The sequence below is a fragment of the Schistocerca serialis genome, chromosome 10 (genome assembly GCF_023864345.2).
Source record: "Schistocerca serialis cubense isolate TAMUIC-IGC-003099 chromosome 10, iqSchSeri2.2, whole genome shotgun sequence".
Lineage (NCBI taxonomy): Eukaryota > Metazoa > Arthropoda > Insecta > Orthoptera > Acrididae > Schistocerca > Schistocerca serialis.
The window spans coordinates 195,253,945-195,398,123 of NC_064647.1; the positions used below are offsets into that span (position 1 = coordinate 195,253,945).

At 40.6% G+C, this 144,179-nt stretch overlaps 1 protein-coding gene across 2 annotated transcripts; it reads right to left on the reverse strand.

Moving 5' to 3' along the window:
* Positions 1 to 10,167: 10,167 nt before the first annotated feature.
* On the reverse strand, positions 10,168 to 85,994 carry LOC126425186 (uncharacterized). 2 transcript variants are annotated; one of them, XM_050088140.1, is made up of 8 exons: positions 85,846 to 85,994; positions 85,684 to 85,749; positions 78,910 to 79,023; positions 59,016 to 59,101; positions 55,271 to 55,378; positions 29,426 to 29,732; positions 20,301 to 20,447; positions 10,168 to 10,421 (listed from the first exon to the last, which is right to left on the reverse strand). In XM_050088140.1, exons 1-8 carry the CDS (start codon positions 85,849 to 85,851, stop codon positions 10,344 to 10,346), a joined length of 912 nt encoding a protein of 303 aa, XP_049944097.1. In that variant the 5' UTR covers positions 85,852 to 85,994; the 3' UTR covers positions 10,168 to 10,343. The 2 variants fall into 2 exon arrangements, with proteins under 2 accessions (XP_049944097.1, XP_049944098.1); XM_050088141.1 differs by lacking the exons at positions 85,684 to 85,749; positions 85,846 to 85,994 and adding an exon at positions 85,260 to 85,418.
* Positions 85,995 to 144,179: the final 58,185 nt, after the last annotated feature.

Genomic DNA, 144,179 nt, shown 5'->3' on the forward strand with positions numbered 1-144,179 from the left:
CCCTGAATCCTGCCTTCCATAGTGGCTTACATCCTGTGGAAATACTTTTATGTGCTCACAAATATGAGCGTTGTCATAACGAGTAAATTATCTATCAATTCTCCAGAGTAGCTACACAGACTTGGGGAGACCATACCACAATAACGAGTTTTCTATCCTCTCAGCTGATTCATACCAGCCATAAGCAGTATTTTAACCACAGTTTTTAAACATTGATAATTTACATGGAATAATATTTACATAATGAACACATTTTGATGTATTAAATATTTTAAAATTAGTGGTTTATAATACTCAATAAAACCGTATTCCAGTACTAGATTAAAAGCAAAGAATTCCATAAAATTTTCTGCGATTTCCCTAATTTTTCCAGGTAAAATGTAATTCCCTGCGAATTCCAGGTTCTCCAGAAGAATCGCCACCCTGTTTTCTTATCATTCCTTTCTTCAACATACAATGGGTTAGCGTCTGCATGTGTTTTACTAAAAGCTGGAACCTTTTATCGGACACTGCAAAAATATTGAAGAAATTATTCTTACAAACTTGCACAATTTTTCCCTTCGTCATTTGGAACAGTGCACATCATAGTTGCTTGATGCCTCCTTTCGGGAACACCTCCATACATATGCTGCCTATTGTCTGACAACATGCTTAATTTGCATTAGGCAAAGAAGAGTTTTATTGTTTACAATGGTTTAATTTATAAAAAACCATTAAAGTGTAACCATTTTTGGTCTTAATGTATATGCTTGCAAGTGTATTTGCACTTACATTCAGTTTGTCAGGATGCGGCATCCATCGCTTTCACTACAGTTTTTGTAGCTGTAACACAGACCTCACTGACATATCTCACCTTCTTCTTCTCTTCTGACAGTCTTCTTTCTCCTTCCTTCCATTACTTCTTAACCCTTCATATGCCACAATTTACAATGAACAATAATGATAATTATTCTAATGATCACAAAACACTAGGAAGACAACAGGCTGCACCATAACCTAAGGAAGACGAGTGAAGAACACCGAGTAGGGGACCAGCATGTCAGGAGTTAGACCCCGTATACATGTGACTGCCTGGCACATACACTTAGCACCTTCTGTTATGAACCTGTGTAACTAACAAGAACAATCTTGGCACTTAAATCTCCTATTACATTGTTGGCGTTAGACCACAGATCCCTTTTTTGGCATACTTTTCATGCAAATGGTACTTAGATCCCTATTTACTTCAATCCTTGTTTTATTTACTGAAAGTGTGTCTAAGGTTCTTTTCTTTCAAACTCAAGTGGCATTAGAGTGCACCACAATTGCATAGAAATTTCACTAACATCAGCTCGCCTGGAGTTGTTTCTGGCTGGTATTCTCTTTTCTCACTGAATCAGACAGACAATGCTTCATTCAGTGTTTCATTTCTTACGTGCTTTATTGTACTGCAATTCTGCAAACTATCTTCAGCCATATTTTTGAAGTAGAAACCTTCAATCTCTTCACTACTGTTCTCACAGTCTGCCACAGTTGATGCCCCTACACCATATTCTGCAGCTGTGATTTTCAGTATTTCTCCCCTGTCTGTTCTGTTTTCTGCTTTTAACATTTTGTCCACTGAAATGACCACTTTCTTTTGCTCTGAAGAGATTTAATTCTTGCACACTCAGAGTACAGCAACAAATAATAATACTGGAACAACTTCTTGACTATTTACGGAACAGGTCCACACTGAGTGTAATAATGGTAGCTGGAAGCATGAGACTGGCACACTATATTACCTGTGGTGCCAACGTAACAGCTGTACGTATACTGTACCATACCAGCTATACACCATACATTTTCATGTTAAAAGAAATTAGGATAGACCATAAAGCCAGATTAATAAGGCTCAGGAAAACGAAGTTCTTGGGTACGAGGAAAATAAATTTGTTTATAGACTGCCATGTTTAAAATCTTTGATGATGTCTGACATAATCATCAACAAAATAATTAATATTTTTTTCATTGCAAACTTAATGAATGACAAACTGGTATACGTAGCTAATTAGGAATTGTATCCCTGAATGACACTAATGAGGCCTCTGATAATTGCTGAACTGGGATAAACAGTGTTTAAATTGAATGACTATTACAGGACCTCAGTTAAATATAGTTCCCTATAATAATAGGGTGCAAAGCACAGGATGATTGTAGGCATATGTTTTACAGGATAGCCACTCATGTATGTGATCGATCTATCTCCTTCAGTCGTGCAGTTCCCAATTCCTGAAGCTAGAACGAACATTTACGAACAGAATATATGTAAAAATATGTAAGAGGAGTTCACACTAGGCGTACCATGTTATTATTGGCCTCTTTAAGACAGAGACATACAGCGATACTACATTCACACTATACAATTTTTGCACAGCAAAAAACCTCTTTCATTAGTTTCAGTCAGCAAAATGACCTATGATAATTATCAATACTTTTATCCTTAACATTACTAATATGCAGGGTTAATCACCTAAAACATGTACCTCAACAATTTCAGGAATGAAGGCACCATCAATAAAAGTACTGGTATATGTCTCAGAACTCTGTTCGTTCTGCAGCTCTCCGAGTCTCGCTTTATAACATTCCATACTATTGGTACTTAGCACATTTTTATTATTGACCATTTTTTCGGCCTTTGTAAGCTTATACGCATCTATGATGAGATTTTCCTTATGATGATTTGGGAGAGCGAAGTTGTTGCTGTTTCCTTATGATCTGATTTGTTGTAATCAACTGGTTTTGGTGCCTTTTTTTTTTCATTTACAGCTTTAGCACTGAACTGGTATATTCCCCAGGTCATATGTGGGGCATCTGGTGTTTCTTGAATGCATCTCATGATTTGGTTAGTTCAGCATAGTTCTAGCTTTGTAACCTTTACTTCTCCATACACCCTATGATCAATTTTATGATTTTTATGGATTTTGGATTGATGTTAACCTGATGATAGCTGTGGGTTTTGAGTATGTTATGTGCTACTATGTGGCTCAAGATTCACAGCAATGTTGGCTTGTGCTACTACACTGTTTGTTTTGTTGCCTTGGTTTTCCTCATCGTTTAGAAAATTTTGATTTAGTATTGTTCAATTCCGTAATCGGTTTATATTACAACACCATTTAACAACTCCTTTTTCACACACAATTGTTCCCCCTTTTTGCGTCTTGTTGGTCTTCGCACACTTACCTTACTCTCAATTGTTCCATCACCACACTACTTATTGTGATACAGCTACATGTCAGTTCCTATTTGGATGTATCATTTTTATTGGTAAGTTGACAGTGTGATATCTTACATTCCCACGGAAACTGTAATTACTTTGTCATGACTCCCCTTAGTTAACATAGATTTGATGTTCTTGTTTGTGTCACGCTAGTATTTACCCATCTAATAATTGATGTAAGGGAACTCACATTTTTAATTTTTTGATTTAGTATATAACATATGCCCAATGGGAATTTTATGAGTATTCCTCACATGAATTTTGCATACCATTACTCACTTAATATTTTCTTGGCTGGTGGGTTTTGCATCTGGTCTCATTTTTGATGTTGTGACAACTAATTCTGATAAATCACCATTAGTGATAATACGTAGGTGATAAGATATGCACACTACTGTGTACATCAAGGGTTATATTTGCAAGTTTCACTTTCAATGATGATTGATGTTTCTTATCTACAAGAATTATGTAGGTTTCATTGTATTTAAAAAATATATGAAGTACATATTTATAGAAAATGCAGGGAAAGAACTAGACAAGCTATATATATATATATATATATATATATATATATATTTTGTAATGTTTGCATGTCCTGTTATAACTATGCGATATCAAAACAGCTTCAGTGCTAACCAGTACGTGTACATTTTCTACTTTGTTGTGCTGTATGTGCATAGGAGCTTGTTGTAACTCTGCAAATTGCATTTTGTAGTTTTTAAATACTTTTATTATTACACTTCATCTTCTGTTACGTCAACTGTGGTATATACCTTGATATAAACTACATGTATTCCCATTTTTCAACAATGTAGGAAAAGATAGATTGCTACCTACCGTAAAGAAGACATGTCAAGTTCAGGGTGTATATGCGGACAAGAGAAAAAAAATTCCCAGATCTCCCAGTTAAAAACACACTTTCTCCCGGGTCAAAATACACTTTTTCTGTGGTAAGTGACAGTATACTTTCCCTAGGAACTTGAAAACTTATCAATCCTTTAAATGGTTATGGTTGTATACAGGGGCATAGAATTTCCCGGCGCTTAAGAAAAAGAAACTCAGGCAGAGGGGGGGGGGGGGGGGGGGGGGGGGGGGGGGGGGTTGGAAAGATCTCTGATATGCAGCAACATCTTCGCTGCGTATTTTTGTGTTACAAAAGTATAAATTTGAATTTCATCAGATGCCACATGCTACTTTCCGAAGCATTGAAATGGAAATTGTGATGTGCTTTTGCAAGCCAGTCACAGTCATGTCATGTGATCTCGCCAGCCGATGACAGCGGATATTCAGAGCATAGGACATGTGATGTAGTCAACCAACAGCAACATCACTGTTAAGTGGCGAGAAAAACACAAATAGGAAAAGTTAATGGTTTAAATTAGTATACAAAGTGTTGCTACAAGAAAAGAAAAGCTTTCAAATATAATATTTGTCTCTAAGATTAATAAGCTGCAAGAGAAGCTATCCATTCACGTATAATGTTGATTTTTTTTGTGCGTGTTACACTTCAAGATACATCACACAAATGTGCCAGTAAATTTTTTTTAATACCGACATAAATCTCTGATCATCATCAAAGAGTGGATTTTTAAATGAGAGTCAAATGCTCTATGATTTAAGAAATTCATCGTAAACTCTCGCACATAGTTCATCTTGTGGAAAAGGAAATTTATTTTGAAAATAACGCTTTTCAAACCACAATTCGCAATATTTTCCCACGACCTGTTAGAAATAGATTCGCTCCAGCACTTGCCAGAGAGCGCCAGATAAGAGGCGTCACTGCGCTTGCGCAGCTACAATGATGTAGGAAGCCTGTATGTTCGTATGAGAAAAAAATTAAAAGATCTTACATTATGTCATAAAAGAAACAAGACATCAGAGGATACGCCAACAGTCTCAGAATTTCGTGAACCATATTAAAATGCATAATTCACCTTAAAGTGCACATTCGTATGTCCAGATTCCCAATAAAGTAGACCTAGACTTGATATTAAGCTTTTCTGTGTGGTTTTCAGGATGCAAATTTTCTTGGAGTAGCGGTACTGTATTACCTCATGTTTGGTTCGTGCTAGAAGATGAAAATGTGCACTTGAAATGCAGCGGACAGTTGAAACTAGCCAATAGTGTGAAATTACATGCTTCTTTTCAAATAAATTGACTGTCTCAGGGGGAAAGATTAATCAAATTTTTTTCACAAACTGACAAATATAACTTCATTGTTCTGCAAGGCGATTAATGCTTGACTGTCAGATAGTTGGAAATAAAATCAAATCTGAAACTAGTGCCATATTTTAGACTCCCATAATTATGTGAAAGTGTTTTAATTCACTTGATCGCTCCCAGCCACAGAAATCCATTTTATTTTCATTTGACGTGAGAGCAGTAAATGAAGAGGAAACAGCAAAATCACTAAATGTATACACGGATCACGTGGAGGCTACCCCCCCCCCCCTCCCCCTTCCCATCCCCTCCCACTTGAAATCAGACTGCTCTGCCCATCAGCTCTGGATCTACGATCTTTCCGAACCGGGGCAATACTAGATAGTGGTACCCTGCCCCTCCTCACTCGACCTTTTGAGATCTTCGAGGAAATGTAAGACATGTTAGTTGGTCTTAAGTGTGACAAAGTGCAGTGCCACACTCTTCACACAGCATTCTTCTACCACATGTGACTGTATTTCACTCTGTGAATCTCAAACATATATTTTTTGTAATGGATGCCATCAAACTATATTCAGGACAGTGGAAATTAAAATGTCCTGTGGTGCCTCTCCTGCTCCCAGTCGGCCGGTTTGACATCCTGCCCCTCTTAAAAAATCTCGCTGTTAATACTGGATAGCATTATTTGCAACCAGGAGAACAAGAACTCTTCAGAAAATTTGCACTCTTATTGCCTATTAGCTACTAACTTGCAGTTCTGTGTGACATAAAATTAAATATAGCCTAAGCGGATGGATATGTGTGTGTGTGCGTGCGAGTGTATACCTGTATAAGTCTTTCCGCTCCCGGGATTGGAATGACTCCTTACCCTCTCCCTTAAAACTCACATCCTTTCGTCTTTCCCTCTTTCCTGATGAAGCAACTGTGGGTTGTGAAAGCTTGAATTTTGTGTGTGTGTGTGTGTGTGTGTGTGTGTGTGTGTGTGTGTGTGTGTGTGTGTGTGTTTGTTAGTGTCTCTATCAACATACCAACGCTTTCGTTTGGTAAGTCACATCATCTTAGTTTTTAGATATAAATATAGCCTAGGATATATAAAACCAGTAAAGACAAGAGACAAGGAAGACAGTAAACATTTCTTCAATACTTAGGTCCTAGCGGTTTCTTCTCCCTAATCTGGCTACAGCTTTACATGGCATGCCTTCCTTTCTGCGAATGAATCTATTACTTCATCAAAGTTCGTCAAATGTTTTGCTACATGAAAAATCGAAATGTCGTCGTCTAATACCGGAAAAGCTGTTAATACAAATAGTACCCAAGACTGGCGTGGTTTCTCAGTCTGACTACGTCTATTTTGCCACAGTCTGCTAGATAAAACAAAATAGCCTTTTTAATATTTCATCAACTGTAACACACACCAAATAAGCGAGACTGTTTTGGCAATAATGGCCATTTTTATAACACGACAGAATATAATTCACAAAGTACCAATATGAAATACTTATTTGGCCTACTATAAGCAAAAGGCTTTATGTTAGGAAATAGTTTCACATTTCATTCATTCATACGCTCCAGTTTCTCAAGCACGAGATTGAAAAGCAGTGTTATGAAATTTTTGAATAAATTTGGAATCGTCATATTGTTCCATAATTTGTGTCATGTCCCCATTTCACCGGGTAGCATGTTGCTGCTTGCTGTTACTGCTTGCACAGCAACAGCCATATTTCTGCAGCCAGAAGCGGGAGATGGTCCTGCTCATATGCGACTCAGCTGCGCAGGTGCACCGAGGCCGCTTGTAACTGCTCAAACGAATCTAAAATAAACAGTTGTGACGTCACGCTAATTGGAGGCAATTTGTTGTTATGAAGCATTGCATAGTCTTCCTATAGCCTTTGACACATTTTAATGTTGGCAGATGCTTATATGAGCACTTTATTTTTTATATGGCACATTTCATTTGCAAGTTAAGTTTTATTTTTTCTCTCATTCATGTTTTATTGCTGCAGTATTATTCTGCAGTAGCAGGGTACAGTAATATCCTTTGTTAGAGTATGAGTTCTTACCAGTCAAAATTACAGAAATTAGCTAAAACAATGAAAAATTTCTGGGATTCTAAAAAATTCAAATGTTTTTCCCAGTTTTCTCCCGGACGAAAAAATTCCTGGGTTTTTCCCGGATCTCCTGGGTTGTATACACCCTGGAGTTGTAGACAGGCACAATCAATAGACATTTACTTAATTGTGCCTGACTGAAACTTGATGTGTTTTCTTTATGGTAAGTAGAAATCTGTCTTTTTCTACATTGTTGTTGTTCCTACCTGGAGTTTCCATTGTTTGATTTATGTATACTTGTTTTTAATCTGCAGGGGCCTGAAGACGGCATTATTGAGATGCCGAAACTGGTTGTCTAAATAAAAATGAGTTCTCAAAACATATGGCTGTTTGGTGATTTTCCTTGGTAAGTATTTGATCAGCCACTGTCCCATAATCCACAATGGATCAATGTAGATTGATACAGAGATTTCACAGACTGGAATGGTAGGTAGGGGCCCACCTCTGCAGCCCACTAACAGAGTGTTATCAAATATCAAATGTGTGTATTTAACAACGGACAAGTATTTAAATGGAACAATGGCTACTGGCAGTACCACTTTCAAAGTAGAGTAAATTAGAATAGCATAATTTGAACATTGTAAACACCAATAGTTGACACAAGAAGAACCAATGTACCTTCAAACCCTTTGATCAAACTGACCACCACCAGCCTCAGTACGACCTTGTAGTCTGCCATGCAAGAACTGCTGCCCATGTTCTGGCATTTCAGCAGAAATTGCAGTGCAGCCAGCAGTAATACAACGTTTCGTGTCATCTTGTGTCATTGGTATGTCCTTATAGACAGTGTTTTTCAGCTTGCCCTGCAGAAAAAAATCCAATGGCATCAGATCTGGGGAACACTCTGGCTGTGGTACAGCTCCTCTTCGTCCAATACGTCAGTCTGGAGACAGTCTATGAAGGCATGCAATCATCATTCATACACTATCAGCCAGACAGCAGTCATGTTGGTATGACAGGTTCCTCCTAGCCTGGAGAGGAAAGTCTTCTAGTATCTGTGGAAGATGGTCTGTTACAGCACTGAGACAAACTTGTGTGAAATTGGTGTTCCCTCCACAAACAATCGGCCTATGAGATGATGGTGCAGTATTCTACATCACACATTTAAACTCCATGGACTACGATGTTCCAACTGAAGATGCCAATGACGACTGTCAACACATCAGTAGTGCATGTTGTTTCACATGGCAATGAGATACATGACACATACGGAGTATTATGTCTTAATGCCCATGTACAAAAGTTCACACAATTTGCAAAATCGTTTCTGTGCTACATCTGGTGGAGAGAGGTGATAGGGATGGTACTTGTGATAATGAAGTACACTTGACTGACACAAGCATTTAATTTTTTGAAGAAGTTCACAAATAATTGTCACAATGGTCGACATCTATCGGTGCACACAGTACACAAAAAAATGGCATTCTCCCTGCATTCACCATAAACTATGAGTGTGTCCACTTTTTCTGCATTGGGAAGTACCATCTTCCAAGAACATCCTAATGCATTCACTATCTCAAAATAACTGACAGGACAGTTGCAGTGCAACTGCAATGTACACACAGCACAATGTAAACAAACAATATTGTCACCTAGCTTGCAAGCAATACGATGCAATTTATGATTGTTTACAATGTCCACAGTATGGTAATTCAACTACTTGCACAAGCTTCCTGCAACAAACACATGGAAATTTTCATTTACACAACTTTTAGGATTTTACTGTCAATAACAATTGCCACAATTAAAAATTTGTAACTGGTATAAATACTGGCACTTTCATAAATTTCTCAAAAACTGTGTACTGGCTGCCCCCCTCCTCCCACTCTAAAATACAGTTATGTGAAAACCACATAGTGCCTTCCATGTCTGAATTATTTGTAAAGCCAGTGTTAGGTGGTTCAGCCTGTATAATTGTAAGGAAAGTATGAAACAGTAAGAAGGACAGGTGACATGAGGTTTACAGTGAAGGGAGCCATCAGGTGATATATATGTGATAACAAAAGCTACTGAAGTTTTCATTCCTATTTATGTGCCTGTCAACAACTCAAGAATTCTACTATTTTGTGAGTTGCCTCCTGTACTCCTTGATTATTTATATTTTGCCAGAATATTTCTTTCCATATTAATATATAATATTGTGTTTTGTAAATCGTATTGATCAGCTTTACAATTCTATAAAATGTTACAGAAATCTAATGAAATTCAATTTGGGGAAAAATCAATCTAACAAACAATATGCAGTTTTAGCACAATGATTAAATTTTTCTCAAAACAATTTATGATTGGCTGACTAAATGAAGTTCAGCCTTTTGTTGTTAACATGGTGGCCTCAAAACCTGAGATGGTGAAATATTTCAATACTTCAATTGTTTAACTAAAACAGAGGACTCTACATTTCTTAACAAGTAAAAATGATTGCAAATTACTTACACACACACACACACACACACACACACACACACACACACACACACACACACACACAGTGAATACAGTACCAAAATCTTACAGGACAATTTTTCTCTAAGACACACATCTATTCCTGTAATGTTTAGAACAATAATTAATGCCCCAGATTTAGTGAAGAAATCGTCATGGCAACAGCATGAAATCATTTGGACACACAGCAAAGAGAATAGAAAGAACACACTACAAAAATTACAAAATATAAACATGTTTATTGATAAAATACTTGATTACAGGGAATCCAGATGTTATTATACATGCACCTGTTCAATTTGTGTCATCTGGAAGTCATTTAAAATCTTCAGAAACACATGTCAGTCTTCCAGTCATAAAAATTCCTTTTTACATTCCTCTCATACATTGTGATGCTACAGAGAATATCGATGTACCAGTTCCTCCTGCCAACTCCGTCGAAGTTTATGAGGAGGGACGACTTCCGGTTTAACCTGCCAAAAAGGGAAGACATTTAACACTGACAGTATCTTCACTGGCACAAAACTGTGGGAAGAAAGTTTCATTCAGACAGCAAATCCTGAACAGATTATGACAAATGACACTTCGAATGCTGGACACTGATAAATGGAGAGCTTCAAAACATTTGTGTTAAAAATTAAGAACATTGCCAACAAGTTTGCCTCAAAAAACTGTAAAGTGTTCTGCTGTCTGTCTGAACATTAGTTCAACACAAGAATAGAAATAATATGTTGACAGATCACTGTTACTGCAAGCATTGATATCAACAGGAAATTTTCAACTGTTATGAAAAAATTAACCCCTAAATTTTCATCTTTTTTGTCAGAGAAAGAAAACAAAAGTCAAATAAGAATATTAAGTAATTCATTTTTTAGAGGCTATTTGAAAAAAAAATTAAAGGGATGGCAATGGCCAAAATCTGCAATGCTTTCAACATTTTTAGTTCACACAATAAAATACAAGTTTTGGTATTACATATGCCTCTTGGCTGTAATCACATGGTACTTTTTTTAACAAAATGTAAGTCCACAAAATCTGACAATTCAATTTGAATAATACAGCAACCATCAATTTGCACGACTCAGAAAGACTCCAAGGAAGAATGATTACGTTTAACATCCTGTTGAGGTCATTGGAGACCGAACACAAGCTCAGATCAAGGACGAATGGGGAAGAAAATCGGCCATGCCCTTTTGAAGCGACCATCCCGGCGTTTTCTTTAATCTATTTAGTGAATCACAGACAACCTAAATCAGGATAGCCAGATTTGAATTTAAACTGTTGCATGTCTCTGCAATGCAACATTTGTTTTGGTGGCTGGGAAACTGATACTCTTTCATAAATATTTGTAGTAATTCTGGTTATGGAAATTACAGTGTGGAATGAAAATAATGGAAAAAGTCAACGTAATCATAGTGGCCAGTGTAGATGCCACACACACAATCCTGGTGCTCAGTTCTATGGCACACGACAGAAGTATGAAGATGCTAGCACTGGCCGCCACTCTTAGATGCATGCGCAGGTCCTCCGCACTGCAGTCTACTGGCCAATCGATGGCTTATAGAGTTCTCCCCAGCCAGGCTCACTCTCAGTTACATGTTGAGATTTGGTCCATGTTTATTGGACTACTAGTGTATCCATCCCGTGGGAAATGTCTTTTGTACAAGTTATTCTAGATGTAATAAAGTGTTGTGTCAGTTATTATCTGTGAGTTCTTGTAATCAGAAAACACGGGTGACAAATAAGCTCCAAGGTCTTTGTTCTGCAGTTGCTTTTTGTATCTTCTTTTGACACAGAGCCTCTGCTTCAAACGTTAGTGCAACAACAGATGGAACTTCCTACTGCCATGTGACAGGCTATGCCGGTGTTGCTCTCTCCCTCTTCATCTCCAGTTACGTTCCCTCCTCCTCTCCTGCCATGTGTCAAGGCAGCAGAAGATTGACAAGTGTATGAATATTGCCTACAGTAAATTTCCACACCTTGCACGTTTCGGATGCGGGAGTATGTCGTGCACTGTTTTTGTCACAGATTTCACCTTCTATCAGACATTGCGGCAATTGCCCCATTGCAGGAACCTTCCTCAGTGACGTCTGACAATTTATGTTTGTTGTCATCGTCCTAATATCCCCACTGCACACACGTCATCACAGCTTAGCGTCGAATTCTACAGATGCGAGAAGCAGCCTCTTCAGTCTTATCATGCCTGGGCTGTGAACCTCCACAGCCTTACTCGCAAGTGAAATTTTGTCACAGCCAAGTCAAAAGAATCGTATGCAGATGTCACAGTTCACAATATTATCATCCACTCTGCCCCAGATAAGGAAGTCAGGCAACGGGCCCTCCAATTAGAAAACGCCTCCCTTGAAGAGGTTTTTCAACTGTCTAGTTGTATGTCTCTCACACTGCTGGTCAGCAGCTAGAAGTATGGTGTGAAGGCACGGGTGTACGGAGTGGCCCAGCTGCATTTGCTGCATCCCAGGAGGGTGACATAATGGTCGTGCGACACAGCCGATCCACTGGCTTCTACACAGTATGTAAAAGGCATTGCAGCCACTGCTCCCTGTTGCCGTTCTGTGCCTCTTGTTACTCCAACATGATAGATCAGAGCATCCCACCATTGGCCTGTCTGGCATTAAGTGTAAAAAAAAAAAAAACTGATCAGGATTCCTACAAACTTTTTATCAAGGTTTTGATTCACTCATGACAGATGCAACTGAAAGTGGACAATGGTGTGGCAGTTTCTTTCTTTAATGCTCAAACATATTTGGACCTCAGCTCTCCACCACTGTTGTTGGTAAACACGTGCCTATGCAGATATGGTAAACAGCAACTACCCTTGCTTGGCCAGTTCACTGCCAATTTTACCTATAGATGACTCACCAACTACCTCTATTGTCATCCATGATGCTAGTTTAGCAAACCTTTCGGGTTTGCTGGATTGATGCCTTTGGCGTTTCAGTCACAGACTCCATACAGCTGCTATCTGCCGAAGCCCCTATCAATCATTGGAATCTCTGTGCTCAAAATTTCAGGATATTTTTGTAGGCCTAGGGCATTCCACAGACTTTCCATGCCCACATAACCAGCTCACCCTAAATTTTTTTGAGTTAGGCAGATTCCTATAGGCCTACACTCCCAAGTCAATATGGAGCTGGATCAGCTCGTATCTCAGTGTTATGGTTCGCATTTCCTCTAGTCAGTGGCACACCCCTTGTCATCGTGAGGAAACCCTCTGATAAATTACGACTTTGTGGCAGTTTTAAGGTCACTGTGAATTCACAGTCTGTGGTTGACACATACCCACTGCCATGTCCACACACTTAGCAAGGAGTCAGTTCTTTTACAAACCCGATCTTTCTGAAGCGATCGCCAGTTACCCTTGGATGAGGAGTCTTGTCTTTTACAGTTCTTTATCTGCCTTTCAGACTGTATTGATATAAACAGTTGATGTCTGGGGTAGCAACTTTTAAATCCTGTCTGGAACAGGTTATGACCACTATTCCATACTGTATCAACTACTTGAATGACATTGTCATGGGACATTCTATGAACGACCATCTGCACAATCCCTGTGCTCTTTTCCGAAAACTCTGCACTGTGGATCTGGGTTGCAGTCTGCAGAAGTCCAAATTTTTCCAACTATCTCTTGAGTATCTGAGCCACACCAATCATGGCAGGACATCCAACTCCTTGTGAATCTTGTCAGTGCCATTGTAGATCTGCTGTGTACCCAACTGTTGCAACAATTACAGGCTTCCTGAGTAAAATTGGCAATTATCATTGATTCATTCCAGGTCATCCAACATTGCACACATCCTCTCTGCCTCCTTTTCCACAAGGGTGCTTCCTTTGTCTGGTCTCTGGAATGCAACCAGCCCTTCCCCAAGTTCAAGGACCCCCTCAGATCAGCACTATGTCTAGCTACTTTTGATCCCAACAAACCACTGGTTTTGGCTAAGGACACCTCATAGTATGGCATGCAGCAGTCCTCGCCAATTGGAATGCAAATGGCTCCAAGCAGCCACTGGCATTTGCCTCCAAAACTCTCAGTCCAGCACAGGTCCACTACAAGCTGGACAAAAAGGAGGCTCTGACCATTGTGTATGCAGTCACAATACTTCACGTTTTCTTGTGTGGCACAAAATTCAAACTCATTATGGACCAAAAGCCATTAGTTTTGTTATCTCACCCATCCAACTGGGTCCCCAATAATGCTACCCACAGGCTGCAGTGATGGGCCTTATTCCTCTCCAAATACCACTATGACATCCATTTTTGCCCCAATGGGCACCACGCCAATGTGTATCCCTTATCCCAGCTGCCAGTCGGCTTGGACCCCAAATTTATTCGAGTGGAGCTCTTCTCTTTTTTCTTTTAGTGGCTATCTCCTACCGCCCTGGTTTCTGAACACTAGTATTGAAATCACCATGGTAACAGCGTCAGACCCCATCCCCCAACAGCTAGTCCTTTTCCTGCAGAGTTGGTCTTCTCATCCTCCAGATTGCGCTTCCAATCAGTTTCGTAACTATTTTGTTTTGCGTCACTGTCTCTCAGTTGCAGATGGGGTCCTCCTCCTCCTCTCCATGGATGCTGCTGCTTCCAGGGTGGTTATTCCTGGGAGTTTGGGCCAGGAGCTCGTGCAGGTGTTACATGAAGGTCACCGGGATGTTTTCTGCACCAAAGCATTAGGTTTCAGACATGTTTACTGGCCCAGCATTGACTGGGAGCAGGAGAATTTGGTTGCTGTGTGTCCCCAATGCACTAGTAACGGGCAGCTCCCAAGGCTTTGTTCTCCCTAAGGCCTCCAGCAACCAGCCCTGTGAATGCATCCATGTGGATTTTGTGGCTCTGTATTTGAATGTGTTTTGGCTGACTGTCACTGACTGGTTTTGCATTTCCCGTACTTGGTCTGGTGCTCCTCTGCCACTACTGAAGACACTATTTGGCTACCACAAAATCTTTTTCTGTACAAGGTCTGCCAGTTACTCTTGTTTCTGACAGTAACCTCAGTTGATGTCCTAGGCATTTTGCAATTTCTGAGAGTGGCCATGTTTTGAGTAAAACATACATTTCACTCGTTGCTATGTTAAAATTTGCTTCTTTTCCAAAACATACAGGAGTTCACACAATGTCACCTCACTAACATGTTATGCAGATCCAACTGTGAGAGAATTCTGAAACAGCTGTATTAAGTTTCATACATGAGAAAAAGAGGAAAAGTAAGGTCAACGGCTCATGAAAAAGCACATCCCTGGTACAAAAATAAACATATAACGTCTTCACTTGTATTGTTCCAAAACAACAGCATTTCTCATTTCACCAGCAATTACATTATTTATCGAAAAAGTCTTTAGCTACGGGAATAATATCGCGCATAATGAAGTTTTCCATGATAACGATATGGCAAAATGCTCTCCTCTTTGCGTGCTATCATTTGCCATACTCTCATTTCCATATGTCAAACTATTTATGAAATATGAGGAATATTCTTGAAATATCATTCTGGCTTTACCGCTGGCGTGCCTGATCACGAATGAGAGTGCTACATTGGATCAATTTTCTCCAGCCTGGTTAAAGATAGAGACCTCCATACAAGACTAAAGAAAACTTTAATATGTAAGCTACACTACTGGCCATTAAAATTGCTACACCACGAAGATGACGTGCTACAGACGCGAAATTTAACCAACAGGAAGAAGATGCTGTGATATGCAAATGATTAGCTTTTCAGAGCATTCACACAAGGTTGGCACCAGTGGCGACACCTACAATGTGCTGACATGAGGGAAGTTTCCAATCGATTTCTCATACACAAACAGCAGTTGACCGGCGTTGCCTGCTGAAACGTTGTTGTGATGCCTCGTGTAAGGAGGAGAAATGCGTACCATCACGTTTCTGAACTTGGTAAATGTCGGATTGTAGCCTATCGCGATTGCGGTTTATCGTATAGCAACATTGCTGCTCGTGTTGATCGAGATCCGATGACTGTTAGCAGAATATGGAATTGGTGGGTTCAGGAGGGTAATATGGAATGCCGTGCTGGATCCCAACGTCCTCGTATCACTAGCAGTCGAGATGACAGGCATCTTATCCGCATGGCTGTAATGGATCGTGCAGCCGTATCTCGATCCCCGAGTCAACGGGCGTTTGCAAGACAACAACCATCTGCACAAACAGTTCAACGACATTTGCAGCAGCATGAACTATCAGCTCGGAGACCATGGCTGCGGTTACCCTTGTCGCTGTACCACAGCAGGAGCGCCTGCGATGGTGTACTCGACGACGAACCTGGGTGCACGAATGGCAAAACATCATTTTTCAGATGAATCCAGTTTTGTTTACAGCATCATGCTGGTCGCATCCATGTTTGGCGACATCGCGGTGAACGCACATTGGAAGCGTGTATTCATCATCGCCATACTGGTGTATCACCCGGCGTGATAGTATGGGGTGCCATTGGTTAGACGTCTCGGTCACCTCTTGTTCGCATTGACGGCACTTTGAACAGTGGACGTTACATTTCAGATGTGTTACGACCGGTGGCTCTATCCTTCATTCAATCCCTGCAAAACCCTATATTTCAGCAGGATAATGCACGATTGCATGTTGTAGGTTCTGTACGGGCCTTTCTGGATACAGAAAAATGTTCGACTGCTGCCCTGGCCAGCACATTCTCCAGATCTCTCACCAATTGAAAACGTCTGGTCAGAGGTGGCCGAGCAACTGGCTCATCACAATACTCCAGTCACTACTCTTGATGAACTGTGGTATTGTGTTGAAGCTGCATGGGCAGCTGAACCTGTACACGCCGTCCAAGCTCTGTTTGACTCAATGCCCAGGTGTATCAAGGCCATTATTACGGCCAGAGATGGTTGTTCTGGGTACTGATTTCTCAGGATCTATGCACCCAAATTGCATGAAAATGTAATCGCATGTCATTTCTTGTATTATGTATTTGTCCAATGAATACCAGTTTATCATCTGCATTTCTTCTTGGTGTAGCAATTATAATGGCCAGTAGTGTGAATTCCATATACAGCAATATATTATGTAATATGCACCAAATGCAAAATCACAGTAACCGCTATTTTCCGTTGAAAACTTCTTTGAATTTCACGTAGTGTCTTACTTAAATGCGTAAATCACAGTAACTATGACCATTAACGAAATGATGAGGTTGACATTTAAAGCTATTAGTAATGCAAAAATGAGAAAAAAGTTTACTAAGCATTCTCTGTAAAATTGAAGGCGTATGCCTTTATTTCATCATCACAGCTCATGACTGACGAAATAGGCAAACAAATGTTGGCCTCCCCTTCTGAACAAAGGGATGAACTAACCCAGTGCTTAGGACATGGAAACTTGTCAGCTGCTGGATAACTTAAATACTATTATGATTTACTTACAATTCATTTCAATAAAACTCATTATACTCTTGCATTTTCTGTATTTGTTATGCAGACATGCCAACTTTCAAAAGTGAAAAATCAGGAGAATTTTAGTGCTGTACTATTCTGAATTATAACACATCCCTGACAAAGTTGCAATAATTCAGTACCTGTACCTGGCACACCCATATTGTTTCACAATTTCAGAACTGGGAAACATTTTGAGAAGCAAAGGCCCAGCATGGTCAGTACAGTTTATAGTCAAGTTATGCTCTACAATAAATGAGGTAAATAAAGCCTCGGCATTCGTCACAGAATCTACATTTTGAGGTTTACACGAAAAGTTAAGTTTCTGGTTCCGTTCTACACAATGGACACTCTCCTTGTGTTTTTTAGTTTGAACATGTTCAAGAATGCCGCATTTCCCGCCATGAGCCACTGAAAAGTCACATCTACATACACCACAAAATGCGTAACTTTGTCCCTTCCTCGATTCACTTAAACATGGAAACTCTTCCTTATAACCGTTTCTGAACACTGCACTGTATTTCTTCGCCATCCTGCACAAAAAATTATCAACACCTCCATGATACGCAGCCAACAACTACTACAGAGTACACAAATCACACAGCAGTACCGAGAACACAATGGTCCTACGTTCTAGACAATGGTCATGTAGCAATGGTGCCAACCCTGGTGCACCATTTCCCCCTATACTGCACTTCAAATTCCCCTAAATAATTTGTCACACTGTAGGGTAAGCGAGTGTGGGGTGGGGCAGTAAAAGGGAGTCAACAATGAAATTGTCGAGTGGAGGGGCGGGGAGGGAAGAGTAGTAACCCTAAATATCCCCCCCCCCCCCCCCCCCGAAACATTTATCCCTCTAATTTCCCCCAGGCCGGCCTTTGGAAAGGACTGATATTTCTGTGGGACTAAGGTTTCTGGAGGAAAAATTCATAACTGTGTTGCGGGTCTGTTTAGGTTCTGGGTTGTGTATGGTGGTAGGTGGGAGTTTTGAAGGGTGGGGTAAGTGGTCTTCATGACCAACTATATCCTCACCCACAATTACTTCTCCTTTGAAGGCTTTCCCTACAAACAAATCAGCAGTACGACTATGGGCACCTGCATGGCACCATCCTATGCTAACCTATTCATGGGCCATCTAGAGGAATCCTTCCTAAAAACCCAGAATCCTAAACCTCCCACCTGGTTCAGATTCATTGATGACATCTTTGCTGTCTGTATTGAAGGTGAGGACACCTTATTCACATTCCTCCAGAACCTCAACAACTTCTCCCCCATTTGCTTCACCTGGTCCTACTCAACCCAACATGCCACCTTCCTAGATGTTGACCTTCACCTCAGAGATGGCTACATCAGTACCTCCATCCATATCAAACCTACTAACCACCAGCAATACCTCCACTTCGACAGCTGCCACCCGATCCATACCAAGAAGTCCCTTCCGTACAGCCTAGCATCTGCAGTGACGAGCAGTCCCTCTCAAAATATACCGAGGGTCTCACTGAAGCCTTCACTGACCGTAATAATCCTCCCATCCTTGTACAAAAACAAATCTCCCGTGTCTTATCTTTCCAGTCTCCCATCACCTCTCAAAGTCCCACAGTCCGGCCACAGAGGAGCATTCCCCTCATACCTCAGTACCAGCTGGGACTGGAGCAACTGAATAACATTCTCTGCCAGGGTTTCAATTACCTCTCGTCATGCCCTGAAATGAGAAATGTCCTGCCCACTATCCTTCCCACCCCCTCCTACCATGGTTTTCCGCTGTCCACCGAACCTACACCATATACTCATTCATCCTTACACAACCCCTGCTCCCAATCCCTTACCTCATGGCTCATACCCCTGTTATAGAGCTAGATGCGCTACCTGTCCCACATATCCTCCTACCACCACCCACTCCAGTCTGGTCACTAACATCACCTATCCCATCAAAGGCAGTCATGATTTACAAGCTAAGCTGCAACCTCTGTGCTGCATTTTATGTAGGCATGACAACCAACAAGCTGTCTGTCCGTATGAACGGCCACCGACAAACTGTGGCCAAGAAACAAGTGGACCACCCTATTGCTGAACACACTGCCAAACATAATATCCCTCATCTTGATGACTGCTTCACAGCCTGTGCCATATGGATCCTTTCCACCAACACCAGCTTTTCCGAATTGCGCAGGTGGGAACTTTCCCTGCAATACATCATATGTTCCCATAACTCTCCTGACCTGAACCTTTGTTAGTCACTATCCTCACCCATCCATCCCCCTCCCTGTTCCCATTCCAGAACTACACAGTCGTCATTTCACAGCCACACCCAGTCTTTTATTTTCTCTCCTTTCCACTAATTACCCCCTCCCCCTACACACCTTCTCTCCTGCCCTCCGTCTAAACTGCAACACTTGACTGTCCGCCACTCCCACCATACTATCCCTCCCCTCCCTACCCCACCCCAACCTCCTCCTTACCCCCACCCAGGTGCCACTCCCATCATGCACTGGTGCTGCTGTTTGCAGTGTGGTCTCAGCTCTCTGAGACTGCAAATGTGTTTGCAAGTTGCGTTTATGCGAGTGCGCGTGCGTGTGCGTGTGTATGTGTGTGTGTGTGTGTGTACTGCTGACAAAGGCCTTAATGGCCGAAAGCTTTAATTGTGTGAATCTTTTTATTGTGCCTATCGCGACTCAGCATCTTCGCTATATGGCGAGTAGCAACTTTCCTTCTCTGGTATTGTTACATTCCACCCTGGATTTTCCATTGTTTCAAAATGTAAATATGAATTACGGAAGGAAAATGTATGCACCATACAGTAACAGATGGTAAGGATGTCACTTGCACTCGAGCTAAAAACGGTAACGCAAGGTCCTGAAGCTACCATGCAGTCACCTTCATAATTATCTAGCACCTGTAGAAAAATTATGTACATGCAATACACTTATAGTTACTTACCGAGTACCCCGCTTGCGCCTGGCGAACAGCCCACCCCACCGTTTCGTTAGTACCACGCCATGATGGTTGTGCCACTGGAGAGAGTATATGCCTCTGTTGCTCTGAGGGTTGTGTTTTGCCTAGTTCCTCGTATCTGTCCAGTATACTCTGGAAAAAAAATTAAATAAATAAATAAAAAATTATATAATATAGTATTACCATATTTAACTGGAAAAAATCATATTTTAAGGAGTGTGCGTGATGACAAACACAAAATACAGCAGGACATCAGTCTGTCAATCTAACTGAGAACTTCCTCGCCCAGTACACTGAAGGTCTCAACAAGGCCTTCACAGATAGGCAAGTGAATGACATTCTTCGCCAGGACTTTGATTAGTCATCATCGTGCCCTGAAATGAAGGACATACTGCCCAAGATTCTTCCCACCCCTCTAAAAATGGTGTTCCATCACCTATCCAACATTCACACCATCCTATAGTCTGTTCAGAACTACTTTAGGATTGACACTTGTCCAGGAGCATTTAGAGGAGAACAGTTGCCACATCCCCCAAAGAGCATACACGCAATCTTACATTTCATTCAACTCGCTCAAACAGGCAAACTATTCACTTTATAAATATAGAAATTGCATCAATGCATTCCAAAAGAGTTATACTACATTTTGATTTTAATTTTAGCTGCAGCAACAAATTATTAAGATGATATAAAGGCAGCTTACGGAAGTGCAATTCCTCACAACGTAACTAAATTTTTGACATGTGGGAAACTTTTTTGTTATTGAAGTTAGGTGAATACATTATGCGAATGAAATTTCAAGAATACATCACATTTCCATATGTTCGAAACCAGAACTCTGTTGGAGATCTCTAATATGAGATAATTTGAGTTAAATATGATGCACAATTGTCCGCTAATCGGGTGGCCGTACAGTTTTGGCATGAGAAATGGATAAACATAGGTTTGTAATGAAACTGTTATAGATTTTCTGATCCACCTACTTAATTCTAACGCAACCAAAAATATGATTAAGTATGTTTATCACAATGGGAAAACTTATCTTAAATAGTACATCATCTATTATTCAGAAAGAATATAGGCGATACAAATAACACGGCATCTGTATTATAGCAGTTATATAGTAAGCAATAATATTTGTGTGTGTGATGCATACTGAATTTCTGAGATGAATTTCCTACGAAATTAGTAGCTGTTAAGGCCCTCTTATTAAAATTTCAAAACTTATGACGATATACTTTTGTTATGTAGGCACTTACAGATGTAAACTGCGCATGCCAAGCCCATAGCTGGATCCGCCTGTGCTCCATTTCTACGGGGATAATGGAAAAATTCTAGTGAAGTATCTCTTGTTGCTATGACAGATTCTTGAAGCGTCACTGTCACTGTCATCATTTATGTCATCTCCTCCATTGAATTTTCCGAAAGATCTTCATTCTGCCATGCACTTTCCATAATGCTCTGCGTACGTTTCACTACAGCCTTCTTCCAATCTTCAGCGGTGACATTCTTGACAGCTCTTGTGAGTGCTTCAACTGCAGAGAGGGTCACAATTTATTACTGTCCCTGGCAACATAGCTTTTCATTTGGGCCCACACTAACTTTATTGGGTTGAAATGGCAGTGGTAAGGTGGTATGTACGCCCATGTTTTCTTGCAAGTTCATCAATTTTGTACAGGGGGAACTGTGGCTTATGGAGTGATATTTTTTCTACAAGCTCCATCTTTTTAAGGTCATCAGTTACATCGACATGATGATGCTGAAACCAATCAATCATTTCCTCCTTTCTGTCTGCCAGGGTCAACAACAACTGAATGGTAAGGAGCATTATCTACATCTACATCTACATTTATACTCCGCAAGCCAGTACTGTTCACTGTTTTCCAAGATTTGATATTAATGAATCTTTGAACCACTTTGTAAACGTAATGTGGTTCATTTCTTCGTGATACTCTTCTATTTTCTTTGATTTAAAAAGCAGGAGACTGTTTTCAAGAAAACTCTGGGAGGTGCCTGTACAAAAAAGAATAAGTCTGTCATCCTTACCAGAAGGCATTGCCATTGTTCCTTTAATGGGTTGTCTGTCCAGGCCTGCTTGGCAATGTGACCAGATTTTGCCCACATTTCGTCAGGCCACGCCACTTCACCAATATTTACGCTACGGATGTCCTTAAAAATTGGCTTCACCATGGAGCTATATTCCCCCTCTTCATTAACAGCTTATGGGCACGGAAATGTCTATAGTGAAAGCCAAAGTTGTGTAAAACTGTGGACAAGGTTGTGCGACTGTGTCGAAAAAGTCTCGATTCTTTAACTGTGATCAATAAATTCCTGAGCACCAGATGTTCCTTCCTGAGATAATAACCATAAAGATGATGACAAATTGCATCCTCTGCAAATGAATTGATGCTGGTAATCCATTTATCCATACGACATTTTCCCCTCCAGAGGTGTTGAGTTTTTATGGTTCTTCAGGTTCCCTTTCTTTGTCGAACGTTTCCTTCCCAATTGTCACAACAGTGTTTTTCTTTGTATTCAAAACTGAAACAGTTATATCACCTTGGCAACAGAGAGCAGTGGGCCACAATTAAATTCTTCATTCTCACTCAAAGTAGTCACATAACGCATAAACCATTTCTCTTGACTGCCTTCGTATGCCAATCCTCTGGGCAAGAGAAGGACGTCAAACTTTTCCACTTATTACTTCTGATGAACTTCCTGCTGACACTGTTGAGTACCACACAACGAATAACTGTAACAATGAACAACAGCAAAAACTCCTACAACTGTGGAAATGAACAAGTCACGAGGTGCAATGACCAGACAGGACAGCAAGCTGGCTACAACTGAAGCCCACCGCAAGCACGTAAGTGTTGTTTGGGGTAAAGGTTTGGGAACTTCGGGGATTTACTCCATCTTCAGGTAGTGTGGTACTGGAGGAAAGTGGCCCTGTGAGTACCAGAATTTGGTCGGTTGGTGTAGTTCAAGTCCCTGGTCAAGGCAACTATAAAAACTATTTGCTTTTAATATCCAAAACTACAGATATCTCAACTTCCCAAGCTTACAGTCTGCTGGTCCAGAATTGGTTTTTAGTTCTTCCTCTTCTTTAGTTTTAGCAACAAACACCAGTAATATGACTTGGAACATATGTCGGCATTAATGTTTAGCAAATTAATTTTTCCCTTCCAATTGCCATCAGAGAACATTTTGTTCGGGAGTGAGCACGCCTTCTGTTGTAAGTGTGTATAAGTTATTCACCACATGTTGTTCAACACCAATCTAACACTGTAAGCTGTCTCAGAAATTCTAACTACAGGAGATACATACAGGGAAATTCAAAATTAACACAGCAATTACAAATAATACTTGTGTAATCATTGTGTATAAGCAGACAAAGAAAAAAAATTTCCCAGATTTCCAGATTAAAAACACTTTTTCCAGGTTGAAAACACTTTGTGTGTGTTAAGTGACAGTATACTTTTCCTCGGAACTATAAAACTTATCAATCCTTTGAATGGTTGTGGTTTTCTACACTGGCGTAGAATTTTCTGGCATTTTAGACAACAAAACCCAGGGAAAAACACGTTTTGGAAAGATCTTTGGTGTGCAGAGCTTGTACACTGCATATTTTCATATTACGAAAGTATAAATTCAAATTCCAACAAACATCGTATGTTACTTTCCAAAGCACTGAAATCGATAATGTGATGTGCCTTTGTAACCCAGTCACAGCTCATGTCACATGACCTCACCAGCCGATGACAGCAGATATTCAGAGCATAGGACACGTGATGTAGTCAGCCAACAGCAACATCACTGTTAAGTAGTGCAAACACACAACTAGGAAAAGTTAATGGTTTAAACTAATATACACGGTGTTGCTACAAGAAAGGAAAAGCTTTCACATATAACGTTGGTCTCAAAGATTAATAAGCTGCAAGAGAAGCTAAGCTTTCACATACAATGTTGATCTTTTTTGCGCATTTTACATTTTAAGATACATCACACAAATGTGTCAGTAAAATTTTTAACAATGGCATAAATGTCTGATCTGAGCTCGAAATTCTTCTAAATGGTCATACTCAAAGAGTTCATTTTTAGATGAGAGTCAGACGCCCTGTGACTTAAGAAATTCATTGTACATTCTCGCACACAGTTCATCTTGTGTAGAAAGAAATTTACTTTGAACGTAAAACTTTTCAAATAACCATTTGCAATATTTTCCTGCGGCCTGTTAGATATAGGTCCGTTTCTGCAATTGCCACAGGGGGCCAAATAACAGACGTCACCGCGCTTGCGCAGCTATGATGAGGCAGGAAGCCCGTATGTTCATACATGTAAAACATTAAAAGATCTTACATTATATCATAAAAGAAACATAACAGCAGAAGATACTCCAAGAGCATCAGAATTTTGTGAACCATACTAAAAAGCAATATTCGGCTTAAAATGCACATTCATATGTAAATTTTCTTGGAGTACCAGTACCATATTATCTCATGCTTGGTTCTTCGTTGTGGCATAATGCCACACATACTAGAAGATGAGAACGTGCATTTCAAACGCAGCAAACAACCAATAGTTTGGAATTAAAAACTTAGTTTAAAATAAATTGACTGCCTCAGCAGAAAAGATTAATAAAAGACAAATTTCTGTAGCAAGCTGACAAAAATAATTTCATTGTTCTGCAAGGCGATTAATGCTTGAGGTGGAAGTAAAATAAAATCTTAAAATAATAACATGTACTTTTAATTCACTTGATGTCTTTTCATTTGATCTGAGAGCAATAAATGAAGAGGAAACAGCAAAATCACTTAACGTAAACACAGGTCACTCGGAGACTATCCACCTCTCTACTGTAACTCAGACTGCTCCGTGCATCAGCCCTAGATCTACGATATTTCAAAATCAAGGCAATACTAGATAGTGGCACGCCCCCCACCCCCACCCCACTCTCCCTCGAGAGTGAGGTTGTTGTTGTTGTGGTCTTCAGTCCTGAGACTGGTTTGATGCAGCTCTCCATGCTACTCTATCCTGTGCAAGCTTTTTCATCTCCCAGTACCTACTGCAACCTACATCCTTCTGAATCTGCTTAGTGTATTCATCTCTTGGTCTCCCTCTACGATTTTTACCCTCCACGCTGCCCTCCAATACTAAATTGGTGATCCCTTGATGCCTCAGAACATGTCCTACCAACCGATCCCTTCTTCTGGTCAAGTTGTGCCACAAACTTCTCTTCTCCCCAATCCTATTCAATACTTCCTCATTAGTTATGTGATCTACCCATCTAATCTTCAGCATTCTTCTGTAGCACCACATTTCAAAAGCTTCTATTCTCTTCTTGTCCAAACTATTTATCGTCCATGTTTCACTTCCATACATGGCTACACTCCATACAAATACTTTCAGAAATGACTTCCTGACACTTAAATCAATACTGGATGTTAACAAATTTCTCTTCTTCAGAAACGCTTTCCTTGCCATAGCCAGCCTACATTTTATATCCTCTTTACTTCGACCATCATCAGTTATTTTGCTCCCCAAATAGCAAAACTCCTTTACTACTTTAAGTGCCTCATTTCCTAATCTAATTCCCTCAGCATCACCGAGAGTGAGGTAGGATGCCAAAAATTAAAAATCGACTTTTCAAAAATATGTTCGCTTTGTAGTGCACATCTTACTGAAGATGTCTGATACATAAAACATACGTGTTCGAGGAAAGGTAGGACATGTTATTTGTGTTCAGGACAGTGGAAATTAAAATGTCCTGTGGTCTCTCTCCTGCTCCCAGTCATACAGTTTGACATCCTACCCCTCCTCCCCCTTTTTTTTATAAAAAACCAAGAACTCTTCAGAAAAATAGCATTCTTTCTTGCCTATTAGCTAATAACTTTGTTTTGTGTGACATAAAATTAAATATAGGATACATAAATCCAGTAAAGACGAGACAAGCAAGACAGTATTCATTTCTTCAATCCTTATGTCCTTGCATTTTTTTCTCTCTAATCTCACAACACCTTTACTTGGTGTGCTTTCCTTTCTGGGAAAGGATCTATTACCTCATCATCAAAGATCATCAAACATATTGCTACATGAAAAAATGAAATGTCATTGCCTAATATTGTAAATCTGTTAGTACAAATAGTACCCCTGACTGGTGTGGTTTCTTGATCTGATTACCAGTATTTTGTCACTGTCTGCTAGATAAAACAAAATAGGCCAGCCTAATCTTGTGCACAACAAGTTTAACACACAGCAAATAAGCAAGACGGTTTTGGCACAAATGGTCAGTTTTATAACACAACGGAATATCATTCACGAAGTACCAATATAAAATGCCTATTAGGACTACAACAAGCAAAAAGCTTTACATCAGGAAATTGTTTCACATTTCATTCATACGCTCCAGCTTCTCAAGCACGAGATCGAAATGTAGTAGTACAAAATTTTTATATAAATTTGGAATCTTCATATTCTTCCGTAATTTGTGTTGTGCCCTGTTTCTTCTCCTTCGTCATTCTAACAATCAATCTTGTCATCACTAATTATGTAACTATTCCTTCCAGTATCAAAACTTATTCACCAGTTAACTTCACTAGCCCTGCCACAATCACCGGTTTAGTTACCCCATGTTTATTCTCTGGTTGGGCGTTATTACGTGTTTGTACAATGCGTTTTCCGTGCTTCTCACAGGACAGAACTTAAGCGGATGCTAGCCAGGGACTGTACAACTGGCCCTTACTAGTGTAGCCATTTGGCCAAAAACTTTCAGTCAAAATTTCATTCTCTTGGATACACCGAAAAGTTAATACGTAATTTTTCATGCCTTTTATTCCTGTTAGTCGTTTATTCTCACTCTGATAGACTCTACGGATTTCATTCATAATTATAACAATGCTGATCATTTGCAAACCCAGTCAACATAAACAGCGATTGACATTCACCTGTTCGGCTTTATTCTGCTCAGCTCCTGTAGCCCTGTCCCCTTTTGTCTGCATGAAAGTTTATTTCGAGATACGACGGGGATTCCTCTGCCAGAGACATCATGTACACTACGAACGAATTCAAAAATCAACTTACGATTCATCCAGAAATCAACTTGGGATGTGTTCCAAATTAACAGGGATGAGTTTCCAAACCATACGAATAATCGATAGACCAATGTGCGCTCGATGCTCGGCGCTTTGTGAAACAAGGCTTTTTTCCTCAAGAGTATGAACTGGTAGGTAATCATCAATTAAAAATAAAAAGGTATTATTTTCAGTAAAAAAGTTATGATCCAATAACAGTTATCATTTTCATTTGACATGTGCAGAACTCAGATAAAAGTAAACAGAAGACGTGTCTGGAAAGAATTGAACTGTCAATCTCAGGATTTTAATACTATGCACGCACCTACAGGCAGCTATGATAAAAGGTTTGAAACGTTTTTTACTTGACACAGATCAATCTTTAAAGTCAAATTTTGCAAATGTCCTTGGAGGAGGAGGAGGACAGTGTTTAAAGTTCCACTGACAACATGGTCATTAGATATGGAGCACAAGTTCGCATTGGGAAAGGGCAGAGAGGGAAATCAGCCGTGCCCTTTCGAAGGAACCATCCCAGTATTTGCCTTAAGCAATTTAGGGAAATCGTGGAAAACCTAAATCAGTATGGACGGATGGATGGATGGATGCGTGTTTGAACAGTCATCCTCTGGAATGCGAGTCCAGTGTGCTGAAAACTGTGCTACCTCACATGGTCAAATGTTAGGAAAGTTCATTGTATTGCTTTATGAAACGTGTCCGAACACTCTTCACCAAACCCTGGAAATATGGAGAAAATCACAGAGGGCAGAGCACCTGTTAGGTCTGTTCCCAAGCAGCCCATCTGGGATATTATATGCACTACTTCAACCCAGTTGTAGCACAATTCAGTGAGTTGTGGATAGCAAGTCATTTAGCCATGGATCGGAATCACACCTCATTGCTTTCCATGTTTTGGGGCATCCATGTTGTTTCTGTGATTAGGGTGGAAGGGACTGCTAAACATTATTAGGCATGTTGTTGTTGTCATCGTCGTCAACTTTATCCCATGCCATCCTCATTATCTCTGCGCAATTACTTCAACCCACATCCTCCGATCCCACTTACCACAGTCAAGCATCTGTTTTCACCCCCCACACACACACACATTCTCTCTCTCCCTTTCATTTCTGCCTAATGTGAATCAGTACCAGCTCATTAATTATTTGATGTACCCCACCTAATCTTCAGCATTCTTCTAACAGACATTATCAAAGCTTCTGTTCTCTTCTTGTCTGAACTGTGTATCATCCACATTCCATTTCTGTACAAAGCTAGACTTGTTTTGTTGCCAATTCTGGTGGGCTCTGTGAATCAGCATGGGAGTATACAAAATATTCACAATATAGTACTTATAATTTTATTAGTTTTCCTTTGTACAACTCACAGCTAAACAGATTTGCTTCTTTGCTCATAATAATTTCAAGTCTCCTAATTTTGCTCTCTTTCCTGCCGCCAACCAAAATGTAATAACAAATTTTATTTATTATTCCAATGCACACCTGAACATAGTTGTATAGGATGAAATGATCGTATGGCATTGTTGGCCAGGAGGCCCCATGCAGGGAAGTTCGGCCGCCGGACTGCAAGTCCTTTAACGCCACTTCAGCAACTTGCGAGTCAATGATGATGAAATGATGATGAAAGACGCACAACATGCAGTCATCACGAGGCAGATAAAACCCCTGACCTCGCCGGGAATTGAACCCAGGGCTCTGTGCACGGGAAGCGAGAATGCTACCGCAAGACCACGAGCTGCGGACGTTGTATAGAATGATCTTCAGTGAGTCAGCACCCAGTAGCTAACACCAATAAAACACAGAACTTTGTCTATGAGTGTAGCATACCAAAAAATGTGTGCTGCAGTGTAGTGTATGTTCTTTCACAAACGCCAACCCACCACATAATAACAGGAGCAAGTTTCAGGACGAGAGAGAGAGAGAGAGAGAGAGAGAGAGAGAGAGAGAGAGAGAGAGAGAGAGAGAACTGCAACCAGATCAGGCAATTTACAACACTACACAATTTTTCAAATGAATCTACACTCACCTGATTGGTGCACGGTTCTGCACGAATCGGAGGTCCCTCAGCTGGCATCTCGAGAAGCCCGCCATTGTTCCTCAGGAGGCGAGAAGCAAGTTCTGCTGTAACCATGCGGAGATGCATCTTGCGGCCTCCCATGACAGGGCCAGCCACCTCACATATTGACCCCCTGCCACCTCGGCAGACGTCCTCCACGAGACGCAACACCCTCCGCCGCCCGAGAAGCGATGGTGGCACTCCGAGCACTGTGACCCACAGCCGTGCCCAGTGGCTGCGCTTGTCCAGGCCATTTGCCTCTGCCGCATTGCTCGACCTTTGTCGTGGAAAGTAATTACTGTATTAACAACTGAAGAACTGCAGGAATTTGAACAATATTACAAGCTATGTTCACATGTTACACATATGAGGTCCATTAGAAAAGTATTTTTTTTTTCTGCAGACACCTGATGGATTAGAATCTAGTACACTTCCACGAGCCGACCTTGAAGCTCTGTGTACACGTGAATTTTTTCCCACTGTTGCTGGCAAGCAGCAGTTGAGTGAGGTAGCGTGCAGTGCTTGTGTCTTATAATGGAATGACTGGAGCAGTGCAACTGAATCAAATTTTGCCAGAAACTGGGTGACAGCTAGGTAGAAACCATTCGGAAGACACAAGATGGCTTTTTATGAGGATGCTATGGGCATCACACAGATAAGGAGTAGTACAACCGGTTTAAAGATGGCTGCACATCGGTGGAGATTAGCCACACTCCAGTCATCCATCAGCTGGCTGCTTTCTTTGACTCCCACGATTTGGTACACCACAAGTATGCCCTACAGAGTCAGTCAATCACCTATGAGCACTACAGGGATGTCCTCTGTCGCTTACATGATGCTGTGCAGTTCAAGAGACTGGACTTGTGGTCATTAGGAATTTGATGCCTCCTTCACGACACACACCCGATATGGCCTCCTGCGACTTCTTGCTGTTCCCCAACTCAAGAGGCCACTGAAAGGAACACGATTTCAGACAAGAGAGGACATTATGCCAGCAATGACAGCCAAACTGAACTCCATTCTGAAAGAGGCTTTTTCGGCATGCTTCCAACAATGGTGGCAGCACTCCGAGAAGTGTGTGGAGTCCCAAGCAAACTACTTTGAGGGTGATCAGATGTCCAATACTCCACAGTAAACCTGTCTTCTTTTTCTTGGCCAAAAGTCGTATACTTTTCTAACAGATCTTGTATGAAGTGTGTCACACAGTTGTTTAATAGTCACTTGGGTAGAGCCTCACCTTGGGAAGATCAGTTTGCATCCCAGAGAAATGTAGGAACGTGGAAAATAAAACTGAGTCGACTACTTGTAAGACGGGGTAAAAAAGCCAATATACTTTCAGGTTTATATATAAAGTTTTTGCCACTGTTGACTTGACTACTCTCTTTGATATTCTGAAGATAGAAGGGACAAAATACAGTGGGCAAAAGGAAACTCACAACTTATACAGACACCAGACTGCAATTATAAGAGATGAAGGCCGCAAAAAGACAATAGTACGGTAGAAGGGAGTGATGCAAAGTTGCAGCCTATCCCCAATGTTATACAATCAGTACATTCAGTAAGCTGCAAAGGAAACCAATGATAAATTTGGAGTGGGAAATCTATCAGTGACAGCAAAGGACTTTGAAGAGCAGCTGAATGGAATGGATAGTGTCTGGAAAAGAGGTCTCAAGATAAACAACAACAAAAGTAAAATTAGAGTATTGGAATTTATTTGAATTAACTCAAGCAATGCTGAGGGGATTGATTAGAAAAAGAGGTATTAAAAGGAGTAGATAATTTTTATTTGGGCAGCAGAATAATTCTTGAGGGCTAAGGTACAGAGGATATAACTGCAGACTGGCAAATGCAAGAAGTGCTTCTCTAAGAAAAAGAAATTTGATTTACACAATCACAATAAAGATTGAATTGGTGCCAGTTTCTTTTCACTGCCCAGTTGCGTATGATCTTCAGAGCCTTTTCCAATGCATAAATACCCATTATACAAGTAACTGGTCATTGCATCACACAAGGACATAAGTTATAAGCTGTATTTACCAGGCTTCTTGGGCACGTAGACCACGAAAGAGCATTTACCACTGTAGAAAACTAGTTTTCCATGTACAATAGCACATGTGCTTAAGCTGTAACATTTATGGGAATTTTCCACAACTTTTCTAAACAGAAAAGAAGCCACTGCTTTTCTTTTGACAAGTCATCAAACTGCAAGCAGTTCAACAACAAAATGAAACAGTTCCTAGACACGAGACATTTTATTATTTATCAACCTGAATCATCAGTTGGAAATACATAATTTACTTTTTTTTGATTGGATTTAAAATCAGAAGGAAACATCATAAGTCTCAAAAAGCCAAACGTTCATGCAAATGCAGGTTCAATAGTTCAGCTTTGCTTCTGTCAGACATAATCTATTTCAGCATTTGTCCATAGTAGGATGTGATCAAGAACTTAATTGAAATATTGATGCCATACTGAAAAAGGGTCTTTTGAATTGCCTTTAGTCAATTTGGTGGATGGAAATTTCATGATAATGTTGTGGTGACGACTTCTAGCAGCTCCGGTTGGAGATGCTTTGGCTCAATCATACTTGTTCTTGCCGTAGAAGAGATTTTTGCTTTTGCATTGGTCATCACATGGATCACTACTTTTATCACTTATTTTCTGTTCCACTTTGCTCTGAAAAAAGTGTCATGCTCGCTCACAGTGGGTCCAGATTCTTCAAGATCATCATCTTACTCACTCTAATCTGATTCCTCTAACCATCTGCTCACAGTTTCCTCAAATTTAGGATCTGAAATGTTCACACATTGTTTTCTATTTGAATCAGATCCTTTAACTGCAGAATTCCTAGGTTCCTACATATTTCAAATGCTACGAACTAGAAAATATCAAGACTCCGCAACAAAAATAAAAGCAGGAAAAAAAAAGAAAAAGAAATGCACAAGCAATGTAGTGCTGTCAAAATGAGTACAAGTGATTTTCAAACAGATGTCACCAACGTTATAGAAGCTTTCGAAGAACACATCACACTCTGCCAATCTGCTCACCAACTAAACTCGAAGCTAATGAACCTATGGACGCAATAATGGGAAGGGAACAGACTAAACCGCAACAGTTGATAGAAGCATGAAGTCAAAAAAGACCACACCATGTTAATCAAAGGTGAATTGTAAACATCTAAAAGACTTGATGAATAGTATAAGATTAAGATTGTATGCTATATGCTTGCCTACATGGCATTGTGGCGACAGTTGGCCATCTTGGTTTCAATGACAGTAGTTATTAAGATTTTGGGGATTATTTAAAGTGCCTTGGAATCATTGCTGTTTTGCTCTAAGTATGTCTCAGGCCAGTGCTATACTCGTTGGGTGTGGGTTGTCACTGATTGTATGACAAGACACTAATACAGTTGCAGATGAGCATGTTGCAGGTATCTAAATTGTAATTAATGTATGTACTATATGAGAGCAGCAACGCCTGGCCTGAAGCATATTGCATATCAACCAAGAGACCTACCAGAACAGATCGTGCTTTTACGTAAATGAGCCAGCTGTTGTTTGCTGGACGGAATATAGAAGATTTTGTTTGGCCCACCCGTTTTTAATGAATACAGATGATTAACTGTGTTCTTAAATTTTATGGGGTGTTAAATTGCATTTGTGAAATTTAACCTGATAGATGTTTTTAAACAGTAAATTGTTCAAAGTGCCTCTCTGCACTTATTTTAAATATTTATCTCTCTTGTGATATAATATTTCCAGGAAATTTATAAAGTCCTAATACAAACCACACAATAGGCCACAAAAATAAAATAAAATATTAAGAAGGCACAACAATACAGAATCCACTGCTATAACACAAAAAAGTGTCCCTTAGGCTAGGTTTACCTCCCAGTTAGCAAGCAACACCACTGAACGCTTTCTTCCTGAAAATTGTTGGCAAATACATTTTGTTCCATGCACAGTGTGTGAATGCCAACACATGAAATCACTGTGTCTGTGGCATTACATGTCAATCTGCATTCATCATTGTAGTTTAGATGATACCAAGTACCATTTTTTCTTTGTACATGGATTTTGTTGTCTACTGGCACTGAGAAGTGTTCCAAAAACAACATAGGTGAGTTATTTTTATTTTATTTTATTTTTTTTTATTTTGGGGGGGGGGGGGGCGGCAGCAGAGCACATAGGCTGGAATAAATGCTATTATGTGTTCTAATTGTCTGCTCACACTATTTCATTTCTATCCTGACCAGTGGCTAGAGCTCAATGGGTATAAACTGAATGCTTTTCCTAACTGCTGCTGTTTTTTTATTCAGTACTAGCCGAGAAATCTGTTGTTGCTTGGGTATTTGTTTATAGCTGTACACAAAATTCATACACATGGAATTTAATTTTGACTTATAATGCATTTTTCGTATATAACATTTGAAGAAGTGTTATCAGGGACATGATAAAGAGCTTACGTGCTTCACCAATATCGGGGAGAGCCACCTAGACTTGGCTGTGAGAAAAGCAGCTAGCACTAAGGTCCACACCCACAAATCACAGCATCTAGCCTTGTACTTTGTTTACGTTCGTGGCATAATATAAACTCAATAGGGTGTGTCCACATTTAAAGCAAAATGGTTAATTGTTAGAAATAAGAGGAATTCGGGATAGAAAAACTTTTACACCTGAGCAACTTTGTGTCAAAATTTCTACTTCTGTGAAATTATATAGGAGCGTAGCAGCTTTCAGGCTCTGTTAGAGAAGGGTTCTAAGAAGTGAGATAGAGCGTGACGTCCTCAATCAGAGTTATGTCACGTCTTGCTTTTGGAAGGAGCTTCTTAAGAGCAAGCTAGAGCCTGATGTTCTCAAACGGCAATAAGTCTCGTCTCATTATCTTCATTGGATTCTGGGGGGCACAGAGTCCTCAGTTTTTTACCCATTGTGGTGTAATCAGAAAGACTTCTCATTTTCTACACATTTTCATTTGTAACAAAGCAAAATCAAATGCAGTGAGCACAAAAATCACAAAGCAAGCTCAATCAATTTGTTTTTCCTAGCAAATAATATAAATGACAACGTTTCGAAAGAAGCAAAGTGATGTCATAAGTTTTTAATGCACAAAGCAAAACAGTAAATCTGCAAACCTTAGAGAAGTAAATTCACTTTTGGTTTATATTCATAAAGATAAGATTGTGGTGTTTAATTCTGTCACTGATGTAAACTTCTGAAAATACATCTGTCACTGAGTTAAAAAGAAAGTAACAGTGCCTTCTATTAGTGACCTGTAATCCTACATTTAACTTTCCAATACTCACGAATGATAAAGTACTGTATAGCTCAACGACTCTGTGTATTTCTCATTTATTTTCATGTGGTCAGCCACCTCGAGGGGTGGCATGTGTCTTCAAGGTGAGTTGGTGGCTACAGTAACGTCACTAGAGGAAGTACCAATGAGGACACTTGTGTATGCTACATGTACAGCTAATCCAGGCTGAAGTAGTGCATTGAACCAGGAATAAAAGCCAAAGCTGAACAATGATGGGACTGACTTTGGAAGACAAAGGACTACTGTATTCTATTTGGTATGCCGAGCTATGCAAGAGAACTGTCAAGCTGAGATTACAATTACATTCACATTCTGCATTACAATGTGGCTGGTAATTTTCTTGTGGAACCAACTGTTTATCATGAGTATGTTATTATATTACACTCTAAGACTATATGGCATATATCTTTAGATGTATCATCCTGTCTCAGTCAGGAAAATAGATGATATGCTCTATTATGTGCCAGCTTGCACTGCATAATTCATTGAAGATGTCTGAGCTTTTGTATCCGTGGTCAACCACAGGCAAGCTTAGTAATATTTAGCATTTCCTGCTCGAGACAAAGTTAAACTTTGATAAAAACCAATTAGAACATCACAACTAATGCAACCTATATTCACGAAATATAGTTTTCAAGCATGAATATTTTCGCGTCCAGCGAGTGTTCTAGACACTTACTGATACAAGAGGCTGAGGAGTCAGTCCAGTTAGGTGATGTTGAGATGGCTATCTGAATATTTTGAAGAAGTCATAGAGCTCTGCCAGCAAATATGTGAATGAATAGGTAAAACTTGAATAACTACCTTTTTTAATATCTGTCTGAGCAAAAAATGAGTAAGAGACTCGAATGGAAGTACACTATCACTGATTTTAAATTCCCCTAGAGGGAATTAAGTATGAATGTGAGCAGAGCCAGAGCGAACATTACAAGTCCAGGCCCCAGGCCTGACCTACATAGATGTCCATCCTGAACGGCTGTCTGAACTGAACTCACTCTCAGACACTGTCGCCTTAGCCTTTATACTGCGTGGCAGGATATGCCATCCCTTTTGTAGTGACGTAACAAGACTGTTACGCCACACGGTAGCCGGAAGAAAGGCACGCGTACACACACGCCGACTGGCGTCAATTCTGGAACAGGATAACTATTGAATGGTAGCAAGAAAAGTACGTAGCTGGATTAATACTTATCTTTAATCAATCATTGTGGTACATCGCTCTTGACTATACACAGGAGACTTTAATTACAATCACTGTAAGGCTAATGGCGCCTTGCTAGTTCGTAGCCATTAACTTAGCTGAAGGCTATTCTATCTCTAGGCTAATGAGAGAGAAAGGCTTCGTACATCTAGTCGCTAGCTAGGTCGTCCGTACAACTGGGACGAGTGCTTGTTCGTATCACGAGACCTGCCTTGTGGTAGCGCTAGGTCTGCGATCACACAGTGGCGACACGCGGGTCCGACATGTACTAATGGACCGCGGCCGATTTAATCTACCACCTAGCAAGTGTGGTGTCTGGCGGTGACACCACACCTTTCACATCAGCACTTCCGACAACTGCCTTGCGGGGCCTCATGTGTGACTGTATATGGTTGTCGCCAGCCCATGCCACACCTCACGGCTTCTTCGTGTGAGCTCACCTGATACGCAATGAGTCTATGTGACATTTCAACCAATGCCTAAAGTGACCCCTTCATGTAGCATTTCCTCTGTACTATGGGTACTTTCTAGAAAGCTTATTCATTCTGCCTTCCATTCTTTTACCTTTCAGGCACTGCATTCTTTAAATATGCAATACCTCCATCCCTTAGGGAACAATTTGCAGATACTGTCCTAGCATCTATATACCAAATTCTTTACAGTTCTCCACAATAGAAATACATATAAATCAAACTTTTCCTGTATGAAATACATTTAAATTTTTACAATATCACTGTTACATTCTGATACCTGAAATAAAGACCTCTTTCACTTTACAATATTGGACATTTCATATAATATTACTATTTTCTTTTCTGGTGGGATAGGTATACATTTTTATTTTACAATAAACTTTACAATCAACAGCACTTCACACGCTGATGTACGCTTCATAACATAATTACAATTTTAATATATGAAAGAGAAAACACTTTACCTAGCTTTCACACTTTCTTCCAGTGTTACCTTTCTTCAGCATTGGTCCATTTTTGTTTTAACACTCTGATAAACACAAACTTTATATTACTTTACATATGTCTGTAAGTCACTGGAGATTTACCAAAACTTCTCTCTTAACTGTCTCGAGATGTCCTTGTAGGAGGGTACCTGACTATGTCTCTCTCTGGGCACTTACTGACATTAGATTTTTCTACAACTGTCACCCATTTTTTTGAAAATAGACTTAAACAGTCTTTGTAACATTTACAGTATTTACATAGACATAGACAGCTATGATCTCTATCACATCTGTTTCTTTAGCATCCCTTTCCCTAGAGAAGTTAACACAAACTTAATTGGTGTATACATTAGTGCATGTTGCGATAATGCTTATTATGTTTTTATCCACGAACAAATTCAGAATTTCTATTTCTGTCTTTTTTATACGAGCTTGATTTTTTGGTCCAGGCAAATGTGTAATAAAATTACAAGGTAACTGCAATCAGTTTCAATACGTCTAAATTTACCCACATGAAAGATCGATTGAATCTAGGAAGACAATAAAGTAATACAGACTTACTTTCTATCAGATTGTGACAGCAGAGCTCGTGCGGATGACAAGTCTCCTCCAGATTTTAATAATGTTTCATAAACAATGTATTTTTTGTAACTGAAAGACAACAATGACTGGAGCTAACAGCCGGAGAGCTAACAGAAAGGTACTGAAAATAGCGCGAACTCAATCTAGCCCTGTCAGACTAAACTGGGCGGGAAAGTCATGTGGATGACGAGTGCCATCCGCACGAGCAACGCAGGGTTAAAAAAGGACACTATTTTAAAAAATGGATTTTTTTAATTTTTCCATTTTGTGGCCTGCAACATCTTTGTTGGGGGACTAAATAAAAATCTGAAAATTTCACAGTTAATAGACCTTTACGATATCAAACTCTCTCAGACTTCAAGAAGAATATAATAATTCCAATCCCAAAGAAAGCAGGTGTTGACAGATGTGAAAATTACCTAACAATCAGTTTAATAAGTCACAGCTGCAAAATACTAATGAGAGTTCTTTACAGACAAATGGAAAAACTGGTAGAACCCGACCTCGGAAAAGGTCAGTTTGGATTCCATAGAAATGTTGGAACACGTGAGGCAACACTGACCCTACGACTTATCTTAGAAGAAAGATTAAGGAAAGGCAAACCTACGTTTCTAGCATTTGTAGACTTCGAGAAAGCTTTTTACAATGTTGACTGGAATACTCTCTTTCAAATCCTGAAGGTGGCAGGGGTAAAATAAAGGGAGCGAAAGGCTATTTACAATTTGTACAGAAACCAGATGGCAGTTGTAAGAGTCGAGGGACATGAAAGGGAAGCAGTGGTTGGGAAGGGAGTGGGACAGGGTTGTAGCCTATCCCCGATGTTATTCAATCTGTATATTGAGCAAGCAGCAAAGGAAACAAAAGAAAAGTTCGGAGTAGATATTAACATCCATGGAGAAGAAATAAAAACTTTCAAGTTCGCCGATGACATTGTAATTCTGTCAGAGACAGCAAAGGACTTGGAAGAGCAGTTGAACGGAATGGACAGTGTCTTGAAAGGAGGATATAAGATGAACATCAACAAAAGCAAAACAAGGATAATGGAAAGTAGTCGAATTAAGTCAGATGGTGCCGAGGGAATTATATTAGGAAATGAGACACTTAAAGTAGTAAAGGAGTTTTGCTATTTGGGGAGCAAAATAACTGATGATGGTCGAAGTAGAGAGGATATAAAATGTAGACTGGCAATGGCAAGGAAAGCATTTCTGAAGAAGAGAAATTTGTTAACATCGAGTATTGATTAAGTGTCAGGAAGTCATTCCTGAAAGTATTTGTATGGAGTGTAGCCATGCATGGAAGTGAAACACAGACGATAAATAGTTTGGACAAGAAGAGAATAGAAGCTTTTGAAATGTGGTGCTACAGAAGAATGCTGAAGATTAGATGGGTAGATCACATAACTAATGAGGAGGTGTTGAATAGAATTGGGGGGAATTTTGTGGCACAACTTGACTAGAAGAAGGGATCAGTTGGTAGGCCATGTTCTGAGGCATCAAGGGATCACCAATTTAGTGTTGGAGGGCAGCATGGAGGGTAAAAATCATAGAGAGAGACCAAGAGATGAATACACTAAGCAGATTCGGAAGGATGTAGGCTGCAGTAGGTACTGGGAGATGATGAAGCTTGCACAGGACAGAGTAGCATGGAGAGCTGCATCAAACCAGTCTCAGGACTGAAGACCACAACAACAACAACAACTTATTTAGCTAGAGGTTCTTGAAGTATACAGTTGAAAAATGGTGTCGAGTCATTCCATGTCAAATCAACACACTTTAAATAAAAATTTTACCTCACCCTCTTAGATTTTGCTGAAAGTTGGTATACTTATAGTGGGTGCTGAAACTAAGAAAAATACCAAATTTCAATTTTTTACCTCAAACCATTCCTGAAATATGATCATGTAAACTTTTCAAAAACTGGCCAAAAATGTGTGAACGGACTTTTTTTAAATTGCCCTAGGAGTTGCCCTAATTGAGCTAGAGAACTGGGAAAGGTGTCATTTTGCAGCATTTTTCATGCTCTTTACAGTGATAGACAAAAAGCATAGCTTCTAATTAATAACCTTTTTCATAATGGTAATTAATATTTTGATTTTATTTTTCTTTACAAAAAGTACATAATTGAAAATTTTCAAAATATTTCCGTAACTACTTCATACTGTTGTAAATCACATGGCAAAATATAAATATGGGACGATGATGGGTTCATTGTTAAAAAAAAAATTATTCCGTGCCCTTGGTTTTCACTAACGGCCCTAGTTTGACCAAACTGACCTTTAAGGTAGTATGTCAGTAGAGGACCGTATACATAGGGCTTGATGTCTGTACAATAATTCAGAGACTGTAGCCATTGTTGAAATGATGTAGTCTGCATTGCTACCTTCTAAGGCTTTGTGTGCCTACAGCATTATTGTGCACTGTGGTTTTAGTGCAAATCAGTTGTTACCTCTGTGTTGACCAGTCTGTATCTATTATATTTAATAGTTCATTTTCAAGAAAATCTATACATTGAAGGACAGTTTATAAGTGGTTTTTGTATAAATATGGAACCAAGTAAAAAGTGCAGTGCTGTAAGAGTGCAGTATTGTAATCCATTGAAGACAGAAAAAAACTGAGAAATGTCAGAACATGGATACCCAAATTATTTCCTCAAATACCAAGTGGTGCCAAGATGTAGGAAAGATGTAACCAAACTGAAAAATACACCAGAGCCCATCAGTGATGAAAGTGTTGAAGAAGAATCTTCTGGATCAGAGATAATCATCAGAGACCAAGACCCTGACTTCACTCCAACTTCAGTAGCTGTTAAAACATTTAACACAACACTTCAAGAACTAGGTGATTCCCCAACTGACGCCAAATCAAAAGTGAAGAAAATCTCATCAATGACACGTAAACTTTTTGTTGCTCCTGAAACTACTTCATCAGATACTGATACTGATGAATCCGTTGTTGAAAATCTTAAAAGAAACTAAAAATTCTATAAGTAGAGCAAAAAAACTAATGATTCTTACAAGTTTACCTGAAAAGTGGAGTGTCAGGAAAATAATGAGGGAATTTAATGCTCCTAATTACATTGTTCGGCAGTCCAAAAAAATTTTGAAAGAGAAAGGCTTCATGGAAGGTCCAAACCCAAAATCAGGGAAGTGTTTACCAACAGAAACTGTCAAAACTGTACATTCATTTTATGAAAATGATGAAGTTAGCAGGGCAATGCCAGGTATTAAAGATTGTGTGACAATTACAGAAACAAGTGGAAATAAAACAAAAATATCAAAAAGACTTATTTTGTGTAACCTTAATGGCTCCGGAAAGGCTCAAAATCATGAAAAGTTCAATTTTTACTTTTTTGCATTTTCTGAATCTGCAGACTATTACCTTTTAATAGATATATAATTTATTCAATTCCGAAGACTACAACTATTTTTAAATTTTTTTTTGAAATGTGTTCTACATGGGCGTGACCCACTGTGGCGCTGTTAAACTGCTGTCAAATGGTGTTATTATTAACGTCTGTGTTCATTAGGTACATTTTAGTGATGTGAGATAAAGTATGTGTTGTGGCTAACCTGTGATGGTTCAATCTATATCGCTGGTGTGATTGTCGATTGTTTCATGTTTATTTACTCTGCCGTTATCTCGAAAATATTCGTAATTAATTCTGTTTCTTGAGTCTCTGTTTTGTTGAAGTATAATAATGAGTAAAAGTAAAGTTATTAGAAATCCTCTGAGGGCTTTTAAGAAAAGGAGAAATGTTGGAAAGCCAAAGGTATGTGTTATTACTGTAAACAATAAAGACGATAACCAAGTGAGTGAACCTATCCTCTCAAGTACACCTGCCCATAGCAGTCAAAGTGGGAAAGAAAATACTTCACAGAAGAAGCTTGGTTCAATGAGTGAAAACTATGATTGTTTTATGGGCGAATCGGATGTGAATGAAATATTTGATATTTCAAACTGTGTAAGATGTATTCATTGTAGTGAAGTTGGTCTGGAACCCTCCATAATAAAGCAGGTAGGACTTGCTAGTGAAATACAACTGAAATGTGATAAGTGTTCATACATGACCACCTTTTGGAACAGTGTTGCAATAACTGCAACTGAAGAAAATGGTAGCAAAATCTACGAACACAACAACGAGCGATGCTTGCTTTAAACAAGGAACGCCTTCGGGCTGCAGACAGGGCTGTAAAGAGTCTAGAAATACAAGCAAGAGTAAACAGGAGGAGGAACAAGAGGAAGCTGGAGGAGGAGTTTGCAGAGGATGAAGATAATCCATCCTATGGACCTGGAATGCACTAAAAAGTTAATCCAATCTTTGTCGCTCGATTCCCAAAACTTTTATTTTCTCATACTAATTACATGTTTTCTAAGGATTTTCCAAACATATTTGTTTCAAACTTTCAGTAAATGTTACACAGTACCTTCTGCATAATTTAACACAGCCTTTTTCCAAAAAACTGTATATTTTTGAATATATAAATAAAAAATTGCAAAAAAATGTTGTGCATTTTCATTACAATTGAAAAAAAATCATCTTTAATAACTGAACTAAAATTTTGTAAAATCCCTGTGTTAAGTTGTAGCCCATATTCCAATAAATAATCTGTAAAAAGTTCAACTTCCTACCTCAAATACTTTGTGAGGAAAGATGTAATTTATAAGCGTTATTTTAACATTGCAAGTATAGGGCGTTCCGGAGCCCCTTAAAGAAGCTTACAAGCATTTTAAAGACAAGTTTCCTAACATAAAAATAGGTTTCTGTAAATTTGCTGAGTTGAGACCAAAACATTGTGTACTAGCTGGCCGGAGTGGCACACACGCTGTCTGCGTGTGCACAACTCACCAAAACATAAAATTAATGATAGAAAATGCCAAACTAAATACAGTAACAAACAGCAGCTTAAACAATTATAAGCAGTGCATTGCAAAAATGCTTTGCAACCCATCATCAGTTGATTTGCAACACGGGAAACTGTGAATACTGCCCAGGAGAAACTGTCATACGTAAAATTTTAAAAGACTCTTTTCATGAAAACTTAATTGAACAAATTCAGTTCCGACAGTGGATGTCAGTTGACCGATGTAATCTGGAAATTGTTCAGAAAACTTCTGAAGAATTCATAGATTTATTTTGTAGTGAGATGTTGACTTTGATTCGGCATGACTTTTCATTGCCAAGCAACAACGAACATTCCTGAACTCCACAAGAGAAAACCTTATGGAATCTGAATTTGTTGTCATATGTGATTTTCAGAAAATTATAGTATAGTTCTACAGGATGAAGCTCAGAGTTTCCACTGGACAAGACAACAGATTACTATTCATCCTTTTGTTATATATTACAAACAGCATATGAGCTTTGTCATAGTTTCTGATTGCCTGGAGCACAATACAACTGCAGTTTACACCTTTCAAAAGAAGCTAATTTCATATCTGAGAAATAAATTTCAAAAGATTCCAAAAAAGATATACTATTATTCTGACAGTTCTGCCACTCAGTATAAAAATAAGAACAACTTCCTGAACCTGTGTCTTCATGAGGAAGACTTCAACATAAAAGCTGAGTGGCACTTTTCAGCCACAGCACATGGGAAAGGGCCTTGTGATGGAGTAGCGGGTTCAGTAAAGAGACTGGCAGCTCGTGCAAGTTTGCAAAGGCCATACCAAAATCAGATCCAAACTGCACGAGATCTATTTGAGTGGGCAGTAGATAATATCACAAATGTTGATTTTGCTTTGCATATTCCACTCAAGAAGACTACGCTGCCCTGAGAAATATTCTTAAAAAGCTGACTTGAAGAGGCATTGACAATCAAAGGAATACAGCAATTTCATGCTTTCACTCACAACACTACATCAAAATTAATAGTCAAATACTTCTCAGGTGATATGCAGAGTTGGGAGAGGGAAGTAACCACATCACCAGACAAACTGAAGTTACAAGATGTATCAGGCTATGTCACCACTGTATATGGCAGAAACTGGTGGCTTGGGTACATTTTAGAAACAAACAAAGAACTTGATGAAGTGAAAATAACTTTTCTTCATCTATGTGGACCAGCTAAGTCATTCTCTTGTCCTGCACATGCAGATGTCTTGTGGGTGTCAGTTGTGGATGTTCTCACAAAAGTGAATCCATTTACTCTGACGGGGAGAACATACATTCTTAATGAAAATGATGTAAACCAAACCCAGTCAGCTTTATTAAAATGTAATATGTAAAGTTCCAAGACAATTTATCGGGAAACTGCTTTCAACTCAAAACTTAATTTTTGTCTCAGGTTAGTGTTAATGTATATTTTATAGAAAGTTGTTTCAAAATTATTGTTAGTACCTATTGTGTTAAATTTAGCTATGTACAGATACCTGTTACTCAAAAACAAGCATTACATATTTAATTTATTCAATAGTTCCATTTCAAACATCATGGACCAGAACTATTATGTAAATACTTGTACTTGTTCATACTTGTTTGTAGTTAAATGCTCAATTTCTTGTTTTTGTTATATCGGTTAATATACTGTTAGTGAAGTTGTATGAAATTAAAATAAGCAATCAAGTTAATTATAAAATATTCTGATTAGTTTTGGTTTAATAAGGTGATGTTTTGATATTTCTAATACTTTTTTTACTTACCTTTCAGTATATTTTAAAGAAATTCCTGTTTGTTAAAGGTCAATTTGGTCAAACTCTTGTAAATACCTAACCATGTACAATATCCTTGTATATATTCTATACATATAGAATTTGAAGGACTAAATAAATAAAACTAGGGCCATTAGTGAAAAACAAGAGTCTGGAATAATTTTTTTTTAACAATGAACCCATCATCATCCCAGATTTATATTTTGCTATGTGATTTACAATAGTATGAAGTAGTTATGAAAATATTTTGAAAATTTTCAATTATGTACTTTTTGTAAAAAAAAATAAAATTAAATCAAAATATTAATTAGTATTTTGAAAAAGGTTATTAATTTTAAGCTATGTTTTGTTGTATATCCCTGGAAAGAGCATGCAAAATGACACCTTTCCCAGTTCTCTAGCTCAATTAAGGCAACTCCTAGGACAATTTAAAAAAAGTCCGTTCACACATTTTTGGCTGGTTTTTGAAAAGTTTACATAGCCATATTTCAGGAATGGTTTGAGATAAAAAAAATTGAGATTTGGTATTTTTCTTAGTGTCAGTGCCCACTATAAGTATACCAACTTTCAGCAAAATCTAAGAGGGTGAGGTAAAATAGGTGTGTTGATTTGACACTGTCTCAGTGTTCTGTTGGTGTTGTTATTAATGAAGCGTGTCAAAAGTGTGTGTGAAGTGTATCCTAAAGACATTACTTTAATCGAAGATTAAAGTTGAAGAAGAAAAAGTGTTGTTTCACTAATTGAGTTGGCCCAGAGGTCTAATCAACATGCAAGTACCATGAAATGAAATACTTAAAAAAAATTTCAATCACCTTTTTGGTCAGTCTTGCATGGACCCTTTTGAGAAACATACGAAACCTATAATAAAAGGTCTGCGAGAAATAACATTTGATCATTATTCTAACAATAAAAACCCTTTGTCAATCTCCTACCAGGAAAATCATTGTGTCCAACATGTTATTCTAAGATATTTGTAATTCACAAGAGAAAGGATAGTGAAACCTCAGATACAGAATTTTGTGACTTATCAGCAACCATTAAAAGAGTATATACTGCTTGTGAAATCCTGGTTATATCGCCTGCTAGTAAAATTAGAAAACTAAGCCAAGATAAAGGACCAAGAGCCTTGAATACAAAAACTGAGAAAGTGGCAGCTACAGTCAAAAAGAATTTGGAAGTTTCATTCACAATACAATTTGTACTAAAACAGATGGAAGTTCTGTAACTTCACCAACCGAATATGATAATTTGACAGAAAAACTAAAAACTAAATGTAGTACTTCAAACAAAGAGGATAAAATTAAGATTATCAGTTTACTGCCGAATTCTTAGAGTCGAGCAAAAGTTAGTGATGAATTTAATGTGTCAGAACGTCTTGTTAAGTCAACAACGCAATTAGTAAAAGAACAGGGAATTTTACCAGCGTTACAAAAGAAAAGTGCATCTAATTTGGTACATGAAAACACAATCAATAAATTATGCTTATCCATTATGGATATTTTAGAACCGTGACTGTATATTGAATGTAAATAAGTTATACACAACTGCAACTAGTTACTTTTTTCAATAATAATGCTTTATTACACAAACCGGTTTTCGAACCTTTTCAGGTTCATCTTCAGATGGTTTCGGGAGGATCCGGGAAGTTACATCATTACTGGTAGTAGCATAATGCTGGGTGCTGGTTCTATGGCAGAAAGATGGGTCACACTTTAGTGTATCGCCATGACTATAGCTTATCTGTCGATATGAGTGTAAATTTAGTTTTTACTTACTGCGACAGTATAGGTGACTTTTTTCGTATCTGTCTGCCTCCATTTTTATGTCCAGAACACTTTCACACAAACTATATTAGTTTACACTTTGACAGTGACACTTTACCAGCATCCAGCATGCGCTTTACAACTGTTGCTTGTAACAAAGATCTTGACAGAAAGATATGACATAAGCCTACTTTGTACAGAGATGTAATTTGTTGTTCTTTACATGTGTTAAAGTCGATATAAGGGCAAGTATTTTAATCAGAATGGCGATAACATGAGAGCACAAGATAAAATAAATAAATTACTACAAGAACAAATTTCAGGTGATCTGGTATCTTATTTCTACTTGTATATTACAGGCGGTTTTTTTTTTTTTTTTTTTTGTATGAATCCCAAGGAATCAATAATACAGAGTTATTGTATCTGCAGTGAGGTGCAGCTGTCTGTATGACTAGGACCTGTATATTTAAATTAATAACAAATCTTCAGATGAACTGTTGGCTTATTTCTGTTGTTACGTTAACATGATCTGGGGTATTATCAAGAGCAGATTCTGTTTATTTTAGCTAAAGGTATATGTATAAGAATTACAGTGATTGTAATGGATTAAAGCTGTTTGTATGGCTGTACATTTAATATTTAAAAAATCATGAACAAAAATTCTTTAACTGTTGACTTACTTTTATTCTAACATTAGAGTGATCTGGGATATTGGTAAAGGCAGCTTCTGTTTGTTCCAGCTGGAATTAATATGTATAAAATACTGATTTATGTTAGCAATGGAGGGCTTTAACATTTAGAGATATGGTACATGTCTTATACTGTGGTAGTATATTACATTGACACCGGTGTGGTTAGGATGTAAGGAGAGGGAGGGGATGGGTCATTGGGAGGGGGGGGGGGGGGTTGGGGAGGCGGTGTAGGGTTCGTTGGGTGGTTACTTGTTTTGAACTAATAGATCTTCAAAGTTCTGAAGGAAAAATTTGTTTCTCAGTTCAGTTTGATCATTGAGTAGGTAGTCAAGTGCTGTATTTGTGTAGATAAATATTTCAATTCCTTCAAGAAGGTCAAGTATTGTGCCTTTGTTGGCAAAACGTAGTATTCGGAGATTCTGTTCTATGTTGTTTGCAGAATGATTGTGTTGCGCAAGATGTGAGGCAAAGCTGGACTTGTTCATGTTGTTAAGACGGAGTGCATCTATGTGTTCTTTAAATCTTGTTGTGAAGCTTCTACCAGTTTGTCCAATGTAGAAGCTTGGACATGAGTTGCAAGTGAGCTTGTACACACCTGACTTTTGATACTGTTGTATAGTGGTTTTGGTGCTGTGTATGATTGTATTTTGTATTTTGTTGTTGGCGAAGAAACTTTTTTTTATGTTGTATGTCTTGAAGAGGTTGGCAATTTGGTGAGAAATCTTCCCTAGGAAAGGCAGGCTAACAAATGTGGTTTTCTTGTTTGTGGGTGGTTGTTCAGAAGTTGGTTTATTTAGTTTTGCTGTATGGATTAGTTTATCTATTACTGCAGGGTTGTACCCATTGGTGGAGGCAATTGATTTAATAATTTCTGTTTCTTTTTGTCTTTCACTTGTGTCCATTGGGATTTTAAGCATGCGATTAACCATTGTTTCTGGTGTTTCATGCTCTACTGTGAATTGGATTTTATTGTGTATTTTATTAAATTCTTTGGCTAGATTATCTATTTCTTCTGTTGCTCCATTGAACAGAATGAGTGTGTCATCAACATAGTGTTTGTAATGAAGCAGCTTATCTTTTAGTTGGGTTTGGGACCTGAAAAAGTTATTTTCAAGGTTATTGATATATATGTCTGCTAGCAAGCCTGCAAGACTACTACCCATTGCCAGTCCATCATCATGAATGTAAAACTTGTTGTTGAACAGTAAGTAGTTGTGTGACAATATAAGTTCCAGGATCTCTATGAGTTCATAGATTTCAGCTCTACCCATTGTCCCATATTTCAGTGAGTTATTCCTTATTAAACTAATTGTTTCCTTGACAGGTATGTTTGTATATAGGTTTACTATGTCAAGAGATGCAAATTTAGCTGTGACTGGGATGGGGATATCTTTTATACTATTGATGAGCTCATAACTGTTTTTAATGGAGTAGTTATTTTCAAATACATATGCCTTGCGGATAATATCATTAAGTTTTTTGGTGATTTTATAGCTTGGGCTATTGACAGAGTTCACAATGGGATGTATCGGACATTCTGGTTTGTGGATCTTAGGCTGTCATCTCAGTTTTGGTGCTGATGGGTTCATCACTATACAGTGCTTTGCTTCTAATGGTGTCAATTTTTGTGTTAACTATGAGGTCTTTAATGTTGCTTTTATTTAGTGCAGGGGTAATGATGGGCTTAAGGCCTTTGTTTAACAGCTTTAATTCATTACTATTGAAGCATATTTCTGTAGTATTTATCACTTTATCAAAAAATGTGTTCCGTTTCAGAAGAGATACTGGGGGGCCTCACTGCATTCTTTGAAATTAGAGCATTTATCTTTTTCTCGTGACTATGTGAGATGATAATACGTTCTTTGTTTACATATATATTGACATAGTCTAAGAAGACCATGAAGACATGACCAACAAGTTTATGGTTAAGTTCTAAGTGCATATTATACAGCTTTGAATTGAGCAGATCTTTCTTTTTGTAAAGAGACCTGATTTCAGTTTTTAACCAAATAATTTCACATCGTGCTTTTGCTATCTTGGCTGACATATTTATCTACACAAATACAGCACCTGACTACCTACTCAATGATCAAACTGAACTGAGAAACAAATTTTTCCTTCAGAACTTTGAAGATCTATTAGTTCAAAACAAGTAACCACCCAACGAACCCTACACCGGCTCCCCAAACCCCCCCCTCCCAATGAACCACCCCCTCCCTCTCCTTACATCCTAACCACACCGGTGTCAATGTAATATACTACCACAGAATAAGACATGTACCATATCTCTAAATGTTAAAGCCCTCCATTGCTAACATAAATCAGCATTTTATACATATTAATTCCAGCTGGAACAAACAGAAGCTGCCCTTACCAATATCCCAGATCACTCTAATGTTAGAATAAAAATAAGTCAACAGTTAAAGAATTTTTGTTCATGATTTTTTAAATATTAAATGTACAGCCATACAAACAGCTTTAATCCATTACAATCACTGTAATTCTTATACATATACCTTTAGCTAAAATAAACAGAATCTGCTCTTGATAATACCCCAGATCATGTTAACGTAACAACAGAAATAAGCCAACAGTTCATCTGAAGATTTGTTATTAATTTAAATATACAGGTCCTAGTCATACAGACAGCTGCACCTCACTGCAGATACAATAACTCTGTATTATTGATTCCTTGGGATTCATACAAAAAAAAAAAAACCCGCCTGTAATATACAAGTAGAAATAAGATACCAGATCACCTGAAATTTGTTCTTGTAGTAATTTATTTATTTTATCTTGTGCTCTCATGTTATCGCCATTCTGATTAAAATACTTGCCCTTATATCGACTTTAACACATGTAAAGAACAACAAATTACATCTCTGTACAAAGTAGGCCTATGCCGTATCTTTCTGTCAAGATCTTTGTTACAAGCAACAGTTGTAAAGCGCATGCTGGATGCTGGTAAAGTGTCACTGTCAAAGTGTAAACTAATATAGTTTGCGTGAAAGTGTTCTGGACATAAAAATGGAGGCAGACAGATACGAAAAAAGCCGCCTATACTGTCGCAGTAAAAAAAAACTAAATTTACATCCATATCGACAGATAAGCTATAGCCATGGCGATACACTAAAGTGTGACCCATCTTTCTGCCATAGAACCAGCACCCAGCATTATGCTACTACCAGTAATGATGTAACTTCCCGGATCCTCCCAAAACCATCTGAAGATGAACCTGAAAAGGTTCGAAAACCGGTTTGTGTAATAAAGCATTATTATTGAAAAAAGTAACTGGTTGCAGTTGTGTATAACTTATTTACATACAATCAATAAAGTTATTAAGTATTATGACGATGACAATAACAGCCGTTTGATGTCTGGCAAAAAAGACTGTGTTTCATGAAAGAAAATGGTTCTAAGATTCAAAGTAAAAAAAAGTTAATATTGTGTAATTTAAATGAACGATTCACTGAATTTACAAAAGAAAATTCTGACATTAAAATTGGAAAATGAAAGTGTTTCGAGTTGAGACCAAGATGATGTCTTGTTGCAGGGGCATCTGGCACCCATAATGTTTGTGTTTGTTTGTATCATCAGAACGTAAAGTTGATGAAAGATGGGGCCAATCTTAGAGTTGACTATAAAGACCTTTTGGAAGTTATGGCACGCAATATTGACAGTTACAATTGTATAATAAAGGGAAAATGTGAAGATTGTCAAAGCAAACAAGCTTTACTTGACATGTTCGAAGAATCCAAAGACGATGATTTGATGCCTGACAATATAAAATACAAACAATGGGTGACAAGACAGAACTGAAATGGTGACAGTCATAAAATCACGAGAAGAGTTTTTTGAAGTATTGGTGGCTAACCTTGAAAATCTGAAAATGCATCATTTTATTGCAAAAGCTCAAAGTAAATTTTTGAAATACAAAAAGTGAACCTTGGAAGCTGATGAATGCTTAGTTCTTGCTGACTTTTCGGAAAATTATTTCTTTTTTGTTCAAGATGAAGTAACAAGGGCACCACTGGGTAAACAAACAGGCCACAGTTCATCCGTTTGTATTCTATTATAAAGATGAAGATAAACTAATGAGCCACAGCTTTTGTGTCATAAGTGACTACCTTGAACACAGCACTTCAGCAGTGCACATTTTTCAACTACAATTACCAAACTACATTAAACAGCACCACCCTTCTATAAAACAACTGATTTACTTTTCAGATGGGGCAGCAAGTCAGTATAAAAACAAACAAAAATTATTAACATCTCCTTTCATAAAGAAGATTTTGGGTTTGATGTAGAATGGCACTTTTTCGCTTCATGCCATGGGAAGAATGCTTGTGATGGTGTCAGGGTTACAACAAAACGAGCTGTCACAAAAGCAAGTCTGCAGTGGACCGATGACAATCATATCATAACACCTCAAGAAATGTTTGAATTTTGTAAAATGACCTATGTATTTGTACAATGGGAGGAAATACAAGAAGTCTATGACAGTGTCTTGAACGAAAGGTACAACACTTGTCAGAAGATTAAAGGCACTCGATCTTTTCATTGTTTTGTACCCCATTCACACAATTTACTGAAGTGTAAGATCACATCAATTTCACCTGATAGTGAACTTCAGCAGTGTGGAAAACTTGTACTACTGGTTCTTCAAAATAAAGACATAGTGGCTTGTCTTTACAATGAACAGTGGTGGATTGGAGAAGTTGATAATATTGACTGTCAAAACCAAGATGTACATGTTATATTTTATCACCATCCAGGACCAAGGACATCTTTTAAAAAAATTGAGAAGGATCAAGTTTGGATGCCACTTAAAAATGTACTAATGAAGCTGTCTCCCATGGAATTTACAACTGCGACTGGGCGAAGTTATAATCTAACACCCAAACTGAGTGAATAAATTTCTCAAATGTTCAATGAGAAATGTACTAAAAACAAATAACAAGAGAACAATATAATGTAATTAGTAGGCTTATTTTCAATAAAAAAGTAAGTAATCCTAGATATGATTAAATTATATACTGTAACTGATATATTTTATTCCATAAGCCTAGATATCGCAGATGTTAGAAAACGTATTTTTGACTTGTGTTTGTAATTTTTTTCCATAACTTCCAATTTAATCTCAAAGCTGAAATTTATACTGACGTTTGATATCATAAAGGTCTATTAACTGTGAAATTTTCAGATTTTTATTTGGACCCACAACAAAGATATTGCAGGCCACAAAATGGAAAAACTAAAAAATCCATTTTTTAAAATAGCGTATTTTTAAAGTGTAAACTGCTCATCACTGATACTCTATAAAAAGTAACTATACTATATAGTGTAATAGCAGAAAAAATATTAAGGCTGAGAAATTAATCTTTCTTTGGGAAACTACTGTTCAAAAAATGAGTTTTTTTTAATTTGTGGCTGATAACTTTGAACTATTAAAATATATTAAAGAATACAATGAGCTAAGTGATAACGATGTTAATTTGTAGCCCAGTGTGTGTTGAACTAAACGCATTTTATCCGGAAGGCTTAGGACAATCCACTACTGAATAATTGTAAAAAATGTAGATACTTGCAAATACAAAAAAACACATGCAGCCTGGAACAAATACGGCTGCCATTTCAAAATAATAAACAATAAATTAAAAAAAAAAATACTTTTGTGGCTACTAAACATTGCGGAATGCATCCAGCAAATATAAATTTTTTCTGAGATGGTCAAGTAACCAATACCAACTATTTTTTTCTTGGACCACTTGATATGTATTGACCCTATAATGTCGTCCTCTACCATTCTTTTTCAACTTCTTACTGGAGTGCCTCCTCCTGTGCTTGTGGTATTCTGTAGGGTTGCAAACATATCAAACTATGTTCCACTTTCGCTGGCAGTTTAAGTTTTTGCCTTATACTATCTGGACAATTTGTCTCCTGGCAATAGGAAAACTTCCCTGTACAATTACTAACTCAAATAGTCTCCTTGAGGATACTTATTCTCACTTTCAATTATGGCTCATTTTTACTGACATGCTTCACTCTGAACAATTTTCGCAACAGTGCCCGTTCTTGAACTGCTTCAACTACTAACTGTGGGCATTCTACTGACACACATCTGCAGTGTTCAGCACAATTCTTAAGGCATTCTACCAATTCTACTTTTACTAATGCCTCATATGGATATATATTCTTTGTGATCTCATTTCGGAATGATAGACTCTCTCATTCTGTTAGCCTCTAGTTTTATTCGGCACACCTGGTCTTCTCATGGTACTGTTGTTAGTGTTGAAAGAATTTGCTTACACTCCTTTTGCTTATCTCTGGCAATCCCTGTTGCCTGCCTCTGCTGTATTTCGACAGTTAATGACTTTCTGTCCATACTCACTCTCACCTTTCCATGTGTTTCTTACTTTGCACTTAATCCTTTCTCAAAAGGGCCTTCTCTTTCTGTTGAAGTTACTCTGTCTTCATCTCTTGATGCACCTTTTGCTTTTTCCTTGAAAAAGTCTTAGCCCACCAGCCTGTTAAATAGAAGAACTACACCTTCTTCAATCACGAGGAAGCAATGCCTCACTTGGATTCCACTTCTCATTCATAATCAAAAGGTTAGTGTTCTCTGTCCTTGCAGTCATATTAGTGATTCCCCAAATCCTAATACACTTGGCTGCTTTACATCATCTGTAATTTCTCAAACTAGGCTTCTCTGCACTCCACTATCCACGAGAAACCTCAGGCGATTATTAATGCCTTCCTGACAGTCCAGTTGTGTAAACTCATTTTTGTTTTCACAGTCAACTGTTAATATCTTTCCAGGTAACTGCTTTCTAACGCTCTTACTTAGTTTTCCTGGCTTTCACTTTCCCTATGCGCAGTCTGTGCAGGGAAAGCGCACTCTGTGCAGTCTCTCACATAATGACCAATTCATTTGCATTTAAAGCATGTTATGGATTTAGGCTGCACACACAGGCTTCTATGACTTAGCTATTTACATTGTGATCATCTGACTATTCAAGATGTTTTCATTTCCCGGCATTTTACTGATACAACCAGCCTAACTTTTCCTATTCTTTTAGCTGTGCGACAGTCTCATGTGATATGGCATGGCTTCCTGCAACTGAAGCACTCTGTGGGCTCCTTTACGTTTCGCGGCACTGTACCACTGCCTTGGGTGATCATCTGTTCTCTGACCAAGGCTATCAGCCTCTCCACTATCATAGTGATGTCTGTAACCTCTGCTAACATTAACTGCTCACCACACGCTCACACTGTGGTCTTTTTCCTGTCTTCTAACTCTCCTTCTTGCATGGTACTTCTGATAGCTTCCCTGAAGTTGCATTACATTGTGCCCAACCTTGAGCCCCACTGTTCTATGCTTTCCCCACATTCTTCCCCACTTGCAAACATCTGACCAGCAAGGAAGTAAAGCGTCCTTTTGCTGGCATATTTAACTACTAACATGGCATGCACGTCTCACCGAGTAATTTTCGAGCCTATAACCAGCTACCTGCTGCAAGCTGAATCCACTATCTTAGTTTTAACAAATTTCAAAGGCGTATCGCATTGCTCTGAGGCAATAAATTCAAACACAAATCGCAATTTGCTCAATAACATAAAATGCCTGAAAAGTAGTGAAGCAAGTTTCAACTATAATTTAAAATCATTTCTCCTGGACAACTCCTCCTATCAATTAACATTCAGTTAATGCAGATGAGTAGGAAAAAAACCTGCAACATTTGGACACAGCATTAGTAGTGTCCTGCTTAACACAGTCATGTCACTTCAATACCTGGCTGTAATGTTAAAAAGCAATATGAAATGTAACGAGCATGCGAGGATTGGGGCAGGAAGGGCTAATGGTCAACTACGGTTTATTGGCAGAATTCTACAAAAGTGTGGTTCATTTGTACGGAAGACTGCATATAGGACATTAGTGTGACCTATTCTTGAGTTCAGCTCAAGTGTTTAGGATCTGTACCAGGATGGATTAAAGGAAGATATCAAAGCAATCCAAAGGCAGACTGCTAGATTTGTTACCGTCAGGTTCGAACAACATGCCAGTGTTGCAGAGATGCTTCGGGAACTCAAACGGAAATCCCTATAGGTAAGGCAATGTTCTTTACGAGAAACACAGTTGAGAATACTTGGAGAACTGGCATTTGAAGCTGACTGCTGAACACTTGATTCCAACATACACTCCGCATAAGGACCATGAAGATAAGATATGAGAAATTAGGCATATACACAGATCATATATGGGACATGTAACTAACTAATGAACATTCAACAATAAACAAAGGGCTCTGTACAAAATACAGTAACTAAAGGGCTCGGTGGAAAAAAAATGCTAATCCTCCATTTAGTGAAGTTTACTCTGCCTACGTTACCTGTTGTACTTTCAAATGCACCAGATGCTGATAATGCGTAGCTCCATATATATAGCTAAAAAGAGCGTTCATATTTTTGAATAGCAAGCATCAACCTGAAATTCATTCTTATGGATTAGCACTTTCTTTTACTGACCTCCTCAGTTATTACATGGGGTGAAATGAAAATGATTTGAGTGCAAACACATATGCTATTTTCATTCTCGGAATTATTTACAGGTAAGATACAAAATAAAGAAAATCAGCAGCTTTTAATATATACTTACAATCTATCAGTTTCGCTGTCCCATGGCTTCTTTGGATACCATGGTGAATATTCAAAATTGTAATTTTCAAGTAAGTCATTCTGTGTCCTTACTGGTGGCCATTTAGGTCTGTAAATATATTAAAGTGTGTTACTGACAACAAACTGTGAGACATTGGAAGAGTATTCTTCCTATAGTGAAGAACATTGTCATATTTACATTCTCAACAAACAGTTAACAATGAATCAAAAGCCCTGTATACTTTCCCTGAAAAATTTCATATTCAGAATAGTGATTAACTTAAAATACCAAGACAGGTGAAATTAAAGAACTGGTTAGTTTGTGAAGTTAACACATTTTAGATTTCTGCACTTTTAACAACAAAATATATCGACAGGTAGAGGGTATAGCTACAGGCAACAGTCTGGCTGGCATTACTGCATTTTCTGAAATGTGTACCATATCCTAAAAACCAATTTACTTAAAAAAGCAAAAAGAACAAGTCCCAAAACTATCATGATATAACCATTTTGCAAGTCAAAAGTAAACATACATAGCGCGACATATGTGACAACTGAATGGTCTCTATGCAAAACAAATTTAAAACTTGCATTCAATGTAAAATTGTCGGGAAAGTTAGTATAAATCAATTTCAAAATTTTTAACAAACAGACGAGAAAACAGCCTAATAAAAATGTGTAATAAACTGAAGGGAAACACAAGAGATTGGAATGTATACAATAAATAATGAACGGTACTGGGTGCAAGTGTTACTCTTAGATGAAAAGGTTGGCACAGGAGAGCAAGCTGAGGTGATAAAAAAAAATACCCAGAAATTTTTTACTTTCGACCTGGAAATGACATAAAAGTTCTTCACAGGCAACAATACGATGATCTCTCTTAATTCAGCAGACAACCAACATCGCATCTGTCTTGGAGACACTTCATTGAATTGCAGTATGTCATGGGCAATCTTGTGTGCTGAACCAACACAAATATTCAAAACAGTGGCTACTTCATTTGCAGTAAGGCACCTGTTTCCGTCACAAGCTCTTTAACTGCAATAATGTTTCTGTTCATCATTATGTCATGTGTCTGGGTCAGAAGTTTTTAAACTTCCTGTAGCACTTGCACACTTTTTTGCAGGGGCACACATAAACCCTCATGCTGTGCTTTCATCCTGTGATGCATTCCCACAGGTTTAACAGCTGCACTTCTAAAGTAATGTATCATAGATCATTGCTCCACTGCAATGCAAGGTGAGAATGGGACGGCCATCTTTGCACTGACAACTTTTCTGCACTGCAACAATGTTCTGTCAACTTTGATGATTTGTCCAAACAGAAGGATCACACCAGCCAAATGATAAAGCAATAGTACAAGTTCTAGTAATTTTATTGCAATTTTAACATTTTCATTTGAATCACCCTTGTATTTTGATGCAATTTATTAACGTTTGCTTACACTTCCATCGGAACCACAGATCTAGAAGTGTCCAACCACATATGCTGACAACTGGTCCAAAAGAACTTACTGTCTCTTGATTTTGAATTATTACAGTTAAATACAACACTCATCACATGCTTTGGACACATCCTTAGAATGGACCAGTGGAGGTTGACACGTTACATAATAGAGTTTGTTGTGTACAAGAGAACCATGGTACACTGGATCCAGTGGAGAGGGGTCTGAAAGAAATGGTATTACAAGAAGCATGTTTACAACACGTGATTTTCAAATCGAAAATTCAGGGTGCCATATGTTTCCAGACAAAATAAGTTGAGGATGAAAATATCATGGACAGAAGTGTGAAGAAGGTTACAAAATATACGAATGACACACCAGATTACCAGATTCAACAAAATACTGCCTGACATCTAACAGCTCAGAGTCACCATAAATTCACACTTGCTCCGTGTAAAGTTGCACATGGAGTCATACAAGTGACTATGTTGTTGTTGTTGTTGTTGTCTTCAGTCCAGAGACTGGTTTGATGCAGCTCTCCATGCTACCCTATCCTGTGTAAGGTTCTTCACCTCCCAGTACCTACTGCAACCTACATCCTTCTGAATCTGTTTAGTGTATTCATCTCTTGGTCTCCCTCCACAATTTTTACCCTCCACGCTGCCCTGCAATACTGGGGACATAAGTGAATGTTCAATTAAAATTTCAACGAAATCTGTGATGATCAAGCAGGGAGGCGAAGGTTAGTTGCTGACATGAAATGATCCACCTGATTTCGATATATATTTACTACTCAACTTGGAGATATGAAAATTTGTGCCGGATGGGGACTCAAATCCAGATTTCTCCCTTATCACCAGCAGTCATCTTAACCACTTCAGCTACCAGTGCATGCATTGCATGCATGCACAGGTAGTAGGTCTCTACATCATACAGCTGATGTCAAGGAATTCTCCACTAGCAAATTAATTTCCAAACAAAAATGTGTCTGTGTGTGCGCCATAAATAAGAAGTTACGGAAAAAGAAATAAAACACCTTTGGCAAAAGACTACAGATTCACATGTATACTGCAGAGTTATTTAAAATCTAATAGTTTCAATCTGTGGCTGAGGGTTATTTTTCTGTCTGTCAACAAGTGGTTATGAAAGGACAGTGAACTAATTGGTCATATTAGAGGGTCTGAAACATTTACATCGTACTTCTTATAAAGTATTATGTTTTGTCAGGGTTGTACTGAAATATGATATTTATAAAATTAAGTTTTATAAAGAGAAAAACTTTTAAATGAAGACAAATGTGTTTATTTAATTAATAAATAACTTAATAAAAGAAGAAGAAGAATGGGAGTCTTATAATTGAGGCACTGACAGCAATGTTGATGACAGCAGGTAAGATTAATTTGAAGACAGGTAAGGTTGGGGTGCAACTCAGAGCAGATGATGGCTCCCCACGGCTCACCTGCACTGACACACACCTTAAACTTCAGTGGGTCTACGGACTTCGTAGTTTGTACTGTGAACACCAAGTGTTGTTAGTGGCTGGCACTGATGAAACATTCATTACTGCTGAAAACTTTATTACTGTCACGTTACAGTCATTAACTGACTTGCGCGTACTCCTTAGTGCACTATGAATACCGAATTTCACTTTGAGATCCTGTTTTATATGTTTGATTGTCATACAAATTGGCTGTGAAAGAAATTTAAAACCATAATATCATGTGTTTACTTATGTATTTGAAAATAATAAATATCTTTCAATTACTTTCCCTCAAGAAACAGAACTGAGTTGGAGTTCCATCTGCATATTCAGTTTCGACACTCAATAGCAAAAATTGTGTGTTAAAGACAGAAACTCCAAAAAAATGTTACAAATTTCCAACTATAGTTTCCCACAAATAACTAATAACTTCTGGAAAAAAACACACATTTCAGCCACCCTGCAGGTACCAGCAGGCACCTACGAGACCAGCACTGTAAGTGCTGAGCTTCGCAGCTATCCTTGTACTGTTTGAGAGGCTAAGACACTGTGCTTAGGTCTTTCTCCTGCTTTCATTCTATAGTCATCAATTATACTAACACAAGAACACCACACAATCACTTGTCACAGCCACCCACCTGATGCAAAAATACTTTCGGGTGGAAACTACCACCAGCAATTACCTTCCATGCCATGAAATTCCTACTCCACATCAACTGTCAAATGAATTAGTATAGGTCTAATGTGTAACGTGTAATCTCTGATATTGGGGAGATTCATACGGTAGGTGAATAATGCATTCTGAAAAAGAACTAGACTTACTTCTCTGATTCAGGTGTGGATGCTGTGAAAGAGCCATCAGTTTGCACTTTCTCTTCTTTTGGTTTTGTTTGTCCACTGACTGAATGCTGTAAAAAAATACTAACTGTTAGTTTTAAATGGTTTATACAGAACCTTAAATATTTTAACTTTTACAGACAGGAAGTGCAGCATCTATTTCATAACAAATAGCTGTAACACACAGTGTGTCCCAGGAGGAATGGTCAATATTCAGGGGTATGACAAAAACGATCATTTGAACCAAGGAAGTCTGGTCAACATGGGCTCTAAAACATGTATCTTAAAGAGTTATGAGCACTTCTTATCGCTCTTAAGGTTTGCATTTTAGTGCCCATGTTTACAAGACTTCTTTCGTTGAATGACCATTCACGTCATATCCCTGAATCCCAGACTGTGGCTGTGTTTTTCGATTTGGAGAAAGCCTACAATACCTGCTGGAGGACTGGTATCCTCTGCACTCTCTACACGTGGGGCTTCCATGGCTGCATGCCTCGTTTCGATGAGGAATGCATGGAGGAGGGAAGCTGCAAGCAGTTGTTTTGCTTGTGAATCAGAAGTAGTCTCTACGAACAAAGTGCCATTTCGTGAACAAGAGCAGGATTTCACAGGGCTGGCCATACCTTTGTGAATACAAACGGATTTACCGTAGCAACCGACACCATCTTCAGTACATGAAACCACGAGGAACCGTGGTGCAGCTGGAAGGGTATTTGAATCTTTAGCCTCATTACGCTTATGTTTAGTACACATTGATTCTGAAGAAGATGATAGGCTCATTGCAAGAAATCCCCCAAGATTGCCTGCATCTCCGATGGTGCACTCCTTCCCACTGCGGGGCCCCCCCTCAGGAGGAGGCACACGCACCTTAGGTGATTGTTCACACCTCAGATCACACCTCCCAATCATCTGACAGAGGGACCAATCAGCAATTTAGGAAGGTAGCAGCTCAGGCAATCACTGTCCCTGGACTTGGCCTTTACCAGGGGTATGTGCAAACCCTACCTGTTAACCTGGGGCTGAGAATAACATGTTACCCAGTAAACTGTTATATGTCAGATGCATGGGCTGGCCTTCAGGAGCGCACAGGGAGCAAGAAGAAAAAGAGGAACCTCAAACGCCAAAGCGAAGGAAGAATAGAAGAAGGGGAATGAAAAAAGAACGAAGGAATAAAGGACAGTGGAGAGATTGTTCTAATATCAGTGACTGAATATGCAGTAGGCATTTGCACGTGTTTCCCCAGAGAGGGGAAAGAATATCAAGAGGACAGATACGTAGCACAGAAGGGAAGAGCTCCTGGTGTGTGTGTTTGTGTGTGTGTGTGTGTGTGTGTGTGTGTGTGAGAGAGAGAGAGAGAGAGAGAGAGAGAGAGAGAGAGAGAGAGAGAGAGAGAGAGAGATTGTTCTTAGTAATAAAGGCAATGGAAGATTTGTGAAGGTTTAAGTGAAAACATTTACTAACTTTTCAAAATAGGGAGTGGGCATATTATCCCATCCCTTATTTTAAATGGTGTATTATACATTCTAGCACTAAATCTTTAAAAAGTATTTTTTATAAATGCCCAGATTTTGGGCATTTAAAACTGCTTTTGCAAATTCCCCGGGCAAATGCTCATTTATAAATGCCCGGTCCACATCACTACTCATACCCTGTCTCCTGTGTAGAAAATACAGAATCTGGCATTAATCGTCCACTTGACTGTGAGTGGCGTGTCAATAGTAGATCTAGGTGTGCCGAACATAGTGGATGCGCACTATGGAGGACACAGGATGTTGTACTGATCCCCCCTAACCAACAAGCTTGAGGTGCTATCTTTCACTGAAACTGAGCCAGTGGGACTGACTTCTCCAGTTTCAGGGAAACATGTTTTGTCCGGTGTCAGGAGGCGGCAAACCCAAAAGGGTAGGGATTCATTAATCGTCGGCAGTTCAAACGACGGTGAATTATGGTCCCCCTTAGTGAAATGATAGCAAGACACAGGAAATGACACCAGGTGCACCCATTGTGTGCACCAGGGGGCCTCATTCAACATGTTTAAGAGGCAATGATGGAACAGGGTGCAATGAACTGCAGTTTGTGGTGCACATTGAAACAAATGATGTTTGTCATCTGGGCTTCGAGGTCATTCTTGGGTCATTCCAGTGACTGGCAGAGCAGGTTGAGAAGACCAGCCTAGCGTGTGGCATTTCAACAAAGTTCACAATTTGCAAGATTGACCAGAACTGATTGTGGCCCTCTGGTTCCGAGTCGAGTGGAATGACTGAACCAAAGACTTCGAAAGTTCTGTGACAAGCTAGGCTGCAAATTTCTAGACTTGTGCCACAGGGTTGAAAACTGTACAGTCCCCCTAAACAGGTCAGGTGTGAACTTCATATCAGAGGCTGTTACTCATGTAGCTGACAGTGTGTTGGGTCCACATGAGTTTTTTTTTTTTTTTTTTTTTAATTAGGTGATTCTCCATCCAATCTAGATAACAATAGCTGTAGGAAACCTACAAATATCAGTGTAAGATCAAAGGAAATGCCATCCACAGGCGAGAGTATTACGATCCTAGCAGTAAACTGTTGAAGCATTCAAAACAAAGTGCCAGTGTTTGAAGTGCTCATGAAAAGCAGTGAAGCTCACATAATACTAGGTACAGAAAGCTGGTTGAAATCTGAAATTTATAGCAGTGAGATTTTTGGGGAAAATTTAAGAGTATATCAAAAGGATAGGCAAATGGGGAATGGAGGTGGTGTATTTGTCACGGCAGACAAGAAACTCAAACTACCAAGGTAGAAATTAAAGCTGCATGTGACATAGTTTGGAGAAGATTCAGTATCAGGGATGGGCATAAAATAACAACTGGATGCCTCTTTTGTCCACCAGGCTCATCTCTTTATGTTACCAAAAACGTTAAAGAAAACCTCAGTTCACTTGTACACAAGTTCCCCAATTGTACTGTAATCATCGGTGGAGACTTTAATCGTCCAACAATAAATTGGGAAAATGACCATTTTGGTAGCTGTGGGTATGATAAAGACATCGAGCAAAACTGTAGTAAATGCCTTCTCTGAAAGCTACATAGAACAGATAGTTAGGAACTGCACCCATGATGGAAGCATATTGGAGCTAGTGCCACCAAATAGCCCTGACGTCTGCGGATGACCACATCGAAACTGGAATCAGTGACCATGATGCGGTTGTGGCAACAATGATTACTGAAGAACAAAGGGACAACTAAAATAAGCAGAAAGATATATAAACTGTACTGTAATCATCGGTGGAGACTTTAATCGTCCAACAATAAATTGGGAAAATGACCATTTTGGTAGCTGTGGGTATGATAAAGACATCGAGCAAAACTGTAGTAAATGCCTTCTCTGAAAGCTACATAGAACAGATAGTTAGGAACTGCACCCATGATGGAAGCATATTGGAGCTAGTGCCACCAAATAGCCCTGACGTCTGCGGATGACCACATCGAAACTGGAATCAGTGACCATGATGCGGTTGTGGCAACAATGATTACTGAAGAACAAAGGGACAACTAAAATAAGCAGAAAGATATATAAACTCAGTAAACTAGATAAAAAAACTGGTAGTGTCATTTCTCAATAAGACACACGAGATTTCAGAACAGGGAAGGAGCATGTAGAGGAACCATGGCTCAAGTTTAAAAGAATAGTTGACCACACACTGTACCCAGTAAACCAGTCCATAATGAGAGGGAACTTCCATGGTACACAGTCACTGCAAAGAAACGGCTAAAAAAACAGATTATACTGTATAATATAGATAGAGAGATAATATAGATAGATAGAGAGACGCTGAATGAAACACGTTTGGCTGTCAAGAGAGCAATATATAATCCCCTCAATGACTACCGTAGCAGAATATTGTCACAGAATCCAAAGAAATTCTGATCATATGTAAAGGTTGTTAGTAGCACCAGAGTTAATGTCCAGTCCCTAGCGAATAAGACAAGAACTGAAACTGAGGACAGTAAAGCAAAAGCTGATATGCTTAACTCTATTTTCAAATGCTCCTTTAGCAAGGAAAACCCAGGAGAATTGCCCCAATTTAATCCTCGTACCACTGAAAAGATGATGGAAAAGTATTAGTGTCAGTGGCATTGAGAAACAGCTGAAATCGTTAAAACTGAACAAAGCTTCACAGCGTAATGGAATCCAACAGATTCTATACTGAGTTGGCAGCTGAGTTAGCCCCTCTTCTAATTAAAATATATGTTACATCCCTCAAACAAAATCCTGTGCCCAGTTCATGGAAAAAGGCACAGGTCACACCCATCTACAAGAAGGGTAGCACAAGTGATTCACAAAACTACCATCCAATATCCTTGACACTGATTTGTTGTAGAATCTTAGAACATACTCTTGATCTCAAACATAATGAGGTAACTTGAACAGAATGACATCCTCAATGCCAAAAACACTGATCATGTGAAACCCAACTCGTACTTCTCTCATATGACATACTGAAAGTTTTGGATCAAGGGAATCAGGAAGATGATGTATTTCTTATTTTCCAAAAACCATTTGACTCAGTACCACACAAACACTTCTTGTCAAAAGTACAATCATATGGAGTATCAAGTGAAATTTATGGCTGGATTGAGGACTTCTTGGTAGGACGGACAAAACATGTTAGGCTGGATGCAGAGTCATCGTCAGATGTAGAAGTTACTTTGTGTGTGCACCAGGGATGTGTGTTGGGGGCTCTTGCTGTTCATGTTGTACATTAATGAACTTGTAGAGAATATTAATAGTAACCTCAGACTTTCTGCAGAGCGTGCAGTTATCTATAATGAAGTACTACATGAGAGAAGCTGCATAAATATTCTGTCACATCTTGATAAGATTTCAAAGTGGTGCAGAGATGGGCAACTTGCTTTAAATGTTCAGAAACGTAAAATTTTGCATTTCACATAGGCCAAACTCGTGCAAATACCTGCGTGTAACACTTTGTCAGGATGTGAAATGGAAAGATCACAAAGGTTCATTCATGGATAAAGCAGGTGGTAGACTTCAGTTTATTGGTAGAGTGCTGGGGAAGTGCAATCAGTCTACAAATGAGACTGCTTACAGATCACTCATGCAACAGTTCTAGAATATTGCTCAAGTGTGTGGGACCCATACCAGATAGGGCTAACAAGGGATACTGGATGTGTACAGAGAAGAATAGTCACAGGTTTGTTTACTCCATGGGAGAGTGTCAAAGAGATAATGAAGGAACTGAACTGGAAGATTCTTCAGGATAGGTGTAATCTACCCTGAGAAAGTCTATTAACAAAGTTTCAAGAATCAGCTGTAAATCTATGAGTATACTAGAACCCCATCTGTATCACTCACAAAGGGATCGCGAGGATAAGATTAGAATAATTACTGCAGGCACTGGGACATTCAATCATTCCTCCTGTGCTCCATACATGAATGGAACAAGAATAAACCCTAACAACTGGTACAAAGGGACATACCCTACGCCGTATACCTCACAGTTATTTGCAAAGTACAGATGTAGATGTGGAAACATGAATCCAAAGCCTGCCATACTCTGAAGTCAGTTCAAGCTGCATACACAGGATCACCCGATTAGTCTGTTGGTCAATGGGATAGGCAGCATCCATCACACAGTTGCTAGGTGTCTTCATTATAAAATTAAGGATTTGTTTGAATAGGAACATAACTTTTTTGTTTAAAATAGTAAAGATTTAATCAACAAAATTCAATGATGCAGTGCATAGCTGACACTAGGTCGATTTCGTCTGATATTTTAGTTCCCATTCCTGAATTGATACAACTATAGTTCTAATAGAGAAGAATCTGCTACAACAAATAAAAATGTATACAGTTTGGACTGGTGAACTAACCAGTTTACTTAAAGTTGTTCTTCAATGTAATTACCTCACGTTCAAGAGCAACATGAACAAAATGTTTAAATATTGATTCAGAACAACATCAAAAAATTAGATTTTATGCATGGTATGTTGTTGATATTATCGTTGGGTTTTACGATAATGATCATGAGTTAGAGCTCCTTTTCAGTACTTTCAATGACTTCCATGAGTAAATCTGCTTCACAAAAGAAGTTCAAAATTAAGAACATGAAATCAATTTATTCGATTTAACAATTTTTGAACAGGAAATGATCATATTAGTTTTAATATCTTCCACGACGAAACATGTTCGGGCAATGTCATCCCAGCTGACCTCGCTCATCCAAAAGCACATATACTAAATTTCTTTTTTCCCCCCATGCACTGTAAGGTAAACACTCCTTTATTGACTGCCAATCACCAATATGAACTAAACGTGATTAAACCGACATCTTTCAAAAATAAGGATGCTACTAAATTCATATTTATTTCATTCTTAGGAAATGTTTCATATGAGATTAAACATCATCTACTGAAAAATTATAACTGTAGTGTTTCCTTCTTTAGAGACAAGAATTTAAAGAAAAAGCTTCTGAGTAAAGTGGAAAATACTTGTGATTGTTTTCCAAATCAGGAATCTATAAACTGACCTGTAATGACTACCCATGCTGTTACTTCAGTCAACAGGCAGAGCTGTGAAGACGAGATGCAAGAAGCATCTGTTACATAAAAAAGGAGTGAATGTACATAATTCTACAGTTGCTGAACACTTACCGACTACTAGTCATACCCTGAAAAATTTTGAAGAGACAGTTATTTTGTACAGAAAAGTCAAAATGGGCAAATTGGATCTTTGGGAAGAACTTGAGACCTTTCAACACCCATAGCTCAAGGACAGAAATTTACTGAATGACCTGCTGCATCTTGTTTGCAGACAGTTTTTTTAAGGCTTCAAACCTATATTGTGCATAAAATCTTCGTGTGTTTGCCAATAGCCTTTACAAGCTGCCCAAACCTCAAAATTCTAATATACATTATTTGTTCACATGTGTTTCTTTCCCCCATTTTATATTTTGTGGAGATACTGATTTTACCCACTCTTGTTACTCTACATTTTTCACTTTACAATGACCCATGCATGCATCTCTCGTCACATACATTTATCACAGCATGTTTACATGTTAACTTTATTGCTATATGTATGATTATGTGTTTGTGGCCTTATAATAGTTTTAATGTAAGTTAGAATACTTTACTTTACAATTGCATCCTCCAACATTCTTTATTTTTTACTGTACTCACACTCCTCCCTCCACTTTCCTCAATGCATTTCCACTTAAGGGGAGTTGGAACAGTAAAATTTTTTTTTCACATTTTTGGATTTTTATTTCATTATAAAATTTGCAGTTTCCTGAATAAAATGATATCTATATCACTTATAAACTCACATGGGAAGCATTTTATTTTAATTTTTAAATATAATCTACACCGGTTGAAAATGTTAAAATTTTTAGGTGTGTTACTTCAAGATCTAATAAAATTGGCAATTTTTTATATAGAAGGTTGTGGATTGCTGTGTTATAAAGGTTAAATTATGTGTTTGTATTGGTAGCACTGTCAAAAACAGTATCGTATTGTTTGATAGTATAAACTCGACGCGCAGGTCGCCGAAGTGGCGTCAAATCGAAAGACCTGCACCAGGCGAACGGTCTACCCGACGGGAGGCCCTAGCCACACGACATTTCATTTATAGTATAAACATGCATTGTATGTAAAAGTGCTAAAGTTTTCCAGAGGAAAAATGACGAACAGATTGGTAAATTTCTCAAAAAGTACAGTATGATGCCAAAATGAAGTGTTTTTATGAAACATGGGTTTCACGGTAATAGATATTCGAATAAAGGGAAACACTGTGTTCAACATATGGGGTGTGAAGTTACGGACAATGAAATAGAGGCAAACTCGTCATTATCTAGAGAAACACCCATTAGTGCTTCAAAGATTAAAATCATTGTGATACACAGTTTTCTCAAAACGAAAGTGATGTAAATGGTACATTAGGCTATATCCTGATAGATTTTCACATCCTAACAAGGGTGTAAAGTGAATGTGTTGTAGTGGCCCCAGAATTTTACGAAAGTCTGGAGACACTTGTTTTCCAGCCGTTTCGAACACGCGTTATTTTAAAGCAGGGCGTAAGGATGAGCATGAGATACTGCACCCATTTATTGTTTGTGCAGGTAAAACTGGAAGGGAGATAATTTGACGGCACCGGCAAGTGATCAGCGCGACCTGCCAAGAATAAGCAAATACGGCCCGGAAGCTCCGTGGCGGGCTGCAAAGAGTAATGTAGCATTGTATTGTTAAAAAACAAATGGAGAGACTCGAAATAGTGACTGTTTATTAGACATTGAACTGCTTTTGAGAGTACGTGGACTGGACGTGGATAGTCAGCCACGATGAAAGCTTATGTATTAATTGTGTTCAAAAATGTGTAATTAATTGATTCTGGGTGCCTGGTAATGTGTGGGCTTATGTTATAAAGTTTAGTTGTTTCTCTTGTACAAAGTGGAAATTAATATGTTCTGGTGCATTGAATGATATTCCAAGAGTAGCATATTTTTTTAAAAAAAGAAGAGAGAGAGCGAGAGAGTGAAAATTTCCCCTTCCTAGTAGTGAAATCTTCGGAGAAACATTCGGTGCTAGCAGAAGACATCGGTGCTGCAAGAAAGCAGAACCAGCATTCTTCAACAAGTAAGTCCACGAAAAAGTTTAAGCTGTATAGAGAGAGCTTAATATTACACCGGGCCACCGCAAGAACGTGGCGACTGTGACAGGACCTGAGAAAGAAGGGGAAATATTAAAGAAGAAGCTAAGGACAGAGAGAGAGAGACAGAGAGAGAGAGAGAGAGAGAGAGAGAGAGAGAGAGAGAGTTGGGAGTTGCCATAGCAACCGACAACAGCAAGGCTGAAGAGCGATTCAACGATACTTATCCAGAAATATCATGTTGATAAATGGTGAAATGATTAAGGGAATCAAGAAAATCGCACAACGCTGCAGTTAGTCTCAAATCGCCAATGCCGCCGTCTACAAACACTGACGCCGCCGTACACCAACGCCGACGTTGCATCACACCAACGAAGACGCAGCCGTCCACAAAAGCCAACGCTGTTGTCCACCTACGCCGGCGCCGCTGTCCATCGACGCTGACGCCGCCGTACACCGACGCCAGGTGAGATACTACTGACCTTTGATTGTTTGTGAAGTGTGGGGGGTTGTGGAAATAAGCGAGTGTACTTTTAATGATGACTAGATTAAAGGCAAAACAAAACACAATGGAAAAAGAACATCAATCCATGGAGTCTGTTGGGGCTATGGGAACTGAAAAATTGGGGCCAGATTTAGGCGAATTAATGAGGTTTATAAAAGCACAGTTTGAATCACAGAACACAAAACAGGATGAACTGAAGGCAGAATTAAACTCTAAGTTAGATTTGCAAAACACAAAACTAGAGGCTCCAGTTAATACCCTAAGTAATCAGATGTAATAATGGAAAAAAAAAATTGAAGAAAGAATTGTCCGATTCCCCGAGTGAACAGACAAATATTTTATTTAAGGATTTAGAACAAAGAAATGAAGCTCATCTAAAAGGGTTAGTTCAAAAATTAGAATATGACGTAGACTGTAAATGTAGTAATTTGGAAACACAATTAACGAAAAATACGACTCTTTGAAAAATAAATGTATGTAATGTTACATTTGATGTGGTCGAACGAGAATTAACTACACTAAAAACCAATGTCCAGAAACAAGATAAGTTGCTCCCCCTAGTACAGGCGCAAATTTCAGGGGTCAAATCACGGGTGGAAACCGTAGAACAGAACTTCAAAGAAAAGTTAATGACTGCAGAGCTTATAAATTTGAATAGCTTAGAAAAACAAGTAGAAGAATTAATAGGATGAAAGGTTGAAGAGAAACTAAGTGTTGATATCTCTTCGCCTATAGTAACTTCCGATTTAGATAACACCAAGAAAGACTTAGAAACTTTGAAGAAAGAATTCAAGCTTATGCAGGAGAAACTAGAGAAACACAGTTTCCCAAAACATTATATTAAATAAGGACATGATAACTGATTTGCAATGGGGATCAAATTCAGGCTTGTCGAGACAGTTTCCTAAATTCAAACCAGACGGGGAGGTAGACCCCACCCATTTCTTAAAATGGTGTAACCAAGCCATACCTAAAAGTTGGGAGGATGCTAAAAAATAGAGTTTCCGGTAGGTTATTTGGAGGGTGAAGCTTCAGAATGGGGCACAGTAAATATTGAAAACTTCACATCCTGGGAAGATTTTCAGAGAAAGTTTAAGGAAAAATACTGGTCTTCAAGTGCACAAAAAACCCTATATTTAGTAGATTCTGTGACAGGAGAGGAAAAGGGAATGTATAATGTTCAGGATATAAAACGATATGCACAAAACCCCCAGGGACATTGACGTTCTGTGTCAACGGGCGGTGTGACGTCCACCGGTACCCAAGCTGGGTTCAGTGATACTTCCACATTAGTTTTCCTACACTGAACTCCCTTCAAATCTTCGACTATCCTGTAATCTATTTATAGCTCTTAAGCTATCCTATCGTATTAGTATTAAAAGAGACCAATTATGACTAAACGATTGACTAATTTAAGGAGTCATAATAAACAGTAACCTCTAAGCATGAGATAAAACTAACAGGGTAACATTCTAACAGGAGATATAATATGATGGTACTGTTTAGGAAGAATGATACCTAGATGACATAAACTGAACATGTGTATGAAATATAGAGTGAAGTGACTAACTGAATAACTATGTGATTATAGTGTATATAATTTCTATTTTTATAGAACGTTTTACATTTTTTGTAAAGTGTGATGTGATTGGGGAGGGTTTATATCTAATTTTGAAAGGAGTGGGTAGCATAGGCACAAACACGACCTACACACCACGCCCTTCATACAACCCTCGCAAACAAGTGAGACTGGTTCATCATCATTTGCCGTTCCATAGGAGTTGCTAAGATCTTTTCTTTGGGGACTTCTAAGGTGACGGTGAGAATTCCATTCTGTAAGAGACGCTGAACATCATACCTCCTCCGGCTTCTTACTTAAGTACCGGCGAAGTGGGGATCCTGAGGAAGAGGGGTGGGAAGGGTTTCCTGTCTTTGGGGCTGTCTTCTCTCTTTCTTCGATCTTAGCAACCAATTCTTTTATTTCCTTTCTTACTTCTCTTAAGAGTACCAATCTATCTTTCCGTCTGTCCACATTCATATACTTCTATCGCTAAAGTCCTCCTCTTTTCCATGATTTCTATAAATCTTCAACTAAGAACCTTAGTGGGCCGAAGAATCAGGACGCACGATCACACTTCCACACTCAAACAATTAAATAGAAAGACGCAGACAAGTAATACACAGGGAGATGTAACAACCGTCACAGACAAGGGGGGAAGTAGTGCTCAGGAAGGGCTCGAGCACATGTGCAAAGTAATGACAGTTGCACATCTCAAGTGAAATGGTATAGTAAGCTTAAGCTAAAGGAACAAGGGGGGACGAAGTATATATCCGCCTGTGTTCATAGCTATAGTAGTACAAAGTAATATGAATGGAGATAAAAAGAAATAGATATTATGCCAGAGGTATCGAGTCAAATAAGTTTCTGATGAATAACATGATTGTGCAGACCGAATAGCCCAAAGAAAAGAAATAAAGTTACAACCATGGATGAAACATATTTAGTTATTAAGGCTATATAAGTGAGCTGTAAGCAATGAACAAGCGAAGAATTTAAGCAGGTAGGCTGAAGGACTCAGGAGGAGGAAAGGAGAGGTAGATAGAAATTTAACCAGGAAATTTTAAATAAAATAGTGTGCAGAGGAGTACGAAACAGGCAAGACTATCAATCATTGTTAGAGAACCCTTACGTAGATTGGAACCCAAAAGGAAAGGGTGGTATAGTGACCTGAGATTGTAGTGGAAAGTTTCTCCTGGTAAATTTGAATTCTAAAATTTTTTAAACAGAAAAGACGTGTCCTGCATGAGGAGATAAAAAAAGAGAAAACCCCCAGTGCAACTAATTTTTTTCAGACCCGGAAAACCAGTGGTTATCATTGCAACAGCTTCTAAAAACAAAAAACAAAAACAAAAACAAAAAAAGTAAAGACTCTACTCAGAATAACGCCTGAACTTTGAAACTGGCTACGGGGAGGGATTTATTTTGACTCGATCCTGGAAGCAAGAGTAGATAAATGTATTGGAAATAGCTAATACTTGCTGTACTATTAGTTTATCATACTACTATGTCTATGAAAGATATTACCAACAGCTTAATGAAATACCGGAGATGGAAGAGAGTTTTTGTACCTAATGTTTTTATGTAGCACAAAGTAACAATATAAGTGTTAAGAAAAAAAAATTATTAAAATATATGCTGTGTGCAAAATAATGAGTATTCAAGCTAAAGGGAGGGATATGTAGTACCCCCAGAATTTTACGAAAGTCTGGAGACACTTGTTTTCCAGCCATTTCGAACACGCGTTATTTTAAAGCAGGGCGTAAGGATGAGCATGAGATACTGCACCCATTTATTGTTTGTGCAGGTGAAACTGGAAGGGAGATAATTTGACGGCACCGGCAAGTGTTCAGCGCGACCTGCCAAGAATAAGCAAATATGGCCCGGAAGCTCCGTGGCCAGCTGCAAAGAGTAATGTAGCACTGTATTGTTAAAAAACAAATGGAGAGACTCGAAATAGTGACTGTTTATTAGACGTTGAACTGCTTTTGAGAGTACGTGGACTGCACGTGGATAGTCAGCCACGATAAAAGCTTATGTATTAATTGTGTTCAAAAATGTGTAACTGATTCTGGGTGCCTGGTAACGTGTGGGCTTACGTCAAAAAGTTTAGTCGTTTTTTTGTACGAAGTGGAAATAAATATGTTCTGGTGCATTGAATGATATTTCAAGAGTAGCGTATTTTTTAAAGAAGAAGAGAGAGAGAGAGAGAGCGAGAGAGTTAAAATTTCCTCTTCCTAGCAGTGAAATCTTCGGAGAAGCGTTCGGTGCTTGCAGAAGACATCGGCGCTGAAAGAAAGCAGAACCAGCATTCTTCAACAAGTAACTCCATGAAAAAGTTTAAGCTGTATAGAGAGAGCTTAACATTACACCGGGCCACTGCAGTGTGTTTTGTGAACTATGTACAGGGCCAGTTAGTTTACAAAAAGACAGTGAGGTATCAAATGGACAAGCAGGAAACTTATTACTAATTGTGCCAGTTGTAAATATACTCATTCAGTTTGGAATTCTAATAAGTGTTAAGACAATTGTTTTGAAGTAATGTTGGGTGGTTTTATGGATTGAGAGCTATTGGCAAAGGACACTCTGCAGCAGGAACAATGTGTGCCGTGACGAATATGCCACGCCCACCTTGTAGAATCGACAAGTATGCAGGATAATGTCCTGTACAAGTTTCATGTCAGTGGCTACAGTGGTTCCTGAAATACAGCGCTGCCAAGTCACTAAATTTAACATTGTTGGGCTAGGGCGTTCCAACTCCCCTTAACAGCTTTTTATGCTGCAAATGTACACCGATCTTGGCACATATGCCACCTGCCTTGTTTTCCTGATGCTCACACTCTCCATTTCCCGTCAGTCGGCAAGAGGCACATAACAAGATGTGACATTTTATTTGATAGGTTTCATTTCTGGACTAACTACTCTTACTTGTCAAGCCCTGACCATATGGGCCACTATATTTCATAATGTGCACTGACAGCATATTTTCCTTGGACTAATGTCAGTTCGTTTCATTACTTGGTGTTTTTCCAATGTGAAATTCTGTAAGTACATTCTACTTTTTATGCTTTCAGTTATATTTTATGATATATGTGACATTCCCAACCCTTTGTGGGGGTCCAGTCTCCGTATGACACTAATTTTTGAGATGGGCCATTCCATGCCAAGTGGTCTAATATCGAGAAATGTTCCCACATGACCATCATGGATTTTGATGAAATTTTGTATGAACATTCACACATGTTCTCAATGAACACTGGTCAAGTTTCAGTTTCAGAAATTCAATACTTGCAGAAATATAGTCAATTGTTTGAAACCGTAGCACAGCTTCCAATAGTGTATCCTTGAATTTTCAGCAACTTTGAGACGAGATATCTCTGTAAGTATTTGCATGAAAGAAACAAAACTTGGCCATCTTATACAACTTTTAGAGCTCTTTAAAGTAAAATATTAAGAAAAGGATTTCTGAGCAATTTTCATATAGATAATTTGAAGCAAAGTTGGGCGAAAAAATAGCTGTTTTAAAAAAATGCGAACTTTAGTTTTTTATATCTCCAAAAGTAATTGTGGGATGTACATGAAACTTTGCACACCATAACTCACCAACACAAGGTCTTAGAATATAAAATTTCTTTCTCCTATTGCTTTCCATTATTTCACAAATCTAGGGTGAAGTTGACGATTTTTCAAAAAGTGCTAAAAATGGGTATTTTTAGTCAAATTTTTCAAAAAAGTGTTTTCTCCAAACTCTTCTAAACTATGGTCATTAGAAAGAGCATATTCTAAACTATCTAGAAAAGTGGATTTGGTTTTGCAATGCAAGCATATAAGGCCCTAAAAAGTAGCATCATCAAAGAGGCGCACTGGAAGTTTGAACACATTTTTCTGGCACTCAAATTATACCTGAAACCTTTTATTATGCCTAATAAATGTTTATTAGGGCCTTGAATAATTGAAATAAAAAGATCTGGTAAACAGGCACTAAGACTGTCAGAAAAACTTGAAAACTATGAGAAGTAGCCCTTCTGCTTTTATCGTAAGTGTTCATCTGCATAAAACTCTTCTCATTTGTAAAAAAAAAAAGAGAGAGATCATAAATTTTCCAATCAATATTGCAGAGATTTTAATACCTAAGTGTTGTAACCTGTGAATTTTTGTCTTAAAGTTATTAGGGAAACATGTGAAATTGGTTTTTTTAAACATCTAAGAGTTTTAATTTTGTATTTAATCACACTTAAATGTAGCCTACTACCTTGGTAAATACGTAACCACTAGTTTCACAGAGAAAATTCACAAGATTCACTGTTTATAGAAAATATAATGGCAACAATTACTTTAACAATCAGATTGTTTTATTATTGTTAGCCTTGTTTGAACAATCAGTAGTATTTCAGTGGTGTGTTTGCAGCATAGTGAGTGGGTTCTCTTGACTGAGTGTGGCTTGTTAAGTGATTCGTAACACCATCAAAGTTCTAATTTACAAAAAATTGTTTTGATTGTGTCTTTTATAGCATATATCTCTTATTAGATTTTTTCATTGGTATTATACATTGTGTATAATTTCATTCAGTAGCAATTTGTCTGAAATTTAAGCAGATTATAATTTGCACTTAGAGGCCAAATACATTACTTAGTTACTGATTAGAGATGGATGCAGAAGGGAACAGTATACCTTCCTGCTCAATTGGGCAAGGGGATAGTGGAACAAAGTGTCATGTCACTTTCTTTGCCAAAAAAGCTGCTTTAAAATGGTTTGTGGATTTTAGTGATGAGGAAAAAGAGTTGTTGGTCCGACGTTCTGAAGTAAAGCTAGACAATACCTCTCAAGTTTGCCTACACCATGAAGCCCTGTTATTGACACAATATGAGAGGTTACAAAAAAAATGCTTCAATCCCTTTGGGAAGGTGAATCATAATGTTAAGGCAGGAATTCACACCCTTGATGCTCAAACAGCTAATAAGGCTTCTTCTATGTTTAAGCGGCAGCTTGTTAATAACATAAAGCCAGGTCAGAAAATTTGTCCGGCTTGCAGGACTACCTTAAATAAACACTTGGACGAAGCTTTATCAGCCTCATCATCACATTCTGATGAGGACTTTACACCAAAAGAAGAATTAAATAGTAGCTTACTGTCTATCGGTATTTCACCCCTGAAGGGAACAGTAAGCTACAGAGATAAGCCCCAATATGTGAAGAAGAAAATTCAAAAGGCTCAAAATGTGATTAAAAACAGAATTGTAAATGCAATGGGAGTAAACCGACAAATTGAAGATGCTAGTGAAATTAAGGAATGTGGAAATTGTGCCGACTATGCACATTTGCTGACTGAACTGAAAGCCAAGATGCAGAATGCAGTTCATAAAGAACAGATGCAAATTTTAACCTTGGCACCTGTAAGTTGGACAGTCAGACAAACAGCAGCTCAGTTTGGCGTGTCCGAAAGAATGGTGACGAATGCTCCGAAGCTTAAGGCAGAGAAGGGCATTCTGGCACTTCCCGAAAATAGGTAAAGCAGGAAATTACCAGCAGAAGTTGCTAGTGGAGTGCGAAATTTTTTTGAAGATGATGAGTATAGCAGGGTGTGCCCTGGAAAAGAAGATAGTATTTCAGTTAGACTTTTAGATAGAAAGACATACATGCAGAAAAGATTGTTACTTTGCAATTTACGGGAATTGTATGTTATCTATAAGAATATAAATGGTCCAGAAATAGGGTTCTCAAAGTTTTGTGAACTTAGACCCAAATGGTGTGTAACAGTAGGATCAGCTGGAATGTATGCAGTTTGCGTCTGTGCAATTCACCAAAATGTTAAGCTTATGCTTAGCGGAGCTGGTATACGCGAAAATTATAAGGAGATTCTCAGCATGGCAGTTTGCAGTTTGAACTCTAAACAGTGTATGCTACATCGCTGTGAAAGGTGTCCTGGGCCCGAAGCTATAGCATCTGAAATTGCCAGCTATTTCCTCAATCATGAGCCACAAGAAGTTATTGTGTTTAAGCAATGGGTACATACCGATCGGGCCACACTGGACACGAAGCAAATGGTAGTGGATGAATTTATTGAAGATGTAAAAAATAAAATATGGAGTCTGTCATGCCATCATTACATTGCCAAGCATCAAAGCTTGCATCTTAAAGGCCTTAAATGTCATCTGAAAGATGAAAAGCTTGTTGTCCTAATGGATTTTTCAGAAAATTATTCTTTTATCATTCAGGATGCTGTGCAAGGCTTCCACTGGGACAATAGTCAAGCAACAATTCATCCATTTGTTATCTACTTTCGTCAAAATGAGAAAGTAGAATCTTTAAGTTTTTGCATTATCAGTGATTGTTTGCGGCATGACACTATTACAGTTCACGTTTTTATCAAGGAGCTCATCAAATATATAAAAGCGCGGTTTGCACAGATATCCCACATTCATTATTTCAGTGATGGCTCCAGTGCTCAATATAAAAATTTCAAGAATTTTCTAAATTTGTGCTATCATAAGAGTGATTTTGGAATGACAGCCGAATGGAATTTTTTTGCTACTAGTCACGGGAAATCACCTTGTGATGGGATTGGAGGTACAGCAAAGCGGTTAGCAGCAAGAGCAAGCTTGCAATGGCCACTTAATGGACAAATTCTTACTCCCCTAGATCTGTTTCACTTCTGCTCTGAAAACATTAATGGAATTCTATTTGTTTTCGTCAGTAAAGATGAAATTGAAAAAAATATTGTGTCACAAGAAGAGAGGTTTAAACTTGGACAAACTGTAGCAGGCACTAGAGAAAATCATCACTTTTTACCTATTGATGAAACAACAATTCAGGTCAGCAGAGTTTCAAATGATTGTTCATCTTTTCTAGCTAAAATGGGTCACAGTAATGAAGGAGGCATATTAATGTCTGCTCGCCAACCAGGACAATATGTTGCATGCATCTATGAAAACGTGTGGTGGATTGGGAATATCTGTGAGACCTCCACAGAGCAAAGGGATGCATTAATAAACTTTATGCACCCACATGGTCCAGCAAATTCATTTTATTGGCCACCAAGAAGTGTCAAGTGCTGGGTTCCAGAACACCACATTATTGCAGTTATTCCAGCTCCATCAGTAAATTCGTCTGGCCGGCAATACACCGTTCCTCTTGATATTCATCAGAAAATTAATGTAGCATATCAAAAATTGAAATAGGTTAGAGGAAACAATCTAAGGAACCCAAGAGTGCCTTTTAATTTTACACAGGGCACTTAAATAATTTTACTATCAGGCTTGGGAACCTGTGTAAAGAAACCCTTATCAGGCTTGGGATCCTGTGGTAAAGAAATCCACCCATGGCCGTTGTTGTTAAGCTATCGGGCGTGGCCCCTATGGCAATGGGAATGCTGATTTTCTCAGGAGAAATGAAACTAGCAGTGGTTAAGCCACCATGGACCATAGCAACTCATTTATACACTTCTTTTCTATCAGTAAGCTGGAGTTGTTCATTAAACAGGCAACTAATAATTAGATGATTATGCAAATAAATTTTACGATTTACATTCATTCTTAATAATAATTGTGTGTGTGTGTGTGTGTGTGTGTGTGTGTGTGTGTGTGTGTGTGTGTGTGTGTGTGTGTGTGTGAGAGAGAGAGAGAGAGAGAGAGAGAGAGAGAGAGAGAGAGAGAGAGTGGAGGGGGGGGGGTGACAATTAAGAAATAACATTGTTTTTATTATTATTATTATTTTGCTATTCGGACTTAGCTAGGTCCTATTCATCAGGACTTCTTATTTCACTTATCCCAGACATTAACAAACATGTATAAGGGAAAATAAAAGATTTCAGGTATAATTTGAGTGCCAGAAAAATGTGTTCAAACTTCCAGTGCGCCTCTTTGATGATGCTACTTTTTAGGGCCTTATATGCTTGCATTGCAAAACCAAATCCACTTTTCTAGATAGTTTAGAATATGCTCTTTCTAATGACCATAGTTTAGAAGAGTTTGGAGAAAACACTTTTTTGAAAAATTTGACTAAAAATACCCATTTTTAGCACTTTTTGAAAAATCGTCAACTTCACCCTAGATTTGTGAAATAATGGAAAGCAATAGGAGAAAGAAATTTTATATTCTAAGACCTTGTGTTGGTGAGTTATGGTGTGCAAAGTTTCATGTACATCCCACAATTACTTTTGGAGATATAAAAAACTGAAGTTCGCATTTTTTTAAAACAGCTATTTTTTCGCCCAACTTTGCTTCAAATTATCTATATGAAAATTGCTCAGAAATCCTTTTCTTAATATTTTACTTTAAAGAGCTCTAAAAGTTGTTTAAGATGGCCACGTTTTGTTTCATTCATGCAAATACTTACAGAGATATCTCATCTCAAAGTTGCTGAAAATTCAAGGACGCACTATAGAAAGCTGTGCTATGGTCTTAAACAAGTGACTGTATCTCCGAAAGTATTGAATTTCTGAAACTGAAACTTCACCAGTGTTCATTGAGAACATCTGTGAATGTTCATACAAAATTTCATCAAAATCCATGAGGGTCATGTCGGAGCGTCTAGACCACTTGGCATGGAATGACCCAGATCTAAGTTTCTGAGTTTGTAGCTATTGCTGTTACATTTGCTCCAGCTTACACATTTTTCTGAAGATGACATGTTTACATCTATCGAAACCATAGTAAAAGGTTTCATAAAGCCATCTTGTTTTAAAAAAGCATTTGATTTTTTTGTCAAGAGTATTTATTGGTTTTATTGATACACAGCTGGTTTTGGTGCTACAATACACCATCTTCAAGCTCCCAGATACACCAAACACATCATTTATCAAACTACATAAAAAACAGCAAAATAGTATCATAACATCTATAGGTACTTTAAAATAATAACTACATTAGACTGAATTAATACCATTTACATACATTCATGTGAAGATGGATGTACAGAGAATAAATGTAATTTTTCTTCAGAAATGATTTGATTGTTTGACAAAATCTCATTATTCTGAGGTCATGCAAGTGTACCATATTCCTACAATTCCTACATCATATAGTGGAAATGATAATTATAAAAGTATCAGTTTACATTGTATCCTTGTTAGGTAAGGAAATTTCTTTAAATCTTAATTTGCAATAATAAGTAATAATTGGAAAAAATTTTATTCAAGAAATGGATATTGTCTTTTCAGTATATGAAAGACTTACCCTTGCTGAAGATTCTCCCAACAGGAAAGGTGGAAGCAAAACAGGATTTATAGTTTGAGACCTCGTAAACTGCGAGCAATCGATCTTCCCAATTTTTGACTGAGAAGAATCAAGCTGCAAAGAGCACACAAGAACACCAAGATGAAAACTGACGTGTACAGATTGTGTGAAACATAATTCAAAATTAATGTTAATTTAACAATCCTTTATTTCATTTTACACACACACACACACACACACACACACACACACACACACACAGAGAGAGAGAGAGAGAGAGAGAGAGAGAGAGAGAGAGAAAACAGTTGTCAGATGCAGCCAACCTTGTAGGTAGGGCAACCACAGGCACACAAGATGTCGTTAGATGCATATTCTTTGGTGTTTTGGCAGACATTTGCAATTTCATTTCTGCACCATCACAATTAATCAGATTAGTTCAAATGTGTATCGATGAAACTTTGTGTCGCATAAAGACACCGGTAGGAGAAACCGAAGATTTTAAGGTGTACACTGGACTGAGACAAGGGGATGCTATTTCACCTATTTTATTTAACCTTGTCCTAGAGAAGATTGATAGAGAATTTTCTAAAACCAGTCCACAAGGGATCCAGCTACAGGTTGTGAACATTACAAGACTTGCCTATGCAGATGATGTAGCACTAATAAGTAGTTCCAAAAGAGAATTAATCAGAATGATGCAAAATTACTACAAAATTGCCGAGAAAACAGGATTACATGTTAATGAAGAAAAGACAGAATACCTACCCATAAGAAAGAAAACCAGAAAAGATGCATTTCTGACTATAGATTTATTCAATTTCAAGACTGTTGACCACTTCAAGTACCTAGTAAGTATTTTTAGTAATAACAACAAAACAGATATAGAAATAGATGCCCGTTTATCAACAGCAAACAAGACACATTTTAGTTTCATCAAAATTCTAAGAAAAAGATCACTTAGCAGTAACTTCAAAATCCGCTTATATCAATTGACCATTATACCTGTGGTGTTATATGGATGTGAAACATTAATATTTAGAAAGAAAGATGAAGAAAAACTGTTAATATTCGAAAGAAAAGTACTAAGGAAAATTTTTGGACCTGTATACGACAAAAATAACATGGAATGGAGAATAAGAAGAAATGAAGAATTAAGAGAGCTGTACAAACACCGTAACATCGTCGAAGTGCTCAAGAGGAGAAGGTTGAATTGGGCAGGCCATATAGCAAGATTGACAGAGAATAGACTACCTAGAATGGCATTCAGCAGAACAATAGAAGGAACGAGAAGAAGAGGGAGACCCAGAATCAGATGGCGGGATAACATTCGGGAGGACACAATGAGGATGAACAGCAGCAGCAACTGGATGAACAGCGCATTGGACAGGCAGACGTGGAAGAGGCTCATAGAGCAGGCGTACAGTCGATAAGGCCCATGCCACATGTAAAGTAAAAGTAAGTCGCTGCAGTCAGCCCAAGCAATTTACTCATTGTCACATTTTTCATGCAACACCCAGTGTCAACAGAAAGCATTGTTTGTTTCCGTTGCAAGCAAAATTATTTTTATACCAAAATTTTACACAGACTTTCAACAGAACACTCCCAAATTAACCTAGTGTGATATTTCTTTTATTGACATGTATTAATATGCACAGTAAAACATGAAGAACAAGTAGTAATACAGGAGCAACTCTGTAGCACTGCATGTTTGTTTGGAGCTGCCAGTCAGCACGGCACAGGGCTGTGCTGTCGCCGCTGGAGTACTGGTTATTCTTCAAGTTCTACTCTCCCTGGTAAGACATGTCAATAAAACAAATATCCTACGAGGCTAATCTGGGACCACTGTACCAAATGGGCACATAAAATTCTGCTTTCAAAATAACTTTGTCTGCAACAAGAAACAAACTAACACTTTCCAGTGAAGCTGGGTGCTGTACGAAAGACGTACTGACCACTATTTATTTTGGCTATCTCCAGCTACACAATGAAAAAACAAAATTACAGATATTTGATGAAGCACAAGAGGAAATACGGAAGCGTCCGATCCCGCCCGTCTGCTTTGACCCATGACGTCACAAATATGGCGGAAACAACCATAAACCACGATTCCAATATGGCACACATAAAGTCGTTAAATACACATTATGAGGGCGAAAATACATCGAAAAGCAAACACACACACTTTCCAAAAAAGCCTAATGACACTAACAGGACAAGCGCGGGAAATGGGGTGTTTTTGGGTGGGGGCAAACTAAATATAAACAAATTTAGACACCCACCTGCATACAAAACCACACAAAACAACTCCCCAAATACCACTAAACACAATATAATCTGGAATCGGACACTTCCCTTGACCTATATAGCTCAACAGCAGCTTCCGATACCAATAGCAACATACACAGCCACACTTTGGGATCGAACACTCCCCTTGACCTGCGCAGTGTTAATTTTATCCGTCATATCCATTCCTGAACAAAAACAACAACCGATTAATTTTACTGAAATTACCACACGACATACAGCAAACAACACTAAATTAACCTTCACACAAAATCGTTAACTCACTGAAACGAATTCCACTACAAACACAGCCGACACTAACAATTCTTGATAATGAGCAAAAGCAAACTGAGCCCATTACACCACACAAACGAAAACCCTGAACATACCACCAGAGAGCACAACAAACCACAACACAGCAACATCTACAAACACGCCACACTCACAAACCAAACTCTGTACCGTCATGACGTCACACACAGCACCCTTACGTCATGGGTCAAAGCCGACGCGTGGGATCGGACGCTTCTGTCGACCCGCACAAGAGGAAATTCACCTGACAACTTAAGAAGGGCACCTTGTACCCAAGTAGAAAGCATTGAGGATGTGCATTAGAATATTGTTACACGTATGTACTACCTTCAATGTTCTCAATGACATAAAATAGTTTTAGACAGGAGTCTAAATCCTCCATCTCGTGCCGTTAAATGAACGGAATTCAACCTATTACCTCCCAGAGAAACTTCCAGAGATCTTTCACCACACACAAACTTGATTATTAGGTTCTATAAAAGGAAAAAAACTGTAATTTTCCATTTGGATAGCAAATGATGTGAAAGCAAACCTAAACACAACATCCAATGGAAAACAAATGATACAGTTTGCAATATAATGGAAGTAATTGCCACGAACAAATAAATTGCTAATACTAAAGTCACACTAGTTGCTGACTGTTTTCTAATCTTTAATAGTATTCGTGATGTAAAATAATCAGTAGTAGTTCCACCATGTGGAAGACTCAGACCTCTCCCTCTTCAGTACCATGTACTCTCCACTTTCCTCCCCCACAGCATTCTTAGTTGATACCTCCCTCTCTTCACCTTAACCATCCGTCAATTCCTTGTTGGAACAGTTGCTGTCTTCTCCTCAAGGGTGGGGGGAGGGAGACTAGCCAATCTCTCTTTCTCTTCCTTATAATGTTTACATGGTTCCCGTTCTCACCAATTCATTTCAACATCTCCTCATTCTGTCCTCCCAGTTCTCCCATTCCCATTTCTTTCCTCATCTTTTTGGAATGTCAGGATGTCTGCCCTCCTTATGAAACTATCCTCTGAATGTAGCATTTGCCCAATTGTATACTCAGGTTTTTATTCCGTGATCTGAATAAAGATGCCCCCTTTTTTGTTAAACACTTCCTTGACTATTGCTACTATCAATCTTATTTCTGTGTCATATATTAGGTTCTCCGCAATACATCCCAGTGCTCAAATTTCATAACTTATATATCTATCGAGACTTTGGGCTTCTCTTTTGCTCCCAGGAATGTGCATTGGCCCTTTGTTTTCATTCCTAGTTCTTTCCATTCTCCCAACATGACACTTTGGTCATAAGAATAACTGGCTACTATGCGGACAAGAAATCAATAAGCTCACATATTTTATGTCTTACAGGATAGTATTTTCAGGTAACTCTTCACTTACACAAGAAGTATTTGTTGCACTAAAGAAACTAATCAGAATTATCGTGCAGTTCACATATGCACATCTTGCAGTCATGTATTTCAAGAATAATAACCACATCTTCACTGCACACTTATTCACCAATGAAACATGTTGTCAACAATTTGTTGCAGACAGAGTAACAGAGACATTATCCAATACAATATTAGAAGGAGAAATGATCCACAGTTCCCACTATACATCGAATAAAATAAATGTGAGACTGATAGACTGCAGTACAGGTGACAGGGAGGGGGCAACCACACCTGACAAGGCTCTGTAACAACCTCCAAAACAGGCACTATAGCGAACATATGGTGCTCGAGAAAGAACTGCGATTGGTTGGCCCTTACCAATCAGTTCACTGACTTGTCAACTGCAATGTCAGTTCAAATTACGATGAACTAACTTTGGCACAGAAAGGAATGAAATATACAGCTCTAAGGCTCTTTAATCATCCAATCGTGAAATTAAATGTCTGACATAGGTGATGGGTTTTAAAATTTATATTAACATTGCTTCTCTGAAACTTCTATCCCATAGAAGAATTCTTCAATATAAGTAAGTAGTCAATTCCAAACCTGTAAATAGCTGGCACATAGCCACATAAACAGCTTTTGGTCTATGCATTCTTTTGAAGACACATTCCACATCATAACATTTAGTGTGAAGATGATCTAAGATTTAAATAATAAAGTGCAGCACCAGTTTTGGTCCTTCAAATGTAGTGTATGGAATACAGGAATTTATTCCCATTTTCAAGTACCAAGGTACTGTACTACAATTCTGCATAAAGCAAATAGTGTTAGTGATGGTTTGGTTGTGTTTCTGTGTATAATATTTGCTTAATGAAAGAGGCACAATACATTAATACCATAAAAAGATTACTGCAGGGCAAGAGAAAAACTTAACTGGTGAAGTATTTCATTATTTCACACATGTATGCTTTTCAAGGAAACTATTCATCAAGGATGAAATTAAAATATGATCTGCGCAAAACACAACTAACTTAATTTCAAGCCGAAATTTCATCTATAAATTGGTACAGCTGCTGCTAAGATCAGAAAAGTTTGTCATTGATACTTGTCACTGATTGCAGTTTCTTCTAATAGGTATATGTGAATAATTGGACATGGGCTTCATCAAAAATCACAATGTGGGGGGGGGAGGGGGTGGGGAAGAAACAATCGTGAAGTTACTGTACACAATGAATAAATTCATTAGCATACTTCACACCACCACCCTGTCTTGTACATTACAACTGACTGACCTCCTGTTCTAGTACTACTGGAGAAAAAGATATGCATCAGAGAGCATACGAAAATGGTAGATCTGTTAGTCCGCCTCCGTAGCGCAGCAGTAGCGTTACCACCTACCACGCAAGGTGGTCCGGGTTCGATTCCTCGCAAAGGGACTGGTCCATCATCATCCTCATCATCACTGACTCGGAAATTGCCGAAGTGGCACCAACTAAAAAGACTTGCAACATGGCGGCCGAACCCCAAAGGGATATCCCATCCAATAAATTCCATAGAATCATTTCATTTTTTTCTGGGCAAAGTCATGCATCATTCAACACTCTGCTCTGGAGGGGCAGGGTTCGAGACTCTGCTCAGGTCTCCTGAATTTGTGGCTTTCATAAATCATTCTGATTGAATGACAACACAGCAATGGCCTTACTTCCAGTAATCTTATCAATCAAACAAATCGGGAAACAGATCATCTAGCATGATTGTCACAACATTTAAACAGGCACTGTACAAATACTGTGCCAGTTTTACTAACAGAGCCAAGTTGAGCCTCAGTAAAATACAGGAGAGATTGCACAAACTTGAACTTTATGTAACACTGAAGTTCTGTGCACGTGTTACGAGTTATTAGTTATAGAAAAATTAACTATAGTGAATAATCTAGTAATCCAAATTTAGCAAAATACTGGTTCTAATCATATCTCCAAAACAGGGCGATTTTTCTTCATGTACTTACAGCAGGTACAAAATTTAATACTCTAATAAATCAGTATTTAGTTTTATTTTCTTTCCACACCCTACTAAATTCCACCCAACTGCATTGCAAAAATAAACAAGTATTTTAGACAGTTTGTACACTACACGAAGACTGTACAGAATATTAACAGTAAGTTATTGTGAGAAGGCATCAATTTAAGATCTCTCTTTTACTCGCAGATAAGACGCAAACTGCATGGCAACAGTAACATATATGAAAAAAATACAGTCATTTGAGTTGTATAAAGTATTTTGTGATTTCAGTTAGATTGTGACCACTCTTGTATAGCATTACTCACTCAATTTTCAGACCCTCACATACTTATTCACTGCAGAGCTATACCTTAGCCTGTAGTTTTCTTTGACGGAACATAACTATATCGTTGGCGTACTGAACTGCATATTATGATAGGTTATATTTCTTTCAAGCAAAGCACTCCCATCAGAAGTCTCAGTAAAGTAACTGAACCGAATGGGAACAAGATTATGTTTCCATCTACTGCCATTCCATCACCTCAACTAAAAACAAAAAGGCTCTTGATTTCGGCAATATGCTACAAAGAACTCTCACACTACGAGTCCGTCATGTTTACGTCTATGAATACTAACACCAACAACAGAGGAGGCTAATTCTGAGGAACAACGATGTGTGAGTGGTTTCTGTGACAGTGGAAGTGGTTACTAACCTTTGCGGTAGATGTCAACAATGTTAGCGTCTTTTAAATTAGATTATAAAGATTTATTGGTACGTGAGACAAACTACTCACCTCCCCAGAGAGCGAAAAATTCAAACTGGAATCGTGCAACTCTCTCGAATCATTTAGCCCGTAGCTCTGCAAGGAAAATGTTATATTACATATTTTAAACTAAAACTGTACGTTACGACATTCATACAATTATTTTTTTTTTTGTTGCTAAATCCAAGTTACCATCATTTCAAAATATCTCTCCCACCCCCAAAGATAATACTGTGTAGCGTGTAGTGTACTGCTGTACAGTATCGAATGTAATTCATGTTAAACATCGAACTAGGATTTTGACTTTTATCTGGTAGATGACTCATACTTCCAGTGCCATAATTTTGCCAGAGGACAGTTTACTGAATTCAGTTCAAGCGCTGAAAGAAACGAAGCGACATAGTCAAAAATCTAAGAAGAAAGGAGATAAAGAAATCTTAGCCTCTTCTTCACTGAACATTCAGTTTTAATGTTCCTGAAAGGGAACTTCTAAAATAAAATAGGTTATTGCTCCAAAACTGGTATTATGAAGAACTTTGTCTGAAATTATGTGATAACGATAATAGCATAGTTTAGTGTGGTGATTTCACATGTATCCACAGATTTTCTCTAACATGTGAGAACTTCCACAAAAAATTACATAAAATTTGCATATGAAATCTGTTCCAGATGCCACAATCACATGTAAAAAGGAGTCCGCTTCTATTTGCAATCTGTATGAAAGACTTGGCCCAAAAGCGTTCAGGAAGACTTAAAAATACTCCAATACTGTGTGCCGATGGCACCAATATATTACTTTCCTGTCCTCATCGGCGAAGCGACAAAACTGCCGACCCAAACTGTAATCTTATAAACTGGTTAAATAAAGTTTATGTTCTGTTCAATAAATATAATCTATACCAATTTTCGCGTGTCAAAAAAAGATATCATCAATGATGGGTCATATCAGGATGGTGAACATGTCTATACACCAAAAACTAGCCGTTGGAGTGCGAACATACAACATGCTATAGTGGAACATATACAAAGCTAAATTATTATGCGGAATGAGCAGTCCATGTCATGCATTAAATAAAGTATGTGACACAGAAACAGTAAAACGTCCCTACTTTGCATTAATCACTCAAAAATCATGTACTGCATTCCACTTTGATGCAATTTCTTCAAGAAGATGTTAATTACACAGAAACAAATAATTAAGACAATGAAACAAGTACCTTTCCGTCCCACAACTAGTCAGCTCTTTAAGGATCTCAATATATTATCAGAGCTTTGTATCTACAATAAAACAACAATGTTTTTATTCATGAAAATGTGCACATTTATGCAAAAAATGAAGATGTTCACCATCACGAAACTCTGAATTCTAAAGGTGTATTTATAATTCATCAAGGGCTTTGTAAAAACAAAGTAGTGTATCACACATGGGGGTACTTTTACACAAGCAGTCACTTGAGAGTTAAGTCTCATCAGAAAGAAATCAGACCCAAAATAAAATCAATGATACAGAAACCCTGCTTTTGTTCTGCATAAGAATTTATGAGTGCTAGTCTAAAATGACTTTGTTGACTGTATCTTAAATATGTATGTGTTACCATTTATACCTTACTTTTATCTGACTTACTTGTATCATTTCATAGTTGTAACTGTTGGTTCTTTGTCATGACTTATTTGCAAATATGACAACATAACGTAGTTAGTGTATACTTGTATCACATTGAATTTGTATCTGATGACTTTATATAGAGACATATTATAAGAACAATAAGTGTCTATGAACAGTGAGTCCTATGTAACTGAATTCCCCATAACTGTTTATATGCATATATTTCAGTGTTTCCTAGGATTTCTCCTATGACTACATGTATCAATACAGCAAGATTTCTGAAATCAATAAAAAATAAAATCATATAAAATCATTTCTTAAAGCATGATTTGGAACTCTGACACTTGTGAGTAACTTGCAACTCTTCTCTGTTAAACAGCAATCACAATAACACTTCATGGCTGCTGAAATTTGCATTTGTTTCTTGCTAAACCATTTCCCATTACAAGAAATTTTGGGAAAGAAGTCCAAGTTTTGATTGAGAAAGTGCAATTTCAAGCTTTTGTCACAAGCCAGAAATTTTAGCAATGTGTTAGCTTCATTCATCATATAATTAGAATTACAAAATAAATAATCTACGCCAAGTGGCAGGAACTATGTTCTACCAACATCTCCATGATGCCATTATTGGTAATGCTGTTTCCCCTACATACATAAACTATAAGAATGTTCAAAAGCTGAATGTCAGATCTATGATAAAATTAACTGAGAATGATGTGAAAGCAAAGTATCAATTAGAGTACAACCAGATAACCAGCGATGTTAACACAAAAAATAAACAAACAGTAAGTTAAGAAATAATTCTTATTTCAGTATCATAAAAGAGTAGTTCTAGAAAATTATGATACAGTGACATTGGCTATCAAAAATAAAATAAGTGTTCTATATTTTCAATATAAAAATAAAATTTGTACCAGGAATATCTTTAAAACAATTACATAAATACAGTGACTGCTTTGTTGTATTCTCTACTTTCTAAATCTATTTTCTTTTTAATTCATCATTTTGAGAATTAAAAAAATCAGAATCAGGAAGTAAGAAATCTGAAAAATATTTTTTTAAATATATCAGGCTTTATTAAGTATAAGTAATGCTTACTTTCTTCCTTATTTCATATTTTTTGAAGAAACATTTAATTTTTATATAAATATTTATTTTTGGCATATAGATTTTGTTTGGTTTTTCTTAAGTTTTTTGTTAATTCCTTTAAGCATTTGTCTGTTATTTATGAGAATAAGAAATTTTTCTATTTTGTTTATTTCATCAGAGATTTGGAGCAAAGTTCTTTTTAAACAATGTATTGCTGCAAATATTTTCTCTTTTGCATTTAAATATTTTTTCTCTTTTAAAAAATCAAGTCGATAGCTTGAATAATTTTGTATTTGCTGCCACTGTTTTGATGTATATTTTTTTAATCTTAATAAAAATTTCTCTGTATAAATGGAATCGCTTCTGAGGAATCTCAATACTGCAATAAATTCTAATTTGTTTAAAAAATTAAATAGCTACAGGTAATTTTTTGTATGGGGCTTATTAATGACTTTAGCATTCTTTTACCAAGCACATATTTGAAATTAATGACTAATTGAGATTTTCAAATTTTTGAAGAAGGTCAGGTTAAATTGAGATTCAATGAAGTGAAGAAGATGAAAAATAATGATAATGAATTTCACAATTTGGTACTTTTAGCTTAACTGAAATTTTTTAGTATCATTACTCTTATTCACTGCTGTGCTACTGCCCTGAGTCGTTATCTTTATCCCAAGCAATGGTCTTTTTTTTCTCCCCCAAGTGCACTTAATGCACCCACTTACTACTAGAGGGATTCTTTTTAGGTACTAACCAAAGCAGATCTTCTTGAATAGTCAAATGGTTCAAATGGCTCTGAGCAGTATGGGACTTAACTTCTAAAGTCATCAGTCCCCTGGAACTTAGAACTACTGAAACCTAACTAACCTAAGGACATCACACACACACACACCCATGCCCGAGTCAGGATTCGAACCTGCGACCATACTGGTCGCGCAGTTCCAGACTGTAGCGCCTAGAACCTCTCGGCCAGTCCAGCCGGCTTGAATAGTCAACATGTAGTTGTGAGCATGGAGTTTCTCCACTTAATATTTATAAAAAATTTGAACTAAGGCTTCAGCTTAGAATGGCACTTTTCCTCCAGCACTCGGCATTTCCCCTACAGTTCTTGTCCTTAACCCTCAACACCATTGCTGCCCCAACACATGCCCTGCCGATTGCACATCTACTGGCTGTGTTATTCTGTGCACATTCTAGCTATGAAGGTTAGTGAAACACAATGCCTCGGAAGTTTTTATGTGAAAACTCGAAGCTTTTCAAATAAAACAAACATTATTAACACATTAAATTTTTTTCTTTGCACCCACACATTTGCAACCCTCTGCCAATAGAGAGTTGCTAATTGTAGCATGTAATAAGGTCGTGTGTAATGTAATCATGTTGGTGTGTGTGAAACAGCTCAGAAAACTAAAAGTACTAATGTGAAAATTTTCTTCACACATGGTGCGCCCTCTTTTTCAGCATGACAAAGTCAGACTACATGCAAGCCTTGAGAGATTTGCAACAATCTGACGCCTTAATTTCTTAGTTTCTCTGTCACTGACCATCCTAAATACAGTGCAGTCTTGGCACCATCCGATTTTCGTCTGTTTCCAAAACTTAAAGAACACACCTTCAAGGACTTAGCTTTGATAGTGATGAAGCAGTGCAAACGGAGATGAGATTGTTGTTCCATCAATGAAGTCAAAGATTCTACAGTGTTGTATTAATGAACTGGTCTCTTGTTGGGAGGATTTGTTCATCAGCAGGGTGACTATGTTGAGAAATAAATATGTACACATGAAGAATGAAGACGCAGAATTTTAGTTAAATAGTATTTAAAAAGCTTTAAGAGTTTTCAGATAAATAATTCGGAGGTATTTCTTTTCAGCTCACTCTCATATGCTACAGCTTCTTGCTACTGGCAGAAGCTACGAAGACCTCTAATTCACCGCAGTTGTATCCTCACAATTATTGTTTAAAATGATTCTTGAAATTCGAAAACTGATGTGTAGTTGAATGAGGAAATACCCCTTGATAAAGCAAAGCAAAAAAAAAAAAAAAAAACGATCTTGTGAACATTCTGTCTAGAATAACAGATGTCCCCTAAAAGTTCAAGAAACCCACTTAAAATTAGATGAAGAAAGATTAAAACTGATGGTGATGCACATTATATAGTAAAGACAGCAAAAGAAGTATAAGAAATGAAGCCCGTAGCAAGCAACTCTTATAACCATAAAAATGTCGTACACTTTGTTCTTCATAGCAGAAGACATAGCGATTGGCTAGATTTTTTAACATTCCTAACAGTGCAGCAAGCATATTTTATGAATAAAGTCAGTGGACTGCCTGTATTTCGGTTTTTGTGTTTTCTTTGCGATATGTATCGGAAATTAATTTAAAATCTGTCTGTATTTTGTTTTTTAGACTTCATTTCTAAAGAATTTCGGAAACAAAAATTGACATCCAAATACAAATAGTCGAAGGGTTATTATTCTTAAACTTTATATCTTTCACTGTCTCTGTGTGCCACATTAAACCATTTCAGATTCGTTAAAAAATGAAACTACTGCTTTACTTCTTGCATCTCTGTTGCCATACTCCTCGCATGATATGTCTTATAAGCATCTGCAATTTTTAAACTTCTCCAGAAATTGTGTGATCAGAGTTTAGTCTGTCTCGCACTCTGTCGTGTTAGCCATATCTGAACAGCGTTTATTGCCGGCCGCTGTGGCCTAGCGGTTCTAGGCGCTTCAGCTCTTAACCACACAGCTGCTCCTGTCGCAGATTCGAATCCTGCCTCGGGAATGGATGTGTGTGATGTCCTTAGGCTGCTTGCACATTACACGATTTCGCCCTACGGGAAAAAACCGTACGGGTTTAAATCGTAATCGGTTGATTTTCACACTGAACGATTTTTAAATGTTAAACAAGAACATTAATTCCTTTCAAAGTGTAACCTGGTACAGTTCTTAAAATGGATTATGAAGAAGTCATTGCATTATGGATACTGTATCGACGTCGGAGAAGACGAAGGCGCAATCGTCTTCACTGGGTTCATCTAATTAATCTGAGATGTGAGGAAGTCAGGGTTTTCTACACATTATTTGCAGACCTGAGAAACGACGACTGAACGTTCTTTAACTACTATTGTATGTCAGTTGGCTCCTTCGATGAATTGCACGGGAAATTGAAGAACGTTCTGCAATGCCAAAACGAGCAATTCAAAAACTATATACAGCTTATAGAAAAGGTGGCTATGACTTTAAGGTAAGTTTTTAAGTACAGCTTTGTTGTTACTGGTGTTTGAACAAATATGCCACTGAAGCTAAATAATACATGTATAAACTTGTTGTAATGTCGTGTTATTCATTTGTGTTTATTCTTGTTTACTGAAAAGTGTAGAAGAATGGAAGAAATTGATACTGAAGTTTTGATAACCTTGGTGGAAGTGTTCTGTGGGACAAAACTCTTAGATGCGTATAAAGATCGTATTGCTACAACGAATGCTTGGTGGGAAGTTTGCGTAGCACTGAAGCAAGATTTTAATGAGATGGAAGACAAAGATAAAAATGCGTTTGGTGAGTATTTATTTAATATTAAATTTTATACGTTTTAAACAGTATTTATTTAACGTTATAAATTTTATTCTAAAAGTAAAAGGTTTGTTTATAAATAAATTACTGCTACCAGTCACATTTTTTCTCTGTGTTGTCATCATGTGTGGTGTCATTTTATGTGTCAGGTCTTGCATTCTGTTTTCTTTACTGTAATATATAAGAGAAACACTCGCAAGACCTCACACATCAAAAAAACACCACACATAATGACAACTTAGGGAAAAAAACATACTTGAAGATGGGAATTATTTCTCGAAAGGCGCCGTTCAAAATATAAACAAAACTAATAAAAATGTGAGTGGTAGCAGTAATTTATTTATAAACTAAACTATTGATTATACAGTCGCAGGCTTTCACAAACCATCTACAAAAAGTAAAAAGCTTGCTAATTTATATCTTTGACATCTGTTATCACATGCTTCCAGCATTTGTCATAAAATATTTACAAAGAGTGTTCCTTATGGCGTTGTCTGTCAGTCCTCCTCTTATGTTAGTATCTTGTGGCAAGTCTTCCAAACCAGTGATGGATGTGGTGTCTTCAATTATAAATCCATATCTCTGACGTACAAAACACATTCCACATACTTCCTTGCTCTGCACAAACGGAAATTAAATACGCGTATCTTAACTGTCAAGTCTTTTCCCCCAAAAGGCCGGAGCAAATGTGATTGTAGGCCAAATGCTGGCCGGCAGAAGTGGCCGTGCGGTTCTGGGCGCTGCAGTCTGGAACCGCGAGACCGCTACGGTCGCAGGTTCGAATCCTGTCTCGGGCATGGATGTGTGTGATGTCCTTCGGTTAGTTAGGTTTAACTAGTTCTAAGTTCTAGGGGACTGATGACCTCAGAAGTTGAGTCCCATGGTGCTCAGAGCCATTTTAACCATTTTGCCAAATGCTGCGTCTCCCACGAAAAAGTAGGGTACTTTTGGACCTTCCGTACCAGGCAGACATTTGACGTCTGGAAATTCCAGGGCATTACTTTCTATTGACTTCCATAAACTGGATCGTCTGAACACTGAAGAGTCACAGTCTTTGCCATAACTTCCTACGTCGACGTAAATAAATCTGTAGTTCGAATCCGCTACAGCCATCAGAACCACAGAAAAGTATTCTTTATAATTGAAGCACATTGATCCGCTATTAAATGGGGCAGTAAGACGGATATGTTTTCCATCCATTGCTGCTAAGCAGTGGGGGAAATAAGCGGTACGTTCAAATCCAGCCGCTATCGATTCCCATACCTCTTTGGTCGGTCTTTGTATATATTCTTCCCGCAGTGATGCCCAAATTGCTGTGCATACATCATTAACCGCTTTACTTGCTGTAGAAATCCCAATTCTGTACTGGAAATGTAAGTCAGTGAAGGAACAACCGCTCGCAGGTACCTGAACAAAACAAAAAAACAGTGACATTTAGTTTGCAGTGGACTTTTTGTTACAGTTTTGCTTTTTTGTATACAAAATTAAAATGTTTTCATACAGTTTTGTTTTCTTTTGACGTAGGTAAAGAAGTAATACGGAGGTGGACCAATCTACGAGACTCCTTTGTGAAGTCAAACATAAAAATTCAAGCTACGAAAAAAAGTGGCTCAGCAGCAAAGAAAGTGAAAAAGTATGTAAATTCTGATCAGCTGCAGTTTCTAAAAAAACTGTATGATGCTCGAGAGACGGAGGACAGTTTTCAGTCGGAATGCACTGCCAGACTGGAAGGAGATATAGGAACGCAGGGCTCCGTCGAAAATACTGAGAATGTTTCTGAGCCATTTGACACACCTCCCACACAACAAACATCCAAAAGCGAGCGCCATACAAGCAGAAAACAAAGAAAACCTGATGCAATCGAAATGAAGATATTAAGAGCTCTGGAAGAAGACAAACCTTGCAGCAAAATGTCATTTTTACTTAGTCTGAAGACTCACCTTGAAAACCGAGTGAGGTGGCGCAGTGGCTGGACTCGCATTCGGGAGGACGACGGTTCAATCCCGCGTCCGGCCACCCTGATTTAGGTTTTCCGTGATTTCCCTAAATCGCTCTAGGCAAATGCTGGAATGGTTCCTTTGAAAGGGCACGGCCGACTTCCTTCCCTGTCCTTCCCTAATCCAATGAGACCGATGACCTCGTTGTCTCTTCTTCTCCCCGAAACAACCCCTCACCTGGAAAAATTTGATGAACAGGATTATCTTCAGTTTCAGATGGGAGTACTCAAAGTTATAGAAAGTACATATGAAAGGATACTGACAGCTCAACCTCCTCCATTTACCCATCACACACCTTCCATTCCCTACAATAATCGATTTCAAGCTTATTCTTATTCACCTATGGAAAATGCTGCTACAATATCCTCTTACCATGCGCATCAGATTCGTCCTCCTCCAGCGGCACCAAACCCAACGTCTTTTCTGGATCAACCATTTCAGACTTCTCAAGGTCGCAGTTCCTATCAATAAAGAAATAAAATGCCATCACCATACCCTTCGCCTTCCACTAGTAGCCATGAAGGTCCACCATCAACAACGCAGTTCTACAATCTTTTCGTAGAGAGCCTGTTGCCACAAAGTGAGAGTACAGTCAGTCCTGCTACAAACTCTTTGGTTTCAACTGCTGATTATGACATTGACTTTTCTACTTCACAATCTGAGCCTAATCGAAATGTAAAACACAAATAAATAAGTAAATAAACAGAACTAGTTTTTTATGTATTAACTTACCTGAACGTGGTAGCCAGCATTTGAACAGGTTGGATGCAATTTCGAAATTGTGTGTTTTGTCGTTATAACACATCCTTAAGTTTTCTATGTAATTTGTCAAAAGAGGTAATAGACATTCGGAAATAGTTAAAGAATTTATTTCCGTCGTTCCTCAAATCTTCAAACAGTGTATAATATAAACCCACTTCCTCTCTTCTCTGGTTAATGGGGTGTACCCACAAAAGGCTACGTTTTCTTTTGCGGCGATGAAGCAACCACGAAGCAACAGTTCGTTTACGGTTCATCTTCACACACACACATTAAGCAAACTGAATAGACACCAACAACTGGTCACGTCAAAAAACCGTGTAATGCGAAAGCAACACAGTCACGGCTGAAACTCGTACGGCTTTTTGCCGCACGGTCAAAACCGTGTAGTGTGAAAGCGGCCTTAGGTTAGTTACGTTTACGTAGTTGTAAGTCTAGGGGACTGATGACCTCAGATGTTAAGTCCCATAGTGCTTCGAGCCATCTGAACCATTCTGAACAGCGTTGTGGCCGAGCGGTTGTAGACGCTTCAGTCTGGAACCGCGCGACCGCTACGTCGCAGGTTCGAATCCTGCCTCGGGTATGGATGTATGTGATGTCCTTAGGTTAGTTTGGTTTAAGTATTTCTAAGTTCTAGGGGATTGACGACCTCAGATGTTAAGTCCCATTGATCTCAGAGCCATTTGAACCATTTTTTTTTTAACAGTGTTTATTCTCGCGCACAGTTACAGAAGACGAACTTCCGTCGGGTGGCTGGCACGAGAGCGTTACACACGACACGATTTGTCGGGTGATTCACAATCGAACGCTCGACGGGAAAAATCAGTCGGTAGATTGGCTAAAACGCGAACACGTCCAATTTGTCGGTTGGTGCGTGATAGGGCCCTTTAAATAGCCAACCTGCAAATAGATCTGAGTGAATTTATCGGCCTACCGACCGAGCGACCAATTTCGTGTCAGCCTACACACGTCCCGACCGATTGCACTCAGCGATTCCGGCGTCGCTCTGTTGTCCTGTTCAGTTTATCTTAAGCTTGTTGATTTTTTTTGTTTTACGAGATCGCCTTTTGCTACGCAAAGAAACAAAAATTGGGTTTTCACCTTGTTGTCTTGGCTGTTTTAGAGATAACAAGGCGAAAAAAGCCGAGAGAAAGCTATAGGAAAAGATGTGGCTAATGCAAAGAAAGACAGATTAAGAAAGAAAAATTATCGTTATACCGTAATAGCAAAGAAAGAAATTCATCTGCGCTCTGTTACTTAAGGAGCTGCGACCTGATGATATTCGTAGATATCTAAGAATGGATGGAACATGCATTTCGCAGCTGCTGAATATCAAGAAACTATTCTTATGGGAAAACATGAGAGAGGTTGTAACCTGTGAGGAGAGGCTGTTAGCTACATTACAGTTCTAGCCGCTGGAAGAAGTTACGAGATCCTCAGTCAGTGCTGTTGTATCTCTACAGTTATTACATATATAATTCCTGAAACCTGCTACGTGATTCATGGTTGTGTGAGGGAATACATTATGTTAAGGCAAAATAAACAAAACAAAATGTGTTTGTGTAAACTTTGTTAATTTATTTATATACGTAGCATAGGAGATCGCCAGTAAGTTTAAGAATCTCATTTCAAAAGAGACGAAGAGAGACTATAAATGGTGATAGCGCCAATAAGTACAACAATAGATATATAAGAAATGAAGCATTTAATAACTGAAAAATAGGACCAACATTTTTCTTTTCACGGCGGAAGGTCTGGATACAGGCTGGACTTTTTTAACACTTATAAAAATGAAGGAAGTATATTTTACGAATAAAAATTCATTGGCTCCATATTTCGGTTTTACTTCCTACACGTGTCAGAAATGAAATCTAAGATCTAATCTGTCTGTATTTCGATCTTTACATTTCATTGCCGGTAAGTATCGGAACTAAAACTAAAAACCGAAATAGAGGAGGTCGACAGGCTTCAGTTCTTAAAATATTTATCTTTCACTCTATGTGCCACATAAACCGTTATGGGTTCCTTAAAAAATTAAACAAGTGCTTCATTTCATGCATATCTATTGGCATATTCCACTCATGACGTGACCCACAAACATCTCCAATCTTTAAATTTCTTCAGAAACCCTGTCAAAGTTTCGTCCGCTTCGTATTCTGTAGAACAGCATTGAATCAAGACGAACTTTTGCCCGACGTTTGGCACGACAGCGTTACACATGATGCAATCTGTTGGGCAGTGTAGTGGGAAGGGGGGGGGGAGGAGGTGGAGGGGGAGTCGACTGTCGGGTGGTCCTACCCGCCCGACATCTCGACAAGGAAAGTTTGTCGACCCGGCTCTCCAAACGCCTGCACTCGTCCAATTTGTCGGTCGGTCGGGCGGTCAGTTGGCGCATGTGTAGGGGCCTTAAAGTTCCTCGGGATAGTCGTTTAGTAATATTGATACGACTTTACATTTTTTTGCACTAAGCTATTTGCAGTATGGGGTAGTCGTTCCGTAATATACGTAGATACGATTTTTACATTTTTTTATACTAAGTTATAGGCAGTAAGGTTCAATGAAGCAGATAAGTATAGGGCATTGTTTGGTAGAAGTTACTCGTCCAGCCGTGATATGGCGAAAGCGTTATCTGTGGAAAGCTGCCTATAAACAGGTGTGTGGAACGAGTCTCTTTACTTTTCCTCCGTTAGGTGACCAGGCGCGTAGTTAGCGGAGAGGTACGGCGTGTCTGACTCTGTCAACATGTGCTCCATACTTGGCGCCTTCATATTAGGCTACGATTTCAAAATCGTGGTCGGCGGCATGGGTGTCGTAAGTAATTTCTAGTAATTTAAGTTTGACTGCACAATCGAAGTCTAGCGCATGTTGTCAGTCGGTTGATTGGCTGACACGCCCACTCTACTTGTGCAGTCACCAGTTTGTGCTTTGAGTAGTAACTGCAGTTCGCACGACGACGATTTGTTCTTTTCTGCCGGTCTTGCCGCTGTGAGGTGAGAAACTGAAATGCAGGAAATATTGTAATCTGGTACAGAAAATAAAGAAAATGGTCTTCTCACATTAAGTTACTAAGCTGAAGGGACATCAAAAAGCAACTGATTTAATTGTTCCACGATTAAGAGAGAAAAATTTGTACCAACGTGGAGTACGAATACTTCTTTAGAGGAAAGGGGACATTTAACACGCATGATGAATCAAGTGACTGTATATGGTAGTCAACGTGACTTGTTCAGTCTTATCTTAGGGTGTCACAAATATTTCGATGTCTCTTACTACTGTTAGTGGCGATTTCTGAGACTGTGATCAGCTGAAATGAAATTCATAATCTTGGCTTTCACAAGTTTAGTAAGCTACGTAGTGGACCTCCCTCGCTTTACACTTTTGTAGCTTATGTAAGTGAAGTTATGAACGAATCACGCACTGGTGAAATATTCTGCAATATTTGTTTCACAACCTAGTTTTGGCTGTTACAGGTTTAGGTACAAAGATAAGTACGTATTTCAGCCGTTCGATTCACGTATGGTTCGCGGGAAAAAGTGGCTGTTAGAATGCCTCTGTGCTTGCTGTAATTATTCTAATCTTGTTCTCACGAGCCCTATGTGAGCGATACATAGCGGATTGTAGTATATTCCTAGAGTAATCATTTAAAACCGGTTCTTGAAATATTAATAGTCGTTCTCGAGATAGTTTACGTGTGTCTTAAAGAGCCTTCCAGTTAAATTCCTTCAGTATATGAGACACACTACCACGGAATAAACCTGTGACCATTCGTGCTGCCCTTCTCTGAATACATTCAATATCCGCTATTACTCTTTTTGGTAAGGGTTCCACACACTTAAGCAATATTCCAGAACTTGTCGCATGAGTGATTTGTAAGTAATCTCTTTCGTAGACTGATTGCACTTCCACAGTATTCTACCAATAAATCCGTCAACCATCTGCTTCACACCGACTGAACTTGATCATTCCTTTTATCACCACAAACCGTTACAACCAGGCATTTGTATGGGCTGGCTGTTTACAACAGTAATTCATTCCTATTAGTAATAGGATACTAAGTTTTTTCGTTTCGAGAAGTGCAAAATTTTAAATTTGTGAACATATAGAGCAGAGTCATCAATTTCTGCACCACGTTGAAATTGATACTGAATATATATGCAGTTTTTTCAGGTAGCACTTGAGTGTGGATAACTACGTCTGCAAAAAGCCTCGTGTTATAAATATTGTCTGCACGGTCTTCAGTATACAATATGAACGGCAAGGGTCCCAGCACACTTCCCTGGGGCACACCTGAAGTTACTTCTACGTTTGGAGATGTTTCTATACAAGATTAACTTACTGTGTCCTCCCTACAAAATCCAGTCACTAATATTTTATACCCCAGCGTAAGCGTAGGTGCGGTACTGAGGCAAATGCTTTTCGGAAATAAATATGGCATGTACATTGTTGCCTTGGTCTAAAGCTTTCAGTGTGTCATGTGAGAAAAGTAAGAGTTGGGTTTCACTTGGTCATTGTTTTCGAAATCCATGCTGTTTGGCATTGAGGTCATTCTGTTAGATACCTCATTATGTTTGAGCTCAGAATATGATCTAAGATTCTACTAGAAAACGGTCAAGGATATTGGACAGTAATTTTGTAGTTTATTTCTACTACCCTTGTTGTAGACTGGTGTTAATGTGCGTTTTTCCAAGAATTGGGCACTGTTGTCGTTCTCCCTAGAACGACACATTAGTTAAAAGAGGGCTAACCCAGCCGCAAATTCAGTATAGAATCAGACAGGAATTTCGTAGGAACCATGGAGCTTTCAGTCCAAACGATTTCAGCTGTTTCTCTCAACCCACACTAATAATCACGTTATTCATCTTTCAGTGGTATGAGGATGGAATTGGCAGTTCTCCTGGATTTTCCTTTGTAAAGGAACATTTGAAAACAGTTAAGCATTTCAGCATTTACATTGCTACCCTCGGTTTCAGTTCTTGTCTCCTTCACAAGGGACTGGACACTAACTTTGGTGCCACTAACAGCCTTTACATATGACCAAAATTTCTTTGGGTTCTGTGACAATATTCTGCTATGGTAGCCATTGAAGACATCACGTATTGATATCTCATCTAAATGCATTTCACTGTGCGTCTATCTATAGCCCTACGTTCTGTTTTACACATGTAGTATAATCTGCTTTTTAGAAGTTTCTTTAGGGACTATACAACATGGAGGTTCCCACCCATTATAAGCTGTTCTACTGGGTACATATCTATCCAGCGCATAGTCAACTATTACTATTCTTTTAAACTTGTGCCAGAGCCCCTCTACACGTTCCTGACCTGTGCTGAAAGTTTTAAGTTCCTCACTGAGATATGACACTACTTATTTTTTGTCTCGTTTACGGAACGTACATATATTTCTGCTTGTTTTTTGTCCTTTGTAGTTTGATAACCATTGTAGCCACAAATTGATTATAAATGATTATAATGAATCCGCCTCGATTGCAAATAGAAACCGGATGTTGACGTAAGTTTCGGCGCGGATGACCACGCCTTCTTCGGAACACTAAAACTACAAACTGCCTAAAGAGGCATGGTCCAACATTAATACAGAACGCCCAAATGAAACAGGCTCACTGATACATTTCGATGTGGACATCCTCAGAAGTCACGTTTCTCTGTTGCCATTAAAGCCAATATATTTCCATCATGAGTAGGATTCCTAGCTATATGTTCTAAGTAGTTTTCAGAGAAGTCATTTACTAATGTTTCACCAGAGGTGTTTATCATGTCCACGGCTACCAAAATTGTATTTTCTCAATTTAGCTCCCCTGCGGGTTAGGGGGTAAGAAAAGGCCTGCGGTATTCCTGCCTGTCGTAAGAGGCAACTAAAAGGAGTTTCAACTGTTTCGGCCTTTCATGTGTGGTCCCCATTAGGGTTTGACCTCCATTCTTCCAAATTCAACAGAAGTACGAGCCTTTTGGGGAAGGTCACCTTATGTGGTGCACCATAAGTCCTCTGTGCCCTTAAGACATTGGCACTCTTCATCGTCTTGGCGTCGTAACTGCTTCCACCATCCATCATTTTGGGCATACACGCCTGATGGGTTGCGTAAGTTACACCCTTAGTGCATCACCATCTGCACCCATGATAATTATGGACTTCCTATGGCACCCAACATCCAGCACGGCTAGCCAGCCCGTTGTGGTGGGGTCGTCATGTACCCTCTAGGTTCTAGCCCCCTGACAACACAGGGATCGTACTGCCGATGCCTGAGCTGCCACCTCTCCACGTAAGCCAAGCAGTAGCTGCCTGGCTCTCTGGGGCATCAGGACTCCCGGCAACGGCCATCCTGCCAGGTGGCCTTTGCTGTGGCTGAGTGTCACCCGTGGGGAGAGCCCATGGTCAGAGTGGGTGGCATCGGGGTGGATGATCCGCACTGAAGCGGATGAAGTCTCAATCCGGTGGTCGAACAACTGCCAACGTCTCTAAGCGTGGTAAGGTAAACTTTAACACTGTGACCTATCACCCCAAATCGTTCCCTTCCCTAGCCACGCCATGCGAGGGACGTAGAGCTGTGGACAGACAGGAGCTGTATTCACCGCGATACCTTGTGTGCAGCAGAACCGATGGGGATTCGTTTTTGGGGACTAAGCCTCTCTTCTTCGTGAACAATTTTGAAGATAAGTTTGGGGAAGTGGCATCTCTTTCCAAAATGAAGAACGGGGCCATTCTGATTTAAGCAGCTTCGTCTGCACAGTCACGTGCATTACTCGCCTGTGAGAAGCTCGGTGACATACCCGTTAACGTCAGTCCCCATAAGTCCCTAAATTTGGTCCAGGGGAATATCTTTCATAAAGATCTTCTGCTACAGTCTGATGACGAGCTGCGGGAGAAAATGGCACGACGAGGTGTACACTTTGTCCGTCATGTCTTTTGGGAGCCCAAGGATAATAGGATCGCTACCAGTGCTTTCATCCTGGCCTTTGAGGGCGACTGCTTGCTCGAGAAGGTCAAGGTCAAGGTCATGATCTACTGGTGCGATGTCAAGCCCTATGTCCCGCCCCCTATGCGATGCTTTCAGTGCTGGAAGTTTGGACACATGTCCTCCAGATGCACTGCCAGCCCCACGTGTCGAGGTTCTGGACGACCTTCACATCCCAATGCTCCACATGCTCCACCTCCCACCTGTGTTACTGTTGGGAGCATCATTCTCCCTGATCGCCAGACTGTGCAGTCTACCAACGAGAGTGGAAGATACAAGAAATTAAGACCCTGTACCGTTTAACTTACCAAGAGGCAAAGAAGAAACTAGAACGACTTAACCCCAAACCTATGTTGAGGAATTATGCTGCTGTAACACTGCCACCACCAGTTCCTGCAAAGACTCCTTTCTCAGTTGGCCCACAGAACAGTCAAGTTACGCCTGCCCCACCGCTGGTAGGGGCCGTTCTATCTTCCGCTACTCCCACAACACCTGGTTTGGGAGCAGTGCGCCCTAAGCAATTGGGGACATCCATCCCCATCTCTCAGCTGGATAAGCGACAGCCTTCTCCGGCCGAGCAGCTGGAGAAGCAACAGCCTTCTCCGGCCGAGCAGCTGGAGAAGCAACAGCCTTCTCCGGCCGAGCAGCTGGAGAAGCAACAGCCTCCTCCGGCCTCACTCATTCTGAAGGGGTCCCTTGAGGGAGTCCCTTCACAGGACTTTACAAATGTCTCACAAGACACTAGCCAGTGGCTGAAGAAGTCACCAGCTGCTGGTCGAAGGGCTTCACGCTCTTACTCTGTTCCTGACAGTATGTCATGAAAGCCCTCCCAGCGTGCGAACCCTCCTCCCAAAGACAAGAGAGAGAAGAGGAAGCTCTCTAAGAAGAATAAGGATCCAGTGATTTCCGCTCCACTGCTTCCTGTCAGCTCAGTCTCTGAGGTTGTGCTCTTTGCGTCCCCTGATGACCTGGATCTCACCGACTTCTCAGAAACGATGGACGTTGCGACGTCACTCAGTCGGTGGCAGCATGTGACCCTGTGAAGTAATTTGCTTTTTCAGTGCCGTCATGCCCCTACAGGACATGCTTTCCACAATCCTCCAGTGGAATTGCGGCGGTTGTTTTAGCTATCTACCTGAGCTACATCAGCTTCAAAGCATGATACCTGCTTTCTGCATTGCCCTCCAGGAAACCTGGTTCCCAGAAATGCGGACCCCTGTCCTTCGTGGCTACAGGGGCTATTACTGTAACCGTAGCATTTACAATAGTGTGTCAGGTGGAGCCTGCATGTATGTCCTTTCTTCTGTATATAGTGCTCCTGTGCCCCTTCACACATCAATGGAAGCTGTGGCTGTCAGAGTAAGGACTACCCAGGACATAACCGTCTGCAGTGTCTGTCTCCCTCCAGGTGGTCCAGTCCCCCTGACCAAATTGGCTGCACTTGTCACTCAACTCCCCAAGCCTTTTCTTCTCCTGGGGGATTTTAGCGCCCACGATCTCCTGTGGGGTGGAACGAAGATTATTGGCTGAGGCAGAGATGTCGAGAATCTCATCTCCCAACTCGACCTCTGCCTCTTAAACACTGGCGCCGCCACACATTTTAGTGTGGTGCATGGCACGTTCTCGGCCATCGATTGTACCATCGGTCCACTGGAGAGTCCATGCCGACTTGTGTGGTAGTGACCATTTTCCCATCTTCCTTTCACTACCCCAGCATCACTCCCCCGAACGCTTGCCCCGATGGGCATTTAGCAAGGCAAACTGGAAAGTGTTCTCCTCTGCTGCCACTGTTGAATCTCTCCCCCATGGTAACATCGATGTGGTGGTTGAGACAGTGACTACAGCGATTATTTCCGCTGCGGAACGTACCATTCCTCGTTCGTTGGGGTGCCCCCGGTGAAAGTCAGTGCCTTGGTGGTCGCCAGAGGTCGCTGAATCCATTAAAGAGCGTCGGCGGGCTCTTCAGCGCCATAAGCAGCGCCCGTCTTTGGAGAACCTAATCTTCTTCAGATGTATCCGTGCTCTGGTCCAGAGGCTCATCAAAAGGCGGAAACCGGAGTGCTGGGAGAGGTACGTTTCCACCATTGGTTCCCGTACTTCACCCTCCCAGGTCTGGATGAAGATTCGGCGCATCTTCGGATTGCAGCACTCTACAGGTGTCCCAGGACTTTCCATCAACGGGGCACTATGCACCGATGCCGATGCAATCGCCGAGCATTTCGCTCAGCACTATGTTCGGGCCTCTGCGTCGGGGAATTACCCGCCCGCGTGTCATGCGCTGAAACGCCGGGAGGAAGGTAAACGACTTTCTTTTGCTTCTCGCCACCCTGAGGCGTATAACGCCCCGTTTAGTTCGTGGGAACTCCAAAGCGCCCTGGCACAGTGCCCCGATACAGCCTCTGGGCCAGATGGCATCCACAATCAGATGCTCAAACACCTGTCCCCAGACTGTCAGCGATGTGTTCTTGCCCTCTTCAACCACATATGGGGCGATGGTGTCTTTCCATCGCAGTGCCGAGAAAGTACCATCCTTCCGGTGCTGAAGTCTGGTAAAGACCCGCTTAATGTGGATGGCTATCGGCCCATCAGCTTAACAAACGCTCTGTGCAAACTACTGGAACAAATGGTGAGTCGACAGCTGTGTTGGCTGCTCGAGTATCGGGGTCTCCTGGCTCCATGCAAGAGCGGCTTCCGTCAGGCCCGTTCCACCACCGATACTTTGGTCTTCCTTGAGTCTGCAATCCGCACTGCTTTTTCCAGGCGCCGACACCTCGTCTCCGTCTTTTTTGACGTCTCCAGACCATATGACACGACATGGCGGCACCATATTCTCGCCACATTGCACGGGTGGGGTCTCCGGGGCTCTCTCCCCATTTTTATTCAGAATTTTTTATCTGTTCGGACATTCCGCGTTTTACTTGGCACTTCCCATAGTTCCCTTCATGTCCAGGAAAATGGTGTTCTACAGGGCTTTGTATTGAGCCTGCCACTTTTTCTTGTGGTCGTTAATGGCCTTGCAGCAGCAGTGGGGTCGTCTGTCTCACCCACATTATATGCTGACGGTTTCTCCATCTTTTACAGCTCCTCCACTATTAGTGTTGTAGAACGTAGGTTGCAGGGAGCCATACACAAGGTGCAGGCGTGGGCTCTCGCCCATGGGTTTCACTTTTCTCCTGCGAAGACTTGTGTTATGCACTTTTGTCAGCGTCGAACTGTCCATCCCCACCCTGAGCTCTATCTTCAGGATGCCATGCTCAGGATTATTGACACTTACCATTTTCTGGGATTGTTGTTCGATGCCCGGCTTACATGGAATCCACATATTCGTCAGCTCAAGTGTCAGTGCTGGCAGCATCTGAATGTCCTCCGCTGCCTTAGCAACACAACTTGGGGTTCAGGTCGTAATACGCTGCTGCAGCTCTAGAAAGCCCTCATGCTGTCCCAACTCAAATATGGGAGTGTGGCATATGGCTCAGCGTCACCCTCAGCGTTGCAACTGCTGGACCCCGTTCACCACTGTGGGGTTCGACAGGCGAGAGGAGCATTCCGCACCAGCCCTGTTAATAGCCTACTTGCTGAGGCTGGGGTTCCTTCACTTCGCGTCCAGTGTCAACAACTCTTAGCTGACTATGCTTCATGTGTCCTTTGTTTGCCCCGTCACCCTAACTACCATCTCCTTTTCGCTAATGCGGCAGTCCATATCCCAAACCGGCGGCTGTGATCAGGCCATACAATTGGGATCCGTGTTAGTTACCTCAAGTCTTTGCCTCTTCCCTCTGCTTTCCAGGTCCACCCACATACACCATCTTGGTGTATTCACCAGCCACAGCTTCGGCTAGACCTCTCACGATGGTAAAAAGATTCAGTTCCTCCTGCAGTCTTGCGCCGCCAATTTCTCGCTCTCCTAGACGCATCCCGTGATTTGGAGATTATCTACACTGATGGCTCGATGGTTGATGGCCGTGTTGGGGTACGCTTATGCTCAATCGGACTGTGTAGACCAGCGCTCCTTGCTGGAAGGCTGCAGTGTTTACACCACAGAGCTAACAGCCATTTTTCGTGCCCTTGAGCATATTCGTACCAGCACTGGAGAGTCCTTCGTCATTTGCAGTGACTCTCTCAGTAGTCTGCAGGCTCTTGACCAGTGCTACCCACGCCATCCCATTGTTGTTGTCATCCAGAAGTCCCTTCACGCTCTTGAACAGCGTGGACGTTCGGTGGTGTTCATATGGACCCCAGGACACGTTGGGATAGCGGAAAACGAACTCGCCAACAAGTTAGCCAAAGAGGCTACCCGCAAACTGACGCTGGAGATCGCCCTACCGGCAACTGATCTCCGAAAAGTGTTGCGCCGTCGGGTCTTTGGGATGTGGGGAGACGACTGGCGCACTCTGTCTACACTCAACAAGCTGCGGCGAGTAAAGGAGACCACCACTGTGTGGGGGTCCTCCATGCGGGCCTCTCGCAGGAATTCTGCTGTTCTCTGTAGGCTCCGCATTGGTCATTCTTGGCTGACGCATGGTCATCTGATGCGTCGAGACGACCCTCCTCATTGTCGCTGTGGTGCAAACATGACGGTGGCCCATATGTTGTTCGAATGTCATCTTTTAAGCGTCCTCAGGTGAACTTTTAATCTCCTTGGTGATTTATCATCTCTATTAGGTGATAATGCCTCTATGGCAGATCGGGTTTTAAATTTTATTCGCGAAAGCGGCTTTTATAGGTCCATCTAATTTTATTGCGTCGCTCTCTTTTGTGGGGTATATTTTACTTAGTTTTGTGTTGTAATTTGACTCCACCCTAAACTTTTAGGCTGGAGTTTTTAACGTGTTGCAGAGTGACTGGCCCCTCCTTTTATTTTCGTGATCAGCCAGCCACAGTTCTCTTAATTCTTTCTGCCTTCCTTCTATGTGTTGTTTTTGTCACTGTGCTCCATTTTCCATGTTGCCTTACGGTTGACCCTGGGGCTTTTCTTCCCCCGGATTTTTTTTTTTTAGTGGTCAGCTTGACTGGTGGATGGTTTAAATATGCTCTGTGTGTATATGAAACAAGGAACCGATGACCTTTTTAGTTTGGTCCCTTTAATCTTTAAACCAACCAACCATCCCAATTTATTGTTGGATGATTACTCTACTGGTGATTACAGTAAAATTGGAAATTTGTGTACAAGTGAACTGAGGTTTCCTCTGAAGTTTTAGATTACATCAGGACATGAGGCTGGTGGACAATAGAAGGCTCCAGTTACTTTATGCCCATCCCTGATACTGAATCTTGCGTGAAGTGTCTCACATGCAGCTTCAATGTCTACCTCAGTGGATCTATCTTTTGCAACAAATAAATCACCTCCATTTTCCATTTGCCTAACCTTTCAAATGGTTCAAACGGCTCTGAGCACTATGGGACTTAACTTCTGAGGTCATCAGTCCACTAGAACTTAGAACTACTTAAACCTAACTAACCTAAGGACATCACACACATCCATGCCCGAGGCAGGATTCGAACCTGCGACCGTAACGGTCACGCGGTTCCAGACTGTAGCGCCTAGAACCGCTCGGCCACTCCGGCCGGCCCTAACCTTTCGATGTAAACTGAATTTACCCCAAAACCCCACTGTTATCAATTTCAGGTTTCAACCACTTTCCTGTACCTGGTATTATGTGAGGTCAACTGCTTTTTACGAGCGCTTCAAACTCGGTTACTTTGTTGCGAATGTTTCGGCAGTTTACAATAGTATGGAAAACCTGTTGCCGGTGGTTTATCACTGGTGGGAGCTATTTCGCCTTATTTAGCTATCTTCTGTAAATGTTCCCCTTCCACCTAACACAGCTTTCCTTCTCTTTGTCACAGACAGCGCTGCAGTGCCTACTATCGTATCTTTTATTGTGGAAACTTGAGCTTAAGCTTTGATTAAAAGCAAACCAGTAGCTCTACTGCAAAATTTATATCAATAGTTTTCTTGTTTTATTTTGCGTTAACATACATGGAGAAATTGTTTTAAAGTTAAACATAAGTTTTTAGATTGTACTAAGATTTTCCGGTTTTAGTGTCTTCGCTACGAACTGCTCACTTCAAAACTATGTAAGTTGAAATGGATTTGTCCACTGTTAACGAAATTTTAATAGGATATAGACACATGTATTGATGTGGAAGTCTCAAGTTATAGAATTTTCAATCACCCACAAAAAAAGTTCTTAGGCTTTCTCTAAAGTAACTTTTCTCAAAGATAAACACGTAATAGAAAGCGTGGGTTTCCTTTGAAGGTCGTTTCCTGTTGTAAGAAGCTACAGCAATTGTGTCCGTAGTGTGATACGGATTTTATAAAGAGTAATATTTGACTGGTTCAGTGCGTGCTGAACCTCGCGGTTAATAGATGCGAACCTCCAAGCTGTTGGAAAAACCTTTGCCTGTGGCTGGCAACTGATTCTGTCACCGCACCCACTGTTATTCCCACGGTCGAGCACGCACAGAACCAGTTTTAAATAGTCTTAAATATCACTCCTCATAAAAACCGTATCACTCTTACGGTCACAATGGCTGTAGCTTCTTACAGCCACAAGAGACCTTCAAAACAAACCCATCCTTTTTGCTACGTCTTCATCCTACACTATGCAAAAGTTACTTCAGTAAAATCATAAATTGTTTGGTAATACAAAATTCTATGACTTGCGATTTCCGCAACCAATGTACGTGCCCATAATGTATTAAAATTTAACAGCGGGCAAATACATTTCACGCTATATAGTTTAAAAGTGGGCAGCAGTTCATAGAAGACGCTACAAAACAATCCTTGCTACAACCTAAATTTATATATAAACTTTAAAACCGAACTGCTCTACATAGCCTAGAGCAGAATAAAAGAAAAATATTGTAATTTTGCGAAAGGTACATTGGTTCACTTGTAATTAAAGATTAAACTCGAGTCTCTGTAATAAAAATGCAACATCTGTGGTCATCAGTCCCCCAGAACTTAGAACTATTTAAACCTAACTAACCTAAGGACATGAGCGGTGAAACAATATTTCGTTTCATTTCTGAAGTTGACGAGCGAACGTAGCAGTTACTAGCATTCTCTGAAAGAACGTAGAAGTGGGTAAATAAATTTCATAAATGCAGCTGAGCGCAACGCTATGAAACAGAAGCCGGCCGCGGTGGTCTAGAGGTTCTAGGCGCTCAGTCCGGAACCGCGCGACTGCTACGGTCGCAGGTTCGAATCTTGCCTCGGGCATGGATGTGTGTGATGTCCTTAGGTTAGTTAGGTTTAAATAGTTCTAAGTTCTGGGGGACTGATGACCACAGATGTTAAGTCCCATAGTGCTCAGAGCCATTTGAACCATTTATGAAACATAAAATGTGTACAAAGCAAGTAATCTGAAATAGCATTCTCGTTGCTACAATAGTAATAGATCTGCAGCAGTGAGTCACAAATCTGTTCTACATACGTTAAGACTTCTAATTTTAAGGTGCATCACAAACGTTTCTGTGTTCATAAGCAACAGCTTGCGCTAACCGTTTTTTGTCCTCGTCGTTGTCTTCAGTCTTGAGACTGGTTTGATGCAGCTCTCCATGCTACTCTATCCTGTGCAAGCTTCTTCATCTCCCAGTAACTACTGCAACCAACATCCTTCTGAATCTGCTTAGTGTATTCATCTCTTGGTCTCCCTCTAAGATTTGTACTCTCCACGCTGCCCTCCAATACTAAATTGGTGATCCCTTGATGCCTCAGAACATGTTCTACCAACCGATCCTTTTTTCTAGTCAAGTTGTGCCACAAACTTCTCTTCTCCCCAATCCTATTCAATACCTCCTGATTAGTTATGTGATCTATCCATCTAATCTTCAGCATTCTTCTGTAGCACCACATTTCAAAAGCTTCTATTCTCTTCTTGTCCAAACTACTTATCGTCCAAGTTTCACTTCCATACGTGGCTACACTCCATACAAATACTTTCAGAAATGACTTCCTGACAGTTAAATCTATACTCGATGTCAACAAATTTCTCTTCTTCAGAAACGCTTTCCTTGCCATTGCCAGTCTACATTTTATATCCTCTCTACTTCGACCATCATCAGTTAGTTTGCTCCCCTAACAGCAAAACTCCTTTACTACTTTAAGTGTCTCATTTCCTAATCTAATTCTCTCAGCATCACCCGATTTAATTAGACTACATTCCATTATCCTCGTTTTGCTTTTGCTGATGTTCATCTTATATCCTCCTTTCAAGACAGTGTCCATTCCGTTCAACTGCTCTTCCAAGTCCTTTGCTGTCTCTGACAGAATTACAATGTCATCGGCTAACCTCAAAGTTTTTATTTCTTCATGATAACGTGCTCCGTTGAGCGTAGGTGGAAGAACATGGGGCCCAATCAAGACATCACCAACAATGCCTGCCCAAACGTTCACAGAAAGTCTGTGTTGATGACGTGATTGCACAATTGCGTGCGGATTCTCGTCAGCCCACACATGCTGATTGTGAAAATTTACAATTTGATCACGTTGGAGTACATACTGGCGAAGCTGAAATGAGCTCGAACATGGAAATTAAGCGTTTCCGGACACATGTCCACATAACATCTTCTCTTTATTTGTTTGTGAGGAACGTTTCCTGAAAGTTTGGCCGTACCTTTTTGTTACACCCTGTAGACCCTCTATATACTCCTTCCACCTTTCTGCTTTACCTTCTTTGCTTAGAAGTGGGTTTCCATCTGAGCTCTTGATATTCATATAAGTGGTTCTCTTTTCTCCAAAGGTCTCTTTAATTTTCCGTTAGGCAGTATCTATCGTACCCCTAGTGAGATAAGCCTCTACATCCTTACATCTGTCCTCTAGCCATCCCTGCTTGTCTTCGTATACATGGCCAAAGGCTGTAGATTGCATTTATGAAATTGATAGTGCCCTCATTGTGCTAGCGGCCCCAGCAAAAGAACATTTCGAACTACATCTGCATGGTTACCGGTACTGGGCAATTCACAACTGCCTAACTGAGGGTTCATCGAACTGCCTTCTCTACCGTTCCACTCTTGAACAGCACGCAGGAGAAACGAATACTTAAATCTTTCCGTGCGAGCTCTGATTTCTCCCTATGTAGGTGTTGTTGTTGTTGTTGTTGTTGTTGTTGTGGTCTTCAGTCCTGAGACTGGTTTTATGCAGCTCTCCATGCCTATGTAGCTGGGCGCCAACAAAACTTTGTCACTGAGATTGAATTTTCACGAGATCGTTCCTGGAGCAGCGAAAAAGCCTTTGTTTTAAAGACTGTCACCCCAATTCGTATGTCCTCCATAACGCTCTGTAATTTCGCGTTTATACAAAACGAGCTGCCCTTCTTTGCACTTCCCCGATGTCCGCCGTTTATCCTATCTGATGCGGATAATGCATCACAAAGCAATAATAGGCCGTACAAGCGTAGTGCAGGTATAGTCTTACACCTGTGCATTTCAGTTACAACCTAAATCTAAAGCCTGTAAACTCAACTACATGCTTACGGAATACAATTCCTAACAACGTAAATTGGAACGATCACACAAATTGAGAGGAAAGCAAACCAATGACTACGAGACATACATAAATTACTTACGAATGGACGAATGTATTTCAGTATTTCCTCAGTAAAGTGGCTTCTCGTATTACAAAAAAGAATAATCTCTTGATAAATACTATACCTGCAGAAGACAGGCAAACTGTGATGTTGGGATTTCTTGATACATGAGAGCTACTCCCGGTTACAACACAGCACTCGAATATCACACTGCACATAAAATAATTCCAAAAACGTGTGAAGCGATTTATAAAGCACCGAAGGGAATTATGTGAAGGTAAATAAATGTTTAGTATACTATATGGGCAGTAAGAACTATTTGTTTTTGAATAATTGGTGGCATTTGTTCCAACAATCACAAAATTAATAAAGTACGAAAGAGATGAAGCACTTTCTAACTTGTGGCATCCAGAGTTTAAAAAAAAAGTGCAGTGGAAAGCTAAGAATTTTTTTTATTTTAGTGTGACCACATCCTCTAATCTGGCTTTATGAAAAAAATGTAGAGGTGGATGTCTAGTTGCGATTGTGGATATACTGTATGTCGTCTGCAGCATATTCCACCTGCCCATTAACACACAATTAATAGCAAGTTCATTAAGAGTCGAAGGAACACACCAACTGCGAAGCCATGTTTACAAACAACTACAGAGATGGCAAATAGCTGTAACGATGCCAGCTCCCTAAGCAGTTACAACTCACATTGCAGTGAACAGAAGACGAACGACTTTTAATCAAATCTACGGCGAGGCCCTATATTTGATCATACTTATTTGACGACAGGCGAGATGTGACAGTTTCCTATTAAACCATCAAATTTCTTTGACATAAATATTTAACATATCAACTTCGACAAAGAAATATGGTAGTGTAATACAGACTTAAGTATGGAGCTACTGTATCAGCATAACCCTAAAAGAACATTATTTGTATGCGATCTGGACCGCAAGCCTTGCCTTTCTTAAATGTTTCAAGCTACTCCGCTATACCGACAATAACTACTTCTAAGTTACTCATGTTGGTAGTTGCTCTTGATTCGAATTCTGGAGTATTTCATTTGTGAATTCCTTGTGTTCTTCCACAAAAGTGCAGCAAACATTTGGGTCCCAGAGGAGTATCCTAAGTGCAATTCAAAGTAATATATCAACTTCTACATGAACCACCAGTGGGAAAAAAACCTTAAGATTTTCGCCAGTCGGGTTGTTAAGTGCTATACAATGTTTCATCCTGATATTTCAACTCCTGGACACTTGATTTTACGATAAATTAAAAATCGTGTTTACACGTTCTGGAACGGCTGTGCGCCTAGCATCAGTTTAGGAAGCAGTTTACTACAGCACCTACAAGACCCGATTTGTTCTTGTTTCGCTGTTTTTCTTGTGGAATGTGACAAGAAGGATGCGCTCATTTCCACTGTATAGCTGGCTTTCGTCCTTCACCCGGCCTTAGTGCTGCTTTCATCTAATACTTTCCCCTCTTTGGGGAAGTGTGAGGGGGAGTTTGTAGCCTTTTGGCTTTTACTCCCCTGTGTACATGTGTGTGTGATTTTTCTATATATTTTTGGTGTCTGTGATATGTGATGAATTGTTGTGAGTGTATCTGGGACTTGCCTGAGGTAGGCGAGATGATTGGTGATATATGGGAAGGAACTGGATTAGGTATTGGGATTTTTCTCTTCGACTTAATCGTCGAAGATCGTCATAGAGCGCTTGTGTTTATCGCGGGACATGTCATACCGACCTAGGGAGTGGATGAGTGCATTTCCGGATGTGGAAGTACCTTCATAGAAGGCCCTTGCCAGATCCTGGAAACGCTCTCTCAGGAGTGGGATTTCGGCTGCGGCGTGCAGGTCGTCTGTGGGGAATCCGAGAGGTAGATGCAGTGCCCTTCTGAGGGCGCGGTTTTGCAGCCTCTGGAGTTTGTCCAGGTGCTGCTTTGCCGCGTATCCCCAGACAGGGCACGCATACTCCATTACTGGCCGGATCAGGGCCTGGTATACATTTACTGCTACTGGGCAGGGAAGGGAGCTGGTTGTGTTCAGGATAGGGTATAGGATGGACATTCTGGCGCAGACCTTCCTGTGGACCTCGTCTATGTGGGGTTTCCATGTAAGACGAGAGTCCAAGGTTACGCCAAGGTACTTGGCGGTTCTGCGCCAGGGGAGTTGGGTTCCATTTAGGTGGAGGTGGAGGGGGGGGACGTTGAGGAGGTTCGCGCCTTCCGAGCCTGCGGGTAATCAGCATTGCCTGCGTCTTCTCCGAATTGATGGTAATGCGCCAGCGACGGGCCCAGGTTTCCGTGTCGTCTAAAACCCTTTGTAGCCTACGTATGACCAGGTCCTTGTTCGCATTTCTCGTGTAGAAGGCTGTGCGTACTGCGCGGTGTGCACCAGGGGGGCCGTTGGAGTGTCCGCACTGTACAAGCTGTACAATACGGGCCCCAGGACCGATCCCTGTAGCACCCCGGCACGAATACGCCTTCTGGTGGAGGTGGCAGTTTCTACTTTGACGGAGAAAGTCCTATTCGTGAGGTAGCTCTTGATTAGCTGAACTATGCTCCCTGGAAACCCTTGTGAGTACAACTTGTAGAGTAGCCCTCTATGCCATACTGAATCAAAGGCTTTGGCTACATCTAGTAGCACTATCCCGCAGTAGCCTCTATGGTTGAAGCCCTCTGTGGCTGCTTCAACCATTCTCATGACCTGTTGTGGGGCAGAGTGGTTCTGCCGGAATCCAAATTGGAAATCCGGCAGAATTTGCTCTCTGGTAATATGTTCTTGTATGGGTTTTAGCAGGAGGTGCTCATAGATCTTGCTGAGTGTTGGCAAGAGGCTAATCGGCCTTAGTGCAGCTCGTATCCACTTCTAGCCCGCAAAATTGTTGCCGCAGACATTGCCGCGTGACGGACTATACACGGCTGCAATTAGGGGCAGTGAAAACCGATACTGGAATTTTAGTTCTGAATGAGCGGTATTTTTGATATTTATTTCCTCTCTGTTATAACACTAGTTTATTTTTTACTAGCAACACAGTGAAAACCCAAATATCAATAGCCATAGCAGCAGTGCTAAAATTTTTCGTTTCTAAATAAATATTTCTTAAAAAGTATCCTTAATTCGTAAAATTTGCGATGGGTGCTGTATTACAGAATATAGGAAGAAGAGACCTATTTTAATAAAAACGCCGACAGAAACGAACTACCATGTGGCACAATAGCTAGGACAGCGTTGCTCAGGCACTCATGCCCCTGTTGCCTTAGGATAGAGTAGCATGGAGAGCAGTGTCAAACCAGTATCTGGACACTGAAGATAACAACAACAACAACAACGCGTCTACGTACAAGACTGCCGCCCCCCCCATCCCCCACCTTGAACAACATGGTAGCTTCTGCCGCCCCCTTCCCCGCCCCCCCCCCCCCCTCCTTGATCAACATGGTAGCTTCTCACTGCCGTTGCACTGATGAATGGCACCAACCTTAATCTCTAAATATTACTAAGTGACGTAGCACTGAAATACAATGCTTAATTTACTTTGAAAGATTAGATTTGTCTGCCATTTCTGTGAAGTAAGGAGAAGGAAATTATGGTAACAGTAATCCATTTAAAAAATTAACAATTCATTCATAGTATGTAATAATAAAGTAGCTAATCTGCAGCGTGTGTTTATATAATATGAAGAGTTCCAGGGGGAAAATCTGATAAGCAGTGTGCGATTTGTGCTTTTACCAGCGGGGGGGGGGGGGGGGGGGAGGGGGGGGGAGATGTCTTAGGGGGTTAGTATAATTGTATATGTTACTAGCTTGGACCGTGGCGTTACCCATGGTTCAAATGGCTCTGAGCACTATGGGACTCAACTGCTGAGGTTATTAGTCCCCTTGAACTTAGAACTAGTTAAACCTAACTACCCTAAAGACATCACAAACATCCATGCCCGAGGCAGGATTCGAACCTGCGACCGTAGCGGTCTTGCGGTTCCAGACTGCAGCGCCTTTAACCGCACGGCCACTTAGGTCGGCCGTTACCCATGGCTAAACAGTTATTTATAAATAGATGTTAATACCGAAACTCACTATTCACGCGTATACGCTATCAGAAAAGCCATCCCTTGTTATATCTTTAAAAGTACATTATAGTTAAAGCTTATTTACAAAATCATCTACATGCAGGTATACGAGGGGAATTCAAAAAGTAAAGGCACATTTGTGAAAAGCTGTACTTATTCTAATGAGAGAACCATTTACCCATGGTTCAAATGGCTCTGAGCACTATGGGACTCAACTGCTGAGGTTATTAGTCCCCTTGAACTTAGAACTAGTTAAACCTAACTACCCTAAAGACATCACAAACATCCATGCCCGAGGCAGGATTCGAACCTGCGACCGTAGCGGTCTTGCGGTTCCAGACTGCAGCGCCTTTAACCGCACGGCCACTTAGGTCGGCCGTTACCCATGGCTAAACAGTTATTTATAAATAGATGTTAATACCGAAACTCACTATTCACGCGTATACGCTATCAGAAAAGCCATCCCTTGTTATATCTTTAAAAGTACATTATAGTTAAAGCTTATTTACAAAATCATCTACATGCAGGTATACGAGGGGAATTCAAAAAGTAAAGGCACATTTGTGAAAAGCTGTACTTATTCTAATGAGAGAAAACTGAAACATGCGTTATTTTTCTACGTAACCTCCCTGGACTTCAATGCAGTTTTCCCGACGTTTTACGAGCTTTTTTTATTTCATCAGAAAAGACGTTTTTCGGTTGCATCTGTGACCAATTTTGCACCGCAGCAATGACGTCATCATCGCTTTCAAATCTTCTTCCCTGTAGTGCTTCCGTTAAGGGTCCAAACATGTGAAAATCGCTTGTAGCCAGGTCTGGACTGTATGCTGTTCCAGCACCTCGAATCTCAACTCCTTTATTGCGTTGGCTGTCTGGCAGAATGTGGGCGAGCGTTATCTTGCTACAGGATGACACCTCTTCAGTTTTCCACGACGTTTGGATCTGATTGCAGGTTTTAGTTTCGTACGCAACACATTGCGCCCACCATACAATACAGACCTGGCTCTAAAGCCTCGTTTACGCTGGGGCGACGTCTTGCAACATTGTGGCATGCTACGGAAATGTGGCGTGCGTCGTCTTGTAGCATGTTACTAACAGGCAACATCTTGCGACGTATGTTGCATGCGGCAGGTTAATTTATACCAAAGCAACAGAATTTGCGCCACACGTGTGTCGGTCTTGCAGTATAACGGATGATAAAGTGACCGCAGCGTCGGTCTGCTTGGTACTTGCACATGCAGCTAACAACGGAAATGAAAACCAAAGGAAAAGAAAACGATAGTGGAAGAGAAGAATATTTAAAGGAGGTCCACGAAATAGTGTCCTAGGAACTAGAAGCAGACGATGGTGCGTTATTTAGCAATTTTACGAGAATGTCGACTGAAGACTTTGATTACTTACTGCAGTTAACTACACCTCTCATTGTAAAGAAAGATAACAACTGCCAAGACAGTATTTCACCAAGAATTCGATGGGCCATCACATTACGATTTTTAGCCACTGGTAATTCATAAAAGTCACTAATGTACTTATTTAAAGTATCATATTCTATTTCCCTCATGGTGCCAGAAGTATGTGAAGCCATTTCATTGGTGTTGAAGACTTACATAAAGGTAAGCACGCAACATTCAATACTAATTTCATTTAAGTAATGTTTTATTGGCATTTTTTAGCAAATTAAAATATATATTAGTGAAGTGTTAAAAATACTTATTTCTAAAATCGAATTAATTCGAGCTCTTCTGTTTCTGTTTGAACAAATTCGTCACAATTATTACTGTCCACATATACAATTTCACAGCTAGGTTTTGCAACCAATGTTTCGATGCTCGGAGTTTACTGTTCATACTCCCCCAAGGCCGCTTTAAAAATAACATTTGAAAATATGTGCTTGACATATGTGGGAAGTACATATTCTTCAAGAGCCACATCGCCGTCATCTTTTGATACTGTGTCACCGTCTGAAAAATAGGGAAAGTAATGAGTATGTTTTACTTTTCAGATTCCAAAGGATACTGAAGAATGGCAGAAGGTAGCAAGAAATTTCGAAGTGAAGTGGAATTTCCCTCATAGGAGCCATATATGGCAAATATCTGCAAATTGTGTGTCCTCCGAATACTGCAAGTGAATACATCAACTAAAAAAAAAAAAAAGACAGCATTGTCCTTATGGCAATTGTAGACGCAAATTACTGCTTTCAATATGTAAATGTTGGATGTCACAGGGACAGAAAGAGAAGGGGGGAAAGAGAAATTGACCTTAGTTAAGAGGAGAGTGACCGGGGGGGGGGGGGTAGGAGGTGATAGAGGAGAGGAGAGAAGCAGATGGACAGAGAGAAGGGCAGGAGAAGAGGGGGAGTGGGAAAAGGAGATGATGGACATAAGGGGAAGGTAGAGACATCCAGGCAATGCTGAGTTTATTTACCTCATTTATAAAATTAATAAATCTTCATATGTTGTTAATTAACAACTTTGTAAATGATTCATGTAATATACGATACTCAAACTATACTAAAATATGAGATGAATAAAATGTAAAATTAAAATTTTTGTGTTGTTTTGTGCTTAATTTTAACACTTTGAAATTATAAGTTAATGTTAATTTGTTAAATCATCGTATTATGACAAAGCCATAGCAAAGTGTGGCCGGTTCAGCTAGTACTACAGTATATAATTGTCATTTTAACTTACAGAGTTTAGTTGAAGAGACAAGATGAATGAGACTGCTCCTGAAGATTCGAGGGTTTCCCTGTTGGTTTGTCAAGGGCGCTATGGTGCTGAGACTTGATCCACCTTTCTGCAAATTTTTCTGCATCGAAGCAATGCAGTGGAGGTCCTTTTATTGAAATTAAAAGTAGATTTGAAAGTTACGGAATTTGTAAGTGAATTCTCTGATCAGTCAGTGTTAAATTCATGGCACTAAATCCGCGTTCACATTCAGCTGTAGATATAGGTATAACTTCGATTGCTTTCACAAGTTCCTTCACAGAATTGGGCATGTCTTGAGGATTCTCTTTGTTGTTGTTGTCGTGGTCTTCAGTCCTGAGACTGATTTGATGCAGCTCTCCATGCTAATCTATCCTGTGCAAGCTGCTTCATCTCCCAGTACCTACTGCAACCTACATCCATCTGAATCTGCTTAGTGTATTCATCTCTTGGTCTCCCCCTACGATTTTTACCATCCACGCTGCCCTCCCATACTAAATTGGTGATCCCTTGATGCCTCAGAACATGTCCTACCAACCGATCCCTTCTTCTGGTCAAGTTGTGCCACAAACTTCTGTTCTCCCCTATCCTATTCAATACTTCCTCATTAGTTATGTGATCTACCCATCTAATCTTCAGCATTCTTCTGTAGCACCACATTTCGAAAGCTTATATTCTCTTCTTGTCCAAACTATTTACCGTCCATGTTTCACTTCCATACATGGCTACACTCCATACAAATACTTTCAGAAATGACTTCCTGACACTTAAATCTATACTCGATGTTAACAAATTTCTCTTCTTCAGAAACGCTTTCCTTGCCATTGCCAGTCTACATTTCATATCCTCTTTACTTCGACCATCATCAGTTATTTTGCTCCCCAAATAGCAAAACTCCTTTACTACTTTAAGTGTCTCATTTCCTAATCTAATACCCTCAACATCACCCGACTTAATTCGACTACATTCCATTATCCTCGTTTTGCTTTTGTTGATTATCATCTTATATCCTCCTTTCAAGACACTGTCCATTCCATTCAACTGCTCTTCCAAGTCCTTTGCTGTCTCTGCAGAATTACAATGTCATCGCCGAACCTCAAAGTTTTTATTTCTTCTCCATGGATTTTAATACCTACTCCGAATTTTTCTTTTGTTTCCTTTACTGCTTGCTCAATATACAGATTGAATAACATCGGGGAGAGGCTACAACCCTGTCTTACTCCCTTCCCAACCGCTGCTTCTCTTTCAGGCCCCTCGACTCATAACTGCCATCTGGTTTCTGTACAAACTGTAAATAGCCTTTCGCCCCTGTATTTTACCCCTGAAACCTTTAGAATTTGAAAGAGAGTATTCCAGTCAACATTGTCAAAAGCTTTCTTTAAGTCTACAAATGCTAGAAACGTAGGTTTGCCTTTCCTTAATCTTTCTTCTAAGATAAGTCGTAAGGTCAGTATTGCCTCACGTGTTCCAGTATTTCTACGGAATCCAAACTGATCTTCCCCGACGTCGGCTTCTACTAGTTTTTCCATTCGTCTGTAAAGAATTCGTGCTTTATTGATTCGAAAATCTTTAACTAGTGACGCACACGTGCTTTCACGCAATTTAAAATCCACCTTATTACACAAGCGAGAAATTGACATGTCACCACAAAACACACGTTCATAATCTCCTGAAGGCCATGTATCTGAATTTAATACGGCTACATCCGAAAAGAAATCCAGGTCCTAAAAGCGGTTTTTTATATTGCCTACCAAAGACTAAAAAAATTTCTTCCGAAATGTCTGAAATCTGTTATATTCATCACAAGATGGTTCTTTAATTAATACCCCTTTGAATGTGCGCTTTTCCTCCAACTCTTTTACTATCATCCTAATTCGAGGCGGGTCATTTGTTTTCAGTGTTTCAAGAGTGCTTATAGCCACGTCAATTTCCTGTTTTGCTTTAAGGACTGAAGAATTTGTGTTCTGCATAAAGAATAATACTTGCAAAACTTCTAGGGCCTCATAAAGCATAACTAATTACCCTACAAGCAACCACTTTGTGAGATGTTTTAGTAAACCTTCAAATTTAGATATCTCCTGAGTTGATCGGGGAACCATCATGTCTCAGTTTTTCAAAAAGATGGACAAGAGAACTGTGACTTTCAAGAACAGCTCAAACAGCATTAAATGAGGAAGCAACCCTACGCGAAAAATGCGGCCTAGTTTTAATAGCTGCGAGGATAATTCTTGTGAAACACTTTATAGTAGTCTCTGATTTTTGGGTCTTCGAGAAAACACAGAATACAAGGAATCTAAAAAAAACTGTATATGGTATACATCTGCTACATAATTCATAATATCGTGGACAGCTAATTCCGTTTTGTGGTTCATACAATGAACGACAGTTAAATCCTTATGTCAATGACTACGTAGTAGAACGGCCACGCCTTTGTAAGGTGCAAACATTGTTGAGGCACCATCTGTTGCGATACCTACAAGGTGGATTTTTAGTACATCATTTGTAATGCCATACTTTTCAAGAGCTGCTAAGTGTGCTGAAAATGCATTCTGTCCCACTTTCAAATTCAACAATGTCAAAAAAATAACTGCAAGCAACTCCCTCAAAGGACAAACGTACATATATTATTAAACTACTGGAAACCGTTGTACTTTTATCCATCATGATACTAAAGTTTGTACCCGATTCTACAAGGAAGTGAGCAAGATTCTTTTTCATTTCTTCTCCTTCAAACATAATGATATTTCGGCATGCATGCCAGAATGAAGCATATTACCGACTGATAAACCATTAAGCTTTTGTAGTTCGATTACTGCAGGATACGATTTGTATGATAATTTCTGTTTAGCTATTACATATGCAGATCTGAACAACGAAGCAGTTGCGATTACTTTTTCTTGATGCTCCTTTCCCTACAACTTTTCACTTTCACTCACTCATTTTTCTAAACTTTTCTTTTATACTCATGATTTCTACGCACTTAATGTGTGATTTGCACGTTGCATGATCCCCGATTTTATAATTTAGTTTTCTGGCGTTATTAGCAGAAACACCAGCTAAAACGCGTTAATGATACTCACACGTTCACTGCTTTCCACCCTAAGTTCACGAACTAGTGAACACACTGTGCATATTACTAAGTTTAGTTCATTTTCGGACAGCCACGGCTTAGTGTTTTGCCAGTTTTGAAAACGTGATAAGGCAACACAATTTCATACTATAATCTCAAGAGTACTGTTACTCCTATTCCCACCTTGAGACCTGTCAAAGTTTTCACCGGAAATCGTCTCTTTCCCTGAATTAGCACCTTCATTACCGATTTCTTTTTTACATTCACTGTCTATTTCAACTCTTTTAGCACCACTGATAGTATCCTGACTGCCAGAGTTTGTACACGTATCAGGTTATGCACTGCTCTTAAGGAAATCAGAAATTTTGCTTTGTTCGAATGACATCCTGAAATTCCGTAGTTCTTACAGGCCCGGACACACTCAACTCACTAATGAAGTTACTGAAGTGGGAACGTGAGAAGATCGCCGTGTGTTTGGCGGACGCGATGCAACGAACGAACGGCACCAATTAATTTCGAGTACGCGTTGCCGGGGAGTCTGTGTTAAGCTCCACCCACGTGGTTCGCGGCTAGCGAAGTCAGACTGTCCGATCCCGTCTGGTAGGTACCGTTGCTCACTTCGCGCTACTTTGTGCTTTCGTCCCAGGCGCGTCAGTCCGCGACATACCGTTGACAAAAGGTGGCCTAACGGTAAATGTTCGCAGAGGTACGGGGCCGGTCACCACCCTGTGTCAGGGCCCGGGTTGGGAATTTCAGCCCCCAGCTCACCCAACTCTGCGGTACGACTGCTGCGGTATGACTGTCACACTACTTCCCTCGCAAGTAAACGGATGACGCACCTTAGACGAAAGCAACAATAACAACATAAGAATGTGATTTAGTTCTAAATGTTTTGAAATGCTTAACTACTACATAACACTTTTTCAAAATTAATAAGCAAACATATTAATAGTAATAATGGTAAGACTGTATTAAAAACTTTCAGTGTACGGCTCCACAAATTTAAATTATATGTAAAGTTGTACTCCAGTGCGTGGGAAATAAACATCCCAGGTTGGGATACATAAACTAAAACCAGAGGAGGGGATGGTCTGATACAGAGGGGGAAATCCCCCCCCCCATCCCTCCCCTGCAAATCGCACACTGCTGGTAAGTCACAATTCTAATTTTTTCAGGAAACGAAATGTTAAGTTTAAAGACTAATAAAATTTTAGTTTTTCAAATTATATTCTTCATTTTTGTTTTAGACCTTAATATATCTTTCAGGGAAAGAGTACTGCTGAAATTATACACATCTGAATAGGATTTACAATAATATGATGCATTTTTATTACGAAGGCAGGTCGTACAGAGGAAGAATATAAGTCCATAACATATTGCAGGTAACTAAAAGATTTCAAATTCATGTTACAACAAATTATCTCATACAATCATTTAATAATCTTCTGTAAAAGGCCCTGTGCTTTTTCGATGGTGGATTAACGCAAAAGACTATCAAAATACACTTGCACTTCACTACGGCAAAATCTTTTCAAGTCTTGTAAATATCTGTATTTCTCAGCAGATATTTTAAGATCACCTGCAAACAATCAGAATCCCTTAATTTAAATAGCTATATGCCTAATACTAAAAAACTAATCGCAATAAATAAAAAAACTTTCAAATCATTGCTGTAAAAGAATTACTATACCTATATATTTAGCAGAGGATAGGCTGAACTTGCCTTCTTTCAGGCTGGAATCTTGCTTTTCTTTCCATGAAGTAGTAATGAAGCGTGATCATATGCTCCATTGTAGCTTCCTCTATACTGAACCAGTGCTGCATGGTCTCGTGTGGCTTCCAATTCTCTTATTGGCCTAGACTGGAAAGGGAGTTTCTTCTTGTATATTGTAGTATCCAGATGCTCTGTCCAGCATTTGATTATCTCTGGATTAGATTAGATTAGATTAGATTAATACTTGTTCCATAGATCATGAATACGACACTTCGTAATAATGTGGAACGTGTCAAGTTAATAATGGTTGCTCATCAACATCAATGATGACAAAAGGCGAAGGGTGTGTGCGTGAATTCAGAAAAACCTGACACCAGTCCTTTGGAATTTGACATTCCTGAGTTTGGTCTATCATACAAATATTTTTTGTAACATTCGATGTACGAATGACCTCTTATGAGGAATGTCATCTTCACATAGTCCAATCGTTTTTCTGTATGGACCAGATGGTGAAGGAATCTGAAAACAATGGCATTATTGTTTTGCTCTCCGCAGGAGTCACAGAAGATCTCCAGATGTCTGACTTCTGGATTTAGAAAATTGTGCACTAAATGATGAAGGAACGATGCAACTTCGTCTGCTCCTTTTCGGTTTGTGGTCTCTGGATACATGTAAAATAGCTGTCCCCTGTTGCCAAAACATGAACATTGAATATAAATACAGAAAGCTGTCGTTTATTATAAACTTCATTTGTCTTTATATTTGGACAAGGAAAGTTTTTGCTATAGTCCATCGTAATTGCAACCTTTCATGGATTTTTTTGACATTCCATCTTTGCCTTTTTTTCCTGTCATAGAACATTTTTTGTTTTCTGAGATGCAATTCATGGGCTATTTCATCGGATCGAAGTTCGGAATGAAGCCATACTTTGTTTTCAACAGATGATATTAAAGTCAGTTGAGAACTTTTAACATTGCAGCGCGTCAGCAATCGTGAATAATTTAATGATTATAAAGAATCCGCCTCAATTGCAAATAGAAACGAAGACAGCCGACGCATTCATGCGGTCGCTTGGTGTCACGGATGGCCGGCTGGCGTGGCCGAGCGGTTCTAGGCGCTACAGTCTGGAACCGAGCGACCGCTACAGTCGCAGGTTCGAATCCTGCCTCGAGCATGGATGTGTGTGATGTCCTTAGGTTAGTTAGGTTTAAGTAGTTCTAAGTTCTAGGCGACTGATGACTTCAGAAGTTAAGTCGCATAGTGATCAGAGCCATTTGAACCATTTTTGTCACGGATGGTCAGTTCGTTCAGTCACGCTCTAGGTTCCCTTAATTTTAGTTATGACGGCTGCCCTTACAAACGTGTGGGCACACTAATACAATACACTTTTTTTTTTCTTTCATTTAACGCCTTATTATGAGTGATTCTTGTACATGTTCACAGTATTCTCACTTCTTACAAGCTCCAATATTTCTAATACGGTCCAAATAGCCATTCCCAGTTAGTTCTAATTATCCAAGTTGAATATGGTGATGCAAGGATGTTTTTAGTCATATTCATTCAAAGTCCGAGTTCTGGCCTAAAGTTAGGAAACAAATCCTTAACTTTTTTATAAAACGCTGAAGTGACGCATATACACACAACTTTGCATACCATTTTGGTAACACCTGATAGCACTAGTCACTTTGACCTCTGTCGGTCAATAGATAAGGGCGATGAAGGCGACGTTGTACGTCCTTTCACGCAATTACATTAAGCCGGTCATATTAATTTGACCCTTTTCTAGTCAATAGCGCTTACAATTTAATATAGTAGCTTTACACGCTTATCCAAGCGTAGTCATCAAATACTATCATCTACCCCAAGTAATTGAAAAACGGGTTATTCATCCCCCATATTGCCGGCCGGAGTGGCCGAGCGGTTAAAGGCGCTACAGTCTGGAACCGCGCGACCGCTACGGTCGCAGGTTCGAATCCTGCCTCGGGCATGGATGTGTGTGATGTCCTTAGGTTAGTTAGGTTTAAGTAGTTCTAAGTTCTAGGGGACTTATGACCACAGCAGTTGAGTCCCATAGTGCTCAGAGCCATTTGAACCATTTGAGCCATCCCCCATATTATTAGCCTGCTTCTAGCTGATGGTGTTTTGTCTGCCCTGCGTGCATATGCACGTGTTTCATCTTTCGAAGCCCGTGGGCGGGATCTGTTTCCCTCGGCCGTCACGTAGAGGTTGGTCTCCAGATTGAAGTTCATTCAGTAAATGATCTACCTTGGCCTTCTTTATTCCATGTAGCGACATAAATGCTTGATTGCACACATGTACTTCCAGAACACTTCCATTAATGGTACTACAAACACTGAATTTATATGATACATCACGAAACTTTGCTTCCTCCTCTCCTCTTCTCTTCTAGGACGCCTGCGCTGTACAGGGATCACTGTGATTAAACTACTTAGAGGTTTATTTCATCATGATTTTGAAAGTGGTACATGTTATTAATAATATTCCTTTTATTTTCAACACTGACAATATCAAAACAATTGTTTTTGCACTTACATGGTTCTCCTGTTTAATGTGACTGCAATCTTAAACGTTTGGAGGCATCTCTAACGCGACCATACTTCTTCCTTTTCTTTGTCAGCTTCTTTGATGACATTCTATGGTTTTCTTCGCAAGTAGATGAGTCACTGTCTTCTTTATTCATGTTACACCGACAGAATACAATGCTAGCTCGAACTTCCTTCAAAAACTCCACAAAGCTAACAACAATGGTACACTTACACACAACAAGACTGTGGCAACAATGATAAAACGATAAAATTAGTGAAAACAGACCTGCGCGTGCTGGGAATCATTAAGTCATAAAATTTTATCGTTGCGTTCTCTGGACTTGTCAAGATGTACCCGTGTTTTACGTGGACTTACATTTTTCGCCTGCACATGCTTAAAAGATATCAGAATATCTCTTGACTGGTTTTTGACCAGTTCTGTAAAACTAGCTAAAACTACACTGGCTGGTCTATTAAATTATGAAAAGAACCAAAATTTTGGACTTATCAGGTTTTTTTCCCCTGGACTCTCCAATGGCTACATCTGCTTGTAACTCTTGAAAAAGGACAAATTAACACGAAAAAGTCCTTAAACCTTCCATCCTTTAGCACTGAACATCTGTGGTACCCAGATTGGGGTACAATCCCCGATACCCATTCTGAAGAGCGTTTCAAAAAATTTGAAACAGGAGAATGCTGGTGATCTTTTTTTATTTTATTTTATTTTTTGTAGTATTCAAGCACAGAACGCTTTTCGAGAACAGCAGTGATTTACCTATTCAATTTAATATTTTTATTCTATTTTAATCTTGAAACTCAATTTTTCAGTCTTCATTAGATTTATACCTCGCAGGAAATAATAGGAATAAAATGCTGTCTCTTACTTCAGAAATTTGAATAGTTCAAATAGCTTAACCTGGCGTGGAGAAAACGATATACACGAAAACCGGTTGTATCGGCGATGATGGCCATCCCTAGCTGCAGTTCGTGTGACCAGGCAACATTGTGGCGAAATATTTTGGCGAATATGTAAGGTCTATTGACCATATCCTAAACGCCCCATAAAAGCTCAGCTTAAACTGTTAAGTGAAAATAAATTGTGATACGCCGTCGTTTTAAAGGATGTCACACGAAAACACTTACACAGCTTCGTTTCTAATCATTTGAGAAAAAAAAACACGATGGCTGTGGTAGAACAAAATTTTTCAGTTTTTTTGATGTGCTATGAGCTCAGTGTTTTTTGCTGTTTTACCTTTTTCTGGTTCATTTTTCTGCCGGTTAGCACTTGTCTGATTGCACTGTGCTTAATTAGCTCATTCCGGCTGTTCAGTGTAGCTACTGGCTCACTGCTCGCGCATCGCGTCTGCCAGTGGACATAACTGTTTCCTTGCTGCATTCATCAGAAAATGTCCCACCCCTTCTGTATGTTCCTGGCATCTATCGGTACAGATGTAATCAGCTGTATAGTGTAATTAAAATTACTTCGTAGTTGACAGTTAACGCGTTGGAACTGGTTTTGCTCCAATCGGAGCGCTAAACATAAGGCCCGAACCGTTCGCTATTGCCAAACTGCCACAACAATTGGTCAGTTCTCTTCCAGTTCCTTTTCCATTCTTTCTTGATGTGTTTCGATTCCGAATAATGGGTCTGGCACTTTCATTTCGTATTTCGCCATTCATGATAACCAAAGACGCGCACCCCCCCCCCCCCCCCCCCCCTGCAGGTCGGGGGTTAGAATAGGTCCGAGATATTCCTGCCTGTCTTAAGAGGCAACTAAAATGGGTCTCACACGTTTCGGCCCTATGAGTTAAGGTACCATTCTATGGTTTGACTAGCCGCTTTCAAAATTCTGCAGAAATGTGGGCCATATGTGGAAGGACACCTTATGTGGTGCACGAATGCCCTTAGATTCAATCTCCTAAATCTCTTGTCATGGCCTTGCATCTCCACCTGCAATTAAACTACTTGGACCTTTCTAGGGTATGTCATCTTCTTCTATTGTCTCCTGTCGTCTTTCACCCCCATGACAATATAGCATTTCTCTGCACCCCATATTCAGCATGGTAGCCAGTCTGTTGTGGTGGTGCAGTCATGTACCCATTTGGTGGTAGCCCCCTGACAAAATGGGATAGCACTGCTGACGACTGGGCTGTAAACTCCCCACGTATGCCAAGGAGTAGAAGCCCATCTTCCTGGGGCATCAGGACTCCAGGCAACAGCCATCATGCCAGTTGGCCTTTGCTGTGCCTGGGTGGTGCCTGTGGGAAGAGCCCCTGATCAGAGTGGGTGGCATCAGGGCGGATGACCTGCAATGAAGTGGACTGTTATCCTGCTGGTGACCATACGGCACTAGCAGTCTCTAAGAAGGGCAAGATAGAATACAATGCCTACCCCCCCCCCCCCAGGGGCTCACAGTCCTTTCGTGTGTGTGTGCATGGCGAGCATGGGGCCCTGAGCTATTGCAGTCTTATTTCTTTCCTTGGCTGCATTTCCCTTCCACTCCTTTCCTGTCCTTGCTCCTTCCCCTCCACCCTCTCCTCTCCCTCTCTTGGTGTCTTTGTTTATGCTGGCTCCACTATCTTCCTGGTTATATTGGCTTTGTGATTTGGTTTTGTTGAGTAATTACCTCATCCTTTTGCATTCTCTGGTTCCCATCTGGGGTTTGACCTCCATTACTAAATTTCTATTCCATAGTGCAAGCCATTTGGGGGAGAGCACATTACCTAGTGTCTCCAGTTGTCTGATGCTAGGGTACATAGCCACCACAGTAGCCAGCCCGTGTGGTGGGGTCGCTATGTACCCTTTTGGTTGAGCCCCTGAAAACACAGGGATCACACTTCTGAACCCTGAGCTGCGACCTCCTCAGTTAAGCCTAGGAGTGGTTGCTAATCATCCTGGAGCATTGTAACTCCCAGCAATGGCTGCTGTGCCAGATGGCCCTTGCCTTGGCCAGGTGGTGCCCATGGTGCCCCTGATTGGAGTGGGTGGTATCAGGGCGGACACTATGCAAATGAAATGCATACGGGTCCAGAACTTTGGCGGTTCTTATATGGCTGTCTCTTTGAATGGAATGATTCTTTTAGTGGTGGATCTTCTGCCCCTTGGGCCTTTCCTTCCATGGCTACCCTCTGGGAGGAGGGTCACGCTCGTTGGCTAGGTGCAAAACCTTTCCCTTGCTATCTGGTTTGCACCAGGACTGATGGGGATAGTTTCGCCAGTACCAAACCTTTATTTTTTGTGGAACACATTGAAGTTCGGCGAAGTGGACTCTATGAGCAAGATGTGGTCAGCTTCGTTGTTGGTGAAAACTGCTTCAGCTGCAAAGTTTGCAGCCCTTCGTGCCTGTGACCATCTTGGCACAATTCCTGTGTCCAATACCTCCACCAGTCTTTGAATATGGTTCAAGGCGTAATTTTTCACGGGACCTCATCCTTCTGACTGATTGGCAACTTAGGGACACTCTAAGATGGCGGGTTGTTGACTTCGGGTGTGTTCAGAAGACCCCCGAAGGACAATCACATTGATACTGGTGCCTTTATCATGGCCTTCGAAGGGGATACCCTCACTGAGGTCAAGATTGTGGTTTATCAATGTGGTGTGAAGCTATATATCCCACAATCTAAGAGATGTTTTAAGTGCTTGCATTCTGGACACACGTCTTCCCAGTGTTCGCAGACCTCTCTCTGTGGTGACTGTGGACGTCCACTCCATGAGGGGAGTTCCTGTGTTCCCCCTCCTGTGTGTGTTAATTGTCATAGCAGTCATTCTCCACATTCACCAGATTGCCCAGCTTATAAGAAGGAAAACAAGATACAGGAGTATAAGTCCTTTGATTGTCTAACTTATACTGAGGCTCATAAGAAGTATGCATGTCTTCATCCTGTGTCCATGACGTCTAGCTATGCTTTAGTTACATCTTCACCCCCTTCCTCCCCATTCCTTAGCTCAGTACCAAACCCTTTTCCTCTTCCCCTCCCCTGCCGTTCCCACACCCTCCCTTCTGGGCGCTGCTCCCCCTCCATAGCTGAAGTGTCTCACTTCTTGGACATCTGCTGGTCAAGGGCACCCCTCCTGGATTCCTCTTACCAGCACCTTCCAGGCCAAAGGTCTGCTGCCACACGACGACCATGAGAACCATGGTCTGTGGGCCCCCAGGTCACCTGCTCTCTTTCTGTTCCAGATGTTGCTGCAGCTGGCTCCTTTGTGCAGCACAGCCCTCCTCGATCTCAAACAGAAGAGAAGAAGAAAACGTAAGTCCCGGAACAAGGAGCCTCTGGTGTTGCCAGGGGTCATGTCTCCACCTTGGCAACCTGACTCTGAACTGCTGTTCATGGATGTCACCCCCTCCTTGTCGGTGACAGATGGTGACCTGGTGGCTTGACTAGCTTTAACCTAGTTTGTTCTTCCCCCTGCGGGCCTCTGGTGGCGTTCGTACGTTTGTCTGTATGGGCATTGGTAGCTCGTGGATTCCTCTTCAAACTACATAGGAAGCTTGACTCTGGGGTCACAGTTTGCAATCTTTATCTCTCTCCTGACAGGACTCGTATACCTGTTGCCTTAACTGCCCCTCAGCAACTTCCTCTTCCGTTCCTCCTCGGGATTTTAATGCTCATCATCTCTTGTGGGGCAGTGCATTTCCATCTACTCCAGGTCTCCTCATAGACAAGTTTCTTGCAGACCACCATTTGTGCCTTCTTAATGATGGCTCCCCTACCCATTTCAGTGGCAGTCATGGTACCCTTTCTGCCACTGATCTTTCTCTTTTTTTCTCCCTCCCTCCTCCCTTCATTACACTGGTCACCAAACGACGACCTTTGCGATGGTGACTTCTTCCCGTTGATTCTCTCGCTTCCTTCCCACTCCCCAATGGACAGGTTACCTCGTTGGTCTTTCCAATGTGCCTATTGGCCTTGAGAGGCACGCATCCACTGCCAATCTTAATACCTTTAAATGCCTTCACGCTAAAGCCCATTACTTAATCAAACGGAGAAAAGCGGGTGTGTTTGGAATGCTTTGTTTCTTCCCTCAGCTCTACTGTCCCTATATCGCGGGTATGGGCTACACTTCGCTCTCTCCAAGGTTGCCATTGGCAGCCTACCCTCCCAGGCCATCATCTCGTGGATAACCTTTGCACAGACCCATTGATTCTTGTGGAACATCTTGCGACCCATTTTGCATCAGCCTCCTATCCGACTGCTTTCCTTCACCAGAAACAGCAGGCCGAAGCTTCCGCCTTATGTTTTACCCCTTGTCAGTCAGAATCTTACATTGAACCTTTTACAGAATGGGAACTTCTCCTTCTTCTTCTCATGATACGGCCCCTGGCCCAGGCTCCATTCATATTGCTTCAATAACTCAGTGCTCAACAACAGCAAACTCTTCTCTGGCTGTTTAACTGTATTTGGCTCCAGGGTGACTTTGCTCCTCAATGGAGGGATAGCATAGTAGTTCCTGTCCTTAAGCCTGGTAAGAACCCCCTGTTTGTCGAAAGCAATAAGTCAATTAGTCTGACAAACGTTGTTTCCAAGTTACTTGAATGGATGGTAGCCCGTGGGCTAAATTAGGTCCTGGAATATCGGGATGTATTGTCCCTTTACCCCGAGAGAGACGGTCTCCGATCGATCATTTACTTCGATTGGAATCCGCAGATCGGCAGGCTTTTTCCCAGCGCCGCCATTTGGTTGCAGTATTTTTCGACCTTCATGAAGCCTATGACATGGCTTGGCGGATCATATCACACTTACATTCGTAAGTAACGTCTTCAGGGTCCACTCCCGATTTTTATCCGCCAGTTCCTGTTCCATCGGTCGTTTAGGATTCAGGTTGGTAGTGTTTTTAGTTCTCCACGTACCCAGGAGAATGGCATTCCACAGCGTTCCGTATTGAGTGTACTTCTTTTCCTCATAGCTATAGATGGACTTGTGGCCTCCATCGGTCCTTTGGTCAGCCCTGCTCTGTATGTGGAAGATTCTGGGTTAGTTCCTCTTCAATGGCCTCTGCAGAGCGGCAGCTCCAGGGAGCTACACGGCGTGCCTCTGCTTGGACCCTCTCACACAGGTTTCAATTGTATTCTTTAAAATCGTGATTGGTCCACTTCTGTCGCCATACTACGGTCAACCCTGATCCCTGTCTGTTCCTCTCCCACTCATCCTTCTCAATCTATCCTGTCCTGAGGCCAAGGACGTTGCCCACCTGATTCCCGCCCTCAGGTGGGTTTACCAATTGTGCTCCGCCTTGTCTCTTCACCATGATTTTCTGCTTCCTTCTTTGTCCTGTCTCCCACGTTCCCTCCCAAACATCTCCCCCTCCCCCCTTCGTTAGTTCCTTGGCCCCATATTCGGATGGATCTCCGCCAAGGTCCGAAAGATTCTGTTCTCCCAATGGTGTTCCATTGTTTTTTTCCGCCGAGTTTTATGGGAGTTTCAGGATGCTGTTGTTTTTTACACTGATGGGTCTCCTGATCATGTGGGATATGCCTTCATCCTCTGTTGGCATGGAAAATCATCTCCTGCCAACTACATGTGGGGGGTTTACTGCGGAATTGATGGCAATTTCCCAGGCCGCTTACCTTTATTAAACAGTTCCAACTCCTCCACGTTTTGCTATGTATGGACTGAATGAGTGACCTTCAGGATATTCAGTGTTTCTCCCGCCATCACTTGGTCTCTGCCATGCATGACAGGCTCGCTGATCTTCACCATGCTTCTTGTTCTGTTGACTTCCTTTGGGTCCCTGGCCATGTGTGTATCCCAGGTAATCATTTGGCTGGGGGTGCAGTCACTCACCCCCTTGTCTGTAACTCCTCCTGTGGCGGATTTACGGCTTAATATCAAATCCCAGTTCGCACAATCATGGGACAACTCTTGGGAGGCTACCTCCCTGTCTAATAAACTTCGTGCAATTAAGGTGACACCTGCTCCTTGGCGTTCTTCCTTCCACCTCTCCTGAAAGGCATCGACCACCCTGTTTTGTCTCCGCATTGGCATACCAGGCTGACCCACGATTTTCTTTGGTGTAATGAGCCAGCCCCATTTTGTGGATGTGGAGCTTTCCAGCCAGTAGACCACATTTTGATGGAATGCCCCCTTCTTTTGGCTCTGTGTACTAAGTACATACTTCTTCGCACTTTGCCTTTAATATTGGCAGACAATTCCTGGATGGTCGAATTGGTTCTCAGTTTCTCCCGTGAAAGTGGTTTTTATTCTCAGTTTTAAGGTTTTTAATCTGTAGTGTTGACTGATTGCCAACACTACGCACATTATTTAAGGGAGGCGGCCATTAAGCAAGCAGGCGGACTTGATGGTCTGAAACAGGATACGTCATAAAAGCTATAAAGAAAAGTACGTAGCTGCTGGAATACTTAACTTTAATCCACCATTTGTATACAGTGTTCTTGATGAGACATTTCATACGATAACTATCAAACTATATAAGGCTAATGGCGCCTTGCTAGGTCGTAGCCATGGACTTAGCTGAAGGCTATTCTAACTATCTGCTCGGCTAATGAGCGATGCTTCGTCAGTGTAGTCGCTAGCACTGTCGTCCGTACAACTGGGGCGAGTCCTATTCCGTATCTCGAGACCTGCCTTGTGGTGGCGCTCGGTCTGCGATCACACAGTGGCGACACGCGGGTCCGACATGTACTAATGGACTGCGGCCGATTTAAAGCTACCACCCAGCAAGTGTGGTGTCCGGCGGTGACACCACATTCCTCCCCCGCAAATCGGCGAACGGTCGTGTTATAAGGCTTCCGCCCGCCGTGGGGAGGACCCCATGTTGACGTATGCGATGAGGTGGGGAGCCTAACAACAGGCGAGGCTGTGCCACCCGCACCTGGCCATTCGGTCCGAGGAGAGCTAGGAAACGCCTGAAAACCTAGTCCAGGGTGCACGTCAACATACGGTGTATGCGCCCGTAACGAGACAGGAGGGGCCGACGGGTCGACTTCCATTGCGTCGGGGTACCCTACGCGTGAAGACGCCATGTGGTCCGGAGCGGGAAAGAGTTCCATGGCGGAGGACGGCTGGTCACGGGAAGCGATCGGCGGCGCGTGACCCAGGGACGCGCTTGGCGGCTGCAGCAAAGCGTCGAATGCGGGCGGCGCCGGCGGGAGAACAGGCGGCGGCGGCGGCGGCTGCGGCGGCGCGTCGCCATGGGGCAAAATGGAAGGCATCGTCGGTAACACCTGGGGATGAGGCGAGCCAGTAGATGGGTCCCCTGGGCGCTGACCGGACGGCACCGTCGCTGAAAGCAGTCGGGGAGCGGCAGAACCCGTGCGACGACAGAGGCGCAGCTGATTGAGATGCCGACGCACCTCACCAGAGGCCCCCAAAACCAAATACATCGCGCGGCCGAGGCAGCGAAGAATGCGCCCTGCGAGCCAACGCCGTGAACCTCGATAGTTGCGATAGAATACAACGTCGCCTGGAGCAAAAGCAGAAGTCTGCCGCTGCACAGGAACCTGTTGCGGCGGGTGCAGCAAAGACATCAAGGTTCGATGAGGACGACCGTGGAGCAACTCAGCCGGCGAGCGACCATCTCGGGGCTGAGAGCGATACGATGACAAAAAGAGCAACAACGCGTCCTCCCGAGAATGCGACTCTTTCAACTTCAACGTCTGTGACTTGAAAGTCCGGACCAATCGTTCAGCGGCACCGTTTGACTGAGGCGAAACGGCGCGGATGTCAGATGTTGAATACCATTGGCCTGGCAGAATGACTGAAATTCTGCGGACATGAATTGTGGGCCATTGTCGGAAACAATAGTCTGCGGAAGACCTTCGATGCAAAAGATAGCAGACAACGCTTGGATGGTGGCGGAGGACGTCGTGGAAGACATCCGGACAACAAAAGGAAAATTACTGAAGGCATCTACCAGAACCAATCATCGAGCATTCCAGAATGGACCAGCAAAATCGATGTGCAAGCGTTGCCAAGGGGAAGTGGCTTTTGGCCATGCAAAGACTTTCCGCTGCGGTGCGCATTGTTGTTCGGCACACGCCATACAAGAAGAACACATATTCGTAATCGCAGCATCGATTCCGAACCAAGTACAGTGCTGATGAGCAAGTTGTTTCGTTCGCACTATACCCCAATGTCCTTGGTGAAGAAGCCGTAAGACAGAGGACTGTAACGAACGTGGGACCACGACTCTGGACTGATCATTATCAGAACGCAACAACAAAACACCACGTCGTACAAAAAGTCTCTCCTTATGAGCAAAAAATCGGCGAACCAACGGATCCTCAATCCGAGACTTTGACAAAGGCCATTGCGTAGCAAAAAAACGCAAAACGGTAGCAAGGACAGGGTCAGCAGCTGTGGCTGTAGCTACACGACGAAAATCAATCGGAAACGATTCGACCACTTCATCGGTTTCCGAATCAATGAACATGCAAGCAAGTTCGGAAGAATCGAATGCTTTATCCTCAGCAACAGGCAAACGGGACAACGCATCGGCGTTTCCGTGCTTAGCAGTGGACCGATACAAGATATCGTAGCGGTACTGTGAGAGGAAAATAGACCAGCGAATGAATTTCTGCGCTGTACGCGGAGGTACAGGCTTGCTCGGATGAAAAAGCGACGTCAAAGATCTGTGGTCTGTGATGATGGTAAAGTGACGACCATACAAGAAATCATGGAACTTAGTAACACCAAACACGAGAGCCAAAGCTTCTTTCTCTATCTGTGAATAATTTCTTTGCGCAGACGAGAGCAATTTGGACGCAAAGGCAATAGGGCGATCATGCGACCCATCTTTGTGCGCGACCACAGCACCGATCCCGAAATCCGATGCATCTACCATCAACAAAAGGGGTTTCCGGGGATCGAATGGCGTAAGGCAAGCATTTGAAAGCAACGCCGATTTCAACTGGCGAAAGGCGCGTTCGCATTCTGTCGTCCAGACGAACGGAACACCCTTACGGCGTAAGCGATGAAGCGGAGCTGAAATGGAAGAGGCATTGCGCAGAAAGCGATGATAATAGTTAATTTTACCCAACACACTCTGTAGCTGCTTCACATTCTGTGGCGAAGGCAAATCTTGTATGGCACGGAGGTGCTCTGGACTCGGATGTATGCCTTGGGCATTGATGACAAGTCCCAGGTATGGTAAGTCACGAGCAAAAAACACACATTTGTCCTTCCGCAAGCGAAGACCATTTTGTCGCAATACCTGAAATAATGTTCGTAGGTGTGCTAAATGCTCATCTGCTGTCTTTCCAGAGATCACAATATCGTCCAGATAGTTCGCAGCAGTAGGGACCGACGCACAAACAGTTTGTAAATATTGCTGAAACAATGCAGGGGCGGATGCACACCCGAATGGCAGTCTTTTGAATCAGTACAAACCAAGATGCGTGTTAACCACCAAGACGTGCTGGGAGTCGGCGTCCACTGGGATTTGCAAGTACGCATCTGCTAGGTCCAACTTCGAAAAGTATTTACCCGGGCACAGTTTATCAAAAAGATCTTCTGGGCGGGGTAAGGGAAAAGTTGCAATCACGAGTTGTGGATTCACTGTTGCCTTGAAGTCCACACAAAGTCTCAGTTTTCCGGAAGGTTTTGGCAAAATTACTAAGGGTGAGGCCCAGAGAGAAGCCTGCACACGTTCAATTACACCTTGTAATTCTAAATCGTTTAATGTTCTTGCGACCTCATCACGCAATGCGTAGGGAACATTGCGCGCTCGGAAAAATTTCGGTTGCGCGTTGACTTTCAGTTCCAAATGTGCTTCATAGTTCTTAGCGCAACCAAGGCCCGGTGCAAAAATGTCTGCAAATTCTTCACATAGCTGAGAAACACTATCTGAAGGTACAGTCTGATTCACTGATAGGACCTGATTTACTATAGACATGTTAAACAACTGAAATAAATCTAAACCAAACAAGTTCACTGCAGAAGAAGAACGAAGAACGTAAAATGACACAAGTTTTGTTTGTCCCTTATATGTAGCAAGAAGGCTGCACTGTCCTAACACAGGGATCTGCTGTCCTGAATATGTAGTGAGCTTAAAAGTTGCGGCACGCAACGGAGGTTTGCCCAGTTGTTTGTACGTGTCGTGATTGAGCAATGAAACTGCAGCTCCGGTATCGAGCTGGAATGGTATGACCTTGCCATTAAAGTCCAAATCTACAAAAAGTTTATTGTCCTGCTGGCGACAAGAGCGACTGTCTCGTGCAATTTGAACAGACACTGGTACAGAATCACTTGCTAATTGACGTGATTTCCAGCGACGTCGACGCACACTTTTTGTGGGACGAACACAGTCACTGTTAGAGATAGTGGCACTGGACGAAGTGGAATTAACTACATGAATGAATGTCCATGGGCGAAGGTTCGCGAGCCTGAGTATTCTTGGTTCGATTCCGGCGCGAAGCAAAGAGCCTGGAATGGTTGTGATTGTCTGATCTGAGCTTTTTCTGGCAAACACTTTGAACATGTCCTTTCTTATGACAGAAAAAGCAAATAGCTTGGCGTGACGTGCAATTTTCACGCGAATGTCTAGTAGCACACCGCGGGCATGATTTCACTGCATTTGTGTGCTGGCACGGCACACCTGGTTTAGAGCGTGGCGGCAGCTGCGCGGACGTGCGCGAGGACAGTTTACCGGGCCGTGCAGCGCGCCCGGCAGGCCGGTTAATGTTACACACGGCTGGTGAAGTTGCAAATGATTCATGAGCAAAGTCAAGCGTGTCTTGCCTATCCAATATGTCTATCACTTGTTGAAGGGAGGGATTGACGAGTTTCAAAATCTGTTCCCGTATGCGAACATCAGAAACGTTCTGTGCTATTGCATCACGTACCATTGTATCTGAATAAGGGAGTCCACATTCACACTCAAAAGCACAATCCCTTGTAACGCCTTGCAATGTTGCAACCCACTCCCTATTAGTCTGACTGGCCATACGTTTTGTACGAAAGAAAGTATACCTTTCTGCAACTACATTGACTGTTTCTTTGAAATAGGCGTCCAAGGCCGACAAAATTTCATCGTAGGACAGAGTCGCTATGTCGCGTCGGGGAAATAATTTCACTATCACATGGTACGTTTGCACCCCTACACACGACAATAAATGAGGCTGCCGCTCGTTACCTTGAATTCTGTAGGCGGCGAGACGAAATCCAAACTGGCGTGACCACTCCGTCCAGGACTCCACGTCTGCTTGAAAATTACGGAAAGGTGGTGCAACTGCATGTTGTGGATGCGGTAGCGATGAAGCGGCGGCGGCCGCATCGTTGTGCAGTGCACGTTGACCCTGGACGAGCTGTCCAAGGGCATCCAATAACGCCTGCGTCTGCTGATTCTGCAAGCGATAAAATTCGGACAGTACATCGGGAGATTGTGGCGAAGCCATGACACAAGTAAATCAATCAAAGAGAAAGAAGCGGTTTGTAACGTCGCCAGAAATTAGAGCAATACGAACGCGAAATCCTCTTTTAATCCTCGTCGTCATTTTGTAGTGTTGACAGATTGCCAACACTACGCACATTATTTAAGGGAGGCGGCCATTAAGCAAGCAGGCGGACTTGATGGTCTGAAACAGGATACATCATAAAAGCTATAAAGAAAAGTACGTAGCTGCTGGAATACTTAACTTTAATCCACCATTTGTATACAGTGTTCTTGATGAGACATTTCATATGATAACTATCAAACTATGTAAGGCTAATGGCGCCTTGCTAGGTCGTAGCCATGGACTTAGCTGAAGGCTATTCTAACTATCTGCTCAGCTAATGAGCGATGCTTCGTCAGTGTAGTCGCTAGCACTGTCGTCCGCACAACTGGGGCGAGTCCTATTCCGTATCTCGAGACCTGCCTTGTGGTGGCGCTCGGTCTGCGATCACACAGTGGCGACACGCGGGTCCGACATGTACTAATGGACCGCGGCCGATTTAAAGCTACCACCTAGCAAGTGTGGTGTCCGGCGGTGATACCACATAATCTTCTTCTGGAGTAGGGGCAGGGTAGTGAGTGTTTGGGTGTCTCCCACTGTAACCTGTGTTTGGAGATTCCTGACTCCACTCCCAGGCCAAGATCATCTTCTCTCTCCCTTTTACCCCGTTTTTATCATTTTTTAGATTTGGTTAGTCTCCTTTTACAATAATCACTTTTACATTCTAGCGGCTGAACACTTTTGAATAGCGGGTGGTCTTCCCTGTACGGCAACACAGGTGGGGTATTTGCTGCCTCTAGCATAGCCTTGGGGTTGCCCACTTGCTGACTTCCTTCCTATTGTTTTCACCATTGACAACACGACTGCACTTTTACGTTTTTTAGCCTTTCACCTTTTATCGTTATGACTCACCTGAGATGTAAATCCGTCCGAATGGACCACCTTCGACACACAGGACTGATGACCTTGCTGTTTGGTCCCTTAAACACCAACCAACCAATACAATGCCGACAGGTATGACCCCCTAAATCGTTTCCCTCCTTCACTTCACCATGGGATGAACGTAGAGGTACTGAACCGAGAGCCATATTCGCCTTGATTTCAAGTCTGTAGCAGAACCGATGGGAACTCTTTTCTTCAAGCCTCACATTTTCGTTGAACACCTTGAGGATACGTTTGGATAAGTGACAGCGCTGTCAAAGATGCGAAACGGCGCAGTCTCTATTCAGACAGCGTCCCCAGCCTAATCCCGAGTGTTACTCGCCTGTGACAAGCTGGATGATACTCCTCTTTATCCCTCCCCATGGAAGCCTCAATATGATCCACATGATTATTTTCCATTGTGACCTCCTCTTGCATTAGGACGACGAGCTCCGCGCCAATTTAGAATGGCTGGATGTTCATTTCATCTGGCACATTTACAGGGACCCAAAGACAACAGGGTTGCCACCGGTACCTTCATCTTGGCCTTTGAGGGTGATTCATTGCCTGGAAAGGCCAAAGTGATGGTTTACCACTATGACGTTAAACCATACCTCCCTCCCCCCCCCTCCCCCCATGCAGTGCTTTAAGTGCTGGAAATTTTGGCCCATGCCTTCCCACTACTCTTCGATCACCACATGTCGAGACAGCAGACGTCCACTGCATCCAGAGGCTCCCTGTGTGCCACCACCCACTTCTATTAACTGTGGAGAGCAGCACTCCCCCCTGTTCGCCAGACTGCCCAACACCTAAAGGAACGGAAAATCGTGGAGTCAAGACCCTAGACTGGTTGACTTACACAGAGGCTAAATGTAAATTCTATAGATTACATCCCACTCAGTTGATGTAGACTTACACCGCAGCTACGTCACCATCGCCGTCCAAAGTGGCTGTGATTCCACACTCTGTGCCATTAGCAGTAGGCTCTTCATGCCACCAGAATACATCTGCCCCTTTCTTGATGGTGGTGAAAAATCAGCAGTCTAAGTGTTCACGAGCTCAGTTAAATGCACAGAAGTATGACCCCAAATCGTTCCCCTCCCTGCCCACACCATGGTAGGAACGTCAGATTAAGGATGGCAGCGGATCTTATTCGCCCTGGCACCTATGTTCAAGAGTTGATGGTGAATGTTTCATGATAATGAAGCCTCAGTTTTTTGTTGAGCATTTAGAGGACGTTTGGGGAGGTGGAGGGATTGTCCAAAATGAGATCTGGGTCAGTATTGATCAAAACTCATACTATGCCCAGTCATGCACGTTATTCGCTTGTGACAAGCTGGGGGGTGTTTCTGTAACAAACATGCCCCATAAGAGCTTAAATATGGTCCAGGATATCATATTTCACAGGGACCTAGTTTTGCAGTGTGACGATAAGCTGCGAGCAAATTTAGAACATCGAGGTGTATATTTTGTCCGGCATGTCCAGTGGGGTGTGAGGGATAAACAGGTTGCCACCAGTGCCTTCATCTTGGCCTTTGAGGGCAATACATTGCCTGACAAGGTCAAGGTGATAGTCTACCACTGTGATGTAAAGTCCTATATCCCTCCCCCATTGCACTGCTTTAAGTTCGGCCATATGTCTTCCCACTGTACTTTCAGTGTCACATGTCGAGATTGTGGATGCCCATCACATCCCATAACTCCATGTGCCCCGTCTCCCATCTGTGTCAACTGCTGATAGCAGTAGCCAGACGACAGGATTCTCCAGAAAGAAAGGAAAATCAGGGAGTAAAAGAACCTGGACCATCTGACCTACACTGGGTCTAAGAGGAAATTTGAACACCTGCATCCTGTACGTGTGAATCACTTCTGAGCTGGAAGACTACTCCTGCCCCCTTGATGGTTGGGGGGTATTTGCCTCCCTGTTGCCCTTGCACCACCTACTTCAGGAGCTACACCCCTCTCCCCCAACCATTGGAGATGTCCGTCCCCACTTCCAAGCTGGAGAAGCGTAAGTCTTCTCCGGCTTCCCTCACTGGGAAGAGGTACCTTGAATTACTCCCTCCCCAAGTTTCTGCTTGTGGGAAAGATGACACCCACCAGTGGCTGATGAGCTCAAAAGCAGCTGGTCATAGTGCTTCACACTCATCCTCAATCTTGGAGACTGAACCAGTGAAGTCCTCTCAGCTAGGGAAACCCAAGGAGCAGTGTGAGAAATCCAAATAGAAGACCCCTAAGACGAAGGAAATTGCGGTGGCACTCACACCACCGCTATCTACAAGCTCTGTGTCCGAGGATGTGGCGGAGATTCTGGTGTCTGCTGAGGACCTGGATCTCGCCAGACCCTCAGACACAATGGATGTAGACCAAGCGAGGTGGCGCAGTGGTTAGACACTGGACTCGCATTCGGGAGGAGGACGGTTCAATCCCGCGTCCGGCCATCCTGATCTAGGTTTTCCGTGATCTCCCTAAATCGCTCCAGACAAATGCCGGGATGGTTCCTTTCAAAGGGCACGGCCGACTTCCTTCCCCCTCCTTCCCTAAACCGATGAGACCAATGACCTCGATGTCTGGTCTCCTTCCCCAAAACAACCAACCAACCACAATGGATGTAGACTGCTCAGGCAAAAAGTCGGTGGCAGCAGATAAACTGCCTCATTGAACGTTGTATGCCTTCCCAGTCTCATGATTTCATCCTCCAGTGGAATTTCGGTGGATTTTTCCACCGCCTAGCTGAGCTACAGCAACTGTTAATCTTTACACCTGCTATCTACATTGCCCTCCAGGAAACCTGCTTCCTGGCAATGCAGAACTCTGCACTCCATGCTTATAAGGGATATTAAAGGAACCATAGAGACTAAAATCGAGTGTCAGGTGCAGTTTGCGTTTGTCCTAAACTCGGTCTGTTGTGACACTATGCCCTTTCAAAACCCTCTTGAAGCTCTGGCTGTCAGAATGATGATGCAGGAAATAACTGTCTGCAATGTATATCTTCCACCAGATGGTGCAGTACCCTTGAATGTATTAGCTGCACTGATTGATCAACTCCCTAAGCGTTTCCTACTTTTGGGAGATTTTAATGTCCATAACCCCTTGTGGGGTGACACCATGCTTACTGGCTGAGGCAGAGATACGGAAACTTCACTCATTACGACCTCTGCCTCTTAAATACTGGGGCTGCCATACATTTCAGTGCGGCTCTTGGTAGTTACTCGGCCATTGATTCATCAATTTGAAGCCCAGGACTTCTCCCATCTATCCACCGGAGAGCACATGACAACCTGTGTGGTAATGATCACTTCCCCATCTTCCTGTCACTGCCCCATCGTGAGGCCCATTCACGCCTGTCCAGATGGGCTTTAAACAAGGCGGACTGGGAAGCTTCCACCTCTTATGTCATCGTTGATCTCCCCCACACGGTTGCATCGATGTCATGGTTGAGCAGGTGACTACAACAATTGTTTCTTCGGCCGGAAATGCGATCCCTCGCCCTTTAGGATGCCAACGGCAAAAGACAGTCCCTTGGTGGTCGCCAGAAGTCGCTGAAGCAATTAAGGAGCATTAGCGAGCTCTACAGCTGCATAAGCGGCACCTTTTCATGGAGCACCTCAGTCTTCAAATGGCTCCTTGCCCGCGTCCCCCCCCCCCCCCCCGCCCCCTTCCCAGCCTTTTGCACTCTCAAATGGCAGCTGAAAGTGAAAGTCCTCTCATTCACTACACGCCACAGTGAATGCTATAAAGCCCCATTACAGAGTGGGAGTTCTTCAGTGCTATTGCACATTGCCCCACACAGCTCCTGGGCATAATCAGATCCACAGTCAGATGATTGAACATCTCATCTGACTGCAGCCAACATCTCCTCGTCATCTTCAACCGGATCTGGTGCGATGGCGTCTTTGCATCGCAATGGCGGGAGAGCACCCTCATTCTGATTCTTAAACCCATTAAAAACCTGCTCGATGTGGATAGCTATCGGCCCATCAGTCTCACCAAAGTTCTTTGAAAGCTACTGGAATGTATGGTGCATTGGCAGTTGGGTTGGGTCAGAGAGTCATGTGGCGTACTGGCTCTGTTAGGGCGGTTTCCGCCAGGATCGCTCTACCACTGATAGTTTTGTATCCCTCGAGTCTGCCACTGAACAGCTTTTTCAAGACGCCAACACCTGGTTGCTGTCTTTGGTTTACGAAAATCGTATGACACGATCTGGCGAAATCATTACCTTGCCACATTATGCAATTGGTGTCTCCAAGGTCGACTCCCGATTTTTATCCAAAATTTCCTGTCGCATAGTACTTTCTGTGTCCACGTTGGTGCCTCCCATAGTCCCCCTCCCACATCGAGGAGAATGGGGTACCGCAGGGCTCTGTATTGAGTGTGTTTCTATTTTTAATCACCATTAATGGTCTGGCAGCTGCTGTAGGGCTGTCCCTCTCACCTTCTCTGTATGCAGACGGCTTATGCATTTTGTACTGCTCCACAAGTACTGGTGTTGCTGAGCGTCGCCTACAGGGAGCCATCCACAAGATGCAGTCATTGGCTCTAGTGCCACGGTTTCCAGTTTTTGGCCACAATGTCGTGTTTTATGCACTTCTGTTGGCTTCATACCGTTCGTCCAGGACCATGACTGTACCTTAATGACAATCCACTCACTCTAGTGGAGACATTGATTTTTGGGACTGTCTTTTGACGGCCGATTGATGTGGCTTCCTCAAGCTCGTCAGCTTCAGCAGAAGTGCTGGTAGCACCTCAATGCTCTGTGCTGCCTGAGCAATGGCAACTGGGGTGCAGATCGCCCTACGCTGCTGCAGATCTACAGAGCCCTTGTTCAATCCCACTTGATTATGGGAGTCTGGTTTATGGTTCAGCGGCGCTCTGTGTTGCGTTACTCGACCCAGTGCACCACAGTGATAGGAGCTTTTAGAACGGTTCCGGTGACCAGCGTGTTTGTGGAAGCTGGGGTCCCTCCATTGCAGGTTATACGTGCTGGTAAGTTAAATTGCACATGTTTGTAGTTCTTCCATGCATGCAAATTACCGTCTCCTTTTCCCACCCATGGTGGTTAATCTTGTGCATCGGCGGGCCATGTCAGTGCTTCCAATTGCAGTTCGTGTCCAATCCCTTCTTTGCGAACTGGAGTCCTTGCCTTTTCTACTTATACTTGAGGTCCATTAACGAACACCACGATGGTGTACACCTAGGTCACAGCTTCGTGTGGACCTTTCATATGGCCCTAAGGACTCAGTTAACCCATAGCTCTCCGTTGCCACTTCCTCTCGGTTCTTGACCTGTACCGATGACATGAAGTGGTTTACACTGATCGCTCGATGTCTGATGATCACGTCGGCTTCATGTATGTCCATGGCAGACATATTGAACCGCTACGGTCGCAGGTTCGAATCCTGCCTCGGGCATGGATGTGTGTGATGTCCTTAGGTTAGTTAGGTTTAAGTAGTTCTAAGTTCTAGGGGACTGATGACCTCAGATGTTAAGTCCCATAGTGCTCAGAGCAATTTGAATCATTTGAACATATTGAACAGCATTCCATGCCCGATGGCTGCAGTATTTTCCCTGCTGAGCTGGTGGCTATATCTC

Bases quoted from the DNA above. Each gene is read 5' to 3' on its own strand.
- LOC126425186 (XM_050088140.1), bottom strand. The intron at 79,024-85,683 runs GTGAGTAGTTTG...TGCTCTTTGCAG, and splicing joins ATTTTTCGCTCTCTGGGGAG to CTTGATTCTTCTCAGTCAAA. The intron at 29,733-55,270 runs GTAAGTATATAT...TCCACGACAAAG, and splicing joins GACAGCGAAACTGATAGATT to GTCGAGCAATGCGGCAGAGG.